This window comes from Panthera leo, chromosome A2 (assembly GCF_018350215.1).
Source record: "Panthera leo isolate Ple1 chromosome A2, P.leo_Ple1_pat1.1, whole genome shotgun sequence".
In the NCBI taxonomy this organism is placed as follows: Eukaryota; Metazoa; Chordata; class Mammalia; order Carnivora; family Felidae; genus Panthera; species Panthera leo.
Genome location: NC_056680.1, coordinates 111,391,414 through 111,535,592, shown reverse-complemented (window position 1 = coordinate 111,535,592; position 144,179 = coordinate 111,391,414). Strand labels below are relative to the sequence as shown.

The 144,179-nt window shown below is 37.1% G+C and overlaps 1 protein-coding gene across 1 annotated transcript; it reads left to right on the top strand.

The window, feature by feature from the left end:
* The first annotated feature begins 50,302 nt into the window (after nt 1-50,302).
* MACC1 (MET transcriptional regulator MACC1) lies at nt 50,303-114,748 on the top strand. Its single transcript, XM_042927596.1, has 5 exons — nt 50,303-50,433; nt 92,893-93,014; nt 94,491-96,532; nt 100,136-100,324; nt 114,126-114,748. Exons 2-5 carry the CDS (start codon nt 92,900-92,902, stop codon nt 114,336-114,338), a joined length of 2,559 nt encoding a protein of 852 aa, XP_042783530.1. The 5' UTR covers nt 50,303-50,433; nt 92,893-92,899; the 3' UTR covers nt 114,339-114,748.
* Nucleotides 114,749-144,179: the final 29,431 nt, after the last annotated feature.

Sequence of the window (144,179 nt, the reverse complement as noted above, 5' to 3'; positions counted from 1 at the left end):
CAAACAGGAATGCACTGACTTTGAATTTAAAAATGGAATTTTATGGGGCACCTGGGTGGCTCGGTCGGTTAAGCGTCTGACTTCGGCTTAGGTCACGATCTCGCGGTCCGTGAGTTCGAGCCCCACGTCGGGCTCTGTGCTGACTGCTCAGAGCCTGGAGCCTGTTTCGGATTCTGTGTCTCCCTCTCTCTCTGCCCCTCCCCTGTTCATGCTCTGTCTCTCTCTGTCTCAAAAATAAATAAACGTTAAAAAAATAAATAAATAAAAATGGAATTTTTTTCTGTAGTCTGAAAGCAAGCACTTTGACCACTGAAAATGCCTGGCTTACTTGAGAAAGGAGTGATTTCTCTCAGAATTCCAAGACAAACATTCAATTTGAAGAGGATCAGGGAATTTATAAGATGGACCTAAAGTATAGGAGGAAAAGGGTGCAATGCAAGGACATTTATTGGCACATGGGACGAGGAAAACCTGTCTGATTATTGAGAGGTGGAGGCCCCGGAAAGAGACAAAATAATAACAACAATAATAATAATAATAATAATATCAGGGACTAGGGTTTTGATTTTCCTTAAGGACAAATCCCAAAGAAGGAATTAATGATATCCAAGCAGATTTGGGGATTCTAAAGACCACTGGGGCTGATGTCATGCTTTCTTGGGCATGGTCTGGGAAAATGGAAAGTTTCATTAAGTCCCATGCATTTGAAATATCAGGAGTATTTATACATCACCAGCTGAAGGAAGTATTAGAGGGGGTGGGCCCGAGTGAAGTCCCACTTTGGTGTGTTGTGGAGGAAGCAAATAAAAAATCTTAGGCCCCCAAAGCCATTCATAAGTGCTACATACACTACTGATCAATATGAGGACTCCTGTAACCATATGGACAGTAGGGTGTGAGATCCTCGTGACTGGAGGCTAGGGTGAAGTCCATGGACATTAGCAATGGCAACCAGATGCACTCTAAAGATCAAGCAGGACAACCTAAACTCAAAAGGATACTCAGGGCCACATGATTACATCACTACAGAAGCAGACACAACAGAGGCCAACTCAGAAACCAAGTAGGGTATGATATATCAACTAGAGACTTGGATGTTCCACCCCCATGTCAGCTTCCTTCTGCACCCAAATACTATATTTGGAAGGAAAAGAAAAAGAATTTAAACCAGGAGAGAATCTTAAACATAAGATAAGCATATATATTCTGACTTTTATGGTAAGGGGGCTTCCAGAGCAGATAGAATAAGATATTAGTTATAAAACTAAACTCTGTTTTTGGTAAATGAATGTGTACTTGCTAAATTCATACCTTTCCTGCAAGCAAGAGAGCTGTGAAGTTGGGTCAGCCTTTTTAGGATAGAATTTGTCTTTGAACAAGAATCCTGAACTATGGAAAATAAGCTAAAAGATATTAGGACATTCTATAACTGATGTCTTTCATTTCCTCCTTGGAATTTTAAAATTATCCACTGTGTGCCAGGGTAGCTGAGGCCTGAGTTTTACAAGGGAAATTAACATCTTCCTACAGGCTACATATGAGCTGGTAGGACAAAGTGAGAAAATGCTGATGCCAACACTATAGTCTATGGAAGCACCTTAGGAACTTCTCCTTTTGTGGAATCTCTTAGAGCTCATATCTGCTCAATCTTGAAGGGGGTTGCATGCTGCTTATTAATGGAAGTCATTCCTTGATTATGTTCACGGCAATGGTGTCCTCTTCTCTAGCCATTAGAGTAGTACTTCTCTAGCACACTAGTCTCTTGAGAGAAGAGAAGCCAAGAGTTATTGTAATACATAGATGGCCACAGGTCTCTATTGACTAGGAGAACCCAGAAACTGAGGTCTAGTTTGACATAGGGGGTCTGGAAAATAAAAGGCCTAGGCAGGCAGGTAAGGTAAAATCTAGAAAACTGTGCTAAGACGGGAGAAGTAGCCAAGTATTAGGGAAGTCTAGCCCTTAATAGATCTAACTCTAGCTGAGAAATTTGGATAGTGGGCATTGATTTAAATTTAATACTAAGCAAAAGGCTATGGGAAGCAGATGAACTCCAACTTGCTCAGCTGTAGGGATAGGTTGAGTGTGAATGGATCTGAGAGAAAAAATACCAGAAATGAGGCATAAACAATGGCATACTGTGTACACATGGTAAACGGCATCTTTTTGTTTTATCCCAAATGGTGTGTTTGGAGGCATGAGTTAATTTGCATCCTGCTTGAAGGCAGACATCCTTCTGGACCATTATGATCTGCTCTCCAGATAAATTTCTGCAACCCATTTATACTCTGGTTGTTGACCAGTGCCTGCCCTATATCTGTTCCCAAGGCTGATTAATAGACTTCCGCCTGTCGTGCCTGAAGCCCTTTATTAGTAACTGCCTACTCCGGCTGTATTCTACTTCCATAATTCTATTTTGTTCTTGTTCTAATTCTCCCCAGTAACTTCAGCCCAGCCCTCAAAAGTTTTTGTACTTGGGGTTGATAGTGGTAGTGGTGACATGTCCTGTTACCTAATGCTTTCAAACTCATAGTGGTTATGACATTCAAATGAGATTTTACATGAGAGGACTGGAAAACCAAATCACTATATAAATTTTTAATTGTTCTGTGATGTTAACAGATAAACAACAATAGCTTTAAAATTCTGTAACAATAACCTCGTAAAAACTGAGGATTCAAGTGGTAAACATATCAGGGTCATCAAATAAATCAATGACTGAATAGTGATTAATTTAAACTTTGTTTTCAGAGTTTTAAGGCACCCATTTGTTTTTTTTCTGAAGGACACTTTTCTTAAAAAAATTAATGTCTGTTTGCTACTCCTAACCCTCTTTCCTAATTGTGAAAGAAAACCCAACAGGAAGTCACAGAACTCACTGCTTCCCTTTGTGCCAACTCTCTTAGACCACACAGAAGCAAAAGCTAGATAATTTGGCAGAGCTCTCAGACTTGAGGAGAGATTTGGCAATGTGACAAGCAGAAGAGAAGCTGACGTGGTATCAGTAGGCCAGGACTGAAGAGTGGTTACAGGCAGTGCTAGTGAACTGCCTATACCCTTAGTGGAAAGCAGCTGGGTAGGGAATTTGTCCCAGTGGGTGGGGAGAGAAAACATGTTGGTTCACTTGATGTCAGGATGAAATGGAAGTTGGCATTTTAGGGAGTTATTGAGACCACAAAGATTGCTTGTGGAAGGAGAAGAGGTAGACATGGTAGGATGCTTATGATATATTATAGGTTGCTTTAAATACCTAATACTGCCACTTTCTAGGATCAAGGCCATGTAAAACAATGTTGTCTACATATTTTTTGGGATCAAATCCCAACTTAAAAACAAAACAAAATTTTAAAAAGAAAGCAAAAAAACCTAGATGCCTTCGAGACTAATATATATTTATATTATGATTAACTTTGAAGAAAATAGATTTATTTATTTATTTATTTTATTATTTTTTAAAAAAAAATTTTTTTTAACGTTTATTTATTTTTGAGACAGAGAGAGACAGAGCATGAACGGGGGAGGGGCAGAGAGAGAGGGAGACACAGAATCGGAAACAGGCTCCAGGCTCTGAGCCATCAGCCCAGAGCCTGACGTGGGGCTCGAACTCACGGACTGCGAGATCGTGACCTGAGCCGAAGTTGGACGCTTAACCGACTGAGCCACCCAGGCGCCCCGAAAATAGATTTATTTAAAAAAATTATTTTTAAAGCAAGGTCATATGTTGGGTAAGGTAGATCCTATAAAGGCATAGCATTGTTGTTACGGTTATTAGAAGCAAACCTTGTAAGTTTAAAAAATTTATATTAGCTAACTTTTATTGAAAACTTACTATGATCCAGGCACGATGTTTAGTGCTTTACATTCATTTTTTCTTCAAATTTTAAAACAAAATCTGACAAATGTACTATTTTTATTGTGACTTAGTAGAAGGGAAAATTGAGGCCTGGAGAAGGTAAGACAACTTGCTGATAGTCACACATATAGGAGGTCCCAGATCTGGGGTTCAAATCCATGTGTTGACCTATTGACAACCCTGCTTAACTAGGATTCTCAGTTGCTAATCTAGTCCTCTGCAAAAATAAACTGTTTCCCAGAAGCAAATTAGAATCACAATGATAAACCACTACATATTCACTGAAATGGCTAAAATTTAAAAAGACTTACAATACCAAATGTATCTAGAAGGTGGTGCAACTGAGACTCTTATACATTGCTGATGTACTATTAAAGGGTACAACCTGTTTGGAGAAGAGTTTGACAGTTTCATGTATAAGTAGCATACACTTACACAACTCTACAATTCCATTCCTAGGTATTCACCAAGAGAAATGAAAATGTGCTGGTATACAACTGTTCATATCAGCTTTATTCATAATATTCAAAAATAGAAGCAATTCAGCTGTTCTTCAAGTGGTGAATGGATAAACCATTTGTAGTGAATACTTACAATGGAATATTACTCAGCATTACAAAGCAATGACTACTAATACTTATAGCAACATGGATAAGACTCAAAGTATTATGATTAGCAAAAGAGGGCAGGCAAAAAAGTGCACATACTGTATGATTTCATTCATGTGAAGTTCTAGAATAGGCAAAATTAATTTTTAGTGTTATAAAGCAAATCAGTGGTTGACTAGTACTGGAAAAGTAGGGTTAACTTTATAAGGGCATGATTGAAATTTTGGATGATATAAATGTTCTATATCTTCATTTCATAGTGGTTACACAGATTTATATATTTGTCAAAACTCACTGAACCATATGCTTAAAGTGGTCTTAAACTGTATGCTTAAATTACCCCCTAACAAAGTTGATTTAAAAGTTTGCTGTTTTGGGGGAGCCTGGGTGGCTCAGTTGGTTGGGTGTCTGACTTCGGCTCAGGTCATGATCTCGCAGTTCATGAGTTTGAGCCCCACGTTGGGCTCTGTGCTGACAGCTCAGAGCCTGGAGCCTGCTTTGGTTTCTGTGTCTGCTCTCCCCTGCCCCTCCCCTGCTCATGCTCTGTCTCTCTCTCTCAAAAATAAACATTAAAATTTTTTTTAAAAAAAATTTGCTGTTTTCTGTAGTTAAGTCCCTACTGCGCAGGGATTCCCAGACTTTACTTCTTTTAATTTGCAGCCTGTTCCATCATATTTATTTAAGCATGTGTATATGTATAGTAGTATGTATTAATTTATTTATGAGATTGTGTACCAAACTGCTTAGAGACTACATTACATTACCAAATTGAAATATATATATTTTTGTTTAGTGTTTTCTTATGTTTGTCTGTTTAGTCTTTTTTTTTTTTTCTGACTGAATCAGTAAGACCCTTTTTATTATTCTGATTGTGTGAAAAACTATGCACGCTGCCAGAATTTTCAAAATATAGTGCATAATGCTAAATGTTCAGATGGAAGTAAAATGAAAATTTGAATCCAGCATTCATATTTTTTAACTCTGTTTTGATAAAAAACCTCTTAAACCAGTACCTCACAATGGTGAGTTTGAAGTGTTAGCTTCTGAATCATCATCTAATCATCCCATGCAGATTGAATTGTAGTTTTTCAAGTTTTAGTTTCAATTGAAAGTCAGTATGCCATCGTGGGAAGAATTTAAATGCTGAAGTCAGGTGGCCTGATTTGAATTTGAATTCTAGTTTTACCACTTACCTGCTGGGTGACCACTGGCAACTGCCTGACTTTTGGATTGTCCATTTGTTTAACTGAAAGATAGGTATAATCACATTGAATTGTGACAAGTAGGAAGAGTGTAAGGCATATGGCAGATGCTATTATCTAATATCCACGGTTCTTGTCATTTATTGTATTAAACGTAGAACAGTAAGAAGAAATCAAGTTTTCAAATTAGAATCAGTGGTTTAAGCCCCTTTACTTTACTCACCAGCTTGGTGCTTGAGGCAAGCTCCTGGACCTCTTTTATATGGACCATTTGTAAAATGGTTATATTAACAACCTTGGTTTGTTTTGCAATTTAAATGAGACTTTATAAATACCTGGTACAGGGTAAGACACTGTAAATATTCATCGATTTGAAATCTAGTTTTTATTGAAACTCTCATATAAAATGTATAATAAATCTATTCAATAGAATATTAATAATAGTATTCCATTCACCAACCATGCCTAAAGATAAGTATTTGCACAAAGTTACCTTAAGAAAAAAGAAACACTGAGATCATAGGATGAGCTTTTCTTATTCTATCCAAATCTTCAACACAGCTAAAGAACTGGCCAGATAATGCAGAAGGCATTTTATGAGCCTGTATTCCAAATGTTTGTTTGTCTCTTTTGTTAGATTTCTATGAAAATATAGAAGGTGGAACCAGAAGGCAATGCAACTAATAATACTACAGCACTGATTATTTCTTTTGACAGCACAACTGTTTCATCATAACTTGGTTATTAAACAGATGAATTAAGCAGATGTCAAAATAGACTTGAAGCTCTAGGGACCTCAGCTCTGCAAAATTATGTTATGAATTATTCCTCCTCCAGGAATACTTTTTTCCAATTGGATATTTATTATCACAGGCAATACAAAGCTATGATAAATAACAGATAAAATACTCACTTGATCTTAGCCAAAAGGCCGAGAAGTGATGTATAACAGATAAAATAAATGAACACATTTAGTGAGTAAACAGATAATAATTATTGTTTGAAAACAAGAAAGTAGACTCTAAGAAAATAAGGCATAATAATAAAGCTATATATTCTTTAAAAAGTGAACATGAAACTATTAACACACTGTAAGAGTGTAGGTAGCAGCATATCTTCCAAACTTTTGAAAGAGGAAACAGTGTATTACCTGGCTTATTTATTCGTCTCTGCATGTCAAGGCACGAGGCCAAGCCGGCTCTACATTTCTGCATGATACTCTATCTGCCTACCTGCAGGTTTAATTACTCTGATTTGAGGATCAATATATGGTTCAATGTCAAGATTGGCATTGGATATGGCACAGCCATGATTTTTAGTCAAATACACATGTGCATGTGACACCTTCTAATTTCCAAGAACTTATTTTTCATATTTAATTAAGGAAATATCTTGTATCTATTTTTTTTAATCTTGTCTGGAAAATTGACTTTATTTCAGATAAAATGATGGAAGGATAACTAGTGGTATTTAAAATAACAGAGGTTTGTTCAATTAAATAATTTAAATTCATTTAAATAAGAATATAAGCCCTACATGTAATTATTTTCTACATAAATTATCAAAATAACAGCTTCCTTCATCAGTTTTCTTACTACCTTCTATTACTTTCTCTGCATTACCGAAAAGGTCAAACTACAGTACAATATATTAGAGAATACAGAGCAGTGTGGTGTGGTCATGAATACATTACATAATAATCATAAAGAGTTAAGGAATCATGAAGAGTAATAAATTCATCAGAACAAAATGACTGAATAATAACAAAGCACCAACTAGATAAGAATTTCCATGTCAGCAGAATTACAAATGCATTAGGAGAAAACCCTTGATTTGTAAATTTGTGTTGTGTTTAATAACTACTTTCCATACAATATCCTTTCAACTATTGTGCAAATTTTGAGGATAATTACTTGCCCCAGAATTGTGTAGTTATAATAAGGTAAATTTTTGTTAAAACCAAAATATTCTGACTTTATGTTTGCTATTCTTTTTACTCTGTTGGGTAAAATTCCAATCACACAGAACTGGGATTGCTTATTTAACCAATGGATTATTCATCTCTCTAAAAATAGAGAATTTATGTTCATCAAATAATTTTGGCAGGTTCAAATTTACTATCTAGCCAGTAGCTTATTGATTATGCTCATAAACATTCACATTTAACAATCTACCTTTTTCTATGTTTATAGTCTTAAATGCGAATGTTTGATATTGAATCACTGGTGATATTTGAATAATGGAGTTTTATCAGTGAATTAAGTTACCACAGTGAACTCTCACAAAAGGTTCATGAAAGGCTTACCTGCTGTTTCTCAGTACATTTTAATGATAAATTTGTATGAATTAAAATCACCCAGCTGTTGTCTAGACCTGAGAAAAATGACTTTTAATAGTATTTAAGATAAAAACTTAATGAATTGCCTATGAACAATCCAAATATAACTCAATAACCCTGACTTCTACCTAGTTCCACAAGATTTTAGAGTATGAGCGTAGCAGATAGCTATTGCGTGTTTACACATCCAGTATCCATGCCCCTTTCTTCTGGTACAGTAGCATCTGGATTTTCCTTGGGGGAGTCACCCTTCCCTACTTGTAGTCTAGGCTCCAGAGGTGGGCACTCCAGGCCTGCTCACTAAAAATTCTTCTGGCGCTCTTAGGAAAGAAGAGCTCTTTCTCACACTGGGCTTGCAAAGATGGAGGAAACAGCCTGAAGCTGCTGAGGCCATCTTGCTACCAGATGTTGAGAGCTTGCTAGTAAATGAAATCAACACAGAGAAAAGGAAAGCTAAGAAACTGAATAATATAGATTCCTAGTATTATTTCTTCACACCAATTATAGCCAGGTTTTACTTTTGGACTTCAGTGAAGTGAGCCAATATTTCATTCATCCATCCATTCATTTAGTTATTTCATAAGCCTGTCTGATTTGTGTTTCTGTTACTTGTAACTGAAAATGTCCTTTGGGCACCTGGTGGCTCAGTCCGTTAGGCGTCCGACTTGGGCTCAGGTCATGATCTCGGGGTTCGTGAGTTCAAGCCCCGCTTCGGGCTCTGTGCTGACAGCTCAGAGCCTGGAGCCTGCTTTGGATTCTGTGTCTCCCTCTCTCTCTCTCTCTGTCTCTCCCCCACTCAAACTCTCTCTCAAAAATATACAAACATTAAAAAACAATGAAAGAAAATGTACTGATTATTACAATGTGTGGATGGATAATTTTAGTCCAAGACATTATGAGTTCAAAGTGAACAACTTTGAAAATTTCGTGAAGGCATGTTGGACCTCAAATATGAATTAGGGCCTTAAATATGTTTTTGTGCAACAACAGGGACTCATTTACTCAACTGTAGCTGCCAGTAATGAGATATATGAATACCTATGCTAGTGTGCCTGTTTAGTGTTACACACACAAAAATAGGAGGATTTCCGTTCAGAATGGCAGGTGAAGTAGAGAATGATCAAATTATATGAATTAAGGATGAATCAAGTCTAGTGAATGTAATTTATAATTAAAATTATATGAGGTTTTTTTCTGAAAGTAAGTCCAGGCTTACTCTTTATATCAAATAATATGAAAGAAATATGTTCCCCTAAAAAGGCCAAAACTTTTTTAGAACATACCTTTAATTTCTTCTTTAAGATAGTGACAAGAGATTTGCTCCTTTAAAAGTGACAGCCTTTTTGGGGTGCCTGGATGGCTCATTTGGTTAAGTGACCAACTTCAGCTCAGGTAGTGATCTCACCATTTTGAGTTCGAGTTCCACATCGGGCTCTGTGCTGACAGCTCAGAGCCTGGAGCCGGCTTCGGATTCTGTGTCTTTGTCCCTCTCTGCCCCTTCTCCACTCATTCTCTCTCTCTTTCTGTCTCTCTCTCTCTCTCTCTCTCTTTCTGTCTCTCTCTCTCTCTTTCTCTCTCAAAAATAAACATTAAGAAAAAAATTTTTAAAAAGTGGCAACCTTCGTGTTCAGTTTCTGAGCCTCTTCTCCTTCCCTTTTCTCCCTCCACAAACATTTATGGTGGTACTGTCTGTTTCAGACACTGCTCAGTGCAAGTGTTGCAGGAGCGACAAGTTTGACATGAGTCCATTTCTTGTAGATAACTTGTAAATTTTATCATAAAGTTGTTACAGAAAAGGTACAAAAGTGTTCTAAGGTTTACCAAAATTAGAGATGCGTCCATTCCCTAGGCAAGACCATACTGTAGGTATTTTATGCCAGGCAATGAGGTAGGAACTGCATGACATCATTTGCATTATAGTCAGGTCAGGAAACAAATCCTTAGGAAGCTTCCTTCTAAAAAATAAGATGGAAGTTTCATTTATGTTCCCTTCCCTAACAAATTTAGTACCAAGTAACGACTCTTATCACTGCCACTGCTTCTGCCTTTTGTCTCAGAAGTCCCTTTTCAAGCATCTGAAAAGTTCTGGACCCTGAAAGGTGGCACGGCTCACTTGACCATGGGGATTGATGGCAAAGGTTGCCCAAGTTACCCTGAAAACACAAACAGGAAGGCTTACCAAGAAATTGACCTTTTTTATTCATCTTTTTAGGAAGAAATTTTGGTTTAGGTGGCAGAGAAGTCACAACTTATTTTTAATAAATTTTGGTACCGAAAAGTTTCACCTATTCTATTAAAGTGACTTAAAAGGCAAACAAGAAAGTAGGACTGCTGGGCAAAGTGAAACTTAAATTTCTTAATTATTTACTTATTCATTTATTTTTGAGAGACAGAGAGCACAAGACAGCAAGGGGCAAAGAGAGAGGGAGAGAGAGTATCGCATGAGGTACAGATAGAGAGGAAGAAAGAGGGAGAGAGAGTGTGAAGCCCAGTGTGGGGCTGAAGCTCACGAACTGTGGGATAATGACCTGACTAAAGGTAGGTGCTTAACTGACTGAGCCAGCTAAGATCCCCAAAATGAAACTTAGGTTTATCAAGGATTTGTAGTGTGCTATGTTATTCTTCAGCATTGGCTATGTAGGCTATTTCTAGGAAGGGTCATACATAGTTCTTGACATACACAATTGAAGGACAACAGACAGAATGGCGGTCTGTTCTGTGGTGGTCAATCTCATTAGTTTCCTTTGATAGAAAAGGTACCCTGTATATGATAGTGTAAGGGAGTTAGGTCCTTTGTAAAAGATATCCTCAAGGATTTCCTTTGAAAATGACAGCTTCAAGGGCACTTAGCTCATGCCTGGTGAATGGTATCTCTAGTCTCTTGACTAAATCTGTGCCAATTGACCTTTATCTAATCGTGGGTTAAAGTGTTTTCTCAATTTCTCTGTTTACATTAGGACTTCTCAGATAATTAACTATGTTGGGGCACCTCAGTGGCTCAGTGGATTAAGCGGCTGACTTTGGCTCATGATCTCACAGTTTTTGAGTTCAAGCCTCACATTGGGCTCTCTGCTGTCAGCACAGAGTTTGCTCTGTCCCCCTCTCTCTCTGCCCCTCCCCTGTGTGTGCATGGGCACTCTTCCTCTTTCTCTCTCTCAAAAATAAACATTAAAAAAAGATTATTAAATATGTTAACACAAATAGTCAGTGACCAATAGAGATAGTATGTAGCATTTCCCCAAATTATTTGACCAATGACATTACATTTTTCTCTTGGAATTTATTAGTACTAGTGTTCTGCACAATGATTTTCATGAAGTTTATTGCTGATCTAGAAATGAGCATTTTCTCTGCTAAAAATCAGTCAACTGGTTTTATTTATTTTTTAATTTTTTAATGTTTATTTATTTTTGATAGAGAAAGAGAGAGAAACAGAGCATGAGTAGGGGAGGGGCAGACAGAGAGGAAGACATAGAATCTGAAACAGGCTCCAGGCTCTGAGCTGTCAGCACACAGCCTGTCGCGGGGCTTGAACTCCTGGAGAGCGAGATCATGACCCAAGCCGAAGTCAGACACTCAACCGACTGAGCCACCCAGGTGCCCCAACTGGTTTTATTTCAAATAGTGTCTGGAGAATTGTCACATTTAATGTGAAAATTAATAGACTGTATGAAAGCAATGGCTATAATTTCTTTGTTTTTTTTTTTTCAGCTTTATTGAGAAAAAATACACATGAAACACTATGTAAATTTAAGGTGTACAGTGTGATTTGATATACACATATATATGAAATGACCACACCAGTAAGGTTAGTTAAAACCTCCATCACCTCACATAACCTTTTGTGTCTGTGTGTGTGTATGGTAAGAACATTTAAGACTTACTCTCTTAGCAACTTTCAAATATATACTACAGTATTGTTAACTATAGTCTCAAAGCTATACATCAGATCCCCCAGAACTTACTCATCTTACAACTGGAAGTTGTATCCTTTGACCAACATCTCTCTATTTTCTTCAAACTGCAGCCTCTGGCAACCACCATACTACTCTCTGTTTCTATAGGCTCGACTTTTTTTAGACTCTACACTTAAGTGAGATTCTTCTTTAAGTCTCTGTCTGACTTATTTCACTCAGCATAATGCCCTCAAGCACATCCATGTTATCCTAAAAGGCAAGATCTCCTTTTTTTTTTTAAGGTTGAATAATATTCCATTGTATACAAACACATTTTCTTTATTCACATGTATACAAATACTTAGGTTGTTTTCATGTGTTGGCTACTATGGATAATGCTGTACAGAACTCAGGGGTACAGATATCTCTTTATGCATGTGATTTCATTTCCTTTGTATATATATAGCCAGAAGTAGGATTGCTGGATTATATGGTAGTCCTTTTTGAGAAACATCCAGATTGGTTTTTAAAGTGGCTGTACTAATTCACATTTCCACCAAGAGTGCACAAGAGTTCCCTTTTCTCAACATCCTCTTCAACACTTGTAATCTCTTGTCTTTTGATAATAACTTCTAATAGGTGTGAGGTAATATCTCATTATGGTGCTGATTTGCATTCCCCTGATGATTACTGTTATTGAAGACCTTTTCATGTACCTGTTGACCACTTATATGTCTTTGGAGAAATATATTTTCAAACCCTTTGCCTATTTTTAAATGAAATTGTTTCCTTTCCTTTCCTTCCTTTCTTTCATTTTTGCTATTGAGTTGTGTAAGTCTATTATTTATTTTAGATGTTAACCCCTTATGAGATACATTATTTATAATTATTTTCTCCCTTTACATAGGTTGCCTTTTCGTTCTGTTGATCGTTTCCTTTGCTGTGCAGAAGGATTTTAGTGTGAAGTAGTTTCATTTATTTTTGCTCATGTTGCTTGTGCTTTTGGTGTTAACCAAAATATTATTGCAAAGTCCAATGTCAAGAAGCTTTTCTCTGTTTTCTTCTAGGAGTTTTAAGTTTCATGTATTAATCCATTTTGAGTTAATTTTTGTGAATGGTTTAAGATGGAGGTCCAATTACATTCTTTTGCATGTGGATATCCAGTTTTCCCACTACCATAACGAGGCTCTTTAATGAAGAGTCTATCTTTCCCCATTGAGCATTTGTGGCTACCTTATAAAATATTATTTGACAATATTTGCATGGGTTTGTTTCCACACTCTCAGTTCTGTTCCATCTGTCTGTGTGTCTGTTTTTATATCAGTACCAATTTCTTTTTATTACTATAGCTTTGTAGTGCAGTTTGAAATCAGAAAGTACAAGTTCCTTAATGGCCATCTAGAAGAGACTTTAACTTTGTTAAGGAACCCTTTCTTTGGGCTGTTTCTAAATATCAAATCTACTTTAAAAAATGTTTATTTATGTTTTTGAGAGAGAGAGTGAGTGAGTGAGCCAGGGGCAGAGAAAGAGAGAGGGAGAGAGAGAATCCCAAGCAGGGGATGACAGCCCAGAGCCCAAAGCAGGGCTCCATTTCAGGAACCGTGAGATCATAACCTGAGCCAAAACCAAGAATTGGATGCTTAACTGACTAAGCTACCCAGGTGCCCCTCAAATCACTTTTAAAAGAAAGATTTGGTTTTCACTTATGACCAATTTGGAAAAAGAGGGACCAGATTATTTTCTCACCTGCCTGGAGCTTATTCCTTCTGATGCTGCTGCATCTGGACTCTCTCCCTTCTGCCTCTGTTCCAGAGTGCTATCTTTTTCCATATTTAAAGTCTATTTTTTTCTTGAAACATAAGAAAAGCAGCCTTAGCAACCTCCACACTAAAGCATTTCACACACAAGCTCTTTCTCATTCTTCTGACTTCCTCGCTAGAATGGAGGTAGGTGAGAAGAGATGGAGGACGGGGCACCCTATAGTTTCTTAAACACGGTAGATTGAAATGACCTTTTGTAAAGAGGAAGAATAAATAAATGAGTAGTAATAAGGTAATACTTTTGACCCTTCTTTTAAACTACTTTTGTATTTGCATTTTTGTCTTGCCCTTCAAACTTGTTTTGGCTATGACAAACATTGAGCCTTGTCCTGCTGATATTCCATTGTGTGTGCCTGTACAGACATACAAAGCATGAGCAGGTCCTCAGAAATTCTAGCCTGTCTTTCAGTTTCTGGTCTTTGTTATTTCCTCCTTGTAAAATATTCTGTGCCTCACTTTTCACTTACCAGCTCCTATCCTTCCTCCAGATATCAGCTCAGATATCACTTCCTCCAGGAAAACTTACAGCTTAAGATTGGGATAGATGTTACTCCTGTGTGCTCCCAAAATACTCCCTGGTTAACATTTCCTATAGCCCTTCAAATTCTGTGTTGAAATTGCCTATTCTTTTCTGATTCTCCTGTTAAATTTTAAACTTCTTTGGGCAAGGATTATATCTTGTTCACTCATGTGTACCCAGTGCTCAGCATGGTGCCTGGAACATGAAAGCTTCTCAAAAATATTCTGGTTATTAGTCCAGGGTTACATAGCGAATGAGTGGCAGATCTGGATTCAAATCTGTGTACCTATGGGACATTTGTTTTGTGCTGTTACCTCTTACTACCATACACACTCATCTAAACACGTAGCTATTAAAAATCTAGTCTTAAAAGTACTGTATGGTACAGACAGTTTTTGTTAGGGAATGATCCACAGCTAAAGAAAAATTTTCTAAATACCTTCACTGAAGTGTGACAAAAGTTGGCACCACTTGTGGTGTTTCTACTACAGTGTGCTTTGTCCAATGAATGGGCCCTGATGCATTTCTCATGTGATGGAACAATAATAATCCTACAATCGAGCCATTTGGAATGAATAGATCATGGGTGAATTGCACAAAGTCTCCTTCTCCAATCAAACAATGTTATTGCATAAAATATATCTAAAAGTTAGCAATGTGTTCGTTTAGGTTAGGAGGAATGAACTGTTTTGTAAGTGTTTCTAATAATGGAAGAAATTACAGTTTAAATCTTTTCACTTAAGTATATTTTAACTGAATTGTCATTATGTGTTGTAATTTATAATGTATTTGTGCTACAAGACAATGTGTCTTTCAGTCCCAGCTGCAATGATGAATTATGCAAAAGTCTCCAAGTGTTTTTTCTTCTTAATCATTTTGGTGTTCAACTTTTAGATTATGGTAGCATTACAGGCTGCTGCAGCTGAAGAGAGAAAAGAGAATTTGATAATCATTCCTACAGCTGTACGCAGTGTATTTTATACCCTTGTTACTGAGAAAGTTTATTTGTAATTCAAGTGGCACAGGCTGAACACATAATCTATTCACTGTATTTATTCACCCTTTTTTAATGGTTTGTTGTTTGAAGGCCTTAATTGCCAATATCTACCTAGAGTAGAAGTAGTCAATCACATGGTGGTTTAAAAGCAAATGAGTTAAAATTTTTAAATTGAGAGATTTAGTCTCAAAATACATATTTCTGAGGTCTGAAAAACCAGGCAATCTGGGACAGATGCCTGCCTGTGCAGCATAATCTCTTGGAGTGATATAGCTGCTGCCTGGTTCCTTTCAGTCACCAGTATCTCTAGTCCCTTACGCCCACACATTTCCCCCTTTTTTATCTCCTTGGCTCTCTCGGCATTGATTTTCTTTCTTTCTTTTTTTTTTCTGGCCATAAACATTCTTTTTTCAAGTTTGTATTTAAATTCCGGTTAGTCAACATGGTGTAATACTAGTTTCAGGTGTAGAATTTAGTGACTCGTCACTTACATACAACACCCAGTGCTCATCAAAAGTGCCCTCGTTAATCCCTATCACCCATTTAACCCATCCCACCCACCTACCTCCCCTCTAGTAACCATCAGTTTGTTCCTATAGTTAAGAATCTGTTTTATGGTTTGCCTCTCAGGGTTCCCCCTTATGTTCATCTGTTTTGTTTCTTAAATTACACATATGAGTGAAATTGTATTGTATTTGTCTTTCCCTGATTGACTTATTTCACTTAGCATAATACATTCTAGTCCATCCAGATCGTTGCAAATTTCATTTTTTTGATGGCTGAATAATATTCCATTGTGTGTGCTGTGTGTGTGTGTGTGTGTGTGTGTGTGTGTGTGTGTATATATACACACACACACATACACATTATATACACATATATACATATGTATATACATACATACACATATATATGTGTATATATACATATATACATACATATATACACATATATATACATATATGCACCATATCTTCTTTATCCATTCATCAGTCAGTGGACATTTGGGCTCTATCCATAATTCAGATATTGTTCATAATGCTGGTATAAACACTGGGGCTCATGTATCCCTTCAAATCAGCATTTTTGAATCCTTTGGATAAATAACTATCAATTAGTGAAATTGTTGGATCATAGTGTAGTTATATTTTTAAATTTTGAAGAGCTTCCATACTGTTTTCCAGAGTGGCTGCACCAGTTTGCAATCCCAGCAACAGTAAAAGAGGGCTCTCCCTTCTCCGCAACCTTGCCAACATTTGTTGTTTCCTGTGTTATTGATTTTAGCCATTATGACAGGTGTGAGGTGGTATCTCATTGTGGTTTTGATTTATATTTTCCTGATGCTAAGGGATGTTGAGTATGTTTATATGTGTCTGTTAGTTTTGGATGTCTTTTTTGGAAAATGTGTATTCATGTCTTCTCCCCATTTCTTAACTGGACTATTTGTTTTTTAGGTGTTAAGTTTGATAAGTTCTTTATATACTTTATATGCTAACCATTTATCAGATGTCATTTGTAAATATCTTTTCCCATTCTGTAGGTTACCTTTTAGTTTTGTTGATTGTTTCCTTCATTGTGCGGAGTTTTTTTATCTTGATGAAATCACAATAATTTGTTTTTGCTTTTGTTTCTCTTGCCTCAGGAAACAGATCTAGGAAGAAGTTTCTATGGCCAACATCAAAGAGGTTGCTGCCTGTGTTCTTTTCTAGGATTTTGATGGTTTTCTGTCTTGCATTTAGGTCTTTCATCCATTTTGAATTTGTTTTTTGTGTATGGTGTAAAAAAGTGGTCCGATTTCGTTATTTTGCATATTGCTATCCATTTTTCGCAACACCATTTGTTGAAGAGACTGTCTTTTTTTCCATTGGATATTCTTTCCTGCTTGGTTGAAGATTAATTTGCAATATAGTTGTGAGTTTATTTCTGTGTTTTCTGTTGTGTTTCAATGATCTATGTGTCTGTTTTTCTGCCTGTACCATACTGTCTTGATGACTATAGCTTTGTAATATAAATTGTGATGCCTCCAGCTTTACTTTTCTTTTACAAGTTTGCTTTGGCTATCTGGGATCTTTTGTTGTACCATGCATTTTTAAGGACTGTTTGTTATAGCTCTGTGAAAAACGCTGGTGTGATATTTTGATAGGGATTGCATTAAATGTGTAGATTGCTTTGGATAGTACATACATTTTAACAATATTTGTTCTTCCAATCCATGACTACGGAATGTTTTTCCACTTCTTTGTGTCCTCTTCAATTTCTTTTATAAGTGTTCTATAGTTTTTAGCATATAGAACCTTTGCCTCTTTTGTTAGGTTTATTCCTAGGTATCTTATGGTTTTTGCTGTAATTTTATTTTTTATTTTTTAAAACTTTTTTTTAATGTTTATTTATTTTTGAGGGAGACAGAGACAGAATGCAAGTGGGTTAGGGGCAGAGAGAGAGGGAGACACAGAATCCGAAGCAGGCTCCAAGCCATCAGCCCAGAGCCCGATGCGGGGCTCGAACTCACAGAGCTGTGAGATCATGACCTGAGCCAAAGTCAGGTGCTCAACCGACTGAGCCACACAGGTGCCCCTTTTGGTGCAATTTTAAATGGGATTGATTCCTTGATTTCTCTTTCTGCTGCTTCATTATTGGTGTATGGAAATGCAACAGATTTCTGTATGGTGATTTTGTATCCTACAACTTCAATGAATTCATGCATTAGTTCCAGCTTGTTTTTGGTGGAGTCTTTCGGGTTTTCTACTTAGAGTATCATGTCACCTGCAAATAGTGAAAGTTTGACCTCTTCCTTGCCAATTTGAATGCCTTTTATTTCTTTTTGTTGTCCAATTACTGAGAATAAGACTTCCTGTATGATGCTAAATAGCAGTGGTAAGAGCAGACATCCCTGTCTTGTTCCTGATCATGGAGGAAAAGCTCTCAGTTTTTCTGCATTGAGGATGATATTAGTTGTGGGTTTTTCATATATGACCTTTATGATGTTGAGGTATGTTCCCTCTGTCCCTACTTTTTGAGGGTTTTTATCATGAAGGGATGTTGTACTTTTCAAATGATTTTTCTGCATCTATTGAGAGAATCATATGGTTCGTATCCTTTCTTTTATTAATGTGGTGTATCATGTTGCTTGATTTACAAATATTGAACCACCTTTGCAAACGAGGAATAAATCCTACTTGATAGTGGTGAATGATTCTCTTAATGTACTGTTGGATTCAATTCGCTACTATTTTGTTGAGAATTTTTGCATGCATATTCATCAAAGATATTGGACTGTAGTTCTCTTTTTTAGTGGAATCTTTATCTGATTTTGGAGTTGGGGTAGATTGAGGTGGGAAGTTTTCCTTCCATTTATATTTTTTGGAATAGTTTGAGAAGAAAAGGTATTAAGTCTTCTTTTAATGTTTGGTAGAATTCCCTTGTGAAGACTTCTGGCCCTGGACTTTTGTTTGTTGGAAGATTTTTGTTGTTGTTGTTGTTGTTGTTGTTGTTGGGGGATTTTTGATTACTGATTCATTTTCTCTACTGGTTATCTGTCTGTTCAACTTTTCTGTTTCTTCCTGTTTCAGTTTTGGTAGTTTATACGTTTCTAGGAATTTATCCATTTCTTCCAGATTGTTTGATTTGTTGGCATATAATTTTCCTAATATTCTTTTAAAATTGTTTGCATATCTGTGGTGTCAGTGGTTATTTATTTTCTCTCATTTGTGATTTTATTTATTTGAGTTCTTTCTCTTTTCTTGTTGATACATCTGGCTACAGGTGAATCAATGTTAGTAATTTTTTCAAAGAACCAGCTCTTGGTTTCATTGATCTGTTCTACTGTTTGTTTTTTTTTTCACTTCTATATCATTATTTCTGCTTTAATATTTATTATTTCTATTCTGCTGGCTTTAGGTTTTGTTTGTTGTTGTTTTTGTAGCTCCTTTAGGTGGAAAGTTAGGTTGTTTATTTGAGATTTTTCTTGCTTCTTGAGGTAGGCCTGTATTGCTATATACTCCCCTCTTATGACCACTTTGGCTGCATCCCAAAGGTTTGGGACCATGCTGTTTTTACTTTCATTTGTTTCTATTTTTTTTTTTTAATTTTCTGGTTGACCCATTCATTCTTTAGTATGATGTTCTTTAACCTACATGTATGTGTTCTTTCCAAAATTTTTGTGGTTGACTTCAAGTTTCAGAGTGTTGTGGTCAGAAAATATGCATGGCATGATCTTGGTCTTTTTGTACCTGTTGAGGGCTGATTTACAACCCCATATGTTATCTATTCTGGAGAATGTCCCATGTACACTTGAAAAGAATGTGTATTCTGCTGCTGCTGCTGCTTTAGGATAAAATATTCTAGATACACCTGTTAAGTCCATCTGGTCTTGTGTGTCATTCAAAGCCATTGTTTCCTTGTTGATTTTCTGTTTAGATGATCTGCCCATTGTTATAAGTGGGATATTAAAGTCCCATAGTATCATTATATTATTATCAATGTGTTCCTTTATATTTTTCTTAATTGTTTGATATATTTGGATTCTTCCAAGTCGGAGCATAAATATTTACAATTGTTAGATCTTCTAGTTGTGTTGTCTTGCTGCTCTTAGGATTTTTTTTCTTTATCACTATATTTTGCAAATTTAACGACAATATATCTTGGAGTTGGTCTGCTTTTGCTGATTTTGTTGGGAACTCTCTGTGCCTCCTAGATTTGGATGTTTATTTCTTTCCCCAAATTAGGGAAGTTTTCAGGTATAATTTCTTCACATAAACCTTTTGCCCCCTTTTCTCTCTCTTCTTCTTCTGGGACTTCTGTGATATGGATATTATTACTTTTGATGGAGTCACTGACCCCTAAATCTACTTTCATGATCCAAAATTTTTCATTCTCTCTTTTTTCAGCTTCATTATTTTCCATAATTCTGTGTTCTATATCACTTATTCATTCCTCTGATTCTTCCATCCTTGTGGTCACTCCATTCAGTCAGTTTGGAATCTTGGTTATTGCATTTTTCATTTCAGCTTGGTTTTTTAGCCCTTTTATCTCGGTGCTAAGGGTCTCCCTGATGTCTTCCATGCTTTTCTCAAGCCCAGTGAGTAGCCTTATGTTTGTTGCTTTAAATTCTGCATTAGGGTTGGACTTAGGCCTGGCCACGGTGACTCTGACTCTGGCTACCATTGTCCTTGGTCTTGCCAGGAGACATCACACTGCTTCCGACCCTGTGATATGCCCTGTGTCTGTTTCCTAATAAAAGAAGAAAGTGAGAAAAAAAATTCTGCATCAGGCATATTACATCTTTTTCAATTAGATCCCTGGTTGTAACCTTTTCTAGTTCTTTTTTGGACGGAATGGATTCTTCATCTTGGCATTTTGTCTAGCTCTTTGTCTTTTTTGTGTTAGAAAAGCCTGTTTTGTTTCCTGCTCTTGAGAATAATGACTTTATTAAGAAGAGGTCATATAATGTTCAGGACCTGGTACTTCAAGCAGTGTCTCTGGTGTGTGCTGAATTCACTGTGCTGCTGTGTTTTGGCTGCTCTATCCTTCAGGTCAATTGTCTGCAGAGATTCTCCTTGCCCAGAGTGGGGAGTGTTTGGACCTTGTCAAGAGTGTGGTGAATTTTAACTAGTTGTGCTCTGATCTGCTTGCTAAAAGAGACCTGATGCTATTTCCCCTAGAACTGAAGCTTTGCAGAACACTATGGTTAGTAGACATGGTATCTGTGGGGGCTTGTGCTGGTTTCCTAGGGAAGGACCCTGCCACACTGGTTCTTAGGCACACCTGCCAGAGAGAATCAGTACCCTGGCAGAGGATAGGGGGGCAGGACTTGCTGTAAACAGGTTAGGCAGCTAGCATAAGCACTGTGCTATTTACTGAAGTTAGCTTATGCTGAAGGGTAGAGGAGGGAAATGATGTCAGCCCACTCCTTTGTCCCCGGAGAAGGGTCTCTGTGTTTGCTGCTCTCAGGGAAGCACTTTCAAAGGAGAGAATACTTTCCCCTCATGCATTACAGGCATTTATCAGATCGCTGTTCTCACACTGTCTGTTTCTGGGTCACTTGCTTGCCTGGAGCCCTGAAGCACACCTTGGGCTCTACCTTAGCTAGCCTGCTGACTTTTAAAATTCCAAACTTTAGGGGCCTGCTGTGGCAAAGACATATGCTGATCCTCTGGGAAGTGGTCTTGCCACTTCTGGTCATGCCAGAGCACAAGGCATGGGCTTTGGAGCAAAGAAGGCTGAACAGACAGTGTCTGGGTTAGCTGCCCTCAACAGGTGTCTCTGTGCCTATGCTGAGGGATGGGGAAGAGAAATGGTGCCTGCCAACCCTATTGTCCCCATAGAAACAATGCCATCTCTCATAGATGGACTCCAAAAAGTACAAACAGTCTCTCCTCATACAACTTAGGTGAACCTCAGGTCACACAGTTTGCCCTGGGGTTGTTTCTTGCCTCCTCCACAGAAACAAGGCACTGTCCTCAGGTCTCTATCCCAGCCATGCCCAAGGCCCTCTAAAACTCTAGTCTTTGAGTCCTACTGGTTGCAAAAACTCACAAAAATCAACCTTTCTCATTTTCCCAGCCAATGCCTTTGGAGAAGTGTTCTCCTTATGCCCCTGTACACTCAACTCTTTCTCACCTCTCTCTGTAACAAGGGCTCCCTCCCTCCACAGCACCCATGATCCTTTTCTCCCCCAAATCATGTCTCTGCACTTCCTTCCTGCCTTCCTCAATGTGACCTCTTCTCTCTCTCTAGTCGTGCAATTTGTTCTATCAGTCTTTAGGTTGATTTCATGGTTATTCAGAATGATTTCATAGTTATCTAGCTCTGTTTGAGGAACAAGGCAATCCTAGGGTCCTCCTACTACACCACCATCTTAGCTCTACCCCCCCCCCCCGCCTTTTTTTTAAGTAAGCTCTATATCCAAGGTTGGGCTTGGTCAAATCATGGGCATTGATTTCTTAATATCTGGGCTAAACTATTCCTGTTTGAGTAAATAATAACTTTGTCAACCAATCAAATGGATCCAAACAAAATCTATTTTCAAGACAAATAGCTATTGAGTTCTTTAATTTGTAAGTGCTGGGGAACATTTTTTTAAAAGAAGAAAGATGATATCATCCCTCAAATAAGTGAAATTTTGGCCACTATTATTTTGTATATGACTTCCCTTAGTCCAGTAAGCATGTATTGAACATTTATCTATGAAGCCCTGAGGATGTAGCCATCTTCTTTCAAGGAATTTATAGATTTTCTCTACCAGTATCAATCTCAACAAAACAGCAAAAAGACTGGGTTTGGGGTGGGATGGACTTCAGCCTGTTCAATAAAACAGGGTTAGAAGAATTCAACTCTAAGAGCTATTTAGAAACATGTTAGTTCATAAATAAAGGTCATGGAATTTTCATTAAAGTGAAAGGAAACATAAATCTTTAAATGATATTCTTTACCCCCACTTCCAACATCCCCAACACTCCAAAAAAACCTAAATGTTTTGTAAGTAATTATTCTTCCTCTTGGGGAAAAAATGGAGAGTCCTTGAAAAGTAAAGTTCACTTGTGCTCTCACGGAGCGTAGTTGTAGAAAGTAGGTCATGCTTTCCCCACCAAATTAACTAAATATGTTAGCCCTTGAACTTCAAAAAAAAAAAAAAAAATCACATTGTTAATGCTAGAACAACCATGGTGTTCTTCAAGGATCTGTTCCCTAGTTAGGAAACAGCTGTTTACATGTTCTTTGTCCTGGTTATTGCCTTCTAAATGCTTCAGTGTTTCTTCCACTTTCAAGACAGAAGGACACAGAGATTTGCCAATTCCTGGCACCAACTCTCTGGTGATAGCCCTAATATGGCATTTTGATTTTGATTTCTCTTATTAGTTTGATCTAATTCTCTATATTCATGGTAGCATAATGAAATGAATCCAGAATGAAAAGACAAAGTTATAAATCAGTTATCAAGCTTCAAGTCTATGAGTTTATTTTTTACTCCAAAATTGCTTCTTAATCTCCTTTAAAAATCCTGTGATTTTGGGGGCGCCTGGGTAGCTCAGTCGGTTAAGCATCTGACTTCGGTTCAGGTCATGATCTCACAGCTTGGGAGTTCGAGCCCTGCATCGTGCTCTGTGCTGACAGCTTGGAGCCTGGAGCCTGCTTTGGATTTTGTGTCTCCCTCTCTCTCCCTGCCCCTCCCCTACTCACACTCTGTCTCTCTCTCTCAAAAAATAAATAAACATTAAAAATTTTTTTTAAAAAAATCCTGTGATTTTTACCACCAATAAATACCACTTTTAAGATGGTACTGGTCTCATAAGTAAGTAGAAATTTCATACTTATTGGTTTTGCCCTATAGCCATGTTGACTTTCTTGAAGTCTCTACCAAACTCTACACACACAAATGAGTATTTTTGCTCCTGAAGTCCCTCTAAATGAAATCTCAGTACCTTCTTTCCATTCGATGACTTCCTAACTTTCTCAAACTGTAGCACCATTTCTGCTTTCACTATTCCATCAACAGATATGCTTTAGCTGAGGTCTCTAAGGAGATGCACATTGCCAAATTCAATAGATTCTCCTCAGTCTTTACATCTTTCTGCAGTGTTTGACTCTTTCCTTGGAACTGCTTTACCTTGTGACATGACACTACATTCTCCTAGTTTCTTCTTCCTTTCCTACTTAGTTTCTTTCACAGATTTCTCTTCCTCTGCCTCTTCCTTAAATAAAACAAAACACACTTTATTTTTGGAACTTTCATGTACTTATCTGTTCCTGGAGTGACCCACTACATACTTATGTATGGAGACACACTCTTATGCCACTAGCTCTCAAAGCTGTATCCTTAGTATAGATCTTTTTTTTCTTTCCCCACACTTTAATGTCCAACACTTGAATACGCATATTCACTTATAAGGACTACAGTATTTCAACTTCAATTTACATTTTTGCATCCAAGCCTAATCCTACTTTTATCCCTTATCATTGGTGCCTTTACGTATGCAAAACCCTAAATTAAAACCTGAGACTAATCCTGATCTGCTTTCTCTTAATATGGAGTTCAATCATTTAATCCAGGGAGGTGGAAGAGAGTTCCAAAGACCATTTGCTTCTGTTCCAGTGACCTGCTCTTCATCCTGCCTGTGGCCTTCTGGGAATAGGCTCCCAGATCTTTACTTGGGTGATCTAATTATTCTTAGGATCTAATCTCAGGCTCCTTCTACCTCTACTAAAATCTAGTCAATGACTTCTTGAAACGTAAATCTGTCCAAATTACTCTCTGAAACAAATTTCCCTTTCACAAGCTCATTTCCTATAATAGAGGTTTAGAAACCTTTTTTTTAAATAAAGGAAATGTTATTTAGAAGCCCAAACAGTTAAAAGCTAAGAAACTTTTACTTCCAGCAAGCCCTAAGGAGACTCTATTCTATACCTTGAAAACCACTGGCATATAGTATAGAATCCAAATTCTTCCATATGGCAAACAAGCCCCTCTCTATCCAATCTTCCCTACCCTCATATTTTTTTTAACCTGCTGTGCACTGAATTGATCTCCCTACCTTTCCCTAAACTAGTCACTTTGGTTTGGGGCCTCTCTGCTGTTTCACATCCACTACTGGATGCCTAAATATTCTGCCTCAACTTGTATGACTGGTAACATCTGGCTTATCTTTGAGACCCAATTAAACTGTCCCCTTAGAGGCATATTTCAATGCTCCCCCCGTCCTGCTTATACCCTATATCCCCAGCAGCATAGATTGCTCCTGCTTCTGAGCACAGTAGTGTGTGTGTGTATGTGTGTGTGTGTGTAATTTTTATGTCTATTTTATGTCCATTTTATGTCTATTTTACATATATTTTAGGTTGTTTGTGAATTAATTTCTCCCTTGATACTATAAATTTCTTTAAAGTGAGCTCTATACTCATCTTTGTATTCCCAGCCTTTAGTGGAATGCTTGGATCAAATTCAACATCTGTTACCTTTTGCAGTGATTTTAGGTAATTTTCCTTTTTCTGGAAAGACATCTAATCTTTGTCTTTAGAAGCACAAATGCACTTACCCCCTTCTGCACAGTTCTACAGTGTCCTACTGTGGTTCCTTTAGTTACGATAACAATAAGTACCAGCCAAGTGATTCACCTTCATACATTTTCATTTAAAATTTTAGAAGTTTTTTAAGATCTCTCATTCATTTGTTAATATATACAACAAGCATCCATTAAGAATCTATAGTATAGTAGGTACAGAGGAGAGAAAAGAAATGAGGAACGAAAGAGAAGCAGGGATATCCATTTTCCTATGTTAAGTCTTGCTGTCCATGGTGATAGCTTTCAAACTTAACACATTCTGGAACCTTTGAACTTGGCTTTTAATACACTAATCCTTAGAGCACATGGTGAAATTTAGGAAAGAAAGAATAAAGCCTTCACAATTCAGCCTTTACTTTTAATGTGTCTACCATACTGAAGTCATTATCACTTCAGAAAGGTATACTTATATGATGTGAAACTATAGCCAGAATTCATTTTCTATCTAAGAATTCTGTGATGTCTTCCTTATATTAAGGTAACTATGAAAGTTTCTTTGATTTTCAGTATTTCGTGTCTATTACTTGTGTAATATATGTGTAAAGTGGTTTTTCTCATTTGAGTATATTTGATACACGATGTTACATTAGTTTCAGGTGTACTGTTTAGTAATTAGGTAAGTTTATATATTATGCTATGTTCACTACAAGGCAGCTACCTGTTACATTGTGTTATAGTGTCCCATTATATTGCTATTACAGAACCAAGGAATTTTTATCCATTTGGGAGGGGTGTGTGGTTTGGTTCATGTGGCTGTAGGTCATTAAACTGAGAATCAAGAAGTGATTATATTATCTTTATAAAAAGTCCTGAGTTTATTATTGGGGAAAAAAAAGACACTATAATTAAAGATAACCCATGACTGCCAAACTCAAGCTATTTATTGCTTGGAATGTTCAAATTTTTATGCAATACACAGAGAAAACACTTGGCTTTTCTTGGATTGCTTTGCATTTTTAGGAAAAGAAAAAGGGAAACTAATATTTATTGAATGTCCTTTATGTACTAGGATAACATCAGATACTTTTCCTTTAATCTTTCCCATGAAACTTGAAACAAGAGGTGTGACCTACATTTTTGCCAAAGTGGGAGATGGATCTCAGGGGAAGTGAGTAATTTCCCAAATTCTTCCCTAGAAATTGACAGAGTCTGATTTAGAATTCAGAGCTCCAAAGTCCATCCACGCTCTTTCTGTATGCAATATTGCCTCGGACACAAATGTTCAAGGCCAGTGATGAATAATATTACCCAAGAAAATGGGAAAAAGTATGCCATTTTAAAGTGGTAACATTTTAGACCTGACCTTTTGCTATTTGTTTCAGTGGCACATTCTATCTATTTGTAATGATGACTCACTTTTCACTATTCATAGCTCATTTCTAGTTCTTTCCTAAGACTGGGAAGCTTATTAGAGTTGTTCTTATAGTGCAGTATACAGGACCTATAAGTCTACTAACTAGAAATAACAATTTAAAAAATTATTTTGGACATCAGCATAACAAGCATTTGTTTTTCTTACTGAATGGAAGGGAATATTGAGTGAACATTCCTTTTTTCTGCCTTATTTGACCCTGATGCAAAAATTTCTTTCTAATTATCTGTTCTTTTAAATTATTATGTGTTTTGTGGTTACTGAGGCTTTCAGAAGTCTCACATTCTTTTGTGATTATATGGTACACTGTAGTCCAGTTTTTGTATATTATGTAAAGAGATTCGCTGTGCAAATATAAGATTGCTGCAAGGGAAGTCTGTTCTAGAACAGCAGGCTTGGAACTAATGTGAAGTTTGATACTTTTTTATTGAATTAGAAATTTCATATTACAATTTTATCTCAAAGCTTTAAAATACATTGCAGTTATTACTTGAACAGTGGAATACTGTGTAAAATTTTTAAAAGATGTTATGTTACCATGATTTCCATTATTTCTCTCCAGATCATATTAAAGGTTTCTACACACTCAGATGACAACTAAATATACTTCATTAACACTTATTCACAAACTTACTACAGTGTCATACACTTATCATAGCAGTAAGATGGCTACAGACTTTTCTTAGGCAAGAAAAAAATTAACAAATTGCAGCTTGTGCTTTTCAAATGAAGGCAGGCCATTATTAAAACAAATTGCAATCTAAAACAATGGAATAATGAATAGGAGGAATTAGATCTATATTTTAATATACTCACTTTTATGTTTCCATAAGCTTTAATAAAAGCTAAATTTAGCAATACTTCAAATTATAAATTAATAACTGAATATTTGAAATAACTGTATGACAGTTTTATTATTTTCTACAATTTCAATTAGATTCTGCTTTGAATTCTTACCAGTTTTATTTTGCAGAACAGAGAATCAAAAGAGGAAACTCGTATTTTTAAAGTAGTAACCGAATAACAAAATTATGTCAATGCTTATCCTGTCCTGTATGCTAATCTAATAACTTCCTGGGTGTAAAGATTTCTTTATAGACACTGGCTATCTCCCTGCCACTTCTCCTGCCCATCCCCCCACAACTCTATCCTATGAAACAATCTGAGTTTCTTAATAGACACTTAGTAAGAAATAATTTTTGGTGAATTGAATCAAACACAGAAAAGAAGATGCTTTTTTTTTCTTAATCATCTATGTCGTTTGACACAGATGAAAGCCATAATCTCTGCCTACATTGTCACATTTGGTGGCAGAACCAAGTCTAAAATCTAAACCTCGACTGATATTTATGCCACACCACACTGTTGCTTATACTGAGTTCAACCAAGGATTTTCCCATGGTTTGTGCTGTGCATATAAGTATATTGCCTTGACATCTCACAGATTTTAAGGGATATTCATTCATCCCACAGGTGTTTATTGAGTATCTACTATATGCTAGAGATACAGTTATGACTTAGATGAACAAATTCCTCGCCTTACATTCTAGTAAGGGAGATGGACAATAAATAAAGTGTCAGATCTATAAGATAGTAATAGGTATTCAGAGCAAGGTAGGGGGTTAGAGTATTTTGGATAGTAACTTTGTGAATGTATTGTTTGGGTATATTACTTTTTTCAGTGTTTATTTTTGAGAGAGGGAGAGTGCACACATGAGTGGGTGAAGGGCAGAAATGGGGGAGAGGGAGAGAGAGAGGGGAAAAGAGAGAGGGGGACAGAGGATGCCAAGCGGGCATCTCTGTGCTGACAACAGAGAGCCAGAGACAAGAGAGCCTGAAGCAGGGTTTGAACTCAGGAACTATGAGTTCATGACCTGAGCTGAAGTCGGACGCTTAACCCAGGTACCCCATATTAGTTTTTCAAGTAAGGATGGAATTGAGACGTTTTGGGGAATGTATTGACAGAAGGTATGCTTTTAACAACTTTAGCCTTTGTAATTAATTCAGTATATTCACATACTCATGGACACACACACACACACACACATACACACAAAGTGGGTTAGTTAGATTGGCATGGCTTTTCTGAAGAATTGTTAAAATGCTATTTTTAATACAGATTCATCTCTTTCATTGTGAGTGCTGCCATTCTCTTTTACTCCAATTTATTTTTTTAAAGAAACTTCCTTGTTTTTAAATTTTTTTAATGTTTATTTTTTGAGAGAGAGACACAGAGAGAGAGAGAGAGAGAGAGAGAGCACAAGCAGAGGAGGGACAGAGAGAGAGGGAGACACAGAATCTGAAGCAGGCTCCAGGCTCTGAGCTGTCTTCACAGAACCTGACTCAGGGCTTGAACTCATGAACCACGAGATCATGACCTGAGCTGAAGTCAGGCGCTCAACCAACTGAGCCACCCAGGTGCCCCTACTCCAGTTTATTTCAATGGAATTTTTATCTAACAATGTTAACACACCTAACTATTGATATAAAACTTGAAAGGCCAAGAAATACAGAAAAAATACAACAGAATGACTTAACAAAACAAAAAACACACTGGGGTCTCTTCATACAACTGTGAAGAAACTTTTCCCATTCCTGGAGGATTCCAGTGTATTGTGGAGAAGAAAGGCCTTATGCTCCCTCTCATCCTGTTTTATCAGGAAAGAGTAATGATGGTATTCATAATTTCTGAATGTCCATAAAGCAAGTAGCAAACGTTTTCTTTTTATCTCCTCTACTTTTATCAAATATCTGAGTTTCCTTCTGCAACTGAAAAACAATCATAAAATTGGTAATGATAATAGCTAACATCCAGCTAATATCAAGCTCTTACCACATTCTTAACATTAGCACTAGGAATTACTAATCACTAATAACTTCCTGGCAGTACATATGCAAGTATTTACCTGAATTATTTTACTGAATGAAAACAAAATCCCCATGAGTTAAATATTATTATGTTCATGTTGTGGGTAGTAGTCCTAAAAAGATTAAACATTTTGCTCAAGGTCACACATATAATTGGGGGAGTGGACACGGACCCTAGCAATTAGACTTACATTGTTAACTCTTAAGCAAAAGCCATCTATGTGAATCTTTTATTCTGATAAATAAACTTGTGGTTCTGGTTCTAAGTGACAAGTGGGGAAAAAAGGAACTGCATGCCATTAAGCACAAAATGTCTGAAGGTGCTGTTTGGTCATGATCAGTGCGTACTCCACTGTGGTGAAAGATTGTGGTTTTTCTAAGTATCTGTCCACTTTTCCTGAGGGTGATCCCCATGAGCACTACAGAGTTTTTAAACACATAGGTTGGTAGAAACAGAAACCTTGGAGAAAATTAGATAATTTTTTCCCTGTTGTATTTTAGACAAGTCCTCTGGGTAAAGCATTTCTAGAGTATGTTTGGAAAGACCAGGGAAAAGCCTCACAAATATCAACCAAAATCAAAAGAGTACTTGTGGTTGGTGGATACATGGCTTTCTGGTTTCTGCTTCTTCTTCTTCTGTCTCTTGTGGCTACTGAGAGTGAAATTATTCACATTTGCATACACTTTCCTGATCATCTATTTATTCAACCAATATTTATTGAGCACCTACTCTATGTGAAGCATGGGGCTACAAAGTTGAGGTTTATAGAGATTAAAGAACAAATTCCTACTTTAAAAGAACTTATGGAATATTCCTTCTCTCCTTCCTATAGTCATTAACACATATTATGAGAGTAAATCATATGCAATATACTGCTTGGTTCTGGCTTACAACCAAAAACAAGGGAAAATATTTACCTGAGCTTGTACAGTAGGCATTCTAAAGACAAGACAAAATAATCAAGTAAACAAATACAGGCAGATTATGATTATTGCTATGAAGGAATTCAGCAGAGTGCTGTGAGAGAAAATAATAAAATGTCTCACTTTATGGAGGGGAGATTAAGAAAACCTCTCTAAAGAGGTGATATATAAGCTGAAATGGAAAGATGAGGTAGAGACAGTAATGGAGAAAGCCAGTCAAAAAGAAGTCTAGACAAAGGAAATGAAAGACTTAACATGGGAAGTAAGAAAAATAGGAGGAGGGGAATTTAGTGACTTAATATAGATTAAGAAAAAAAAAAAATATTTGCAGAATCAAGAAAATCAGGTTTTCAGAGACTTATTCCCATGATTTCTGTTTTACTCTCCTGTTTCCAAGACAGTAAAATGAGTATTAAATGGACTGAGGAGCCATGAGGAGGAAAAAATTCTTTCAAATTTTAGCTGGTCTTCAAGATACTAAGGGACAAATTATATATCCAGAGAATTAATAATGCTTCATAGAGTAATAATCAAGATAAAATCCTTAGGTTACACATTCTTCACTTGCAAAAATATGTTATTTCCCAATAGTTAATTGAGACAGTGGGATGGTAGATGAGTTGTAAAAAATTTTTTGAAACTTCAAATAAAAGGCTTTATTGAAAATATTTGTCATGACAGTACCCCACTTAATGCTTTAGAAAAGTCATTGTTGAGGTCAATATCTGTGGAAAAAACTGACGTTATTTTTGTTTCGGCTCAAAAGTGGCAGAAATAAGTTTTCGCTAATGATTACTTCCTTATTTTAACGAGGTACTTTTTTAGTATTGTCACCCTAAGGTGCTGACACCTCATTACTTGGCAAATTTATATGGCTTTCAGATCTCTGAATTGTCGAAAGAAGACTCTGTGAAGCCCTAATTTACTCAGTTTCATTATTTATATGACTGGCTAAAAATGAAGTCATGAGGGAAGCACTAACAATGTGACTGAAAGCCTGTGGTCAGCTGCTAGACTGTCAAAAGAATCCAACATGCACACACACGTATGCGGGCACACACGCCCAGACACACATCCTTGGACACAGACACGCACACATGAAAGCCATGTTTTCATTGAGCGTGGGCATAGGAAGGACAAGACTTTCACAAGTGCAACATTACTTCTTCATGCTTATGCTAGATGGTCCGAATACTCTTCCATACTTCACAGAGCATTGGAATGTCCCCACTCCCAAAGAGGAATGCTTCAGGGAATCTTGTTTTCATCTCTCCTTTCTTTGCAGCCCCTTCAATTTCATTCTTTCTTTCATACCTAATTCTTCATATCCTGGCTTCTTAAGGTGAGATCTATCAACCAGCAGCATCACCTGAGAGGTTATTTGAAATGCAGAATTTCAAACCCCACCTCAGTCCTGCTGAATCAAAATCTACATTTTAACAACAAACATTATATGTATATTAAAATTTGAAGCTCTCCTCCTCTACATTCAAACATGCACAGATTTTCCCTGACAAAGCTATCATCAGGCCTTGCCCCCTTCTCTTTGCTCTAATTATATTTTTCCTTTCTCTTGGGATCATACTTCCATGTGCTGCTTCATATATTCCAATTCCTTTTTGATTTCCCCTCCATAGGACCCTGGAATCTTCCTTCGTGTCCAACAGTAGTGCACACATAAACATCACAGCCCCTCTGCATCCTTTCACCTTATCTCTCCCGGCCTCCACTACTGCTCCCTTCTCAGACTATGGTGTTCACGCCCCTCCCCCAGGGTACAGCATAGGTCCAGGTTAAGTCAAATAGTCAACCACATTCCTCCCTGCCAAGATGATTGATGCCTACAATGGGACGGGCTTGTGACCACTTAGAGTGATTGAGGAACAACCAGACTTTGTTGGGACTCCTGCAGAGGGAGATTTCTTAGTCTATTTCTGTGAGGTTTCAAGATGACAGGATGTGAGTTCTTGAGCTCCTTCTGCAATCCTTCCTGAGTTTAGACCCAGGTAGAACTGGCATCTGACCTGGACCTTCATGCTCTGGTCTCCCCCCAGCTGTGCTTCTTAACACCAATCAAGGAATCTCTAAGGCCATGGGGAGGGATCAGTTTGCGCCCAAGACACCCCCTTATCTAGGAATCCGGGACTCTGGAATTCACTTTCCATTGACCCCCAAGTTGGCCTGCAAGGCTTGTGCATAAAGAAAAGTGCTTGTACACTTCTTGGACTATTTCCTGAAATGTATCTTGCTGCCGCTAGTGTTTGTACTTATTAGCCTGAGTGGTGTCCAGGGGAAGTTTTCTGTGAGGGGTGTGGATAGAGCTTGCTCTTGTGGGCTGTTTGAATCAAGTCTGTTTGAATCCACTCCCCGCCCCTTCACCCCCTGCACCGTGGTGTAGGGTGGAGCCAGAGATGAAGAGTGGAATAGCTGTTAACAGCCATCATATTCATTTGCTCTTGGTAGCAAGAGATCCCTTCCACCATTTCTGCTCTGGAATGCCACCAATGACTTCTATGTTGCCACAACTTTACCTCTGTTTTCATTTTCTTTGTATGCTTTTCCTCTTTTTATACTATTGACTCTCTTAAATCTTTGAAAACTCAATTTTGAAGTATTTGTATTGTGTACATGTTATAAGCCTGAGTGTTGGGTCCGGTCCTCACCTTTAGGTTCTTCCAATTAAAAATTGTTTTCAATCAGTCACATCTTCAAATTCCTCACTGTGTATGTCATGTATTAGTTACTTCCTTAGATTTCAAACCAGCCCCATTCTTCTCAAATGCATCTTCTGTATAATCATGAGAGTGATCTTCTAAGAGGAAACTATTTATATATTTTCTCCTACTTATTAATCACCAGTAGTTCTTTTCCACCTATTGAATATACACAATCTTTATGATGGCTTACAAATCCCTTCAACCTCTGTCCCTTGCTTACATGTCCAACCTACTTCATTCATTAACCAAATATTTACTGAGTGTCCACTTGATGGTCGGCAGAATTCTAGGCAGTAGGATACTGTGGTCAATAAGATAGGGTGCCTGTTGTCAAGGAACTGTTAGGGTCAAATAGCTTGTAAACAATGAGCTAATAAGGGAAATTAGAAAAAAAAAACATTAGTACACTCTCCTAACATAATGAAAATAGTTATTTGCTCTAGAATGACAAGGGACTAAATTAAGCTATGTGATCTGAGAAAGTTTTATAGAGGTGTGACATTTAAGCTGAGACTTGAATGGCTAGAATGTATGTGCACCTGAAGTGTAGCTGAGCGAACCTCCTACACAGAATTCATAGAGAGTGCAAAGGCCCTAAAGGACCCCAAACCTGCAATTTCTCAAGCATGCCAGGCTATTTCAAGCCTCTGGTGGTTTTGCATATGGTCTATCGCCCAGAATGCCCTATCCTTCATTCTTCCCAGACAATTAATACTCATCTTTCTAGTTCAACCCACCTGTTACCTCCTTTGTTAAGGCTGCTTCGACCACCACCCTTTGCCAAACAGATCGAGGTGTTCTCTCCTCTCTACTCCCGTCTCCTTGCATAAACTCCTGCTATAATAACCCTGTTATGGTATTGTAATTCTCTTAAAGGCAGAGAACATGTTTTATCACCTTGTTTTTCTGGATCTTTGCGTATGTTATTCACTCAATGAGTATTTATTGAAGTTGAGGGAGGAAATTTTCATTTCAAACTGTCTCATTTGTTCAGATCCCCGTGACACTCTGTTTGATTTTTTTTTTAAGAACTCCCAGACTTCCTTATTTTTCTTCTTAGTGGGCTCTTCTTTCTTTTTCTCCTCCCCAGCTAGTCTTTATGATTCTCTAGTACTGAAGACTTACAGCTTTCTGGTTTGGAGATCCATTGAATTTTCAGAACTTGAACAACCACTTCTGTGTTGATTTAAATTTTTTTTTTTTAACTTTTGATGAGATGCTAGTATTTTCTTTTTTTAATTTTTTAAAAATGTTTTTATTTATTTTTGAGACAGAGAGAGAGCATGAGCAGGGGAGGGGCAGAGAGAGGGGGAGACACAGAATCCAAAGCAGGCTCCAGGCTCTGAGCTGTCAGCACACAGCCTGATGCGGGGCTCAAACTCACGGACTGTGAGATCATGACCTGAGCTGAAGTCGGACGCTTAACCGACTGAACCACCCAGGCGCCCCAATGCTAGTGTTTTCTTTAAAAAATATGTGTTCTTATTTATTCAGTTGATTTTCATCTCTTTGTTTTATTCCTTGTCCTTAAGATCATAAACATTATTGAGAGAGAAAAAAACAGCTATTAGGCATAAATCAAACTCAATGTGTATTTTCAAGGAATCCCTGATGTCTATACATGTTATAATTGTCAAACAGCTTTGAGTTAGACACCCTAACTGCTTTATAAGTGTGCATTTAACTTTCTCAAGGGTCTTATCAAGTAGGTACTTTTATTACTTACATTTTCCAGATACGTCAAATGAGGCTTAAAGAGATTGAAAATTTGCTCTCAACTACCAGTAGCCTGTATTCTGACTCAAATCTATCTGATTCAACATTCAGCTAGTAGACCAGAAGAATACATAGGATGTGTTGTAAATATTAACCATTTTATGACAGTTCTTTACCTCCTCAATTTATCATTCTATAGCTATCTTTCAAGTAAAGCTAAGAATGCAATTCATCTTAAATTCCTGCAGCCATGGGGCAGCTGGATGGCTCAGTTGGTTAAGCATCCAACTTTTGATTTCTGCTCTTTCTGTTCAGGTCATGATCTCATGGTTTGTGAGTTCTAGCCCCGCATTTGGCTCTGTGCTGATGGTGCAGAGCCTGCTTGGGATTTTCTGTCTCTCTCTGTCTCTCTCTCTCTCTGTCTCTCTCTCTCTCTCTCTCTCCCCCTCTCTCTCTCTGCCCCTCCCCTGCTCTCTCTCTCAAAATAAATAAATAAACTAAAAAAAAATGGGTTCCTACCACTACCATATCTATCTATCTATCTATCTATCTATCTAATGTCTTTCTGAATCCAGCCACAATACTTGTGTTTCTTGAATACACTGAAACATTTTTACTACTGAAAAGGGCATGAATATGACTCAGATTGTGGCTTGGTAAAATACTTGTTATATAATTTAGAGGTTAGAAATTTGGAATTCACCAAGACTGCTAAGACAGGTACATTTTGTAAATCAAACGATGCTATAATCAGACTTCAGGTACACCAAATGGCTTCTTCCAGACAATATTTTTGAGATAAAATATTTCTCCCCTGAAGAACTGTACTGAGATCTGACAGCAATCAGATTCCATGGCTGGTTAAATACTTAGTGAGCTTCACAACTTCACACTTAGCTCCCGGACAGGCAGGATGGAGGCTTATGTGGGGGCATCCTAGCAGCTCTCCTGAGAGGAGGAAGGCAGTTAGGCCATACCTGGTCACTATAGTAATTCAATTACACACTGTAGTAATTCAATAACAACTAACATTTATTAAGACATCGCCATCACATGCCAGACACTGTTGTAGGAACTTGACGTGTGTTAACTCTGTTAACCCTTGCAAAATCCACATGATATAAGTATTATTGTCATCACTTTTGAGATGAAGGCACAAGAGAGTCATAGATCACATGGATCAGGAATCAGGCAGTGCTGTGCAGGACTCCGACTTTAACCACTCTGCCATTTGCCTCCCCAGCTCTGCAAGAACAACAAAATTCCTTCCATTTGAGTAGCAATTTATAGTTCTTGATGCATTATTTCATATCGGCACAAAAGAGATGTATAAATTAGAAGCAACAAGTATTATTAAGAAATTAAGGCTGAGCTTTGTATTCTGTAAGGTTCCACAGCTGTTCCACAGCTCTTCTATGACATGAGCTGACTTTGAGGGCAAATACTATCCAGCCTAGAAAGTGCTTACTTCTGAGTAGACAAAATGAAAAATCCAAAGGCAAGTGAATCACAGAATGGAGAAGCCAGAATACAATCTAGGAAGTGTGAGTTTTGCTTCCTAGATCTGCCAATAGACCAGCAGCTTCTTTGAGGTCTAGTCCTTGTGAGAGAAAGCCACTACTGATAGACCTCTCCATAGAACACAGTTTACCCTACAGTTTATCAGGAGTATAAATGTATTCAGTGGGATTGAATTGAAGGAGAAAATGCTGCAGAGTTAGTGGGCATACAACTGCTTTGCCTCTCACTGCCCTAGGTGATCTGACCTTGGGCATGCTCAGAAAATGAATCCACTTTCTCTGTTTTGCCCCAAGGAAGTTTTTTGGGTCACTTTGTATGAAGACAGAAGGGAATGACCATCCTTCTTCACAAAATGGGTTTAACAAACATTATATCTTTACTGTTATTATGGTTTAGTGATTAACAAACAAGTGTACAAGAATATGGGGGTTCACCCATTTATTCAACAAATATTAATCTCTGGTAAAGTGTAACATTTAAGAGAACGGGCTCTGGAGCGAGACCATGTTCAAGTCCTGTCTCTGGCTTTTACTGGCTGTGAGATTGATTAGTGTCACTGTTTCCTTACCTGTAAATTGTGGCTAATAATAGTACTTGGATCACAGGGTTGTTATGAAGATAAGATGCCTGACACATGAGTGCCCTGTTCATGTGAGTGTACTATCGAGCGCCTACTCTGTGATGACACTGTTGTAGGAATAAAGTCATAATCAAGAGAGATAAAACCTCTCACTTCCCTTGTCCTGCATTCAATCATTCTAGTCAGAAAGACAGATATTAAGCATCAAGTTCAGTATACATTTTGATCTCAAGCTGTAATCTAAATCGCATAATGGAAGTACATATTCATATGTTTAACAACATAGATAAAATTAGATGGGTCACCTAGGTGGCTCAGTCGGTTAAGCTGCCAATTTTCACTCAGGTCATGATCTTATGGCTCGAAGACTTGTGAGTCTGAGCCCCGCATTGGGCTCTGTGCTGACAGCGCAGAGCCAGGAGCCTGCTTTTGATTCTGTGTCTCCCTCTCTCTCTGCTTCTCCCCTGCTTGGGCTCTCTCTCTCTCTCTCTCTCTCTCTCTCTCTCTCTCTCTCTCAAAAATAAGCATTAAGGGGGGTGGGAGGGAGGGGAGGGTGGGTGATGGGTATTGAGGAGGGCACCTTTTGGGATGAGCACTGGGTGTTGTATGGAAACCAATTTGACAATAAATTTCATATATTAAAAAAATAAGCATTAAATTTTTTTTAATATAGATAAAATTAGATAATACTCTACAGTTTTCAGGCACCTCCCACATCTCTTAAGATCATTGCAGTTATTCATTGGCCAAGAACTTATTAAGTACATATTATTTTGAATCCTCCTAAATTCTAAAAGCAAGAAACTGAGACTCAGAGAAATTCACTGTTATGGTAAGTAGTCGAGATAAAATCCAAACCTGCATTTGTATCACTTTGAAGTCAAGGTCCCACAACTGACCTGTGCTGCCTCACAAGCCTGAGATTTAATGGGATGGAAATTACACCCATTTCCAACAGAGAAAATTGTGGTTCATGTTAAGTATTTTGGATCAAGGTCAAATAGCTTAGTAAGTAGAAGAGCTAGGACATGAATCCAGGTTTTTGGATTTCCTTTTCAGTTGTTTTATCTACTATTGCAAAATTGCAAAATTCCACAAGCATTTGAAGAATAGCTGAAAATGTTATCTAGTTCCTCAAACCACTCTCAAACTTTGTTGTTATTATTCATAGCATTCTAAGGCTTAAACCATGTATACTTTAAAAAATCCCTGTCAAATGTGCCTGGGTCAGTTTTTTGGAATGGGAATGGAGCTCCTCAAAGCAACATTGTTCAAATAGTGGTTGGGTTCACAGATCAGCCCACAAAAGTATTATTAACATTTAGGGGCATGCAAATACAAGGTTAATGAAACCACTAGATACTTATGATTTGGACTTACATAAGGAAAGTTTTCTTTCTGGGGCAATCTTAAAGGCGTGGAGTCAGTGCTCATTTGGGAAAGGAAATATGGAGGCTGATTGTAGAGAGGGATCACTCTGTCAACTGATGAGTCATCTTGTTAGGCAGGGAAGGCCTGAATTTTCATTGTCCCGAAAAAAATCCCATGATAGAGTGAGCATAGATGCTTCTGACTTTTGTGTGAGACAATAGTCATATTCTCTACAGTCCTTAATTGTTAAAAACTAGCATGACTGTATTCATGTCCTTCACCTCAAAGAGATTATATGTGGAAAGAGTCTTTGGAAATAACCTTCAAATTTACTATTTCTCTAGCACTCGCACAGTCTCAATGATGTTGGAAAAGGTGGCCAAAAGAGAGAACAATAGGCAAATCAATATCAGCAGCAGGGATATAAAAGGAAATTGTGTGGTGACACCACAAACTGTCCTCCTAAGGCTGTTAAACTGGCCAGAAACATTCTTTTAAATTATGTGGTTTACCTTTTGGAAATACAAGCAAATGTATCCAGATGAATCCCAGAACTCTTTCATATTTCAGAACTTTTACTTTCATCTACCCACCAGTGAATATGAAAGGGACTTTTCTCTGTTTAATTTCTTCTTTGGAATCCTAAAGCATTTCCCTATAGTGTTTTTGATCCTCAAATACTTTTTTGAAAATCATTTTTCCCTTTTACTAAATGGTTCCTTTTAACCACTTAGATAAAAACATTTATTTGAAAATAGGCAGTATTATGGTTTCCAGAGTGTTGGAACATTGACGATTCCAGGAAGATTATATTAAGTGTCATGGTAAAGTGGAAACAACACTGAATTAAGAGCACAGAAAGCCAGTGTCCAGCTTGGTTCATCCACTACCACTCACTTAAATACTTTGAGTTTATTTGTTTCAGTACCTACCTGATACATTGTTGTGAGTTATACGAATAAATAATGTAGTATGGATTTACAAAATAAACGTAGGTTTTGGTGTTGGATAGAATTGTTTCTCTACATTGTACACCTGAAACTAATGTAACACTGTATGTTAACTAATTAGAATTAAAATAAAAACTTAAAAAAAAGTAAAGGTAGTCTTAATTCTGAAAAATTCTAAGTAACTTTTCAATGTTACTAATCTCTTTTTAGACTCTACCCTAACATCTTTCTAATAATTTTCATAATACCCACAGTGACTTGGGCATCATTTAAATCATGTTTGGCAGGATATTTCCTAGATAACTGGCAAACTATTATTTTTCTGCAAGGATGAATGGAATAGGAACAATCTATTTTATAAATTTAGATAATATCTATTTTATAGGTATAGACAACATAAGCAAATAACATTTTTATAATAGCACTAAAATTCACTGATTAGGTGTCTCCAAGAAGTTAATGCTATAAAGTGCTAAGGGAAGTTCAGAATAATTTAATTACACAGAGTAATTAATGTGAATAATCTCCCTCTGATTTTAGTCTCAAATTTGATATTTTGTCCTTCTTACATATATTGAAATTATTTTAGTCATGTTCATTTTAAAATGCCTTATTGATGACACCTGGGTCTTAAACACAGATTTGAATCTTAAAAATGTAAAATTTCTGTTGCTTAGTCCATTACTGAGGAATTGATTAATCAACTTCAAATGTAAATTATACCCTTTCAGTGAAAAGAAGCATTATTAGTTAAACAGCATTTAAAATTCTACTCAAAGAACTTTAGTAACTTAAAAGAGTTAATATATGTCTAAATTAAGACAAATTATCTCCTTCTTACTGGCAGCATCAGTCCCTAGGATGACACCAAAAATTATCACCTTGGAATTTAGGGTGACACATTGCTTTAATCACTTGTGCGTGGGGCTGTTTAATTTCATTTCCCCGAAATACGATGAAATATGCAGGCCTGTATTTACTTAAAATGGCATCCATGACTTTGAACTCTGCCTTTGGAAATTCATAAATTTCTTTTCAAATGGAAATGGGGGGAAACCACTGTAACAGTGTTCCAGTTAATTATTTTCTTTCAGCAGTGGGCATCTGGAAATGTGTCTACTCTCTACCCTAGGTATCATGTTAGGGGAATGTCCATGACATGTAATTTGGAAAAGATGAGCAACTGTGCCTCTTTTATCACTAATAATCTCATAAACAAGTTCATTTTAGCAAAAACCTCATCTAGTCCAAGAAAAAAAGTATTTCTTTATAAATTTCCCTCCTAATAAAGACCTCACTTCCTCTCTATTTTGGGGGACAATTTTAAAGAAAGATATAAATCTTGTTTCCTCTAAAAGCTAGTATACAAAAGGAATATAAATTCACCATTCAGTCATACATTCAAACTATGGTCAGCAAACACCTGCTGTATCCCACACACCAATGCTACCTGGGAAATTAATGGCGAAGAAACACAAAAATGGACCCTGCCCTCATGAAGTTTCCCTGAACAATAAATCTGAAGCTTACCTGAGCAAGAGAGAAACTTTGGTTATGATGAACCTAAGGTTTTGGGGGTTTTTTTATACGTGTTAAAATCTGCTGAGAGATCAAGAAAGATGAAGACTGAAAAAAGACAATTGATTTTAGGGAAAATGTCCATAAGGAGAGCTTGATGGTAGTAAAATTCAGATTAGAAAGGGTTGAGGACTGAGAAGAAGGTAAGAAAACTGACAGCAAGTATATAGAGTTTCTGTCTACAGCTTATCAATGATGAGATGCAAAGATTATCACAGTTGCTTGGCAACAAAGTTTGCTGTTTTTGTAAAATGGGGGAGACTTAAGAGGTGTGTGAGTGAGAAAGGATTCTAATGAGAGACAAGAGGTAGAATATGAAAGAAAATGCAAGAGAAAATAAGAGATAATTGACACTGAATATTTTTGTAATATAATAAATACATAACCAATGAAAATGAGTGAAAAAGAAACAGTGATGGAAACTTTATTTTATTTAGTTAATTTCATTCTTCTGTTTTGTTCTTGATGCCATCTGCAAGAAAAGGCAAATTCTTAGCTCATCCTCTCCATTGTGAGACTTTGGTATATTTAGAATTAGCCCTGGGCAAAACTCTAAGTAATCAATTTCTTATTTGACTCTTTCATTAACTAGGCTCTTTCATGTTGCAAGAAATACAACACTGAAGGTGTGTTGAAAGGATAGAGAACCATGAAGGAACACAGGAAGTCACTGTGACATTTGTATGATTAAATGTAATTTGGGGCACAACTCAGTATACAACCACTAGAATATAGACACTATGAAGACATCGATTTCTGTCTGTTTTCTTCTCTGCAGTATTCTCAGCTCTTAGAACAGTCCCTGGCACATAGTAGACACTCAGTTAGTATTTGTTGAATGTGGGAATGACGAACGGCTCACCTTGCCTTGCCCTTATAAATGGGTATATCTCATAACTTGCAGTCTGTGATTCTGCCATTCCTGTGACTAACCTCTACTTTACTCTGCTTCTTTCTTTCTGTCACTGTCAATCACCACCCCTCCACCCTGCTGCTTTCTACTCCCACAGTCTCTGCATATTACTCAAGCTTTTGACTGGTTTGTGGTTTCTATTTTCCGTCTTGTCAAGGTGTTTATCTTGGTCTTGCAACACTCCAGAGCCCGAAGCTCTAGTTGAAGTTTTTCATTTGCATTCCATAAGAGAGATGATTTAATTGGTTAGTTAGTTGCAATCATATGTGTGTGTGTGTATGTGTGTGTGTGTGTGTGTGTGTGTGTGTGTAATTGGGCATAGCTCTCATGCCAGAGTACCTCATAAGACCACCATTTAGCTAGGTAGTTTTCAAATTTGCCCACAGGAAGCAAAACAATTTACATTTGATCCAATATTCAAACACTCAAACACATGCACACAGACACACACTCACACACACTGAAATGAACACTTAATGAAGTAACACTCACCATTTTTAGTTCAAGGTACTCACATCTATTCTTTTCTAGTGTCTTCTATTCATTCCATGCCATTTATCTGATCAATTTTATTCTATTTCATTTCCATATACTGTATTTCACTTAAAAATGTTGACAAATTGATTCATAAACCACAGACAGGTCAAACATAGGGTGTGAAAAAATGTGGCTTAGCTTGCATATGGACAACTTTGTTTGGACATCAATTTTCAATCCAGTCATGTATAATCAGTCATCGATGGTCGGTCAGAGCAGTAGAGACATCTGTTAAAAGGCATGAAAAAGTATATCTGTGGATAGATTCTTTCATGAGACAGGAGAGACACTCCCTTTCTACATGGGTGGGAGAGGCACTTTGTATGGTATCTCTGATACAGGCTAACTCCTACTTTTTAATTTAAATCTGCCTTTATTCCTCTTGCACTCTGTCCATTTCATAAACCATCCCTTACAAAATGTTGGCTAATGAATCTTTGTGGTGGCAATCCCTCTAAGGTATATTTCCATTTTAATATGGTCTTATTTAATTAATTGAATTTAATTGTTCTTGAGAGCAAATCACTTTTAGAACTGAATCATAGGTCTCTCAAAATTAGATAATGGGTGACTGCTGAGAAGCAGGTGATGTTTGGGTGAGGGGTGGCTCAAGGCCTTTCTTTATGCCTCTTCAATTATATATCTTCTTCTAAAATTGGTTCTGTGTGCAAATAAAACTATTTTCTTTCAACATCAGTGGGAAGTCTGTACAGGGTCCAGCTCTAATCCGAAAATACCATATAGAGTATTTCCCAAGGTGGTATACTGGCATTATAGCCAGAGTAATGGCCCCTCCAAGATGTCCACACCCTAATTCCTGGGACCTATGAATATGTTACCTGACATGGCAGGAATAACTTAGCAGATGTGATTAAGGCTCATACTTCACGATGGGGGGTTGGATATCCTGGGCTTCTCAGGTGATCTCACTATAATCATGGAATCCTTTGCAGAGTTGCTTTCCCAGCTTCTGAGAGAGAGTGAGACAGAGAAACAGAGATAGAGTCATATAGTGACAGAGAAAGGCAGACAGACAGAGACACCAAGAGTGGCAGAGAGACAGAAACAGAGATAAAGGGGATGCCAAGATTAGAAAGTTGTCACTTGTGAGGACTCAACCTGGTGTTACTGGCTTTAGAGTTGGAGGAAGGGAATCTAAGCTAAGGAGTGTGGATGGCCTCTGGAAGTTGAAACAGGCAAGGAAATGGATTCTCCTCCAGAGTTTCTAGAAAAGAATGTACTCTTACTCCCACCTTGGTTTTAGCCTAGTGAGATTCATGTCAGCCTCCTGACCCCCAGAACTGTAAGATAATTAATTTGTGTTTAAACCACTAAATCCGTGGTGATTTGTTATGGTTGCAATGAAAAACAAACACACTCAAATGCCCTTGTTGGCACCAGCCAAATGTGTGAAAATATAAGCAGCCAACATCATATAGGTTCTGACATCCCAGTTGGGAATCCTTATAGGATAGTGGATAAGTGACTTAAGACATTCCTTGTTTTCTATGTGAGAGAACACTGAATTTTTGTACCTTGTATAAACCTGTGTCTCTATGGATTTCAATCTCTTAACCCCAAGTTAGAGAATAGAGACTGTGGTTCAATACTTATTAGGAACATGCAAGATAAGAGGCAGTATTCCCATTGTATGAAATATACTGCTACTTTATTACAGAGCTTCAAATTGAGAGAAAAAATAAACTATTCCTGAAAAATGCCAATGATGGTGTCCATAGCACATAGTGGTATGTGGATAGATCTTAACATTAAAAAATGTCTTGTGTTGGGGTGCCTGGGTGGCTCAGTCAGTTAAGCCTCCTACTTTGGCTCAAGTCATGATCTCATGGTTCATGGGTTCAAGCCCCGCATTGGGCTCTGTGCTGACAGCTCAGAGCCTAGAGCCTGCTTGGTACTCTGTGTCTCCATCTCTCTCTGCCCCTCTCCCACTCATGCTCTGTCTCTCTCTCCTTCAAAAAAAAATAAACATTAAAAGAAAAATTAAAAAAATGTTTTGTGTCTTTATGTAAAATTTAAAAATATTCAAGAACAGGGGTGCCTGGGTGGCTCAGTCGGTTGCGCATCCGACTTCAGCTCAGGTCATGATCTCACAGTTCATGGGTTCAAGCCCCGCATCAGGCTCTGTGCTGACTGCTCGGAGCCTGGAGCCTGCCTCTGATTCTGTGTCTCCCTCTCTCTTTGCCCCTCCCCTGCTGACGCTCTGTCTCTCTCTGTCTCTCAAAAATAAATAAAGTGTAAAAAAAATTTAAAAAAAAGAAATATTCAAGAACATATATATAGTGAAGCATATTATATAAACCATATTAACAGATGAGATAGGAATATTTGCCATCCCCTTGTCTTGGCTTCTAGATTGTAGGTTTATAGAATAAAATTAAAAGTTGATATTTGACTCTCAAATAACTTACCATCTGGTATACCAGGAAGTCAGAGTAAACTCTTTTTCCCCCAAAGTACGTGCGCGCGGGCGCGCGCGCGCACACACACACACACACACACACACAAAGTTACCTATTAAGTAAATGCAGAAAATCACTCTTTTAATTAAAATTCTACATTATTCTTAGGATTTAGTGACAAATATACACATATATACTTTGGAGAATTTCTGGAAAATCATGTAAGTTTGAGGGAAGTCGATGGAAAAACTGTTGAAGATTTTAACAAAAAGTGATTATGGTATAAAAGTGGCAATTGTGCCAATAAAAATATAGAGGAGTCAGCAAAAACAACTCTTTAGATTATGGTTAGGAGGCAAGTAATCCAAAGACATTCCAGAAAAAAACTGTACAGAGGGTTTTCTGTTGTTGATTAGTAGCAAAAGGGCAGCATGGAAACATCTTATGATCATGCGAACAGTTGGCACATGTTTTTCTTGTGTGTTATCCTGAAAGCAGTGAACAAAAGAAAACAGTGATGAACTTCTCAACTTCTAAACGTCTACAGCTTGGTGGGGGTCAATTTATGGGTGATTCATCTTATGGTTCAATAAGAAGCCAGAAAGATGTAATGAAGGAAAATATGAAATTGTAAGGACCATTTGGCTCACTTAATCTAGGGAAATAAGATCAATCTGACCTAAATTAACTTTGGCTGTAACATTTCACTATGATTGAGCTATTCACTGAAATTAACTGGTAAAGGCACAGTTATTAACTATTTTTGGAAAGTTACAGTGTGATCATGACTCAGGGACAAAGTGACCCAGAAAACGGATGTCACAGGCTGCCCAGGGGTCTGAGAGTTAGTACATACTGAAAGACGACAGAGAAAAAACTCCAGGGGGAACTTTTTTCTAAGCTTTAAATGTGGCCTTTCTCTCCAAGATAACCTCATACTGGGAAAAATCTAAGCATGTGGGGAATATGGCTGTTTCCTATCACTTTTTTCTTGTATATTTGTCCTACTGAGACCAAACATGAGTGACATTTAACATAGGTCATTGAAGGATACCAAGAAAATCCCCTTTTGATTATTAAGTAACACCCTGGGCATATTCAAACCACTGTTTGTGTTTGATTTCCCCCTCTGGATGCAGGAAATCACTAGCTATGCTCTCTTACTAGACACAGAGAGGGGATAAAGTCTAAATTCCAAATCAGCTGAAGAAAAAAAAAATTAGCTCTGCATTAATAAGCTACTGACAGCTTCCATGTAGTCAGAGAATTATAAAGTTAGAAGGAACTTTAAGCAAGGCTTCCTTATTTTACTGGTCAGTTTAATATAGGTCAACAAATGTGTACCATGACCAGGCACTGTGGAATTTTTGGTATTTAGAAATTAAATTAGATCCAGTCCTTGATCTAATGGAGTTTAATAATAGTAGAGTAGGCAGAGGTACTGTCTGTGTCATTAAAGTAAGAGCTGTGTTAGGTGTATGTATCAGAGTTTTTGCCTCCAAGCAATAGCAAATGAGTTTGGCTGATATAAATTGAAAAGTAACACTGGACCCACCCCATAGTTTCTAGGAAGGCTGGAGAATCAGACACACAGCTTGTGAAGACAGAGCAGCAGCCAAAACAATGCCACTGGATACATTCATTGTTTCTGCTAACCCTAGAAATCACAGTTTGTATGATCAACATGAAGAGTTCTGGACCCTGCTTTCCATGGCCATTACAGCCACATTCAGAGTGGGACAGTGTTTACACTGCTGCCCCTGTTCACCAAGAGAGTGGATTCTTCCCTGTTCCTGATTCTTTTTGTCGCCAATTCCTAATCCCAGCTCCCAGATGGCTGTGTCTGATTAGGTATTCTAAGTGCTTTGCTCTTATCTGTCAGGATGGCTGGGTCAATGAATAACTGGCACTTCAGCTTCCATGTCGATTGTCACCATTAGATTGTGGATGGGGTGAAGCATATTTTAAATTCACAGTTTAGGACATCACAATCTTCAGCTTAAATATTCTTTTGGGTGACTCCTTTTAATTTTCAATTGCTCATTTTCTTTAGTCTCGTTTTCTTTCCAAAATGGTACCTGAGTGTATGGTAGGAGGATAGACATAACATTCTGGTATGGTGAAAAGAAGGGGGGGCTGGAGCCCATGTGATGCTACTGGGTCTTGTCTGCTGCTGTGGAGTCTGGTTTGATTCTGGTGCTTGACCAATGGGCCTTTTGAGAACATTGTACAAGCATGGCATCCATCAGTGGATGATTCTTACCATTTTTCTAGAGTTGTAAAGGCATGGTGTAGCCTCTTTGTCTAGCCCCTGGCTTCTGCATGTCCACCTGGCCTCTTGGTACCTTCACATTTCCACATTTAAGGACATAGGTAGGGGCACCTGGGTGGCTCACTTAAGCACCTGACCTCGGCTCAGGTCATGATCTCGCAGTTCATGAGTTCCAGTTCTGCATCAGGCTCTGGGCTGACAGCGTGGAGCCTGGAGTCTGCTTCTGATTCTGTGTCTCCCTCTCTCTCTACCCCTCCCCCGCTCACACTCTGTCTTTCTCTCTCAGAAATAAATGAACATTAAAAAAATTATAAAAACAAAAAAGTATATAGGTATAGTTAGTACCTGCTTAGCTCTCCCAACTTGGGCAAAGCAGTACCTACCAATATGTTTCTATTGAAGCTTCCCTTAGAGTTCCATTCAAGCCTCTGTTTTGCTTTTTCACCACACACTGGGATCAATGGGGTTGGCTTTCCATTTTCTATCAGTCAGGAAATAACATTTGTCCACATTCTACTTATTTTTTAGGTACAATAAATATCATGGTTGCAAGTGATGATGATTTCATGAGTAGATGAAAATGTATTGGATTAGCATGGGCAAAATATTAACCCAGGCAGACATCTGTGTAAATCAGTACAAGAAAGATGTAAGGAGAAAAATAAAGGGTGAAGAGGTCAGAAAAGACTCTCTTTCTTTCTTTCTTTTTTTAAATTTTATTTTTTTTAATTAAAAAATGTTTTATTAATGTTTACTTATTTTTGAGAGAGAGAGAGAGACTGAGCATGAGTGGGAGACGGGTAGAGAGAGAAAGAAGGAGACACAGAATCTAAACAGGCTCTGTGCTCTAAACTGTCAGCACAGAGCCCAAAGTGGGGCTTGAAAGTGGGAACAGCAAGATCATGACCTAGGAAAAAGATGGATGCTCAACCGACTGAGCCACCCAGGTGCCCCGGAAAAGACTTTCATAAGGAAAAACACTGAGGTATATGTTGAGGATGAACTCTGTGCCCAACTTTAGATAGCTTAGATTATGTTCTCATAGGCAGGTTAAGGGACTGACAGTCCTTATGACGTGATAGAGGAGAGTAAAGAAGACTTTTCCAGACAACAGTCACCTTCACCAGCCTGCCTTTGTGTCTGATGGTCCGTAGACATATCATTATGTGTCAGCAGGCTCTAGCAGGTTTACTTCCTCTACAGTGGCTGATAGCTACAAGACACAGTAGCGTGTGGGGACCAGGAGAATCCCGTATAAGCAGAGGTGTAAGGAACTAACTACTGCTGAGACACTTCCCTTCCTTGGGTGAGAGAGATTAGTGATTAAGAGCTATTTAAAGTAGTCCAAAGTTCACAGCTATTTCTTCAGAGTGGGGAGATTAGATTACAGGAGAAATGAGCATGAGATTCTGGAACTAGTGATCAAAAATCATAGATGAAGGCAGGGCCCAGTCTCCAAGATCCAGTCATGGGGCTGAGGGCCAGTCTTTGGGAAGGTATTAGGAAAATCAAGGACATGACAGGGCAGAGCTGGTGAAACAATTAGTGCTGATCCATGAAAGCCTTTACTTCAGGAACTGTCAGTAGTTAAAATGATAGATTTAATACCTTACCTTGTTGCAAATAATGATTGTGGAAGCCACACCAGACTAGACCATGTGGGGCGGGGTTGAGGGGGGGGACTCTGATAACAGTACTCTATAGAGACATTTAGAAAGTTCTTTAAATGTGAATGTTTGTTTTCTGGGACAGATAGAAATGGTATTGGTATTAACATCCAGCTTAGAGTTAATATCTCATTATTTCATTCACTGATTATTTATCTGAGTTAGTGAAGGAGGAATAAAACAAGGTCTTGCCTTCATATTGGAAGGTAAGACTGCCTGTGTACACACACACACAAAACAATGAAACGAGGTATAAAACGTGTTATGACAAGACTAGATAGAATAGTATGTAATTTATTAGGAAGGAGAGAAAGAAAGGAAAGAACTGAACATTTAAAGGTGGGCAAAGCATATTTTAGGGAGAAAAACACAGCACGGTAAACAAAATATATAGGGTTTGGGGAAATAGGAGAGCCATTTGTTCTGGAAGGAACATAAATGACACAAAGGAAAGTTAGGTTCTAGTCAGGAGATTGAAGGACCTGTGACAAAGGAAGGGAGAACATCTCAGTTTGGATTGTGGGACCACCCGAGGGGAAAGTTCAACAGAACTCTGTGTGAGTGAAGTGGCTTGGGCACGTGGAGCCCCAGTGTTCCCTAGGCAGGTAGCACATAGAAAGGGTAGAGAGGAAATGCAGAAAAGGGAAAAGAAATTTCTCTTTTGTCACCATTCAGCCACCTGCTTCCCATTATGTTTGGGGGCCCAGACCACTCCAGGGCTTGTCTATATCCATTTTCTGGATTTTGCCTGGTAGGAAATGAAAGGCTAGAAAAAGATGCTGTATGAGCAATTGGAGGAAACACATTTCTCAGCTTTTGTGTGTTTCTCTTTAACATTCTCTCTTCCCAATGTTGAAAAAAAAAAAAATGAAACCATTATTGCACCTTTCATTTTACCCAAGTTTAAACATTTATTTTTCTTTTTTTCCCTTCAGTTTTCGTGTTCTTGAGCAACCGGAAATAATGTGGAAACACACAGAAGGAAAACACAAAATTAGAAAACGGAAGGAAATATCAAAAAGGGTTTCATTTTGTTCACATTAAAAAAAAATCCAGGGGATTTTTTGTAAGATGCAAAGGTGAAAGATCTCCACTGTGGCTGTAACATTTCTGAGTGGCAATCACAGGGCTGATGTAGGAGAGGCTTGTCAGGCCTCCCCAGGGAAGTTCTCTTCACCTGCTCTACGAGGCAGTGAGGCATCCTTACCTCTGACTCACTCAAAGAGAATCTGGTGGGGCAGGTTCCACCCCTGCACGAGGATTTGTTTGCATGAGCAGCTCTTAGTCCTTGCCTACACCCAGGGAGCTTTCTTCTTACCTGGCAAGCATCAACCACTTTTGTTTCCTTTTATATAAATAAGTCAATATTTATAAATTATTCTTACATATACCCACCTGATCTGAATTTTTAATGCTTTACTTTACTGCTTTGCTTTTCCATTTACATACCCCTTTTTCCTAGGGTGAAACTGTAGCCATCCACTCTCTTCTCCCAGTTTCAGGTGAGAGGTCTGAATTGTGGGTATTGTAGTTCTTTTGCCTTTTGGGGTTTCTGGTTGGACAACCTTGGAGTCACAGTGGGAGGACTTCCAGTCCCAGGTGGCTCCATAAGCAGCAGGTCAGGCACCATACACAGAGGGAGACACGTTTGAAGAGAGTCCTTGGTTTTGGAAGGGTGACTTCCATTCACTAAAATAATGTTCCTGAAATGAAGAAGCTGGGGTTCATTTCCACAACTGTTAAGTGTTGTTTTTTTAAAAAGGGAAGGTACTTGATATTCTGTGATTGTGTAGGACAGGGTTTAGAATAAACTTTGAGACAGAATAGAGCAATGCCTTGAGAAATGATTTTGAGTAAAATAATTTATAAAAAGAGGGGAAGAAGATATGCAACATTCAAAGTCAAATTAGAAACACACACACACACCACTTTGGCTTGCTTCAGATATTTCAGATGGTTGAAATGCTCTAAAATTGTAAGTATTTCGAAAGACAGACAGGTGTATTAAAGACTGTGGGCATTGAAGTCAGATAAAGTTGGATTTGGTGGCCCACTGCTTTTTAGATGTGTAACCTTTGGTAAGATGCTTCACCTTGTCAAGCCTCAGTTTCCTCATTTGTAGAGTCAATATGAAATCCACCTCATTGGGTTAATAGGGTGAAATTAGCATAATGTGCTGTACTAAATAGATAATTTGACAATAACTGAGGGACAATAAGCTTGGCTTTTTTAAATTAAGTTTCAACTAAGCCCCAAAAACAGATTAAAGAAAAAAAATTCTGTATGATTCCACTTGTGTTGGGTTATTGAGAGTAGGCAAATTCATAGAAACAGAAAGTAGAATGGTGGTTGCCAGGGGGTTGGGGAGGGGAAAATAGGAAATATTTAATGCGTACAGAGTTTCAGTTTTGCAATTTGAAAATGTTCTGATGATTGGTTGTATACAATGTAAATATACTTAATACCACTTGACTGTACACTCACAAATGGTCAAGTTGGTAAATTTTATGTTACGTGTTTTTCAGCAGAATTTTAAAAAATAGATCAAAAAGCATATAGTAAAAATTCTGGTGCCTTCAATTTATTAATGTGTCCTTCATTCTTAAAAAAATGTCTAAGTCCATTTTTATAGGGTCTAATTTCACGTTTGATATTGGATCACCTATGTTAGTATCTGGTAATCCTCTCCTTAACTTTATGTGATTATCTCCAATTTGTAATAGTGATGTTAAATATGACTTTATGGGTATTGTGCAGAATTTAGGAATTATGAAGTCAACAATTATTAGTTACAACTCAAATGCATTATTTAATTAGGTTTTCTCATCTTCCATGTAGTTAATTTATTTATTTTTATTTTTAATTTTTTTTAACGTTTATTCATCTTTGAGAGACAGAGAGAGACAGAGCATGAGCAGGGGAGGGGCAGAGAGAGAGGGAGACACAGAATCCGAAGCAGGCTCCAGGCTCTGAGGTGTCAGCACAGAGCCTGACGTGGGGCTCGAACTCATGAACTGTGAGATCATGACCTGAGCCGAAGTCAGACGCTCAACCGACTGTGCCACCCAGGTGCCCCCCATGTAGTTAATTTATAAACAGATTATTTTTATGTGTCTCAAGGCAGGATCTGTTAAACGCCACCTTATCTTAAAACGTATTGGCTAATTTGGAGGACAAAAGATAATTTGGAATTATATTGATTTGAAACTTGAAAGTTTGTCACTTTTGAACTTTTGGAAATCTTTTCTTGAAAGACCATATGTATACACGCTGTCTATTAAGACTGTTCCCTGTGGTATTTGGTGATAACTGAAAGTGAGAGCTACAAGTGTTTGTGACAAGTGTGTGAAGTTTTGCATGTGATATACCACATGAATTTAAATCCTCTCAGGAGCTATGTCAGCAAGCCCAGCATAGTACCAGAATAAACTTATAGGAGAAGAAAAGCTGCAGAAGCACTTGATAAATACCACCTAAAAGAGCCACATTGTTTTTGCCCTTCAGTGCCATCTATGGCCTACTTTCTCTAGGAAGTGTCATTTATTTATTTAACAACTACTTCTATCAAGCCTGCAATGTTCTCCCCCGGGCAAGGCCTGTAGTTAAAGAGTGACTGATGCATAGTCCTGAGGGAATCCTGACCTATTAGAAGAGAAATGTATTAATCCATTAATCATGCATGCCATTCATGCCATCACTGTTCATTAATTCCCCCTCCTTAGAAGGTGTGATGCTTAGTATCGGGAGATTAAAAAGAACTCCGTAAATCTTTGCTTGAACTGTAATCATTAGAGATTAGAAAAAAATAAACTTCAAAACTTTTATGTAAGTCGGTCAATAGCAAAATGGAGTGAACAGATGTGTACAGAGATTAGCCGAGAAAGGGGAGGCCATCCTTTACTGAATATGGAGAGAACACTGTGGGAAGTGCGGAAGGTCTGGCCAGGTCTGGAAGGATGTGCGGAGCTGAAATCTGCAGAAAAACGTGAAGAAACTATCTCATCTAGAGCAGTATTTCCCAACTTTGCACGGATGAAATTATTTGGGACAATAGATAGACTGGACAATTAATAACATTGGTAATGCTATGAGAAAGTTAGTGTATTTTAAAAATTTCTTTCCATTTTTTTTACGGACAAAATTTTATTGTTGTTAATATGACTTTAAAATTCTTTCAACACTTGTTTTCCATTCTCCTTTATAAGAACTATAAACTGGAGCGCCTGGGTGGCTCAGTCCGTTAAGCGTCTGACTTCGGCTCAGGTCATGATCTTGTGGTCCGTGAGTTCAAGCCCCGCGTCAGGTTCTGTGCTGGCTGCTCAGAGCCTGGAGCCTGTTTCAGATTCTGTGTCTCCCTCTCTCTGACCCTCCCCCGTTCATGCTCTGTTTCTCTCTGTCTCAAAAATAAATAAACATTAAAAAAAAAAAAAAGAACTATAAAGTAAGTAGCAAGCTCAATGATTTTAGCAGGCAAAAGGTATTTAGTAGTAATTTAGCTATTAGAATAACATTTATTTTTATACTTATTGCCCAATAATTCCAGTAGATGCTGTTTTTTCCCCATTTAAGATACTGCTAGAAATTTGCTTTTACAATACTTATCTTAGCTAAAATGAGAGTGAATTTACAGAGAATAGTAAGTAAAAAATATTTCAGATGGCAATTGGTAATGGAAAAATAATGACGAGGTGCCAGAATCCCTAAAGTTTGGGAAATATTGAGGTAGTAACTCCACTGCAAAATTCGGAAGTGAAATTGAATTAGTTATTTTTATGTATAGCTGGGAAGGAAGGATATCTGGTATTCTACGATATATCTGGATAATGATTCAGGAATAAAGTCAAATGTAGAAGCTTTAAAGAGATTTGGACTTCAGCTTCTATGTGATGGAGGGTCCAAAAGGGCCCTGACCCAGGCACATGTTGAAAGTTGTGCTTTAGGAAGCTCATCTAACGGGGTGCTTGAGTGGCTCAGTTGTTTAAGCATCCGATCGGCATCACACAGTTCGTGAGTTCAAGCCCCGCATCAGGCTCTGCACTGACAGTGCAAAGGCTGCTTAGGATTCTCTTTATCCCTCCCTCTCTGCCTTTCCCCCACTCACTCTCTCTCTCTTTCTCAGAATAAACATTTTTTTTAAATTTACGCCCAAATTAGTTAGCATATAGTGCAACAATGATTTCAGGAGTAGATTCCTTAGTGCCCTTTACCCATTTAGTCCATCCCCCCTCCCACACCCCCTTCAGTAATCCTCTGTTTGTTCTCCATATTTATGAGTCTCTTATGTTTTGTCCCCCTCCCTGTTTTTATATTATTTTTGTTTCCCTTCCCTTATAATAAACAATTTTTTAAGGAAAATAAATATATAAATAAACTTTAAAAAAAGGGAAGATCATCTAAGAAATGGCATATAAGGGGGTTGGAGCACAGGGAACATGAATGCAAACAGAGTACTTTGAAAATAAGTCTCAATTTTCTGAGCATGGGTAAATAACAGCTGATGGGGAAAAATGGAAAAGAAGAGATGAAGAAGTCAATCAACAAAAAAGAAAATTAAGTCATAATTATAAAAAGACCACCAATAAATTGCTCTTGAGTTGTTAAGTTTTGTGGCCTAAGAGAATTACAGTGACACTGAGGCAAAAGAGAAAGAGCTATTTTTTGTTGGGGAAATGATCCTTTGTGCTACAGCAGTTCGAAAATAAGATGAGTCAACCTCCCAGTGGAAAAGGAAACTGCATTGTTAATCACATGGTCCTGGAATTCTAGAAAGCCATCAGTGTTGGCCAGAGAAGTGGAGAAAGCAAGAACATACCTCCTTAAAATGAAATTTAGCCCTGCTCTCTTTCCTGTCCCACTCAAGGACACAAGAAGAGAATCTTCAGGTATCTAGGGAAGGGAAGGGGAATGGAGAAGAGGTTGACTATTTACTCCCCAAATTTTATTTTCTCTTGAGAATCCTTTCTTAATTACTATAGCCACCACCTTGCTCAGAGATGGGGCTCCTTTATAGGGTATTTCCTGAGAATAAACAAAAATATCTTCATCTTTAGCCAGGAAAATAGTCAGTCAGTGGCTTGAATTTCTAGGAAGGGTGGAGTGGAGGTTTCTGTGGGAAAGGCACTTAATTTAGATGTTTCCCTAATATGTCTAATACATAGTAGATGGATATTGAAAGATAGATATCACATACCCCCAGCTTAAATAATAAAATATTAGAAATTAAAAAACATAAAGCACTCTCCCTGATCCTGTTCCCCATTTTCCTGACTCAGAGGTTACTACTATCCTGTTTTTGTAGATTCTCTCTCCATTGTATGCTTTTATTCTCTCTGCCACTATGTGAATATGTCCAAATATATATATAACATTGTTCTGAGTGTTTAAAATTTGTATACAAACATTAAATATATTATTCATCTGCAACTTGCTCTTTTCTCTCAACATTATACTTTGGAGATTAATTCATGTTGATTTTGTAGCACAACTTATTCATTTTCATAGCTGTATGGTATTTTACTGTGATAAGTAGCACTATAATAAATATTCTTACATATGCACTTACGTACAAATGTAAGAATTACTGTAGTGACGATATTAGGGAATAGATTTTCTGAGCCGTAGGTATATTCATCTTCATTTTATGAGATACTGATAATAAATTGGTATCCAAAATATTTACACCATGTTATATTCCATGCCAGAATGAATGAGAGTTCCTGTTTCTCTCCATTCTCAACACATTTATTTATCTCAAATGTTCCACATAAATAATTTTTCCAGATACAGCTGAAAACCAGACTCTTGTGGTATCTGAGAGAGTAAGATATATTTGGAACATTCCAATCTCTAAAGTATAATGCAAAATTTTATTTCAAATTAACTTTCTTATTTTTTAACCTATGTGAAAAATTAACTGACTTGTCCATTTAACATTTTCTTTAGTATTAATTATATTAATAATAATAGTGATAATAATATTAACAACCGTTAATGTCATTGAATGCTTACCATGTGCTAGGTGCTGTCCTAAGCACTTTAATTACATTGTCTTTTTAAGTTAATTTTGGAGGGCAGATAATGATATTATACCAATTTTAGAGATGAAGAAACTGATTCACAGAAATATTACATCAATAGTCAGTATGTAGGGCTGGTGGCTTTAGTATATACTCAGTGCATTCCAGCTAGGACAGGTGAGAAAGGATAGGTGGGAACAGACTGGGAAGAGAGACATTAAAGTATCATAATCCTTAACTCCACAAAATTTAGAAACCAGTTAATATTTAAATTATATCAAAATAACATAATTAAGTAATAGGGAGTCTCAAATGAGTGCTACATTTGTAGTGGGAGAATTTAATTTTGCCTAGGAAAATTGGAAAATGATTCTTATGGATGATCAAACTTTACTGAGCCTTGGAGATGAGAAAAAAACGTTAAAGAGGCAAAAAAAGGAAGGGAGTAGCTTTAAAATTATTTTCAAATGTATGTTTATTTATTTATTTATTTATTTATTTATTTATTTATTTATTTAGAGAGAAAGCATGCATAGGGAAGGGGGAGAGAGAATCCCAAGCAGGTTCCTCACTGTCAGCCCAGAGCCAGACATAGGGCTTGATCTCACAAACTGAGAGATCATGACCTGACCCAAAATCAAGAGTCGGATGCTTAACCGACTGAGCCATGCAGGTGACCCAGGATTAGCTTTTTATAAAGTATGAGGAAGTAGAAAGTACAAAATATATTTGGTACCATTAATTTATCCAATCATTAATTCAACAAATAACTTCTGAACATCTGCTCTATGTGAGGCACTGAGCCAAGTTTTGGGATGCAGCACTAAACAAGAAAGACACCATCCCTCCCTATAGATAGGTGTGCTTGGAGATTTGGTACTTGGAGAAATGGAAGCAAAAATATGAAGATAATAAGACTGAAAAGACAAGTTGCCTCTATTACAGAGGATTTACAAATATCAACCCTAGACGTATGCACGTTTTTCTGAAGGCAGTGAGGAATCAGTATGAGTCACTGTGAGGTGAGCGGCATTATTCACTAATTTATTCAGTAAACATTTATCCTACCCATGCTTTGATGAGTGCTGGACGTGTAGAGTTGGAGGAGGTCATGTGACAAAAGAAGTGACCAATAAGTATATAAAATTGGTAGTACAGTGTGAGAACTAAAATGGGTTTGCATAGGATAGAGATGCCTAGCCCAGGCTGGGAAAGTGTAGCAAGGAGTGGGAGGGCCAGTGGGGGGAAATACTTCAAGGTGGATTTGGGGATAAAGAAAATTTCCTAAAGAAATTGAATAACTATGTTTAGACCTTTTTTTTTTTTAATTTGAGTAGAGTTGACATACAATGTTACATTACTTTCAGCTCTACAATGCAGGCTTTGGACATCTCTGTATATTAAGCTGTGCTCACAAGTGCAGCTACTATCTGTCACCATGCAACCCTATAATAATACCATTGACTATGCTGTACCTTTTATTCCTGTGACTTACTCATCGCATAACTGGAAGAAAACCTGTGTCTCCTGCTCCCCTTCACTCATTTTGCCCATCCTCCACTCCCCTCCCCTCTGGTGTTCTCTGTATGTATAGGTTAACATATACTTATTTCACTTAGCATAATACCCTCTAGACCCATCATGTTGTCACAAATGGCAAGATTGCATCATTTTTATGGCCAAGTAATATTCCTCTGTGTGTGTGTGTGTGTGTGTGTGTGTGTGTGTACTACACCTTTGTTCATTCATCTATGAGTGTAGTCTTTTATAGAATAGCATTTATTTGTATTTTTTTCCTGATTTCAAAAGTGTTGCATGTTCACTGTAGAAAACTTAAGAACCACAGTCATACCTAACAAGGATGTGCATCTTTAAGAATTGTGTGTATATTCTGTCTTGTTATGACTATAGTCGGTATTAAGAACGAATAATTTATAAAAATGTTATGCAATCATTTTAGTTCACCTAATAATATAGTACACATTTCTGTATCATTGTATATTTTTCTATATAATATAATTTTAAGTTGCTCATTTGTCGGTGATATTATAATTTAACCAGTCCTTTAGTGTTGAAAATATCTGTTTCCCCCCATATTTGCTATTTTGAATAGTGCCACATTGAGCATTGTTGTACAAGAATCTTAGGACATATCTGAGTACTTTTAAAGATAAATTTGTAGAATCTGGATTATAGGTCATAATACCCACTAAAACTCCTGACCATATCATGCAAAAGAAGGAAAGTCCTCATATGATATTTAACTAGAAACTGAATTGATAAAACCTGCATTTTAGAAAGATTATTTTTAAAATATTGGGAATGGAGAACAGGAAAGATTGGAAGCAGCAGACCAGGTAGGATTTATTGCAGAAACCTAGGTGAGGAAAAAAATAGAGCCTACACAAATGAGGTGTAGTGTTGGGAATTAGTGTTGGAATATGGCAGACATTTTTAGAGATATTAATTTTGCAGCAATTAACAGGTTAGGGGGAGTGGCTAGGGGGCAGGAATGGGGTAAAATTGTGGATTACCTCCTTGTTTCTGACATAGGTAACTCACTGAATGGATGGTGGTGTCCTTGTTCCCTTAGATAGGGAAGATAAGAGAAATAGATTTGGGAGCATAGATAGGTGAATTCATTTGAGGCTAGTGGACTTTGACCTGCCTGTGACTATTCACATAGATAAATTTTAAACAGTAGGACAGGTCTAGGAGTCAGGGGTATAGATAAATCAGAGAAAGATGTGGAAGTCAGCAATCCTTAGACATAGCTACAGTCATGGGTCAGGGTGGGATCTCCCAGAGGTATTGAGGACTGCACATGAGAAGAGTAGGGGGTTCATGGTGGTGCATTCTGACATAATAACATAAAGGTTTAATCAAAGGAAGAAACAACCATTATGAAGACTGTGGAGAGGCCAGAGAAATAGGAGGAAATTCATTGGAGAGTAGAGTGAGTGAAGACAAAGGAGGAGAACTTCCAATAAGGGAGAAGTTAGCAGTGAGTGTCACATGTCAGAGTAAAGCCTTAACAATAATGAAAGGTGGCCTTTAAATTTCAGTGGATGTCTTGTCTAGAGCAGTTTCAATAGAGCAGCAGGGACAGACACCAGAATGCTAAGACTAGACCTGTGTTTCAATGACATGACTTTTATGGCAGTGGGCAAAATCGTGTAGGAAGGGGAGAGACAAGAAAGTGGAAGACTAGTGGAGAAGGGATTGAGGTTCCAGAAAGGATGTAATAAGGCTTAACTCAGGGCAGTCATGTAATTGCCATGGCATTAGTTAGAAAGAGAATGTGGCGATAAGGTGTACCAAGTAGATGGATGTGATGTGTGTGAGAGATGATGCAGTTCAAGGGGGCTCCAAGATTTTAATTTGATATAAGTGAGAAGATTGCAAAACCATCAACAAATGCAGAGTTCCTGAAAAAAAGTAGGCATTGTTTTGGTGGAGATAAAGAAGGAGAGACGAGTTCAACCGTGGATATGTTTGATCTGAGGCGTGTATGGGAAGGTATAAGGCTATGGCAGTATTCATACTGAGATACTCTGAAGGTGGCTGATAAGGTTCTGCAGCTCATAGCAGAGCTCTAGTTCAAAGACAAAAATAACTGAGTTTTTCCCATAAAAATGGGACATGGAATCATAAGGAAGGCTGGAATAGCTCAAAGAGGTCACTGAGAGTGAAAAGAACAACACTAACAACAACAAAATAAATGGACAATATTTAAATAAACAGGTAATGCAAGTGGAGCCACTGAAGAAAACATGGAAAGCAAAGCAGGAAAACCATGAGGAGACTAATTCAAGAAATTAGAGAGAGAGTTTTAGGAAGCCAAGGTCATGACCAAATCAGCTGCAGGAGGACAAGCAGAAAGAAGACCAGGGAAGGCCTTCGGGATCTGGGCTACTTCTAACTTTTGCTTTATCTTGAAAAATACATTTTAGAATATTTATATTTTTCTGATACAGGGACTTATGCCGTCTTCTAGGTGTTTTTCCCTTCTTAAAAATTTTTTTAATGTTTATTTGCTTGAGAGAGAGAGAGAGAGAGACAGAGAAAGAGACAGAGAGAGAGAGAGAGAGAGAAAGAGACAGAGAGCATGAGTGGGGCAGAGGCAGAGAGAGAGAGAGAAACACATACCCAAGAAGGCTCCAGGCTCTGAACTGTCAGCACAGAGACGGGCGTGGGGCTTGTACTCACAAACTGCGAGATCATGACCTGAACCAAAGTTGGACGCTTAATCGACTAAGCCACCCAGGCACCCCGTTTTTTTATCCCTTATTAATTTCTGTTTTTCCTTTTGCATGGAGTTAAATACTTAACTTTGTTTAATTCTATAACACACCTTTTGATTGCTCCTCCTGACTGAAGTTACAGGAAGTATTTTATGACCTCACTTACGATACTAGAAACTAAACAGTTTTGATCTCATGAAAATTTATCAAAGGCAAAATTTTATGCGGGTTTCTCTTCTTACTTTTGCCATTTTAGAGAAAATAAGTTGTGTTAATTCACATATCAATCATATACCAAACTTGTTTTTATTTACTGAAGTTTCCTCCTTGATATCTATAGCTAAGTTTAATTCTAGACCCTCAGACTAAACTACTAGGAGGGTCCTCTATCCTTGTTTGATTGAAAAATAGCAAGTCTTCAGCAAAGTGAGCAGTGTCTGCCCACTGGGTGATTCTCTTTTTGGATTATTGCAATAAACTGAAAATTCAGTAAAAAAATTATTTGTCTTTGAATATCAAGAATCAAGCATCATTTTCCAGATGTAAAGTTAACTCCTCCGTATTTACACATAGCTTACAAACTTAAAGTGTGAATGTGGTTTTATGTTATGCCTATAATCCAGTCTATTTTTCTGTATTCTCCTGGAAAAAGAAAGCATGCTTGTTATAGCTCACCCATTTGCTCAAAAATACAGACTCATTTATTCTGTCTTTGGTGTTTCAGTCAGGTTTCCAAAGGTTGATGTTATAAATGAGCTGGTTGGTTTATTTTAGGTAGCACATTTCACTCTGATTAGCATTTAGACAAATCTGTGTTAGGATGCCAGGGCTAAAAAAAAAAAAAAAAAAAAAAAAAAAAAAAAGGTGCTAGAGACTGTGCCAAATGGAAAGACTTGAGAATAGTATTTTTAAAAAATTGGACAATCAAGAGAGGCTTTAATATCTATTCAAAATGTATTTACAAGGATATTTTTTAAAAAAACATAAAGTGATTCTTCCCCACAATGAAAAAATCCAGGTACTATATAAGCTAGAGAATGAAAAGTAAACTGAAACGCCAGATTTTGGGTTCCTAGTCTACAAACCCTCTCCCTGGAAGCACAGCATGGCAGTTTTCAGTTTCTTTTGAATTCTTCTAGGAGTAGATATTCTAAGCATATGGAGTGTTTGGTGCCCTTGATGTTTTTACTTAATATTTTGATGATTGACTCATATCATTGCATATGAAGATACCACACTCTTTTTTTTTTTTTTTACCACAATGATCATAGATACGTCAAAATTTATTTATTGGTCTCCTATTGGCAGTTTGCACGTACTTCCTAGTCTTCAACTGTAAACACAGCTGCAGTGATCATTTTTACACAGTAACAGGATATTAAACTGGAAATTTTGGCTAAGATTCTAAGACAATTGATTTGAGATGCCAAAAAGAGGTATCTGACTAAAATTCCACCTGGGGATATTTTCACAGTTCTTGAGCTCCTCATTCACTTTCAGGTTATAAAGAAAGCTATAGGGAGGAAAAAATACTTGGAGGATTTTGTGAGAATGATTTTTAGAGAGCTACCCCAATGCAGAGGGGTAGAATATGAGGAACAGTACTTTTTATCTCAAGCTTTGAGGAAGTGGCTCTATTGCAAACTCCTGGAAAGCTTGATGTGTTTTTCTGGTAGAAAAACAGAGCTGAGGGAGGAGTAACTGACAGAAGAATTAGATGCATTGCTCATTTCACAAGTGGTTCAGTCATGAGTTTCTCAGGATCCCTTAGAGTTCACTTGCACGCGGATGCACGCACCCACATACCCCCTCACACACCCCCCACAGTATCAGCAATAAACATCAGCAGAGACAAAACTAGCTTCCAGTCATACCAGTAGGGTAAAAATGCTCTGTTTTCTCTCTCCCTTTCTTTCCCCATTCTCTAACTTTGGAGACTTCAGTAACAGGAACTTGTAAGTTGGTGATGGAGGAGGTGAGGCTGGGAAAGAGAAGATGTGCACTGAACTCCCTCCCACAAAGGCTGTTAACCTGCAGGGCTAGGAGATCTGTTTTAAGATGGGAGATTAGTGTACTCATGAAAATATTGGATGGGACATTTTAATTTATGAAACAAAACTGCATTTTGCAACTTTAAGTAACCACAGGATTTTCTTTAGGTCAAGAGTGACCAGAAGATACACGAGGCTAACTGGGGGATTTTTATCAGTGGTATTGGAAAAAACTCCCCCCAGTGAATACATTTTTAAAAGGAAAGTGGTAGACAGAAATGCAGTTGCATTCTGATTCATCTCATGATTGTATTTAAAATGGTTATATATCTATCGTTGCCTATATATTAAGCACCATTCTTAAATAAGTGCAATATACTAGTTTATGGATTTCCAGACCAGAGTAGAGTTAACTAACTTTAAAAAGGAATAATTTAAAGTAAAACCATGTTGTAGGGTGCGCTTTCCAATATGGTGATCACTGGCACATGTGCCTTTTAATTAAAATGAATTAAATTAATTAAAATAAATTAAAATTAAAAATTCATTTCCTCAGTTGCACCACCATATTTCAAGTGTTTAATAGTTACATGTAGCTCTTGACTACTGCTCTGAGAGAGCAGCTTTGGAACATTCCTAAAACCACCAAATTTTTGGACCTTATAACAGACATTAAGCCACAGAATTCTTAAAAAAACACAGCAGCAAAGGCATAATTATTATTTCCACTTAATAGATGTAAAAATCAAAGATCAGAGAGGTTTCAGAACTTGATCAAGTTCTTTTATTCCAGGTCCCATGTTCTTTCCTCTAAAACACATTAGTCAACCCTCAAAACAAATAACATATAAAATCATTTTCACTCTACTTTAAGAATACAATGGGAATATTCTGAAATCTAGAAATCCCTAAGGGAAGGAGTCTTTGCCGTTCTCTCTGTCATTACTGTTGGTGGCAAACACCAATAGTATTTCTTGTTGTTAATACCTGCCATTTTAATATCCATGAAATTTATTCACAGAGATTGATGCAACAAAAAGATAGTTTTAATGAATGCAAAAGGTTTTAGTAGCAATAGCAAATATTAAATATCTGCACTTATCTATATTATCCCTTCACTTCAGTAGGATTCTCTAAAAAGTTTCTCACTGACTTGGATATGTATAGATTGTTTTGAGACTTGCTTTCTGTTGTTTTTACAAATGAAGATAAATGAAATTTATAATGAAACTGCTTCACACAAAACATCTAGTAGTGTGTTGGAGATGACTGTTTGGGAGGGAAATACAGGAGCATGGGGGGAAAAGGATAATTACCAGTAAGTGAGGTATGAACACACACACCCTTCCTTTATAGGAGGCCAGAAAGGTCCAGCTGGTGCTTGGACTAAGGGGGGTTATCCCCAAGTTGCACGTCCTTGGAGGCCGAAGCTCAAAAACGGAATCTAAGGAGGTCAGTTGGGCTCTGTCTACTCTCCACTCTCATGACCATTTTCCTAGTTCAGGTCGCTGCCACTTCTTGTCTCTGGTTCTGCTCCACTTTTTCTCTCCATAGTTCTACAATTCAAATCATAAATAGGATCACATCATTGCCTTGATTTAAACTCCTCTGCGTCTTCTTTCTTTTAGGCTGAAGTTCAAGTTCCTCAGATGTCTTATAAGGTCATTCACGACCAGCCCTGCTGGAGTCCATATCCTTTCCTCTTGCCACTTCTGCAGCCCTCTCACCAAACTCCAGTGTGGCTGGCATTTGAACACAGATATCACAATTTCGTAAACACTACAGGATACTATGGGGCAGACAGGCCCAGGAACCTCTCCTGTCCTTATGATCCCAGCTGCTACTTTCCTCCCTCTCGTTTATTATAACTACAGACCGTGTCAGCCTTCTTCTGGGTTGACCAGCATCCATCAAGATCATCTCTACATTTGATTCATCAATTGTGATGACTCAGTATTACTTCTCTCTCTTTAGAATATCTATTTTCAAATAAAGAAACATAAAAATAGACATCCATTCTACTAAGTAATACCCAGTCATCTTTGAGGACTTCAAAAAGGGAAATGAACAACTAGGTTGGGTAGGCTCAGATTGACACTTACCTGAGTGCAGAATGATATTCCATGTTTCTAGGCTATAATGGCAAGGGATACCTTTAGGAGCCTAACTACACATAAAGGGGAATATTTCTCCTGGCTCAAACAAACAGGAAATTAGATACTAATAGTTGTATGCATTGCTTTGTCTCCCTTCTTATGCAATTACATTGCTTGATCTCTCATGTCTCAAGTTGGGTTTGGCAGTTTCCTAAAGTTCAAATTCCCTGTGATTAACCTATGCACTCTTGCCTGTTGCAGTTTGACAGTTTATTTTCTATTCCAGGATGTGTCTTTGTGATCAGTAAGTTGGTTGAGCATGTTGATAACAGAGGTCTCTCAGTAACTTCTTTTCCTCTTGGATGCCGTCCCGTTTTTTCTTTGGTTTTTATTGTTATTATTATTTTGAAATACAACTTAGTACTGTTTGTTAATGGAGAGGTGTTTTAAAATGTATCTGTAGCTATCCATTTCTAGTACTCTTTTAAATGAGCATATGCGTGTGCATGCATGTGTGTGCGTGCGTGCACGCACACCAAATGGTACAGCCCCTAGTTTTTCTTTATTCTCTAGCTTGCTAACAATAATTGTATAGGATATGGCTTAATCCCAGCCACTTTAAAATTCTGCTCAAAAGACTTTTTTCCTTTATGAAAATTCACAGCTTTCTTATTCATTCATTTTACAGAACGTTTAGTTTTATTTATTTTTGAATTAAAAATTTTTTTAAATTTTATTTATTTTTGAGAGAGAGAGAGAGAGAGAGAGAGAGCCAGAGTGCAAGCTGGGGAGGGGCAGAGAGAGAGAGAGAGGGAGACACAGAATCTGAAGCAGGTTCCAGGCTCTGAGCTGTCAGCACAGAGCCCGATGTGGGGCTCGAACCCATGAGCTGTGTGATTGTGACCTGAGCCGAAGTTGGATGCTCAACCGACTGAGCCACCCAGGCACCCCTTACTTTTGAATTTATTTTAAACGTTATTTTTAAATAAAAATAACTATTTAGTTTTAAATTAAAATGGTCTTTTTTTTCTGAAAGAAGGTGGTAGGATTGAAAGTAGTTTCTCAAGCATTATTTTGGATGACACTTTCTGTATTCTTAACTCACCTCTGCGATTTCCTCTTCATTCATTTTGGTGTTTAATTCTCATGTTAATAAGTGCTCTGTTGTCACTGTGTGCTTCCTATTTAATTTGAGCAATTGTACTTATTCCCTTATTCCAGCCTTGTTCAGAGCATGGTTCTGAAGTGATTACTTCCTGATGGTTATGTGATGATCTCCCTAGGGTTGATGGAGTGTGTGGAGGGGGAGGGTGGTGCTAGAGGAGGGGATTGGCTTCAGGATGCCAGCGTGTCCATCCTGCTGAGCAAGGTAGACAAGCCCTTTACCTGTGCATTTCACTGGTATCGCTTGGGTTGAACTGCTGCCTCTGACACTCTGACACTCCACCACACACTCTCAGGCCCCTTCTCTGTGTAATCCCCTTTTGCTTCCGATAGCTTTGTGTGGGACGGTGCCTACTTTTTGATATGTCTGGACAGGAGAAGGTCAAATCTGCCAACTCTTTATCTGTGGACCACATTCCCCCCTCTGTAGCTAAGGATTTTTCCTTCTACTCCCAGCTTCCTTGTGCAAGCCTTGTATAAGCCACACACTCTGTCTGTGTCTCAATGTCTTATCTGCAAAAAGAGCTCATAACATTGGCTACTTTTCTCCTAAGATAGCCCTGAGGATTAATAAGCTGGCATTCAAAAGCACAAGTGTCTGAGATGATAGGCCTTCCATAAATTCAAATTACCATTATTACCCTCCTCCCTTTTTACTGCCAGCAGAATAATAATTCATACAAGATCTAGTATTTATAGAGAGCTTTGCATTTTTAAAAGTATTTTATAATGTTTAATAATTTAGAAAAGCCTCCTTCCGCATAGTCTCATAATTGTACTTTTATGGACAAAGCATTTACTGAGTCTTCTGTAGATCTCTCTTTTTCATGAACTCTTCATTGTTATGCCAATTGATATTATTCTTTTATTGTCCTATTTTGTCTCTCATTTGAAAGATTTGTTTTATATCAAGGCTGATTGGGGTGCATGGCATTGATTATTCTGATTAACTGGATAATATATATGTAATTTGACTTATAAATTGGTGACCCTCATAAAAATCTTGCTTCATTAGAGGAATACTGAAGAGATTTAAAATGAGGCTGAGATTTGAAAGGAGAACCCCAGAATGGAGGCTAGGACCAGGTGCAGACTTCAGGAGATTATCAAGACGTGATTGAATAATCAAAGGGTGGACCCTGGATAAAATGTTTACTCGTCTGGGTAAGCCTTAAATGTTTACACTGACGAATTGATCCCCTTTCATCCTTTCATGCCCGCTAGGAGACCAACATCCATTAAACTCAAGTCTTTGGCAGTCCTGCTTTCTTCATTGTTTACATCCTGAAATAGCATGATTCTCTTGGCTCTTTATCCCTCTTGATCTCCCATGCTGCATTTGGATTCAGTGGCTAATTCTGGTTCAGAAAAGTCCCTGGGACTTTACTTACGCACTAGTTTAATTACTGCCAGGTTTTCCCCAGTCCTCATGAAAGGAGATCAGACATTGCTTTGATCAATATCTTTTTGTCAGGGGTTTGCTTCTTTTCCCACCATTCTCCTCCATGCCTCAGGTATCCAATGCTCTCAGGAACCTCCAGATGTTGTAGTCTTCTTGAGGTTTCATTGCTAATACCCAAACTTCAGACCTTCCTGTTATTCCCTCGACCTGAATGAGGCAGTGCCTGTCAGACAGGCAGAAGTCTGCCTTCATGACTTTGCTGTTTCAAGGTTTCACCGCTAGAGAGTGTGGTTTTCTTCATATGATCCTTGAAATTGCTTATGTTGAAATGGTTTTTATCAAATAAATATTTCTATAAATGAAATCGCTTATATATTCTAGTTGAAAAAATAAGCCTGTATATTGTAAGGAATAAAAATGAAAACAAAGAGTATACATTCCTCTTAAAAGCCACTATGTTAAGTCTCATATTAGATGACCAAAATTTATTCTGTTTCACCTGAAATTGAGTGTGAAGAATTGTGATTTTGAATTTTGCAGCTCAAATATGGCTTTTAAAACTTTCCATGGCATATCCAGAGTTTGTCTAAAATCTTTGTACATAATGCAATTACATTCTATTTTCTTAGTTTTTGTCTGGAGACATTTGTAAAATAAACCATGCTTCCAAGTTAATTCATTCCTCAGTTAATTCACTCCTTAGTTCATTGATGGTGCCTACATAAGAACATGTGCAGGTTTTTCTAAATGTACAAAAGAATTTGATATGCACGCTGTTAAAAATCAAAGTCTGGCCAACTTTAAAAATGCCCAAGAAAGAAAAACAAGTTGTCACTAAGATTCCACAGAATCTTTATCTTAGCTATGCTTATTTATATACAAAAAAATGCAGGGCCACATGATTCTTTACTCATAGGGTCAAAATATTAGATCTATTGGGTTTGTACAGGGAACAGGCAAGTGACAGAGCCAGTGGAAAGCAAAACTGAAAAGAAGAGATAGCAGCTCCTTGCTGGATAGGCCTGGGAGGATGAAGAAAAGAGAGAGAACAGTGTTTGCTGCCTCACTGAGTTTAAGAAAATCTCAGAGTTTCTTAAATTTTTAACAAAATCCCAAATCACTCAACTCTTTTCAAACACCACAATTTTAATGTTAATCCAAGATTGGGATTTATCTTTCTGTTGTAAAAGAAAATAAACATCTGGAAATCAGAGAACCTGAGATCTGGTATTGACCTTATTACCAACTAGGTAAGTGTTTTTAGATAACTCACAACTTCAATGTCTCAGTTTCCATATTTATAAAAGAAGACAAGTGAAGTTGAACAGTAGTGTTTAAATATGTACCATAGAGAACTAGGAATTATGGGGAATGACTCCAGAGTCCCTGTTACAGTGAACAGGGTGGATAGCAAGGTGAGGGTGGTGAGCTTTTATCCCCTTACCTTTCAACCAGATGAACTTTGCATTTATTTATTTATTTATTTATTTATTTATTTATTTATTTATTTATTTATTTTACAGCTATATCTTTCTAAGTTCTGGACACTATTTCCTTTAAAGAAATAGGTTATCCGTGCATGAGAGAACTAAGTTAGAAACCATTAGATTAAATAATCAATAAGGTCTTTTCAGTTCTAAAGATATGTCTTCTGTGACTATTAATGATAATATATATTGCATATAACACAAACGCATATACATGTGCCAGTACACACTGTTACATATTTATATATTAACTTTACCCCATACAATTTGAAGTATCTAATCATAAACATAGACACAGAATAAAATTGAAAACCATTAACAATAGAAGCTAAGCCTCACATAATAATGACTAAGTATGGTGGATTGGGGTTGGAGGAGGAGATAACATATCAAACAAACAAACCAACAAAACATGTACAAACTGTACAAATTTCATACATGTCACATCTCATCAGTACCATGAATAAAAACCAAAGAGGTAATGCTGAGCCATCACTCTGTATAGGCCATTTTGATAGGAGCCTGGAGTAATATACTTTACTTTTTTTTTTAATGTTTATTATTTTTGAAAGACAGACAGAGTGCAAGTGGGGGAGAGGCAGAGAGAGAGGGAGACACAGAATGTGAAGCAGTCTCCAGGCACTGAGCTGTCAGCATAGAGCCTGATGCGGGGCTCGAACCCACGAACCACAAGATCATGACCTGTGCCAAAATTGGACACTTAACCGACTGAGCCACCCCGGTGCCCCATGCTTTACTTTAAAAAAAAAATTGTTTATTTATTTTGAGAGAGAAAGAGATAGTGAGCAGCAGAAGAGCAGAGAGAGAGGGAGAGAGAATCCCAAGCAGGCTCCACACTATCAATGCAAAGCCCCATGCAGGGCTCTATCTCACAACCCATGAGATCATGACCTGAGCCGAAATCAAGAGTCAGATGCTTAACCGACTGAGCCACCCAACCTTCCTATACTTTGCTTTTAATGCTGCTTTTTGATTGGAACTAATTTAAGGATAAGACTAGAAGAAGACCAGTGTGCTGTAAGTGATTTGCATATCCCCTTCTATTATAAATGTGGCTTTTTAATGGAAGTTATGTGGTAGGCAAGTTTAAATTCATCATGTGAGGACAAATCTGAAAGGAGGCTTTCCTTATTGCTCTTGAATACAGCAAAATGATGTGTTATGTGGAAGTAAAGTGCCTGAAATGGTCTTGCCTGCATAGTTGCCTCCTGTACCTCAGCCAGAAGAGGCCATAGGTTGAGTTGGCTTAGAGCCAGCACCTGCGTGAGGTACAGTGAAAAGAGTGAGGCCTACTTACGAGGCTCTTTGTACTTCTGCCACAGGGTCAGTTTAAAATGTCTTTCCCTGTGTTACTCTAAAGAAAACTAAAAGGAAAGGACATGGGAGGGGACTGTCTAGGATGTACTGTTTTCTAAGTTTGGGGAAGAGATGAAAAGCTGGGTTCCCTGCCTGTGTCACCACTGAACTGTGTCAGAGCCTGGTTTTCTGTGCTGTTCTTTTCTAGCACCTAAAATATTATCATCTGAAATTTGATCATTTAAAACTGTGATATAAAAAAGAGATAAAACCCACTCAATGGTGTGGCTTCACAAGCTCCCTACCTCTTAAATGTACCCCATTTCATTTATGAATAGAGTCTGATGGTGGTGACAGCAGACTGGAACTTGGTGATCACACCTTGACAATTCCTCCGTTTTACAAATGGAGACATGAGGCTCTCAACAAGCAAGGAGCCACTGCAGTCATATAACTGGCCAGCCACAAACCCAGAACTGGCCTCCAGATCCTGATGTTTCCCATACACCATGCCACAATATCCAAAAAATTATTACAAAAGCTAATGGTCTCTTTAAATATGTCTACTTGAAGGTGTATCTGTGTGTGTGTGTGAGTGTGTGCGTGTGCGCAGAACCATTCCTGTTTGTGTAAAGATGGCAGATATGGAGATGGCAAACAGTGTTTGCTTTTTGATTTCTGACTCCTCTAACAGTTTTATTTTGCCATTCATGAGAACAAAGGGGAAGAGAAAGAAGACAAACTTCCCCAAGAGTCTGAGTTTACCTTCCTAATGACAAATTTATTTTCCCACATCACATTTTGCAAAGATAGGAGAAGTGGCCTTCTACAACCCAGTTTGCTTTCCTGAGATTTGGGCGTTACAGCAATTCCATGAGCTTAGCCACAGCTAATATCTCTTATTAAACCTCAGAAGCTGATTTCTCAGAGAGCTTGCATCAGTTACCAATGACCATAATGGGATGTGACTTAGAAGAAAAATGTGAATTAAAAAAAATTAAAGACTAAGTTGCATCTCATGACCATCACCTCAACATAACCCATTTTCACTTCTCCAAATTTCTTTCCAGTTTTTATCTGTAATGTATAATTTCTATACTTGCAATCATAGTTTACATAAACTTTCCAAATTAGATTTTTCATTTAGCCATACTATAAACAATTTCTCATGTTGTTAGAGATTCGTAACTACTTTTTAAAAAGATGACATTGTGCCCTGACTTGGTAATTTATAATTTATTCAATTATTCATCTTTTGTAGAACATTTGGGTTATTTTCAGTTTATTTTTCTATTATATATGATGCTGTGAGAAAGAGTTTTATAAACTTAGCTGTCCCTCTTCCTTTTGAACTATTTTCTTGGGGAAAATATAAATTACTGAGAAGGCTAAAAGAGTTTTAGGATTGTTAATGTGTATTCCCCAGGACAGACTCTATTTTGTGGGGCCTGAAATTTATACAATTTGGGAAGGGGAACCTTTGATAAAAATAATACAAATTAAAAACATAAATTTTTAGGGGATCTCTCAATGCCTTTAAGGGACTCATCACATTGACGGGCCATCAGCTAAACTTGTATCAACTTCATATAGTCAAAAGAGTTTCCCTCAAATATTGTATTAATTTTCAAATTCATCATTAAGATATGACAACACTTCGGGGCGCCTGGGTGGCTCAGTCGGTTGGGCATCTAACTGCGGCTCAGGTCATGATCTCGCAGTTTGTGAGTTTGAGCCCCGTGTCGGGCTCTGTGCTGACAGCTCAGAGCCTGGTGCCTGCTTCAGATTCTGTGTCTCCTGCTCTCTCTGCCCCTCCCCCAGTAGCGCTCGGTCTCTCTGTCTCTCAAAAATGAATAAACGTTAAAAAAATTTTTAAAAAAAAGATATGACAACACTTCATTCCTGAATACTATGTTTCTATGACTTAATTACATTAGCTAGAATAACCTGGTTACCAAAATATGAATAATTTGCTTTGGTGTGCATGTTTTTGCTTATTAGAAAGACCATGTTCCATTATCTCTTGCTATGTCACAAACTATCCCAAAACTTTAGTGGCTCCGAATAAGCATTTTATTATATCTCAAAATTTGATAGCTGAAAGATTTAGGTAAGGATTGGCTGGGTGGTTTTCTGCTCATCGTGGTATGGGCTGTGGTTCTCGGCTTGCAGATGGGCGGTCTGGAGGGTCCAAGGTGGATTCACATTCATGCCTGGAACCTTGCAGGGGCTGACTCGGAGTCGGGGCTCAACTGGAACTGTTGACAAGAGCACCCATACATAGTCTCTCCAGCAAGGTGGCTGCAGGGCAGTCGGACTTTTTACATGGCAGCTGGTTTCACCCAGAGTAAGTTTTTAAGGAAACCTGGGCCCAGGCTGCAAGGTTTGGTGTGATTTAGCCTTGGCAATCCCAGCTATCCAGCAGAGCACAAAGGCTAATGTAGATTCACAGGGTTTCGCAAAGAGGAGACTAGCAAAGAATAGAATTAGAGGTCATCTTTTTTTTACCAAAGTCTAATAAATTTTTTTTTGTTTGCTTACTTCTTGCATAAGTTATCTGTTCATGAACACTATATGTTGGAATTTGAACAGGTTTAAGTAAAACATTAACATGGTTTCATGAAAGTAAGAAAAGATAGATATCATTTTGTAACTTGGAAAAATTGACTAAATGCGCCTTTATTAAAGTTGAAAAATCGGAATTTTTTAAATAGTAGGCTTAAATAGGGGCGCCTGGGTGGCTCAGTTGGTTAAGCATCCAACTTCAGCTCAGGTCATGATCTCACGGTCCATGGATTCAAGCCCTGCATTGGGCTCTGTGCTGACAACTCAGAGCCTGTTGCCTGCTTCGGATTCTGTGTCTCCCTCTCTCTCTCTGCCCTTCCACCACTCACACTATGTCTCTCAAAAATGAATAAACGTTAAAAAAAATAGTAGGCTTAAATAAAGTCACTAGTTTATTATCATATATTACACATTACATATTATATCCTTGTTATGTCTTCTGTTTAGAGCTCTTTTATCTATCTATTTATGTATTTATTTATCTATCATTTTATTCTTTTGGTAAGATGATAAAAGAGAGATGCCAAATTCTCACTGGCATATTTAATATAACTATTTTAAATAAATATTACAGAAAAAATGTCATGGAAGATAGAAGAAGTGACAGCCATTTGCCTGTTTTCCTTTGGTTTCTCTTTTTGCTCTTCTGTGCTCTTCTATGTATTGTAGGTTTCTGATACTCCACAGATTACCTTCCAGGTTTTTATTTCCAGCAAAATTCCATTTAGGCCTTCCCAATGTGAGGTCCTAGCAAAAGACTGAGAAATGAAGGAGGAGAAAAGTAACTTACCTCCTGTTTTCAGCTTTTGGGCTCCATCTACATCAGTAAAGAGCTGTGGATTCCAGCATCCTCTGGCTATTCCAGTTATCCATAATACAGAATTCTTCCTTGGTTTCATGACTAATGCCACCTCAGATATCACAGCACTTGCCAGGTGGTGCTCCCCTCGGCTATCCCAGAACCAGCAAGCAGATCCTGTTTGTAACAAATAAACATTATTTGTTTCAGGTGAGTCTACCTCCAAGTTCGTGGTAATGTGCCAAGAGAGGACATCATTCCCTTATTTCTAGAGGCCACAAACACTGACCACATTGTTGCAGACATTGTCTTAGAACTGGCAAATTCTCACACAACTAGCTGGCCGCTCTAAGTCTCTGGTTATTGAAAGGATTTTTGTCCTTTGTCTCGATGTTTCAGGAAAGCCTACCTGACGAACACGTGAGCAGGTACCATGTGGTCTGTATTCAGCAATGAGTAGCTGTGAACACACGTGTAAAAAATTCAGATTCTTTTCTAAAAGGTAGATTGAAAATGGTGCTTTGCTTTATGGAATAGTCACAAAAAGAATGAGAGTGAGTGGTACCCAGCAGTTCTGGGTATACAGGGCCCAGCCATGTTTTCAGACTGGTGTGTAACACACCTTGCACCAGCTTCCTTACCTCCAGCTGAGGTATGAAGGACCTCATATGGTTTCTCTTCTCCTTACAGGACCCTGTAGGTGTTGTGTTTCTGCCGGTCATTTGTAGACATGGATAAAATGTCTAAGGAAGAATGTTTCAATTAGTGCAGCCGGTGTGACAGAAAGGCGAGCAACTCATTCATGAAACATTGGAGCTTTGTTTTTTGAGTTTTTAATACCCTCCCTTGTTCATAGGCTTTGTGTCACAGTACCTGTTGTGTTTTGAAGGAAAGACTGTATTTTCACAAAACATTATTGGGAGTAATGCTTGTTTTTCTTGTCCATGTCAAATTGAATTTTGTAACTGCAGAAGTCACAGGAATATGTCCACTGATCATTGTGTCATTAACCGTTCACAGGCGGGCTCTCAAAAACGAAAAAGTGGGTTATTCTTAGGAAAAAAGCTTGTGATAAAAACCTTTCCTTTTTTTCTGGTTGACAAAAACTAACAGATTTTGCCTTTGTTGCCATTTGAAGAAATGAACTGCTTTAGAATTTTCATGCTTTGGAATTTAATCTGTGTTGGGGTGCCTGGGTGGCTCAGTAGGTTAAGTGTCTGACTTCAGCTCAGGTCATGATCTCACGTTTTGTGGGTTTTAGCCCCGCATCGGACTCTGTGCTGACAGCTCGGAGCACAGAGCCTGCTTCGGATTCTGTGTCTCCCTCTCTCTCTGCCCCTCCACTGCTTGTGCTCTGTCTCTCTCTCTCTCTCTCAAATATAAATAAAAACATTAAAAAAAATTTAAGGGATTTTATCTGTGCAGTCTGTTGGACTGGAAAAAGACACTTCTAATTTGTTTTTGAACAAAAGGATCAACAGAGTAATGTTTATTTGTTAATAATGTTTATCGTATTGACTCACATCCGTTGTTAGTTCTTCAAAATTTGAATTGAGCAAAATTTTTTATTGTCAAGATAAACTAATATATTAGTGGTTTATTAGTTTATTACTTAATTTGTGGTTTCAAATATTATACGTATGCTAAATAATAGTTAAAATAATGCAATCAAAATTTATTATTAAAGGAAGATAAGAGTAAAACTGCTTAAAATTAAACATTTAATTTGGCATTATTGTAATTATCTTTGGTATTCAGCAGACAAAAATAGTATGGTATGCATAGATTTGAATAAACATATAAAGTTGTCCTGATTTACTTTTTATCATCTTAAGCCTGGTCTTGTGACTACTAATTGGATATTTATCTTTATTATTTTTTTTAACCTTTATTTATTTTTGAGACAGAGAGAGACAGAGCATGAATGGGGGAGGGTCAGAGAGAGAGGGAGACACAGAATCTGAAACAGGCTCCAGGCTCTGAGCCATCAGCACAGAGCCTGATGCGGGGCTCGAACTCACGAACCGCGAGATCATGACCTGGGCCGAAGTCGGCTGCTTAACCGACTGAGCCACCCAGGCGCCCCTGGATATTTATCTTTATAGTACAACTTATTTATAATTATTCCATGTCCTAGATGGTCTTCTTTAATTATTAAGTCACTTTGGAATACAAAGGACTGGCCTCAGTCAAGCTACCAGTTAACTTATTAAAGCCAGTTGTGGCTTACTTAGTACATCACTTCATGAGACTGTTTTGTGAGCTCGGAGAACAATGCTTAAAACTAATAACAAAGGTGGGTCAAGAATGAGCTCTTCCAATCTTTACAGAATGAGGTCTTAGGATGGATGTAGACTAGAGAGAATCTAGACATTTACTAGCTCTCAAGTATATGAATCTGCAGATCATATAAGAAAGTGAAAATATTTGTGATCGTCTAGTCTACTCATAATATGTCACTTTAATCCTCTCATATAGCATAGATTAAAATATAAATGAGAAGGTAGAAGGATAGCAGTCAGAGTTTCATGTACTTTCTGGATCTCTCTCTCTTCGCTCTCCCCCTCCATCTCTCTCTCCCTCTCTGTCTCTCTGCCTGTCTGTCTATTGGACTGTCTGTCTCTGTCTCTCCCTCATCCCCTATTTGCAGGCAGTCTTTCTAGAACTCATAGATGGTGGAAATTAAATATGTCATTTCTTAGTCTTCTCAGAGCTTTCACACTGTGATTGGCATTTCTTTCAAGAAGGCTGTTTAGTTAACTACCAAGAGATTTGCAAATCACCTAGAAAACCTTCACAGACTTCTGTTGATTTGTTGCACATTACTTCTGGTCTGTTAATCTAGCTTGTTTCTTTCTCAGTTTTCAAGGGGGGAATGAAATCTGTTGAACATGCACTCCATAATTATTTATTGAGCACCTACTAGATATACTAGAAACGGTTCTAGGTTCTAGGGATAGAAAAGTGGACAAAAGAGACGAAGATATAAATCTTTACCCTTATGTTGTTTGCATCCTAATGTGGAGAAATGGCATATAACAAAATAAATTAGTCATATGAATTGATTATTAGATGTTATAAGTAGTATGGAGAAAAATAAAGCAGAGAACTGCTACAAGGAATGTGTGTTTGGTTATTAATTTTAAATAGGGAGATCAGAGAAGACCTCATTAATAAGGGGATATTTTAGTTAATATCTAAAGATGCTGAGGAAGTCATCATAGCTATGTGGGAAAAGAGTGTTTTAGGGAGAGAAAACAGCAAGTATGAAGGCCCTGAGGCAGGAACATGCCTAGTGTGTTTGAGGAAAAGCAAGTAAGACCACTGTGAGTGGAGTCATGTGAGGAAGGAGAGGGTATTAGAAGATGACCTCATATTATACTGGCACCAGGTATTATAGAAAAGACCCATATAGGCTGTATGGCTTTCACTTTTATTTGGTTGTGAAAGGGAACCATTGTGGGGTTTTGAACAGGTAAATGATATGAACTGAGTGATATGGTCTAAATGTTTCAATAAGGAGAGAGTGATAAGCTATGTTGCCTGATACTGGTAGGTGAAATAAGATGAGGAATGAGAATTTTCCACTGAATCTGGCAATGAGAGGTCATAGGTGACCTTGAAAATAGCATTTCTCATGGAGTGGGGGGATTGGGTGAAAAAGATTGGAGAGCATGACTGAGAGGAAAAATATTCACAAATATTTGTGTGTGTTTGCTATAAAGGGGAGAGGAAGTGGGATGGCAGCTAGAAGGTGAAGTAAGGCCAGACAGGTTTGTTTGTTTGTTTTTTAAATGTATCAAAAGCATCAGCATGTTTTTATGCTTATGGGAAAGATGCAACACAGAGAAACACATTTCTAATGCAGGAAAGACTGAGGAGAGTTTTTGATGTGTTTCCTCTGCCTCGGTGAGCAGGTACGGGACCTGGGCACACATGGAGGGGAGAAAATTGTCTGGCAGCACCTGCAGCTCATCCACAGTAATAGGGGAGAAATCCCAGTATACGTCTCCAAATACAGGTAGTTCAAAAGATGTATATGTAGAAACAGGTAGAGTTTCTCTCTGATTGCTTCTTTTTTTAAAATCCTCAATAAAATATGAAGGAAGATCATCAGCAAAAAAAATGAGAGCCGAGAAGGGGGTTAGAGATTTGACAAGAAAGGAGAGGAAAGTGAATGTGCCAGGGACATTAAGTAAGATATCCTGGAAACATTAAGAGCTCACCTGGTTAGTTCTTTAGCTACAACCAGATCTCTGGATCATGATGAATAGATGAAATATTGGATTTGACCAAGGTATGGTCCCACTAATTGGTAAAAGAAGGATGTAGAGTTAAGGAGCATGCAGGAAGGCAATTGTAATGACTGTCATTTAAACTGTGAATAGAGTAGGAGAAGGTTTGTGGGGGTGGCAGGTGAGGGCAGTGAAAAGGTGGTAAGATTGATTGGTTGCTGGTCCTTTAAGGTGAAAGGATTATTGGAATAGAGGGATTGCCAAGAAATACTAAACTAGTAAGTTTTTAGTTAGGAAACGTTTTCGGGGTTTTTTTTCAAATGTTTATTCATTTTTGAGAGAGAGAAAGAAAGAGAGAGAGAGGAGGGAAAGGGCAGAGAGAGAGAGAGAGAGAGAGAGGTTCCAAAGCAGGCTCTGTGCTGTCAGCATAGAGCCTGATGTGGGGCTCAAACCCACAAACCACGAGATCGTGACCTGAGCTGAAGTCCGACACTTAACTGACTGACCCACCCAGGCACACCAAGGGATTGAGATGAAATATTAATTTATGCTAGAATTGATCACAATTTTAAGAAATTTATTTTGTTCTCATTGTGATTTCTTCTTCATCCTGTTTACTCTGTGTGTATCCCTCTTTAGAAACAAACTATGATTTAATTACCATGACCCGTTTTATGTAAAACATTTTTCATAAGAGAATATATATCATCAAACATTGGAAAATAGAGAAAAAGACAATGAAAATCAGTATTATGATTCTTACTGCTTACACACATGTACTATGGTACTTTTGACTATGTTGTTCCAGTCTTTTTTCCCTTCCTCTGATTTTGTAGAACATGATAATATAATAATAATTTTATGCATTTGATTTTGTTCAACATTTTTAAGTTTTTCATCTTACTGTCTCATAAGCATACTTCATGCTATTACATAGTTTCATCAAGATTATCTTTAATGACTACATAATATTCCAGTGAGGTGGTGTTTCATAATTTATTCAATTTTCTCTGTATTCAGGATATTTATATTAATTTGCTTTGACATTGAAATTGTATAGTGATGAATATATTTATGCATAATTAAAATATTATTATTAGATTCCTTTAGGAATCTTTATAAATTCATTCTCTTTTTTTTAACTTTTATTTATTTTTGAGAGACAGAGAGTGACAGAGCATGAATGTGGGAAGAGCAGAGAGAGAGGGAGACACAGAATGCAAAGCAGGCTCCAGGCTCTGAGCTGTCAGCACAGAGCCTGATGCAGGGCTCAAACCCATGAACTGTGAGATCATGACCTGAGCTGAAGTAGGACGCCTAACCAAGTGAGCCACCGAGGCGCCCCCCTGCCCCGTTTTTTTTTATTCTTCCTTTTTTCAAACAAAATCATCCAAATTCTTCAAATAGATTCTTAGAAATTTTGGTTTCTTTATATGAATCTTCTCAAAGTTTCCACATCGCATTTTAATAACTTTCCCACTGGATTTAAGTATAGCAGACTGATCTTACATTTTCAGTATTTCTGGCTCCTATTTATTTATTTTATTATTTTACCCACTTTTCTATATGATTCTACATTTTTTTATGCTTTCCATTCAGACCATAGCCATAAATTCTCATGTTGTTAATTAAAACAATAATTTATTTCGATTTTTAGTTACTTAGCACAGTGAATAAATATTTTATTTTTGGACTAATTTTTTTTCTGGTGAGTGTTTCCGAAACTGTTTAGAATGTTGTTGACAAATGCTTCATTTTCCTTATATTGCAAAACTCAAAATTAACATCCAGTTAGCAGATTCCTTTCAGCGTATAAGAATCAAATGTGCTTTGAGATTGCAAGGAGAGGCGATATGAGGAATAAGAAAGAAAAACAACCCAACAAGCCAATGAGTAAGGCTTTACTGAACTAGAACCCCACTGTGGATGTAACAGGATCTCTGGCAACATGGCAGTCATTCTTGTAGTTGTTCCCTCGGAAAAGCTACTCACGGCCTTCTGCATTAGGGTCTTCAGGGACATTTGCCTACAGATTACTCTGCTTGTGGTCACTGGGAGTGTGGACTCTGGAACAAGATTCTTGGGCTTTGACTCCTGTCCCCTTTATTTCCTACAGTATGATGTTGGATAAGCTAATTAATCGCCATGTATTTTAGTTTCCTCAACTGCAAAAAAAGAGACAATAATATTACCTATCCCACAGCCTTGCTGTGCAAGTTAGAAGAGATGACAAAGTACTTAGAACACAGCCTGGCACAGGATGCCCAGTGATTGTTAGCTATTAGTAATTACTATAAATTTAGGTTAATCTACATGAGACAGTCTTTTCCTTATTTCTGTCATATTTCTCATGTCTTCCATGTCTTTATTTTCTATTACTGTATTTTATTCACAGTGATTTAAAAATATTAAAAGTGAATTTTTCTTACTGTCCTCTATTTTCATCCTCTTCTCTTTGTAATTAAGCAGAATTAATTTTCTTTTTAATTTTTATTTATGGTTAAAATCTGTCTACAGGAAACTTTCTGTTCCCTTCCATATATTTTATAAGTGCCATTTCATTTTTAGCTTGGACATCTAAATCAGTTTTAAGAATCTTCCTTATTTCTTGCCTCTCTTCTATGGTTACATATCATTTTCATTTAGTTTATGACTCTCTGACTTTATTTATTTTTTTCTGTTCAAGTTTAATTGGAATGCTCATTTTGTTTATTGAATATGCCAGGAGATATACTTTGGAGAAATAAATGTTTTAATACAGTCTTATAAAAGCTTACAAGAAATAAGTGGCAAGGATGTTGGTAGAATTTTAAAGAGCATTTTGTCTCTTATTAGTTCTTCTAGTAGCAAACTGTAGGCCTCTGTATGAATAACCATTTTTTGGTGACTCAGATTCAGTTTTTCTGCTTCTTAGAGAGGACTGATACTATTTGTCCTCTACGGTCTTACTGGGAAATGAAGAGAAATATATGTTCAGAAATGTGGAATAGGGAACATAAGGGAATATTGAAAATTTTATCAATCTGAAAGGAGGAGAAAAATAAAAGCAAATTTGTAAAACACAACATAAGATGGTAGGTAGGAATAAGTAAAAATCGTGAGGTTTTAAGTAATTGTAAAAGGATAGCATTCAACTACTTAAAGACAGATTAAAAGTAAACGTAATTTTTTTAAAATCCAGCTGTTTTCTGTTTGTAGTGGCATACCTAATAATCAGCCAGAGGTGTTGAAATAAAGAGGTAGGAAAAGATATGCCAGGAAAATGCTATATTTCTTTGAATTTAAGATACCATCCATTTTAAGACCCACCCTTATTTTGTGTAATAACAAATAGGAAAAAAAGCCAATTAAAATCTGACATCAATTGCATATGCATCTTGATTCCTAGAGATTTTAAACTGTGTAAAAAAAGTGTCTTAAAATTGTAAAGTACAACAATGAAAAGAAAGCTGGTATGGCAATATTAATATCATATAAAATAAATTTAGGTCAAAAAGCATTTACAAGAATAAATAGAAACACTAGAGGATATTAAGAGAAAATCCATTAAGAAAACATAACCCTTGGGGCGCCTGGGTGGCTCAGTTGGTTAAGCGGCCGACTTAGGCTCAGGTCATGATCCTACGGTCCCGTCGAGTCCCGCGTCGGGCTCTGTGCTGACAGCTCAGACCCTGGAGCCTGTTTCGGATTCTGTGTCTCCCTCTCTCTGACCCTCCCCCGTTCATGCTCTGTCTCTCTCTGTCTCAAAAATAAATAAACGTTAAAAAAAAAATTAAAAAAAAAAAAAAGAAAACATAACCCTTGCATACTTACTTGGTCTTAACAACAAAGCCCTGAACCTTATAAAGCAAAAACTGAGTGAATTACAAGAAAATTTAGCACCTTCAAAATTATAGTTGGAAATTTTATCACATCTCCTACAGAAACTTGTAAATCACACAATTGTAAAATAATTATAACAATGTAGTTCAAAAACTTCACCTAATAGACACAAAAGGACTCAGGGAGTTTTTAGCTAACATCAATAATTTTTTAACTTCAGATATTTTGTGTTTTTGTATTTCCAACTATTTAAATGAGAAAAGTGATAATACATTATTATATCACCCCAAACCCTCAACTCCTTTCCTAAAAATGTTTTAAAAAATACTAAAATAAACATACACGTTAAATACCACACAGTTAATGTAGTCGTATAAAAACCAAAAACTCAATATTGCTTACTGCCAGTAGCTTCAAAATTCACATGTCCTTTATTTATACTATCTTCATTTTGAAATGGCTACTTATGTTTCCAGTGTTCTACTGGCTGAATCTGAAATGAAACTTTAGGTTTTCTTGATATTGTTTAGTTAAATATGTTCCTTTGAGTTTAAGGGAATTTTTTTTTAATTTTAAATACTTTTATTCCTTAGAAAGACAGTTGGCCAAAATATTGTAATGGGAGATTCACATGTTCTATAAAGTTTATGTATTAAAAACTAGAAACCTTTTTACTGGGAAAATGTTAATCAGAGAGATATTTTTTGGAATGTGCATGTGTGTGGGGGGGTGGGGTATTTCTAGGGAGAAAGAGAGAGCTAGAAAATGCCACCTGGAGCACAAGTAAACTTTCTTCCTAAGCTGCAGGTAAAACAAAGATTTATGCTAAAACAGGCATTTACATTATCTCAATATCAAGAAGTGTCTCCATCTAGATCTTATAATTCTAAGAAAACACAAGGAGATATGAACCGTTGCAAAGCAGTGTGAAGGAGAGAGTATTTGTCCCTAATCTAGAACAGAACTGGTCTTAGATATCATTCCTGGGCTATACTAGGAAAGGCCACACCACCCACAGGGAAGAGAGAATCCTGCAGTTTTCATTTATCACCCTGAAATCCCATGTCTAGTACAATGTCCTAATGCATGTTTTTTCCCCTGGAAGTGTTGCCATGTCGGGGTGAGCATCTTGAGCTGCCATATATTTTATTATGTCCAGTAATAAGTTTGTCTAACAAACCAAATGAAAAAAAATATTTTTATCACCTTATAATTATGTTAGTGGCTCTCAATCTTTGTTGTACATCAGAATGTCTTGAGAGCTTTTTATAAAAATAATGATACCTGGGCTCCACCCCAGGATCTTGGGATAGGTTTTGGGCATCTACGTATTTTTTTAAAGTTCTGAAGTTGATTTTGATGCAGAGGAACCATTGGGAACCACCATTTAATACTAACTTGGTTAGGGTAAATGGTCAGGGGACTAACCTGGACAAAGCTCCAGAACAGCAGTCCAGGAGGACCCTGACCTGGCATCCGATGGTGCTAGGGACAAAACTCTGAGCCTCCTTACAGTTTACCCATCTGCACAGGAGAAGCCCATTGAGCCCACAAAGCAGGATGGGTCTCAGCTGAGGGAAACACAACTCCTAAACCTGAGTATTACTCCTGTATGTTTATTTGTTTATTACTGTTTATTTATTTTTGAGAGAGAGAGAGAGAGAGTCCAAGTAGGGGAGGGCACAGAAAGGGCGACACAGAATCTGAAGCAGGCTCCAGGCTGTAAGTTGTCAGCACAGAGCCTGACACAGGGCTCAAACCCACAAGCCATGAGGATCATGACCTGAGCCAAAGTCGAACTCTTAACCAACTGAGCCACTCAGGCACCCTGAGTATTACTCCTATTTTAAAAGAAAAGGGTCATGGAGAGGAAGAGAGAGAAAGGGCTTCTTCTTGAAAAGGTTTGCAGTCCCTTTAGGCTGCTAAGTGAGGGGGTTCAATTTTTTAGTCTGATTTAAGGAAATCAAAAGGACAATAATGGATAATTCTATTCATTCCATTCTAGATGATTTTCTTTGTTTTTAAGTTGCTGTTTTCATTAGAATTTAATACCTGAAAAGAGAATAAAAAAATAGAATTTGAACATTAAAATTAATCATTCCTGTACAACTCAGTTGTATAGATATTTGCTTCTCTTTTTCACGATAGTTTCAAATGGTTTAAAAATGTGTACAGATAGAAGGAATTTACATTGGATATTTCACAATCTCCATGTGAGGCCATGTATTTATACCCTAGTATTTGTAATTACAGTGACCAACCATCCTGGTTTTCCCTGGACTGAGAGATTCAAAACTGGATAGCCCTGGACAAACCCAGATGGATGATTGGTCTACCTACTTGTAACCCATATTTACTTGGGAAGCTGTGTTTTCCTGTTATTCGTCCTTCTAAGTAGGACTCAACACCTCTTATTATTCAATATAATTATTTTTGCATCAGTAGGTCATACGGACATTTCTGAAGATCATATGGGAGAACTAGATGGTAGGATTGGCAACGGATATGCCTAAGTGTTTCAATGAGAATATTGTCATTAGTTACATCTTCTTATTCCCCATCTCCCTTTTAGGCTGCAATCACCTGCAGTCCCAACTCCCCACCCCATCTTACCCAGGGAAATTTTGGGTTTTTTTAGCTTCCTTCTTCAGACTTCTAGTACAATCCACCGCTACTTGATACTATCTTCAAATAAGTGAAATTTTGAATATTCAATTGTCTCTCAGAAAGGAAAGAATCTAGTTTCCAGTACTCAGTGAATAGTGAAGCATTACTAATAGTAAAAAGATTTCTTGTTTGGCTAAATTATATATTATATATATATTATATATATTATAATTGTAATATATAAATATATTTATATATTCATCCATCTCTGTCCATTCATCCATCCATCTGTCTCTCTGAGTAGGACCACATGTTAGTATTTTTCAAGTTTGTGCTTTGATAAACACTTCATACTTTCCATGGTGTTCTCAGTTTACACAATTGATAAATAAAAACATGGTAATTCCCTAAAACATTACGAATTAGACATGGAGAACTTAGGGGAAACTCCTGCTTTACGCATTGGATGATGTTGCATAATGAGTGTTCCTTTTTTAAATCTTACCAGTTCTACCAAATTTTGTCCATGTGCTCATTAGTTCATGAACACTCTGTTCTCATTTAAAAGCCACTGAACGTTGAAATTTACTTTCTGCCAAGAAGGTAGACTTGTCAGATGATATGTAGATGATTCACAGCAATGTTCTAAGTTCAAACCAAGGAAGACTGTGGGTGTACACAAAATGTTTGTCAAAGGGTGTTTTTCTTTTGGCAAAGAATATTGGGAATCTTATAATTAATTCTGTCCAATAACATTGGGGCAACGGGTAGCTGAAAAACATTAGATTTTTGTTGAAAAGGGATTGATAAACTCTAGTTGGAAAATAATAGAGTATTTTTCCAATTATTCTCTTTAGAGAGGTGAAAAGAGCATTATCAGGTTGAATAATCAATTAAGCTAACATGGCAGTTAAACTTCCACGGTCCCTTTATTGTTCTCTCTTTTCCAATATTCCTTAAGTATCTTTGTCAGTAGCCACTCTTACTTCATAAAACCAAGAGAAATGACACAGATGTGAGAAAATAAAACAAACAAGAACTATCATGTTAAACAGTGATTAGTTTTAATTGGAGATTTGTGGTATTTGATTTGCACAACAGCTTTAAAAAATAAAGCTTTATTGAGATGTAATTCACATGCCATTATGACAACTACTTAAAATCTATATTTTTGCACTCTATCAATGAGAAAAAGTGATGCTCAGACCACTGTATTCATTTGTAAGCTTTGTTTTGAACCCATCTGTCTAATTTAGAAATCTGTATTGTTTCCACCATACCCTAGTGCCTCTGTTGTCAGAAACCTAGCACTCTTTCTGGCAGGAGCAATGAAAATAGGGGTGCCTGGGTGACTCAGTGGTTAAGCGTCTGACTTTGGCTCAGGTCATGATCTCATGGCTTGTAGGTTTGAGCCCCATGTTGGGCTCTTGTGCTGTCAGCTCAGAGCCTGGAGCCTGCTTCAGATTCTGTCTCCCTCCTCCTCTGCCTCTCCCCTGCTCATGCACTGTCTCTCTCCTCCATCTCTCAAATATAAATAAATATTTTAAAAAATTATTAAAAAAGAAAGAAAGAAAGAAAATAGCTGTTAAAATCCTCTATGGAGAGTGAATAAGAGACAATTGAGCCCCAAGATACAACTGGTCAGTAGTCTTTTTTTTTCTTCTAGGGAGTGAGGTCAGTGTCTCAAGCCATCTGAGGGAGAGGAACCCAAGCTTCTCAAGTGGGTCCAGTGGGAGAACTTGTTTCTACATGCTCAGGAATAATAGAAGGGAGAAATCAGAGGAAAAGAAAGAAAAAGGAATCAGCTGGTTGTACCACTTTTTATACGGTATTCCATTTGACTATTAAAGCTGCCCTATGAAGATTGTGGGCTCATTATAGAATAATAGAAGTAATACATAGTAATGTAATTCTTGCTATTCTTCTTTTTTACAGATGATAAATAACCCCACAGAAATGTTCTGTAACTTTCTCAAGTTTATACCCAGGGTCTAAAACAAGAGAATTCTAATTCCAAAGCCTGTATTCTCTGCACTTTACCAAAATGCATTTATATATAAGAAACAGAAAAACAAATACTGTTGATAGGTGAAAAACAGTGAGATCTCACAATGTCAAATATTCTATTAAATGATGGAGTTTTGTAGGATATGAAGCTTACAAAAAAAAAAAAAAAAAAAAAGACAGAATTATGCCCAGGGCCTTGCAAAGGGCTTTGCAAACAAGGGTATTACAGGTTCAGCTTCATTAGCTACCTTTAAAATCTGACTGTGGTTCCACCCCTTTTCAACCAGTAGTTGATCTCTGTATCTTTTGAAAAATACAAGCTAGGAAGCTTTTCTTGCACTGATGGGTGCAAGAAAAAGAGTCTTAGTGTCACTGTTACACAGTTCTTGTATCCAAGAACTTGCTCAACAATTGAACTTGTTCTGTTACTAGGGACAGGATTTACAGCTAGTTTATCTTTGAAGGTTTGCTAGGAGCATACATCATTTAAACTTAAACTTGAGAGGCACATCACTGAGACTATTATATGACAACAGGGGGCATTTGATAACAAATTTATTAAGTGTTTCCACAATGAAAATACTAAAGCCTTGCTCTGTGACTTAAGAAGTCATTACCCATACACTTTTGTGGGGGAGCAATAACACAATTGTGTTCTGGGGAACATTTCAGCCCATGTCACAGCCACCAGATACAGAGGTAGAATGATCTGTTCAGGCCTACATTTGAGATATTTGTCTCAATTTTCAGAAGAATGTAACTCTCATTTTTAACTGAGTTGATTGTTTGGGTCTTCCAGAGAAAGTGCTGCTCTCAGTCCTCATCAAGAGCTAGAACCTCTAACTCCATGTGGATTAAGAACTAGAAACAGAAACTCAGTTGAAAGAACTAAATATGGTGGGTTTTACCAGATCAGATGATCTATCCTGTCTTTTTGTAACCTAACATGTATTTTTGTATCTGGTTAAGGCGGCAGATAGCTGCTTAGCTGGATCTGCTACTTTCCATCTGATTTGACCCCATTGACCTTGGGCAAAATGCCATCAGGACACATTAAGAAAGAGTTCCATGAAAGAGACCCCAGTGCTGAATACAGGGTAAAAGACGGGGTGAGGATACTGTTCCCAGCAGTCCTGGTGAGGCTGGTGCTTCTGCCAAGTGGTTTATTTGTATGGTATGGTCACTGTGAGGCTTGTAACTAACAATGTATTCCCTGCTGTGATCTCTTTGAGAAAGTGAGACCCAAATTTGTGGCTGATGCTAGCAATAAATGGAACTTAAAGCATGATGTTCATAGTTATTTATTTTGGGTTTCCTACCAACTCTCTGCAACTGTCACCCAAATCACTTTTTTTTAACTTTCTCACTGAAGAATAATATACACTTGCTTGTTGTTTAAACACACCATGTTTTTTGAGTATTTGTAAGCATTTTCAAATTGTTTTTAAACCAAAGAAAGGTATATGTGTGTGTGGTTGTGTGTGTGTGCATCCTTAAAATGAATATAATGAAAACGAATATTCAAGTTAAAAATATATCTACTGATCATCAGTTATATGCTTAGGTCATTATTAAAAGATTCCTGATTTACAATGAATATTTATCAGAAGCCTGTAATACTCCCTTAAGCACTTCGATATCCATGGAGTATCCCCTGAACTTTCAAAAGATCCCTTACCTGTGTTTTTGGATGTTGGTTGTGCTCTGTGTGGTGGAAGAAGAGATGCTGCGAGACTGAAGTAAAGTCAGGATATAGAGGGCTGACCCTACCTATGGATTTGGTTCTCTCTTGCCTTGGCCTAAAAGTCATATTCAAAGACTCTTGGTTTCGTAGGAGGTATGATGCAGAAGGAGCATGAGGTTAGGGCCACTTTATTTCACTCTCATTGAGTTAAAATGTTTATCATTTTTTGCTTTGAGGTCTTAAAATCTATACTACTATTACTTTTGACATTACATAGCACCAAAACTTAAAAGGATCTCATTTTTAAGTCATAGCATCCATCAAAATAGGTAGAACTATTTTTATACCCTCCTTTTTTCCCTATAGAGTTCAACTTAGGAGATGACAATTTGAGTCCTGAATTGGCCAGTGATGAACCTGCTACTTTGAGCAGCTCATTTTAATCTCTTGCTGCTCATATTTATCATCTGTAAAATGAACATCCTTTATCTAAAATAGCACTTTTCATTTCTTCATGGTAACTTACAAATACAGTTATTTCTTTGGGTCTGAAGGCTAAGGGTTGCCAACTCTATGAACCAGGACTGGCTACGTAATTGCAGTGCCCAGTCCAGAATAAAAATAGGAAGCCTCTTGCTCAAAACATATTATATATTTTAAGATTTAAAGAGCAGAGCTTCTGTTAAGCATGAAGACCTCCTGAGGGTGGGGCTCTGTGTAGCCACACAGGTCACATACTCATGATGTGGGTCCTGCTGTGAACTTGGTGAAGGTCTCAGCGATTAAAATAAAGGCTTGATGCTACTCTCCAGCAACAAACCCAGGGCATAGTCTCAGGTCTCACTTCCACTGGAAGGGAAGGTCTGACCAATGGGTAGGAATCACAGAGTAGAGTTCCAAAGCTTGTTCTCCAGAGTCTGATATCCCTGTGTTCAACCATTAACCCTGGTGCTTAGTACCTACCTAATATTGGGCAAATAAACTCTGTGAGCCTCTATTTCCCTACCTTTATTTTTTTTTAAATTTTTTATGTTCATTTATTTTTGAGAGAGAGAATGTGTGTGAGCTTGGGGGACAGAGAGAGAGGGGACACAGAATCCAAAGCAGGCTCCAGGTTCTGAGCTGTCAGCACAGAGCCCGACATGGGGCTCAAACTCATGAACTATGAGATCATGACCTGAGCCAAAGTCGGATGCTCAACCAACTAAGCCACCCAGGCGCCGCATGAAAATATTTTTAATACCACATAGTCCAAGAGTTAAATACAGAACAAAACATGGAAACATGTAAAGATCTGAGGTGTTCAAGGAATAGTTAGAAAATACTTTGAACCTACTAAGTGGCTACAAGTAGCAATTTTCACTATATAATAGCTACTATAAGCACTTCACAGGAACATGTTATATTTTACTTTCTTTGGTATGAGCATAACTTCATATTTTTACAGTGTTATATTAGTTTCAGGTGTACAGTAAAGTATTTAAACAATTCTTGCCTGTGCTCATCATGACAAAGGCACTCCTGAATCCCCATCACCTGTTTAACCCAACAAAGAAATACATTTTAAAGAAATTACTCTTTTAGGGGCACTTGGATGGCTCAGTCAGTTAAGCATCCGACTGTTGATTTCAGCTCAGGTCAGGATCTCGCAGTTCGTGGAATTGAGCCCTACATCAAGCTCTACACTGACAGTGCAGAGACAGCCTGGGATTCTCTCTCACCCTCTCTCTCTGCCCCTCCCCTACACGTGCACACACTCTATCTCTCAAAAATAAATAAACATTGAAAAATGAAGGAGTAATTCCTTTAAATGATATTGCTTCCCTGGCTACTCTTTTGCAAATGTTCCTCTCTGCCCCCCAAAATTTTCTGGGATCTTTTGCTAAGTTGTGCAGTTGGCAAATATTCCCAGGTGCTTAAGGCCTAGTTTAAATAGTAAAATAAATGTAAAGCAAAACTTTGTGCATTGGCTTCTTAAGAAAAGAATAATGCATCTGTAAATCAGAATAAGTGTGTTGTAAAAGGCATGTTTGACAAGAATATGTCCCCAATTAAGTGAGTAGTAGACTGCTCTTTTCCCACTTACTCATTCTAGCCAAGATTGACTCATGCTTCTTTAGACAAAATTTTTTTTAAAAAAATCCCCTTTTAAGAAAGCAATTGCCATTGAGTATGACATTTAATTGTAAGAAAACACAGGGGAATGATAAATATGGCAAGTGCTATTTGCACCTGTGTAAACAAGCACTGACCTCAACAGGTCACCGTCATGGTCATTTTAGTCAAAGGCTTTTCCCGTACACCACCTCTCCTCCCTGTATTCATAGAACAAATTCATAGGGTGAAGCCCTGTAAGACGTGGTGTGTGTGTGTGTGTGTGTGTATGTGTGTGTAAACAAAAAGATTGAGAGAAGGAAGATTTGTTGGAGGATAGTGGGAACAGGCAGAGAATAAGGAGAAATCTATTTGGAAAGAATATAGCATGGTGGTTTTTAGAATGTAGTTCTCAAAATGTGCCCCTCTCTCCCCAACCCAGAGCCACAGCATCACATCACTTGGCCACTTTGCTAGAAATGCAAATTCTCAGGTGCCTCCCCAGTCCTTCTGGATCAGAAATACAGGGTAGGTCCAGCAAATTGTGTTTGATCAAACCTTCCAGGTGATTCTGGTACCACTGAGGTTTAGAACCACTAGTTTCAAGGACAGCGAAGATTTGCTTGAGCATTTGGAGAAGAGGGCTACCTCACAAAGAATTCCAGCTAATGACCACCTTGTACCTTTGTTTCTGAAATGTTATGATCCTCCAGGACCATAGGTGCATAAGTCACCATTCTGATTCTTAGGTTGTTGAGGACTTTTAACTGCATTATTCTAGGTTATTAACTATTTTCTACACTAAGGGTTGTTAGCTTTGAAGGAATCCTGGATATAAACTCTTCCTTTCTGCTCTGTCCTCTACAAGAAATTAAGGGGTCCAGGGAGCTTTCTATCTCATTGATTTTCCATTTAAAATGTACTTTATATTTTTAAAAAATACTTTTTCATGTAAGGATTTTTTTTTTCTCATTTTAATTTGATTTGCTCAATGTTGCTCAAGGATGTGTACTTCATTTTCTATTCTAAAGTTTTGGCTACCTATGGTGTGCCAAGGACTTTAGTTTTTGACACTGTATTTGGTAAAATCAACCAGAGGATTTTGAAGATCTGCCAGGAAACTTGAGGCTTCAGTTTAAATTGCATATTGCCCAGTTTGGCTTTTCACCCCAACTTTCCATGCAGTTTTGCCTATCAGGGGAAAAAAATTGTTATTTCACCATTTGAATTTTTTAAGTATGCCACATTATGAGATAATTTTGCATTTGTTTATCCACTATGTTTGGAAAACATGTTTTCCCCCTTCTTTTCTTTCCTTTCCCTGCCCTTTCCTCTTCTTTCTTCATTTAATTTTGTTCATTATTTTCTTGATACCAGAAACGGCTTTTGATTCCTTTCAAAAATAGAACGAATTTCTTTGAAATAAAATGTCAGGAACTTGAAAGAAGAGTATGACAAACATAGTTAAAGGTGAAGGAGATGTGGTTAATGCCTAAAGGAGAACAAGAAGTAAAAGTTTAGCATGACTAGCAGTTTGAATTAGAAGGTGGGATAGTCTGAGAATGTAGTATTGGGAACCTCGAGTCTGAGAAGGGGCGTATGCATCCTGGGTCACGGAATTTATGGAGTAGCAGTAATGTGAATGAAGAATTATGTCAGGGTCAGTTACTCACCAGCTGTTTGACCTCGTAGGCTAGTTATGTTCCGTTGCTGAGATTCATTTTTGTACTCTAAAATCTTACTGAAGATATTTATTTTTCAGTGTTGTCATGGGACAAAGAGATAACATGTATGTGAAGAAGGGTGAGTCACAGCAATGGGATGCTTCCAGTTAGTATATACTGATGCTTTTAATTGCAATTCTCCTGTTTTCATAGTTGCACGGTACTTCATTGAATTAAAACACCATATTTATTTCTCTATTCATATGGCAAAGGATAATTGGGATGATTCCAGTTTTTTGTTAATATAATGAACATTCATGTATATCTGTTCTGATGTACATATTCAAGGTTTTACTACAACAAAGGTACTAGAACAAAACAACTGAGATAGGAATTGCTGGGTACTAGGCTGTAGGCATCTTTCCTAGATAATGCCAGATTGATTTTTAAGTGATTATACCCATTGACACTTCCACTAACAGTGTACATGAGTTCCCATTTTCTCCACCTCGTTGCCGATAATCGGTGTCGCAGATTTTTAAATTTTGGCAAATTTGATAATTGTACCTTAAGTGGTCTCACTTAGAATCCTCTGGCTTCCAATAAATTGAGCATATTTTAATATATTTGGAGGTCATTTGTGTTTACCTTTTAAAGAAATGCTTGTTCAGGTCTTTTCAAAATTGTCTATAATTTTGTTTTTATTTTGCTTATTAATTTGTAGGAGTCTTTTACAATCCAATCCTTTTTTGCTTTTTTCAGTCATATGTAATGGAAAGGTCTTCTCTCACTTTTTGGCTTATATTGTTATGTTTTGTAAATGATGTTTTTTGATCTATAGGACTTTTCATTCTTTTTACATTTTTTTTTTGAGAGAGAGAGAGAGAAAGAACGAGTGTGTGTGTCATGCACAAGCAGGTGGGGGGGGGGAGAGAGAGAGAGAGAGAGAGAGAGAGAGAGAGAGAGAGAGAATCTTACACAGGCTCTACACCTAGCACAGATCCCAAAGCAGAGCTTAATCTCACAACCCTGGGATCATGACCTGAGCGGAAAACCAAGAGTTGGTTGCTTAACTGATTGAGCCACCCAGGTGCCCTTCTCATTCTTTTTTAATATAGTTTGCATTTTGTGTGTTTGTTCTTTGCCTAGAAATTATCTACTTCTCAGAAAATGTAAAGATAATTCCTTAGACTCTATAATCAAGTTTTCAAGTTTTGCTTTTCAGTCTTCAAATGTCTTAGAAATGATTTTTGTATAATCAATGTAATTTTGTTTAAGCATGAAAACAAATTGTATCTTTACCATTTATTGAATAATCCACCATTTCTACACTGCTCTGAGTGGCCACTTCTGTCATATAGCAAGTTTTTGTGTGGGGATGGGTCTGTTCTAGGGTTATTGTATGTCCTTAGTTTATTTCTTTTCCAATTTCACATTGTCTCACTTAGCACATATTGATAATAAGTGCTAATATCCGGTGGCACACTTCATTTCCATTCTGTTATTTTTCTGGATTGTCTTGAATATTAGCCCTTTGCTTTTCTGTAGAAATTTTTAAAAAGCTTAAGAAGTTACAGACACATACACATACATAACATCTTGTGATTTCCCTTGGAACTGCACTGAATGTATAGAACTTAGGGAAGATTTTCCAGTTTTGTGAATGTTTGTCCTCCAATCACCAAACAGGGATTTCCAATTTATTGAAGTTTCAACTTACTATTCCTTTTCTCTTGTCCTTGGGATTTTCATTAATTACTTTTTTTTATGGGATCAGTAATACATTTTAGTTTAGAATCTGAGCATTTTTCAGAGAAGTACTAATATATATTTCAGGATATCTAATCTAGCATCCTACCAGAAATAGAGGACCTATGTAGAGTATTATTATATGAAAGTTTCTATTTAAGGGTATGTGAATACTTTAAATTTAGTTTCTCTGCCACCTTGTACATGTATACTTGTAAAATATTTATTTGTTTGTTTGTTTGTTTATTGTCTAGGTGGGAAATGTTAACCAATGAAAGAGCCCATTTTTGGTCAGGAGGGATTTCACGAAGTAAGTCTGAGGGAAATTTATGTGACATGGAAGGTCAAAAATCCTCAAGAAATTTCCATATTACAGGTACTTAATTATTTTACCCACTGCAAATAACTATTGGAGGGATACCTCTGAGAAGAGCTACAAAAGATTAAAAGAATTATAAAATTATTATAGAAATACACTATCATTAAAAAGATGAGCAAAACGAAATAGCCCAGGCAACAGGTTATGTAAATCTTATGAGAAGGCAAAAATTTATTATTAAGTGAATGATATTTCTGGTACATATAATGAATTTGGAGGCTAAAGAGATCTCTAGAGATTGGAGTGTGCTAGAAAATCTTTATGGAGAATAAAAGAGTTGAATTGATCTTCAGAGGAAGAGTAAGTTTTAAGAGAGATGAAACCAGGTTGAAGCAACAAGGAAATAAGAGAAATGCAATTTTTATTGTTCAAGTGCATCTTCTAATTTTTAATATGTGATACTGAAAACTCATTTCAATCAAGATATAGCTGTATACATATTAAGCAAAAAAGTCTGACTGTTTACTTGAACTCATTTTCCAATTTTGGCTGGCCATTTGGCTTTCATTTTCTTGAAAGCAGTACTAGGTTCACCAAGTCCACAGAATCGTTACCAGTATTTATTGAGAAATGACCAAGTATGAGTTACTCTAATCATTAAAAAATGACTTTAATATTTGTGAGATATATAGAAATTCCTTACGGTTCATGTGTAAATATTTTAATGTGTTGGTGATTCTTAAACTACTTTCCAAAGAAATAACATGTTTTCATTTCATAGTGGTAAGCCTGTTCTTAGTCATTTTAAACTTGGAAAAGTTCAACGAATCCTTTCAAATAGTAAATCTAATGGTGACCAATTTTTCAATATTTATTGTCATGAAATGTTTATTTTTCTGGAAAAAACTTGAAGATTATTAAAACTCATCAGTGCAGTTATCAGGAAATAACCTAAGAAATGCATTACTATTTAATTTGGCATATTGTTTTTAAAATTTTAAATACAAAATTGCTTTAGCCGTTAACAGATGCGTTTGATATTTTTACACATGGAATATTATCAGAAAAGAAAAAAACATCAAATGAATAATCTAGGTATATTGAGACCAAATATTCAGTGTTTAGAAAAATCTGGATAGTTGACTGAATTATTCTGTTTGTTCAGGGGTTTTATTTTGTGAAAATAAAATATAAAACAATAATGCATAAGTGTAGGTAGTCTGGGTAATTTTCAAGGAAATGTGTTCAACTGATTACTGTATAAATTTTTGAGCACTTATTTGTAAATTATAGTGACTTAAGGTAAAATAACATTAAACATGGTAAAAAATAAACTGGCAGGACAGTTTCTCTTTTCCTGTAACATCAAAATTTGAGCAAATTTAACATTAATTTTGTAGTAGCTGTTACACTGGAGATCGAAAAGCAAACTAAAGAGTCTTGAATTGTTAAGCAATAGTGAAAATTACTTTTGGTTGTATCTCAGAACACCACTTCATCTTTGTTTTGCTTTGTTTTTGTCTAAATAACAAGAATGTCCAGACCCAGGATTTCTTCTCAATTGGCCAGATGCTTTCACCTGTCATGGCAATAGTGCTTCCAAAATTACAAATCCATTCTGGAATGAATTGTCTGCTTCTAACCCATTTTTGGATGACATAACTCAGCTAAGAAATAACCAGAAGAGAGACAATATTTCCATCTTGAAGGAAGATCCTTTTCTCTTTTTTAGAGAAATAGAAATCGGAAATTCTTTTGATTCCTCTGGCGATGAACTGGACGTGCATCAGTTGCTTAGGCAGTCTTCCCCACGGAAAGCTGGAAGATCTAAAAGTGTTTCAGAACTTTTGGACATTTTAGATGACACAGCACATGCCCATCAGAATATACATAACTCTGACCAGATACTAGAACAAGACTTAGAATGGCTTCAGAATGACAGAGAGGCTTATAAAATGGCTTGGATAAGTCAGCGCCAGCTGGCCCGTTCCTGCCTGGATTTGAATATAATTAATCAGAGTCCTGGATGGGCCCAAACACAAGTTGCAGAGACTGTGACAGTTTGTAAGTTAAGCCACCAAGGAGGATCAGTACAATTACCTGAATCAGATATCACTGTTCATGTACCCCAAGGCCATGTAGCTGTGGGAGAATTCCAAGAGGTATCTCTAAGGGCTTTTCTTGAACCTCCACAAACGCTTAACCATGATCTTTCATGCACCGTAAGCCCACTGTTGGAAATCATGTTAGGCAACCTTAACACAATGGAAGCCATTTTGCTGGAGATGAAAATAGGGGCTGAAGTGAGAAAGGATCCTTTCAGCCAAGTCATGACAGAAATGGTATGTTTACACAGCTTGGGTAAAGAAGGCCCTTTCAAAGTGTTAAACAACTGCTATATTTATGAAGACATTATTCAAGTCAAGCTAATAGACTTGAGCCAGGTGATGTATCTAGTGGTTGCTGCACAAATTAAAGCTACTCAGTCACCAGCTGCCACCATTTGGGATTGTATCCACAAAACCACGTCAGTTGGAATTTATGGGCCCAGATATATTCATCCCAGTTTCACTGCTATTTTTATAGTTTGTGGACACAGTTATATGCCAGGAAAGCTTACAATCTCTGATATTAAGAAGGGTGGTAAAAACACATCTCCGGTTGTGTTTCAGCTTTGGGGGAAGCATTCATTCTTCCTTGACAAGCCACAAGATTTAAATATTTCTGTTTTTTCATGTGATCCTGATTTTGAAGTGAAGGCACAAGGAGAAAGGAAAGAAATTAAACAAAAGCAGTTGCAAGCGGGTGAAGTAGTTAATCAACAATTTTTATTTTCCTTAGTTGACTCCAGAGAAATGCACTTGTTTGTTTTCCGTGTTCAGGTGGAGCCTCCCAATGGTAGAGCACTTACACAGTTCTTTATCACTACACCTGATCCAGCTCCGAGCCTAAAAAGGCTCTCAAATCTGCCAGGTAATTTGCAGGAAGAGAAGAAAATCAGGTCTGCTCCATTGTTACCAACAGTGTGTATTAAATATCCCACATTTCAGGACAAAAAAATGAACTTCACCAACTATGGGGTAACCTTGAAGACAGTGCTAAGACAAAAAAAGATTGACTACTTACTTGAATATTTCAAAGGGGACACAGTAGCTCTTCTTGGAGAGGGTAAGGTAAAAGCTATTGGGCAGTCCAAAGTGAAAGAATGGTATGTGGGAATCTTGAGAGGTAAGGTTGGACTTATACACTGCAAAAATATCAAGGTGATTGCCAAGGAACAAGTAATATCTATGTCAGATAATGTCTTCACAACCAGAAATCTTCTTGAACAAATTACCCTACCCTTTAAAAAACTGACGTACATCTACTCAGTTGTATTGACCTTGGTGTCAGAAAAAGTTTACGATTGGAAAGCTTTAGCCGATGTCTTGGGTTACTCACATCTGGCACTAGAAGATTTTGATCAAATACAAGCAGACACAGAATCGGAAAAGGTTTGCTATGTCGTAAAGAAGTTAAAGGAAGATTGCCATGCAGCTAGACACACCAGGAAGTTTCTTTATGAACTTATTGTGGTGAGTATTCCTTGATCACAGTAATATGTTTACCATAGAGAACTTTATTAACTTAGCAATATTTACAACCAAACATATGAGAGAACTTAACAAAACTCTCAGCAGTCTCAAATAAACTGAAGTCACGTTATAGCAAATATAGAGATTTTCTTACAAGATAATATAATTGATTTCTAAGTTTTAAAATTCAAGAGTGATTTTCCCAGAAACTAGGCTCCAGAGGATCATCTTTCAAAGGAAGATTAAAGATTCTGTTTGTGTTAGAGTGTAACAGTTAAGAGATCTCTTCTCCTCTCTCAAGTAGTTGAATAGCTCTTAAAATATCAGAGAAGCTTCAATAAGATGAAAGTAAATAAAAACAAACTGAAACAAGATTGATTAACTTGTCCATTGCTATCTGTCCACTATTTAGTGTGTTTTTTTTTAATTTTCAGCATTGCTTTTAAAACATATCATCAGAATTTTAAAAGACCCATATCATCAATATCCTTCATATTATCAATTTGACATTTTTCGTATGCAATGCATCATAAGCCAAAAAATGATATTGCTAATTCTCTTCTTAATCCTCATGTTTTTTTTTGTTTTGTTTTTTTTAAACGTTTATTCATTTTTGGAGAGACAGAGCATGAGAGGGGAAGGGGCAGAGAGAGGGAGACACAGAATCTGAAGCAGGCTCCAGGCTCTGAGCTGTCAGCACAGAGCCCTTCGCGGGGCTTGAACTCACAGACTGAGATATCATGACCTGAGCTGAAGTCGGATGCTCAACCGACTGAGCCACCCAGGCACCCCTTAATCCTCATGTTTTAATAGAACTCTCAGGATCGTTGTTTTGGTTTTTTTTTTCGACATAGTATTTACTCAATGGAGTAATACAGGCTCAATGGAGAGATACAAAGTAGATAAACTGTCTTGCCTTTAAAATAGAGATTCAGTATTTTATAAAAATAAAAAGAGATATCAAGAATATATTCCTAAAATTAGCTAAAATATGAATTTATAAATAATAATAATGATAGCTAACACTCCTGTAGGGTTATCTATGTGTTTGGCCCTATGCTGAACTCCCTATACACACTATCTCAGCCATAAACTCTATGGAGTAAGTATAGCTAGCTGGTATCTTCATTGTACCAACAGAGGAAACTGAGTTTTGGGAGGCTGGCAGACTTGCCCAAGACCCCACAGTTGGTTAGTATCAAGAGGGGACTTGAGACCTTTCTGGCTCCAAAGCCACATTTGAAACCACTATACTTTCCTAAAACAGTTATAAATGTGTGTGTGTGTGTGTGTGTGTGTGTGTGTGTGTGTAAAAGTTTGTGTGAATATGTATATTGGTCTGTGTAGTAAATACCATTATAACTGGTCCTTAGGGGAGATGAGTAAGATTATACAGGCAGGTTCATAGAGAGGACAAAAGCTTTAATCAAGGTGCACATGGAGGAGAGAGATTTTTAGAGAGGAATTTATTCTGTGACATTAACAATAAAGAAATAGTATATATAAAACATTTTCTTTTCTTTATAATTTTTTTGATTCAACAGTGATACTGAGAAGGTTAAATTTTGAAAGCCCCAATATCCAGTCATTAAGTGGATAGTTTTATGATGGTGTGCCACATTCTCAATCTAGCCATTTAGAGTCATTGGCTGATCTACCTGGTTGAAGCTGCATGTGCATTTTGCAGTGATTCATTACCTTTCATTACCTCTGCCTTAGTTCACGTTCAGCGTGGACCCATAAAATCTTGAATTGGAAATTGCTTTTTTTGTTTCTCTTAATGGAAAAAAAAAGTTATTTTGGTCAGGTGGTCTGGAAGTTTAAGCCTCATCATATCTACACTATATTGGTGTATGCTAATGAATTTAGTGGCTTTGGTGACTACCTAAACAGTGCTGATGAAGAACTCATTCAAGGGAGTAGTTCCTAAAAACTCATGCTGTGCCTGAGCAGAGGCTTCAGGATTTCTGTATGGAAGGGGTATAGAGGCCATATCTTGAAACCTTATTTGCATAACAAGTACATGTTTCTCTTGGATTGTATATTAATTTGGAGTAGCTTGAAGGGAAATAATAAAGATTGTGGGTTCTAAAACCCTTAGTCATATCTTAGACATTGAGACTGGTTGTCTTTATGTACTTGACAATTCCTAAAGTACCTGAGTATCTGATTCGATTTTCATAAAGATTATGAGCAGCTACAGAAGGTGATATCACCACTGTATCCATTTTAAAAATCACTAAACAGAGATATTTTGTTATTTATCTAAAGGTCTATACTTTGTGTAATTGGATTTTAAACTCAGATTATGTAACTCCAAGTGTAAATTTCTTTTCCTTAAAGCAAGAACCTGGAATAAGCATTGCTAAAACCATTCCACAACTTACTAAAATCATCTTCAGGGGCCTGCTAGCTCAGTACTGCTTTTCCCTGAGGTCCTAGCTCCTCATCATAAATGTAAGGATGAATACAGTCAATGTCTAAAAACCATGGGTGGTCTTTCTGATGCTTCCATAGGAATGAACACTCCATGGACTTTACTAGTTGCCTTACCTGGCCATTCATTTTTACTTATTGTTTCATAGTGATAGATAACACTTTGAAATGCTGTTAAATGATGAGGCACTACTATGTTTATTTGCTTATTTGAAAAGAGAAGAGATAGATAGATAGATTTAATCCTATTTTAAAAAACATATTCAAGCCAAAGGGAAGCTCATAGATTTGTTTGAAATATGCATGGTCATTGACAAAGCTCAGACACCTAATTAAAATGAAAGAAGGAAGGAAGGAAGGAAGGAAGGAAGGAAGGAAGGAAGGAAGGAAAGAAGGAAGGGAAGAAAGAAAGAAAAAGAGAGAGAGAGGGAGGGAGGGAGGAAGGAAGGAAGGGAGGAAGTGAGGGAGGAAGGGAGGGAGGAAGGAAAGGGAAAACTGATGTTTTCCATTTTGCATTGTTGAAGACTGTTTTTAATACTAAATGGTTTATATTTAGCACAATTACAATGGGGGTGAAGGCAGAGAGTTATTTTTTTTAAAGTCATCAATATAAATAACTTTGTTCAAAGTTGTAGGAGTATCTTATTTTATGCAAGAGGCATCATTCTGGGAAGTTTTAAATCACATTTTGAAGAAAAATAGAATAATATTTACCAGCACTAGTATGCTTATTTTTTAAGAAAAATCCTGTAACCAATTCTCTGGTAAGGAAAGGAATTATTTTTTGTAGAGTGAATAATCATTTCTGGGTTGAAAAATTATAGACTGCTAGAACCTCAGGGTATCTTTGGAAGTGTCCAGTTGAACTTCCTCTTGTTCCAATTAGGATATTAAAGAAACATATTAGTTGAGTGGTTTACCCAAGGCCTTATAATTAGTCATTGAGTTGGGCTTAATTCTCCCCTAATTTTGGTCTAGTCATATCCTCTGTACTTTGCTGGTTGGATTTGCTTAAAAGTAAATCGGCTTTTTGAATTTTAGAAACCTCAAGTATACATGTGGTGAGAAAGAGAATACCAGTTTCTAGAATGTATAATGAAAAAATTAACTTATAGGAGGAAGCCAAGATTAGTTGATTTTAACTATGGTATGTAATTGTTGCTGCAGGCTCTGCTGAAGATGGATTGCCAAGGGTTAGTAGCACAGCTCATCCAAGAGGCTGCTATTCTGACATCAGCTGTCAAACTTGGAAAAGGCTGGAGGGAACTAGCTGAAAAGTTAGTGCGACTCACAAAGCAACAGATGGAGGCATATGAAATTCCTCATCGAGGAAAAGCTGGAGGTATTGCTGTTGAGGTAAGATTTCTATTTGTCTAATTAAATAGTGAAAAATTGCAGACCAAGGAAATCAAACATAAATCCATATACATGGATTCATTGAGGCAGTCTCCTAGAGGACCCACTAATTGAAGTCACTGTAGCTATAATCATCAATATTATCTGAACTAAACCTACATCTCTCCTTAAAGGCCTCAAGAACCTTTAAAATATATTGATGTTTCTCCTATTGGATTGCATTTTAACATGGTCTTTGAGCAAATAAATTGAGCAAATTAGATAGCTAGCCATTGAGTAGGCAGGGCTAATAAGAACTTGAGGCAGAGAACGGATAAACTTTGAAGAGAGGAAATGGGGCCAAATCAGAATAAAGGAGGAGGATATAATAATAAGTATTTATCAGCCTCAGTTATAGACTTAGTCACCTATGATAAATAATGTTTGGTGACAAACATTAAGGAGGTGGGTGTTGTGGGGTTGCTGGTAATGAGAGCCTGGTAATGCAAGCTAGAAGTACCTAAGAGCTTCATTATTTTCTTTGTAATTTTGTATACAGTAAGAACTATAGACATCAAATATAGAATAACAACACTTAGTACAAAGTAAATACTTACCATGCAAATATTGTTTTTATTAATATCAAAACAAATGTACACTGGTAGGCCTAGATTAGGTAAATATTTTCTCTATTTACCATAAAGAAAGAGAATCCATTTTTATTGACTTAAATGAAAATATTCTAGTGATAATCACATATAAAATGTCCTGTGTCTTTCTCTCACATGAGTGAAAGCATTTTCAAGATATTTTTAGTTAAGGAAAGGTTATCTCTCTGATTAGATGATAACTTGGTAGGAGGCAGAAGCTATGTTCCCCACTTCCTATTTGGGCATAGAGCTGGGTTTTAATTTTTTGAGAATTTTTTCTTATTTTGAAGCAACTATGCCAGCTGGGTGAGCACAACAAGACAACTTTTCCATGAAGCTTGAAGAGTCAGATCAAGTCAGGTAAATCCCAGCAGCTGCGCTGGAAGCTTCAGCGTTCCTGGAGCCTGGCTATCCAGCAAGGACTCCAAACAGACTCTTGAGGCAAGAGCATCCAGGACACATCCTCCCCCCTTTTAGATTCCTCCCCCTTGTAAACTACATTTACTTCCATATACTGAGAAGGACATTACAATCTACAAATCAGTTTTTACTGAATGAGCTAAAAGATGACACACCTTTAATAAGGAAAAAAAGAACAACATTCTGAGGGATATGCTATTCTGATATTCAAGTGAACTTGATTAATACATTGTCGATTGAGATACCACCACCTATCAGAATGGCCAAAATCCAGAACACTGATGACACCAAATGCTTTGGAGGATGTGGAACAATGGGAATCCCAAGTCATTGCTGGTGGGAATGCAAAATGATACAGTCACTTTGGAAGGCACTGTGGCTGTTTTGTACAAAGAAAGCATACCCTTAACTTATGATCACTCAATCACATTTGCTGGTATTTACCCAAAAGAGTTAAAACTTTTGTCCACACAAAAACCTGCACATGAATGTTTATAGCAACTTTATTCATAATTGCCAAAACTTCAAAGCAACCAAGATGTCCTCCAATAGGTGTCTGGGTAAATAAACTAGTAGATACAGACAATGGAACATTATTCAGTGCTAAAAAGAAATGACTTACCAAACCATGAAAAGACATGGGAAAACTTTAAATACATATCACTAAGTGAAAGAAGCCAATCTGGAAAAAAAGCTTCACACTGTATGATACCAAATAGATGACATTCTGGAAAAGGTAAAATTATGGAGACAGTAGAGAGATCAGGGGTTGCCAGACTTTCAGGAAGGAGAAGTGAATAGGCAGAGCACAGAGGATTGTTAGGGCAGTGAAAATACTCAGTATAATATCATAATGATATCTATATTTGTCAAAACTCATAGCATATACAACACATGGATATGCAATGAATATACAATGAACCCAAGGTTAACTGTAGACATTGAGTATTTATAATATATCATTGTAGATTCATCAATTCTAACAAATATACCCCTCAGGTGGAGGCTGCTGATAACAGGGTAGGCTATAGGCTATGCATATATGCATATGCACCTATGCATAGGTGGGAGATATATGCAAAATCTCTACCTGCAAAATCTAGATATATGTGAACCTAAAACTGCTCTAAAATAATTCTTTTTAAAAAAAATGTTTATTTTATTTATTTTCAGAGAAAGAGTGCAAATGGGGGGAGGTGGGGGTGGGCGAGAGAGAGAGAATCCCAAGCAAGCCCCATGCTGTCAGCGCAGAGCCAGATACAGGGCTTGATCTTACAAACTGTGAGGTCAGGCTCAGTCTCACAAACCATGAGATCATGACCTGACCTGAAAACAAGAGTCAGATGCTCTATCAGTTGAGCCAACCAGGCAACCCTAAAAATAATTCTTTAAAAAAAGTTGCCTAACTGAAAACCAGCCTTTTTTTTCTTAGTAAGGCCTTGTTTTTAAAAGGGTTTTCTTGAGAATTATTTACCAGAAAGTTTTTATTCTCTCAGGTTTGTTAAGCATCTAACTTCTCTCTAATTGTGATTGTTTATATTTTGTCTTTCCCTAAATCTTGATGGAAGCCAACAAACAGCCTACTTTTCCATTATTTACTTTTGCACAGTCCAAATCACAAATGACTAAGTGCATGTCTAAGGTTGATAAATATTCAGAAACAGAAAGGAAAGTCCCTAGGTGTCTTTCTGGAGGTTATCATTCAATTTACTGTGGCTAATGCTGACAGTCATTGCTGTGATTCATGTTATTAAATGCTTAGAAAATTATGCATGATATGGGCCTGAACCCGTTCCAAATAATCTATGGGAGTCTAGACCACTTAAACTAAAGGGTAAATGTATGCTAAGTTTTATCCGCCTGGAAAAACAAAACAAAAACAAAAACAAGAACAAAAACAAAAACAAGAACTAAAAAAACAGCTGTACAGTTTTTTTTTTTCTCTCAGGAAAGAGACTACTCACAAAAATGATCAATTTACAAGTCAAGAAATGATTTTAAAACACACTGATACTAGTTCTGGGTAGGGCATGCAGAAGGAGGGAACCAGAATTGGGGCACAGAGATAACAAGGCCTGGTGGTTCCCATGCTGCTTTTGTTTCCTTTATCTCACTTCCTCAGAGGGCATACTTTCCAACATTTTCTCTCTATGTGTGCCAATGTCTACAATCGGTCTCTTCACTCACTTTCATTCTTTTTCTATTTCTCTTCTTTGCTTTTGTTCTATTTTTATTTTATCTTAAAGACAGTTATCTGGCTCTTATTCTGTTCCAGGCACTATTCCAAGAGCATTACAAAAATTAACTTTATTTAATCCTTTCAACCAAAACTTCTGGGGCAGATATTACTACTATCTAAGATACAGAGAGGCTGAGTAACTTGCTTAAACATACATACCTAGGAAGTCATGGAACCAAGTTTGGAGCACAGACTTTGACTTTGGGACCTTTGTACTTTAACCATTATGCTCTGCCCACCCACACCAAATCCAACATGGTAGCTGAGTGGCAGTGCCACGAGGTGTGGTCAGGACTGGGGGTTTAAGCAACTCATTTCATTTTTTCTTTTTCTTTTTTCAAGCCACTGTATGATACTACCAAAATTTGCCTTAGTATCTTTATCAAGCTTCAATCCAATTAAAGAAAAGAGATTATTAATAGCATGTCAGATTTTTCTTGAGTACTTTTGGCCCTTTCTTATTATTTTATAAGGTGAAAAAAAAAGCTTCTCCCTGGAGACTTTGAGAAAGTCACTTTTTAAACTAACCACCTATCTAAGTTATAAGAAATGTTAGTCAACTTTTCTGATGATATTGAATTTCTAACGTAAAAACAAAACTATAAAATTTTGAGTCTTATTTTAAGCAAAATATGTTTTTGGAGTATTGCCTTTGAAAAAGAAATACATTTGTACTATACAAAGATGTTTAATCATTGCCAAGGTTTTCCAGTGAATGTTAATGAAAATTCATTGGAGTTTATTTTCCTGAACAAATTTAGAGCTTTAATTTAAAAACCAGAATCAATAAAATATTAGAAAAATAGCCCATTAAAAAAATTGGATTTTATAAGGAGAAAATGCTGGGGATTTCAGGGCTAGGATGTTCTTAGGCCTAACTTGGATACTCTTGACTTAAGCTTCTGGGATTAATGGTATGTGTGACAATTTTCCCAGTAACTGTCTTCCATTGGCCCCTGACACACAATAAAGAAGATACTCTCTCCATCTTATTCAGTCAGGACACTTACTTACCAAGGACACTAAACATTACTTCTTACTAAGTTACCTTCTACCGCACTGGGCTGCACGTCAAACACAGGCACCAATAGGCCTGTCAAGGCTGATTTCTTATCTGACCTGCCAGAATGGGCCGCCCTAATTATGGAAGCCTAAGGAAGTCAACGTTGTTAATTGTGATATAGTTTCATCTCAGAAGCCACTCACCTATAGAGAGTTATGACTGGAATGGTGTGTTTATAAGTCTTTTTGCTCAATCAGTGAAGTCTGATTTTCTGTTTTGTCTTCAGCCATATATTTGTCCCCCCTTATTTCTGACTGGCAGCTATAGTGTTCAGAGCACTTTATTCTGGGTCTAGATTTAAAGTGAGAAAGTAGAGCTAACTTTATTTATGTTTTATACACGAATAAAAGTTCTATATGGAATTCTTCCTACTTATTTAGTATCTTTCCTCTGAATCCTTGCTCTCAGTATTTAATTCATCTGTACTTTTAACATATTTACTAGGACTGTCAGTTCCCAGAATTGGAGCTTTAGGAGCTACAAAAATCACAAACAGAATGAAAAATATGATTTTTTTCTCCCTAAAGCCACATTTTATTTGGCCTGGGAATCGAGATAAATTGTTAATAACTTGAATTATTTTATTTTAAAAACGTATATGATAAGATGCTGAAATAAGTGAAAATAATGAGAATGGTAATAGTTGCAATTTATTGTGTGTTTACTGTGTCAGCTAATCATTATGAGCATTTTATTTACTGTATTTCATTTATTTTAACAAACTTTCTAAGGAAGACATTATAACCATTCACAATTTACAGATATGCAAACTAAGAGTGAATGCATTTGTGTAAATCATCCAGAATTACATGGTTATTAAGTACAGAACTGGGTTCCAGACCCAGCTATGTTTTACACACAGTCCTATCCAATATGCACAACTAATAAGTCCTTTCAGAATTAGCTAAATAAAAGAAGATCAAATTGGGAAGGAGCTGTCAGAAGACACACCCTAGTCCTGAAGGATGGATAGCATTTGGATAATTGGAGAGGATTGGAAGGAGATTTCAGTGCTTCTGGATACCAGTGACTTCTAGAGACCATTGAGGAGACTATGTGGGCTGGAGGGGAGAGGTCATTTTAGTAATTATTGGGAGATATGGTCATATATGTATATATTGGAGACAATAGAGTCTTTAATGACTGCCAGAGCATAGAGGTTAAGATTGCTGGTCTGGATTCCCGATCTAGTCTATTATCTATTAGTCTTCAGCAAATAAACTTTTTTTTCTAGGAATATTTTTTTTTTGGAAAGTGATGTGAATTATACTATCTTGCTCATCGGATATTTGGAGGATTAAATGAAATAATATACATGAAATATTTGGAATAATGCTTTGCACATTGTAATAACTAAATATATATTATCTATTATTTTAACTAAGAGCAAGAAGTGAATTTGACAACTGTGTGACATTGAATGATTTTGGAAAAGGAAATATAGTAATTTTTTAGTAATATGGCTGCAAGTAACTATAGAAAGAATGTAGGCAAGGGAAAATTCACCAATGATTTCAAGGTTTCTCTTCTAAAAACTGGTAGAATGGTAATGCATGGAAAAAATAAGAAGAAAAAAGCCTTGGCTGCTCAGCTTTTTTAACTGGTTTAACAATGTTTATTTTCCTTGGAAAATGTCTCTTGCAAAAGATAAAAGGAAGTTCTTGAACTCTTATGGTTTTCTGGCTCACACAGCAAGTCCTGGATTCTGCAGGGACATTGCATTGTCCACTTCAAGCCTTGGTACTTAACTGTATGGTTTGCTGGGCTTTTACAGTATGAGATACATTTACAATTTCTTAAAGGTGGGAAAGTATTATATGGAAATTCATCTACAAGTGGTAACATGTATAGACTAATTTCTCAGTTCTTCATTGTTTGGACTACAGATTTGACACAGTAACATAATATTTAGATTACCATAGTCTATTTTGTACAATACTATAATGCTTGTTGCTACAATATTTAATTCCAAAAATTACTCCATTTCTTGAAATGATGAAATAAAGAAACAATGACATCGCAGTGAAATTCATGGGGTAGCACATTGTAGTCATATGATCTTCTACATTATATGTCTTATTACCTACCAAAAATCAAATAGAAATAATAATCATATTAATAGATATTATAAAGTTTAAATATTATAAAGATATCTTAAATTGGATTTAGAGACACAAATATTTTATTTAGAGTTTAGGTTTTCTTTATTGAGGTTTATTTTGAGGAATCACAAACAACCAGGAATATTAGAAAAACCAAACCCCAGCTAAGTATAAGACTTAAATCAGCATTGATTAAAACTGCTTACTACTGAAATAAATCCATGGCTATACTTTAATGAAATGACTCTGGATTTATAGCTGGGTGACCTGAATTCTCTTCCTAAATAGGAGTTAGTGAGGATGGCTCGTCCAGCCGGTTTTCCTAAGATGTTAGATTGTTTTGAGTAGATGCAGGAGCAAAGTATGAGTCCTCTATCTTCCTCTGGGTTATGCTTAACCCCTGATGTTCCAAGTGGTTATTCCTAGAGGAAGCAAAGCTGGCTGTACCCAGAGACTTTTCCAAGAGAATCTTCTGTCCAAGTTTCAAACAAGTCCATGTCCCTTCTAAGGAAATAGGGACTCCCTGATAGGTTAGCCTCCCTTCTTTTCTGAAGATAATGGTAACTCTCAACACTATTTATGTACTTACCATTTAAGGTGATAGAAAACCCACCTGGATATTATAAATGATGTACTGAAGACAGAACACATGTAATAATCTTTAATAATGCAAATTTGCCTTAATACTTCTTCAGCTAATTGTACTTAAAATGAAACATTGCTCCTATACTTTTATGAGGAAAGTAAGGGGGTTATGAATCTTTTAATGTGGAAAAATGTAATCATCCAATTGTAGTTAACCAATTGCATCCTTTATGCTATTCATGTTTTATGAGCTAAAAAAAGACATAGAGTGCTAAGCTCAAATCTGAATTGCTTTTATTCATGTTGCATTTCATTATCCAGAGCATTATCTAATGAGTCTTACTGGCTTCTGGGAACAAGCGCTCTAAATTTGGAAAACTATTTTTTAAACTTCTATTCCTGTTTCATTTCTTTTGACATCTCACCACTTCTTTTATTGCTCTTTTACCATTTTCTTTGTCCTCTAATGCCTGGAAGATAAACCAAAGACATTTCACACAAATGCTAGGACTTTGGAAACTGCTAACCTTTAATAGATTAAATACTTCCTGATGCTTACTGATGCTCCCTTATAGAAGGAGATCAAAACACACAGTTGAGAAATTAACAACTCTATGCTTTTGTCAGCCTCGTGCTTCCTATTCAGAGATGAACCCATAACATCGTGAAGTTAACATTTAAAAAAATCTCAGAGTATAGGAGTAAGAGTAATGCCTGTGTGTCAAATAATTGTGTTAGAGGTGAAGAAGACCGAGAGAATTTGTTTTGTGGTTACGAGTAATTCAACAAAAACAAACCCTCAGGAGCATGCTTTCCTTTGATTTATCTACGCATTAGTGCAGAGTTTCTGCATATCATCCCTTAAATCATAACACTGAACAAGAACGGAAGAACTATTTTAAACCACTAAATAGATATATAAGATAACATAAACCTGGAAGAGATCATAGCAGTCCACAATCACTTCCAGCTTTCAGAGGACTTAGGTCATTGTGGAAAGAAAATTGTTTATTCTACTGATTTTATTCAAACATTTCCAGAAAACGTATGACTTTGTTTTCTCTTTAATTATTACAAAGCTGAGAATACTTCGTGCCTTTTTTTAAAGAAATTAATGTTTATTTTTGAGAGTCATAGAGACAGAGTGTGAGCAGGGTGGGGGCAGAGAGAGAGGGAGACACAAAATCTGAAGCAGGCTCCAGGCTCTGAGCTGTCCTCACAGAGCCTGACGCGGGTCTCAGACCCACGAACAGAGAGATCATGATCTGAGCCTAAGTTGGATGCTTAAACGACTGAGCCACCCAGACACCCTTCCTTTGTGGCTTTTAATGTGTATTTTTGGACCTAATTTTGTAAAGTCTATAGTTAATTAATGTATGCCAGTTTCCTCTTGTGTCTTTGCCTTCGATAGCATATGTTCACTTGCTGAATAAGAAAACGTAGAATGACAGACAGAAAGAAGTGCTGAAGAAACAAAAGTAAAATATTTAAGGACTTGAGTCAAATATCATATAGCTCTGTCGCAAAGGACAACAAAACACTGATTAGACTATTTATTGCATTGATGAAGGCTGGGCTTTTGTCATGCTTTGTTAAAGCAAATCTCAATGTAGAGAAAGTTCTATTTACCATACCTGGCAGAGACTGGTTTATTTCTCTTAATAAAACATACTTTTAAAACCTAGCCCCCGAGGGGCGCCTGGGTGGCTCAGTTGGTTAAGTGTCCTACTTTGGTTCGAGTCATGATCTCACAGTTCATGGGTTCGGGCCTGCATTGGGCTCTGTACTCACAGCTCAGAGCCTGGAGCCTGCTTCAGATTCTGTGTCTTCCTGTCTTTGCCCCTTCCCTGCTCACACTCTTTAAGAAATGAATACATGTTAAAAAAATTTTTTAAAACCTAGTTCCTCAAATTTAACATTTTTCATTTGTACCAAGTACACAACTATAGCATATGCTTTAAATCCCATTTATTCTCAATTATTCTTGATATTTTCCCTGTTCATTACCCTAACTCCATAATGATTTTAACATTTGTGTGTGTTTATGTGTTCTGCTTAAAGGAAGTTAACTTATCTTCTTGAGAAATATGCTGCCTCCTTAATCTTCATCAACCCTAAATTATCTGGGTAGGGTAGGATTCAAACCAACCTCTCCTTTCAAATGTAAAATATTAGTCTTTATAGATTTTTTTTCCTTTTAAAAATAATTTATTCTCCACTGCTTCTCCTTCCAGCTTTGTCTCTCTTCTTTTAACTTTCAAATTCCAAATGTGACCCATTTTTTCTGTGGTTTCTAGTTCCTTGTCACCTGGTCCTACCTGCAGTCTGTCCTCTACCACTCTCTTCAAACTGCCTTCTCCATGGTTACTGAAGTCCTAATAGTGCCAAAATCCTGGATTTTTCTCATTTTTGCTTCATGTTTCCATATTACTTGACATTACAGGTAAGAGAGGGGCTAACAGAGAAGAGATGTCCTCAAAGAGTGGCATGCTGGCACACGTTTAATAGCTCTTCAAGGGAGAAAAAGCCCTAAATTATACCTTTGCCATCTTCCGTGGTGTAAAAACTCCTAACATTGATGATTTTCACCTCCTAATGTGATGTCACTGAATGTGGAGTTGGGAGGCTATGTGAACAACAGGCTCTGAGAAGCTGGGGTGAGCTGAATGTCCTTTTTGGAATGCTATCAATCCTTGACTTTTGCAACATGAAGTACCCTGCTTCATTTTCTATGACTCTGACACCAGCTTCTCTCCATACTTATATTGGTTCTACTTTTTTCTTTTTCCTTTTTAAATATTTATTTTATTTTTAGAGAGAGCTTGCACACGCAAGCAGGGGAGAGGGGCAGAGGGAAATGGAGAATTTTTTGTTGTTGTTTATTTATTTTTGAGAGAGAGAGAGAGAGAGTGCACAAGCAGGGAAGGCGCAGACAAATAAGGAGAGAGAATCCCAATACTCAGCACGGAACTGATGCAGGGCTCTATCCCACGACCCTGGGATCGTTACATGAGTCAAAATCAAGAATTGGATGCTCAACCGACTGAACCACCCAGCACCCCTCATTGCTTCTATTTCTTGTTTGTGGTCCCTAATTGTGGACTTAATTGAGGGTTAAATTTTTCACCCTTTCATTTTCTTCCTTGGCATTTTCCTCGACTCTCATTTTTCCTCATCACTTTGGCATGATGCTAATAAACTCTTGGCTGCTTCCTGGAGGTCATCTCTCTATTCCAAAGTCTTACTGGAGATGGAGATACTCATGCCTTCACCTCATATGCATTAGGGTTAAAACTAGGTTGCCTATCTTTCTCTCACCCCAAAAGTACCCACTTTCCTTCATATCCTATTAAAAAGTATTAAATGCAAACTATATGCCAGATACTTTAGAAGGTTCTTTGGACACAGACCTGGGAAATTATTATCCATATTTTAAAGATTAAAAAATTCAAAACTCAGATACTTTGATTTACCCAAATTGACCCATCTGATAGGCATTGTAACTCAGGTGGCAACCCAGAGCTCTGACATCAAAACCCATCTTTCTTTCTGTTACACCACACTGCTTCTCAGTCAATGAACTCTCAGTTTTTATTACACTAAATGAAAACATGAAAGTAATTTTTGAGTTTTCTTAAACTGTTAATTACCAAATGCTGTCTAGTTATACAATGGGTCAGTGTTTGTGCAAGTATCTATCTCCCTTCTATGCTATAAGCTTCTAAAAACAAGCCATGCTATATTCATCATTTTATTCCTTTGTGTAACAAAATTCTTTGTAGTGGTAGCTACTCAAAAACTCTTAATTTAATAAGTGAAATAATTAATGAACAACAATGTGTTTTGAATATATTCATTGTATTTGTGCTACAATAGTGTTTCTCTGTCATCTGTATGGACAGCCACACATGATGTTATATATAGCAGATCAGATTTTGCACTAAAGGAATATTCAGGGTTAGTTTGCTTCAAAGAGAAACAGAACTGGAATGCAACAGATACACATTTTAGTATAAATCATGAACTTTACCATTGCTCTAGTGTTTTCAGCCCCAAGCTATTGTAACCCTTTCTATGTAGCTTATGGATTAGACTCCAGGAAGTCCCCAATGAGTTTAAAGCAGTATCCCTCCTTGCATTTCTGACTAATTCAGAGTACTCCTGGGGAGTCCTTTCACACTATCAGGTGTCTTAATTTGGGTTCAGGACTCAGAAGTCTATCCAAATTTCTCTGAGTTGCAAGAACTGACCGAAATGTTCTGCTATCAGTGAAAACTGCCAAATGTGAGAGTGTTATATAGCTCTCTGCATAAGTGAGTAGATAAATCTATCATTGGACTTCTGAATCTGTAGTTCCCAATTCCTGCATCACCTTGGTGTATTTCCTATTTCAAACAGCACCAAAGGACTGCTGCATGATTGAGTATGCCTCAGGGCTTTTCTATACATAGCAATCCACTGTGCTGCAGCAAGATATGTGGTGCAGAGTTGTGTGTGTGTGTGTGTGTGTGTGTGTGTGTGTGTTTACCAGGAAAGGCAGTGGAGCCATTTTGGCTGCCTCTATGATGTTACTTTGAATCTGCACACATAGTAGTGCATAAACTGAAAATTATCCAGATATGATTCTTTAAAAGACATCTGGTTTTTATGAGACTATGCCATCATCTGGGTACTGAAATGCTCTTAGATGCTATTTATCATAAAATATCTTCAAATACATCTATTTTTTTAAGTTTATTTACTTATTTTGAGAAAGAGAGTGCACGTGAGCAGGGGAGGTGCAGAGATAGAGGGAGAGAGAGAGAATACCAAGCAGGCTCCACACTGTCAGTACACAGCCCAATGCGGGGCTCGAAGTCGTGAACTATGAGATCATGACCTGAGCCAAAATCAAGAGTTGGATGCTTAACCTACTGAGCCACCCAGGCAGCCCTCAAATATATCTTTTTATCATTAAATTACTAAAGGACTTAGCATAAAATATGAGAAGGTTTTAGCTATAAACACCATTATTTTAAACAATATATGGCAAGTTGAAAAATAATGTACCAACTAGTTGAGCATCAGGGAATTTTAAATGAATGCAACATAGAATACAGGTCTCAAAGCTTTTACAGAGGGTTAGTATATACTCACTACAGAACAATTTACTTGTTTAGTGCATCTTTGCATCTGAGAAGTGGCAGGCAAGATTGAATCTGGCAAAAAGCATCTGTTAATATGCCTCAATTCATCTTCCATTGCTGAGATATTAGTGGTGACCAGCAACTGGGAGGTTTGATTTCAAAGTGACTATTCAGAAAAATAAACAAGAGAACATCTCATTCATAGTCTATCAATGATGGAAGATGCAGTTCTTTGTAAATCAGGTTGGAGAGGGTAAAACTTATATACAAAAATCTGGGATCATTTGGGATGATGCATCATAACCTCCTGGATATAGTATAATATTGATAATTATTTTCCATTCAATACCTTGCAGAATCAAGCTTCATCAATAGAGACAAAGATATGGGTGTTCATGGCTTCCCAGGAATGCCAATTTGGACAAATAACATCAAACTGTTTTTTGAGTTCAATGCCTATCCTTTTATGTAGATTAAATTGATTGAAACTCTTTATTATGGTCTTTCATTCTTTTAATTTCAATTGTAGAGTATATGAGGCTATCAGAGGAGGGTGAAAAATTATATCCCAAAGCCCTACTTCATGTGATATTACTGTTAATGGAGGCTCTATTTAAGAGGGCAGCTCTGCATAATATTGAGCTCACAGTCTGTGTTCCTGCATTTGTGATAAAATCACAAATGAATTAGTTTAGTGAACCCAAATAGGTAGAGGTAATAAAGTTTATATTCCAAATAGTCCAATTATAAGTAGTACATGGCTCGTTTTTTTCATTTTCTTAGAAAAATTTATTTTAAGCTCATTGTGTTTCTGTCTGTGTGTGTGTATGTGTGTGTGTGTGTGTGTGTGTGTGTGTGTGTGTGTGTGTGTTTATTCTACAATTTATCTTCTTTGGTCGGCCTTTGTCTTTATTCTCTCTGAGCCCGGTTGCCTTGGTTACCATTACATACATGCTCGAACATGAAGTTCCTCTTTGACGTACATTTATTTCTATGGAAACAATGATGTCATTGGTATTGGTAGGTGCTTGGGGAAAGCATAATAAAACATTGAATATTGATCTTTCTTTTGGTTATAAAATGATTCATTAAATTATTTTTAAATTAGAGAACTGTATTTTTACTTTCCTTTTAAGATTTGATCATGAAAGTACATCTTTTCTTGTTTTCCTTGCTCAAATAAAATGACTTAAAGCATTAAATACACTGTATAGCTCCTTCTTGTGATATGTCGTGTAATAAAGCTCACCATAGATAGTATTAAAATAAAAGAATCATTATTTTTACCTTAAAAATCTTTCAGAGAGTGAAAAGTTTATCTCAGTAACATCAAAAAATTACACAAAGAATTTTATATCATATCAAGGCAATGAACAATGTTTAGATGATGGATCAAGAAAAAAAAAGAGGCACTACTTGTCATTATTTTAAAATTTTTCTAGGCATAGAAACACAAAAATATAAGATGGAAGTGATAGCTATTGAAACGTTTTCTATGACATTAAGTAAGTCCATGTATAATTGGTATTCCAGTTTTTTTATGTCCTGAGAGGCTTTTTAAAACTTTTTTTAAAAGCATCTATTTTCATCTCTGTTTGTCTTCCAACTACTCCAGTCTAATTTTTTTTCCTTTATAGATGATGTGGAAACCTGCTTATGATTTTCTCTATACTTGGGGTGCTCACTATGGAAGTAGCTACAGAGACGTGTTACAAGACCTTCAATCGGCTTTGGACAGAATGAAAAACCCTGTGACCAAGCAGTGGCGAGAGTTAACTGGAGCTTTAATACTGATACATTCCTTAGAGTTTTTGAGAGCAACTGCATTCTCTACTTCTGAGGAAGTATAGGGTATGTTTTGGGGAAGAGGGAGAACGGTAGGAGGGAAATGGAGTGCGTGTGTGTGTATGTGTGTGTGTGCATGTGGTGTGTGCACACACACGCGTACATAAAGAATCTCAGAAAAGTATTACTTTTTTTTCATTTGTCAAAAAATATTTTTTCCTGGTGAAAGCACAGCTTAACACAAAAGCCAAGGATACATTTTATAATTAAACATGTAATTTTATGTTTCAAATGCAAACATTAAGCCATTTTGTTGTTGAGAAAGGACAATAAAACCCTTGCCCCTTTCAAAGTTGCTTTAATTTCTTTAAGTCAAAACAAATGGCTGTTAGCATAATTACCTCACACAGTTACCTAGATAAACTAGAGGCTCCCAGTGTGAACACTGGAGTTTTACTTGTAGCGGGTCTAGAGAGAGGAGAAGCAAACACATGCTCTGTGCACAGGCACAGAGCCACAAGCTTTCTATATTCCATCTTTTTTATTTATTAGTGGAGTTTGCTAACATTATTCCCATTTTTCATCTGAAAAGACTAAGGTGGTGAGGACACTCAGGGCAAATAGCCAATGGGAAATAAGTTTTCCGTCTGCAAAATCTGGTTTTATTATTTTTTTTAAGCATAGCACATAGCAAAATAGTAAAAACTAAAAGTGCACATTAAAACTTATAGGGACATAGTAGCAACTTCATTTTAAGTGAAACTTGCTGCACTTTTCCACCATCTATTGAAAGACTGCCAGAAAAAAAAATATGACTGATCATCAGAAATCTGTTGTTTGCATCCATGGACTAGAGTTTTCACCATCTTCCTTCCCCTAGCATCTTGGGACATAGCTAACCCTGCCTAACTTGGATTTTTTCTTCAGGATCATTGTGCAGAGCAGTTCTTTAACTCTCAGGGATTTTTAATAAGAAGAATTATTTTAAAATTTTTTAACGTTTATTTATTTTTGAGACAGAGACAGAGCATGAACAGGGGAGGGTCAGAGAGAGAGGGAGACACAGAATCCGAAACAGGCTCCAGGCTCTGAGCTGTCAGCACAGAGCCCGACGCGGGGCTCGAACTCACGGACCGTGAGATCATGACCTGAGCCGAAGTCGGACGCTTAACCGACTGAGCCACCCAGGTGCCCCAAGAAGAATTATTTTTTAAAAACCTGACTTATCACTGTTGAATGAAGCAGTCGTAACCTCCCAAAACACTGATATCTGTGGGTGTGAATGCTCATGTGCTCATACAAACACACGTGTGTGTGTGTGTGTGTGTGTGTGTGTATGTGTTTACTAGAGTGTTTCAGAAGCTTTTGCAAGACAGAGATTACATAGGGAATTAGGGCAGTGCAAATGCTAACTGCTGGTAGAGTTCACAAAGAGATGGTTTGTGCTTACTCATATGTTCAATCCTTTGGCCACATGCCAGTGTTTATGTGCTTTGGACAGTCATTCATTTATTGTATTTAATCAACAGATGGAGTATGTGTACCTTCTCTGTGGCAGGCACGTAGATGCTTGAGGTTAATAGTGGTGGAAGAAAGAGCATGATCCCTGACTTCAGTATTGCTAAGTTATAGAGACAGGCAACAATTTAAAACACTATACAATTAAATGTAAAATTAGATCTGTAACAACAGTTACAATGGACAGGCCGGAATGCCAAGGGATATAGATATGAAAGGCCATTTATGAATCCAAAGGGTCAGGGATGTTTTCTCTGGGAAAGAAATGGTGAACCGAAGGAGGATCAAGCACTGCTTTTAGTCCAGGGAAGGTAGAAGAGGTCGTTCCTCAATGCATTGAAGCCCTGAGGCAGGATGGAAACTCCAGAGATGCAGAGAGCCAGAGTGAAGGGTTTGAAAGGGTGAAGAAGTGAAGGAAGGAAAGACACACCCTCAAAGGTAATATAATGAGCTGAATAAGGATTTTGTTTGGGGATCCTGAATAAAACATATCCATTTGGCTAAAAAGTAAAAGCAGAATCTTTTTAGAGCTTTTAATACACCTACCCTGGGGTATTTCTTATGCTGGCAAAGGTAATTTGAATTAGGTTTAAGAACAGTCTTTAAGGCTTTCAATATTTATATTTGATAATAAGAGAACATAGCCTGCCCAGGGAGTTATGTACACACATTCAAGGACAGAATTTATTTTAGTTGAAAATAAATTCAGGGAGAGGGAGGAAAGAAATAGTTTGTAAGTTCAGGACACAATCATTTTTAGTGGTGATTTTGCTTTCCTTAGAACATTCTTGGAATCTTATTAACATGTCAGCAAACCGGAGAATTTCGGGAAGAGATAGTAAGGAATTAATAACTGGGTTTTTCCAGGCTCCAAGATCTGAGAAGACAGAGATCTTGTTAGCTGATTAGGGTAGTAAGATTAAACAAATCACTTCAGGTTTACATCGCATCATGTGTTGTGACTGTGGCTGGGAAGTTTAAAAAGAGTTTAAAAAATGAAAAACATGAAGTGCAACTTAAGGATGAAGCAATGGCTTAAATATTAATATATACAAAGATATCTTATAGTCTTGTAACAAATCCTTCCAGAGGAATTTTAAACCCATGTCCAAACATTGTTCTTATAAATATATTCTAATATTTTTATGAATCACTTTTATTTTTCTGAATTTTATATTTTTCTTCCTATAATGGATTTCATAATCAGAAAAGATTAGCTCAGTAATCATGAATTTCCTTTAATATTTGGCAGCAAATCAAGGGAATTAATAAGGCACTTAAATTCCATCCTTGACATCATTAAAAGCATCAAAAGCCATTAATCTAAAACTTCTTTAAGCACTTCCGAAGTGGAAAAATCATAGTTCTTTCAGTACCTCAGGCTTTTTCTCTAATGATGCATTAGGATGAGATTTTAGTTCAGTGCTCAGCTTGCAATGTAACAGTTTTTCAATGGAAGCCACAGATCCTCCACTTCCTGTGTTAAAGCCGTAACATGGAGGCCAATTAAGGAGGTGTGTGCAACAGCAGATAATTAACTGTTCATACCCGCGGGATGGATACAGCACATTTTCATGTCCTGTAATGTAGAAAATACCATATGAAGTTTTGACCTTGACAATGCCTAGATTTCTGGAAGGGGCAGAATGTAGTACATCAATGGATGGCATTGGTCTAAGAAATGCCACTGCTAATAAACAGGTTTGAATATGTGATATGAAAATACAATAGAAAAAGAAAATACAACAGAGAGAATATATTCAAATCATACTATGCTGTAACTAGAAGGTTCAAAACTTGAATTTTCATACTGTGCTACTGTAAGTTGTATTTTCCGTAATTTTTTAATGTCTAAGGAATATTTGAGGCAATATAAAGAAAAAGGAGAATAATGAAAACACATGTTGCTAGAGGCTTTTCTAGTTAAAATAGATGTTTTTTTTTCTTATTCCCACATAATTTGCCCTTCTTCTATATGAAGTTGTTTCCCATGTTAGTGAAGTTCCAAAGATCATATATTACCATTATGTTAGGTGAGGTTAAGTCAAAGACATTCTTCAGAATAAAGTAATTGTTGAGGGTTGGTTTCTTGCATGTATACATGTTAGTGCACAACACAAAATAAAAAGTGACTATGTGTACACAGGAAACTTGAATTTGTACATATCTAGCACCTGATGTTTGTCTCATATTCAAGCATCAAGATTTCACTAAATGTACAAATCTGTGGCTTTTGCATGTATTTTTTACGTTGATTTTCTATTTATGTATACCTAGGCTTATGTAATCCAGAAGGTTTTTCACCTAAAAGCTTTGCAATTCTGAATAATAGTGTCAGTTCATATATGAGGGGGTGAGGATGGAAATATCAGTACTGGAAAATAATTAGTAATGCCAATGGAGAAAATTCCAGAGCATGTGCTGCTGCTGTTATAGTGAACACAACAAGGATGGCTTCTTCTGCAAAAGAGTTGTCCAGGAGTTGAGAGCCCCTGGCTTCTGATCTTTGCCTATTACTTCCTAAGAGACTTTCCACCTGTAACCCAGCTTCCCTGGGCTTCAGTTTTCTCTCATCCATAAGACAAGGTGCCTGACAAAGTTCCTCTTGGGTTTAAATGTCTGTGAGTATATAATGAGCACGATATTTTATGGGTGTTTTTTTCTGTTTATTTGTCTTGCTATGCAGGAAGTAAAAGTGAGCTAAGACTAATAATTTGAATACTAATTATCTACATGATAATAATGTCTCCTATGTGTGAGGCATAGCACCCATAGCACATACACATAAACATACTGATCATTTTATGGCACTTTATAATATTACTCACATAACCTAGTCAAGTTGCTTTTGCAATATGTACTGTTTTGAATAGTTGAAAATCACCCAACTATTCAAACAGACTAGAAAATGGTGTATGAGTGTTGCTTAGAAGGGTAGCAGAAATTTACAAGCAGCTACCTAGAGCACACTGGCAAACATACTCCAGTCTTACTGCAAGGCCTTAGACCAGGCAACCTCTGCTGCAGGGATTCTCCAATTTCAGAGCAGCAGAACTGCCTGGAAGGCTTGTTGGAACACAGACTGCTGGGTCCCACCCCCAAGTTTCTAATTTAGCAGGTCTGCAGTTGTTCCCAATAACTTGCATTTCTGGGAAGTTCCCATGTGATGCAGATGCTACTCATCCAGGGACCCCACTTTGAGAACCACTGAATTACAGTTTCCTTTCTCTCTGTGAAAATAAAAGAATCTTTGTTAAGCCAGAAAAACTTGCTTCTAGACAAACAAATTTTTACGTGATTCCATCAGAGAAATAGTTTTTAAATTATTTTAAAAAATCATGTTATATAATAGCTCCATTTATTTATATAGAATGAACTTTTCACAGGAAATTAATAAAAGCCTTATTATTTCAAAATAATAATTTTCATTGAAAAACTAACTGAAATAATTAAGAACTCTGCATTTTATTTGAAATGTAAACATACTTGAATAAAAACAGGTTAGTTGTTTGAGATTAATAATAATTTCAGGTGTTAAGATGATTTTGCAAAATATACGTAATGATGCACTTGTTTCTGTATCTTTTGAGAAAACTTTGCTTTACTGGCCAATCACTTGGTACATTTTTCTTGTTGAATTCATTTTCCCTATTGGGGAAAAGTGGTGTTTTTTTTGTTTTTTGTTTTGTTTTGTTTTGTTTTCATTCCAAGGATACCATTATTTACTTTCTATTTAAATTCAAGTTAGTTAACATACAGTGTAGTCTTGGCTTCAGGAGTAGAACCCAGTGATTCACCTCTTACATATGACACCCAGTGCTCATCCCAACAAGTGCCCTCCTTAATGCCCATCACCCATTTAAATGTTTTCAACTAACGTGATCAATACAACTATCCATATGCCTTACTTTCATTGTAGAATTACAAAATGATTATAGGCACTCGTTAATAAGGTAGCCAGATGTTCTCTTTCCAACGAGTGTTTCCACATTTAAAGGGATGGTGGCTCTGAGAAGGGTGATGAGGTGGACAAGCTCATGTAGATATTATGTATCATATTTCATCCTCTGCCATCATTTCCTTTTTAAATTGTTCTTCTTTGGGTAACTTGGAGAGGACCTATGACTTTTTATTTCTATTCATATAGATGTTTGAGTCTGTCCTTTTGTACCTGGAGGCAGATTTTTAAATGATCTTAATATTTAAGTCTACACTTGAACCCTTGGAATTCACTGGACATTTAGCATATCCATATAAGCATGCTTAGTACTTAAAAATCAGAACTTAGTCATGATGAAGTTATGAGTTTTACTTAAACTGGTTCCACCAAGCTCAGTCTTTTAAAAAGAATTTGGGATTGGCAACTTTGGTGTAATGTTGACCTTACATGTATCAGGTTAAATTGTTTAATAGGATTAGCTACCAAACTCCTTCCTAGAAAAATTTATTTTATGGGAGGAAAATATACTCTTTTGCTCCCAGGAAATATGTACTCAATGCTCACCCAGTCCCCTTACATCATGGTTGAAAGGAAGGAAAGTGTGAAGGGGAGATAGAAAAGAGTTTGATTATGGTCTAAAGAAAGGAGACTATTCAGGGACAATGGGAACTTTGTCTTCCTCTGTTTGTGTTGGTCTTTTACTTTCATTTTTCACTTATTTTACAGAGAGAACATGAGCGGGGTAGAAGGGCAGGGAGGGAGAGAGAGACAATCTTGAGCAGGCTCCACACTCAGTGACACTGCAGAGGAGCCTGAAGAAGGACCTGATCCCACAAGCCTGGAATCATGACCTGAGCTGAAATCAAGACTCGGATGCTCAACTGGTTGAGCTACCCAGCTGTGTCCTGTTCATCTTCTTAAAAATGGAGAGTATCTTCATTCTTCTCCTTATCTGATCAATAATAAGTTATCAATTAACTGCTGCTTGGTTTTCTCCAGGATAGATTTAATGCTGCTTAAGATTGCCCTTTAAAACTACTAAGAAAGGTCAGCTAAAGCAAACATCGCAGATCTATGTTAAGATTGCCACTTAGCAGTCTATCAGGAGCTAGTGTCAGAAAACCTACCTCAAACTGGCTAAAGCACAAAGAATTTATTGTCTCTCACACCTGAAAACTCTAGGATAGTTTCAGGCATTACTGGCTTCAGGACTTGAAGGAGGCAATCAAATTGCTTGTTTCCCCCGCTTCTCTGCATTTGATTATATTGGTTTCATCCTTGGGCTCCACAGAAGCAGCCCAGGAGTTCTGGGCTATCCTTTCACGGGCCAAGTAGGCTGCATAAACATACTAAGCACTTTATAGCACTTAACACTATTACATAACCTAGTGAAATTGTTTTTGCAATATGTACTGTTTTGAATAGTTGAACACCACCCAACTATTCAAACAAGCGAGACAATGGTATATGAGTGTTGCTTACAAGGGTAGCAGCATATTGGGAATATTTGAAAGGCCACAGTAAAGCAGCAGCCACTGTGACTCTTGGAAGGTGGGTGTAGTTCAGGCCCTATTGCAGACCCTGACTCCGTTTGTTGGCAGGGTAGGGGTGGAAGGACAGCTGCCTGACCTGCAACCCCAGTTTCCCTAGGTTCTCCTTCTTCCCCTTGTCCAAATCCTGCCCAGGTGTGAATGCCAATCTACAGCGAGAGCGCCACCTAACGTGGGTTATACTCAGCAGTGAGGCTGCAGATTTGAAGTCAGGGAGAAAGCAGAGTGGGTGCCAGGGACAGACAGATTCTAGTTGTACCTGTTCTTCCCCAGTCCATGTCCATCTTTTCTTTCCTTCAGCCTGACCTGTGACTTCAGGTTCAGCGCCAAGACAGTGGAGAGAGCCAGCCAAGACTCTGACCAGCTCTCACAAATGTATAAAGTCAAATCACCATAATAAATCTTTAGCGTACATCATTGTTGCTGGTTCTGTTTTTCTGAGCAAATGCTTATTAATAGGTAGGGCAAGAGAGCATTTCCTAATAACCTCACAGGAACGGTCCCTCTGATTGGACCGATTTAGGTGCGGTGTTCATCCCTCAGCCAATCAGTGAGAGCTGTAACCAGTGGTCATTTGGCCAGAACTGAGTTACAGGCTCCTCCTCTGACAATCATCCAGGACACAAGGTTTGAGCATCATTGACCACCGGGTGAAATCGAAATACTTTTGGAAATGGAAGGAGATGGATGTTGGGGAAGTCAACAGCAATTTTCCACTAAAAATGTGAGGTGAGTTAACCTCAGCACTATTTCCGGTACCAAGACAACTTTCTCCCTCAGGTGTAATTCACAAGGCTAGTCATCGGGGTCCTTCTTATGCGACTGGGTAATGGGCCTGCATCTATAAACTTCTACACTAAATCAAATCCTAAGTGACTGAGTTTTGCCAGCAATATCTATCTTCTGCATACCACTTTATGAACTGCTGATGACATACATGATGGAGCCATCTAAAACCCCACTAAGACTATGGGTTCACCTGGCCCAGGAAGTCCAGGGGCAGATCTTCTATTCTTTCTAATTCCTCACTCTCAAAGCAGGGCCCATACCTAGTAGAAGCACCTTGCCTGCTGCCAGAAAAAAGCTGACCGGGAGAGGGGGATAGAGGAGTTCCCAGAATGACTGATTGACAAAACTGTAACGTTAGCGTCTAATGGCCTCACCTACCAGTGAAAAACAGCATGACAAAATCTTTGAATATTCTCTGAATGCAATTATGAAAGCAAGCCCAAGGTCAGTGGTGTTTCTTTCTCAGCCGTCTGACTTTTCATTGGAGACTTTTATCTCCTCTTTTGAATCAATAATGACTTCTAAATGTTGCCCAAGGGGAAAGTAGAACAGCACTATGAACAAGGTGATTTAGATGGTTCCAAGACTTCCGTGAAAAACAGGCCAAAGGAAAGAGATACACTGACAAAGGTGGTGTGTTTGTTTGTTCTACATACATAGTATCTTTTTAAGATATAATTCACATATCATATAATTCACCCTGTCTGTTTTTAAGAACCTATCAACATTTTCTTTCTTGATATATAGTTCCTATTTAATATATGTTTAGTTATATGCACAATTTCCTGTGTCTGGAGAAATTCTCTTCAGGAGGGAGTATCATATTTTTCTGTTTTTCAGGGTGGAGTGGAATACTGTGGGTTGTGGTAAAATAAGAGATTAGCAGTCAAGGTTATTTGTGAGAAGACTAGGAGAGAGGACTTGATGTAACATCCCTAAAGCCGTTTTTAAGAGGTTTCACTGATAGTTTGGAAGAAAAAAATCTAAAATCCTCCTTTCACACTTTTAGAGAACCTTTATATTTCTTTCCATTTTGATTGCTGAGAAGATTACTGTGTGCTTAGGGATGAATCCAAGTTCCCATGTGAGAGCTTCAAATGCACTGCAAGTAATTAATCTACCCACCTGGGTTCCTGCCTTAAGCAAGTTTCTAAATCTATCTTTAATGAGAGCTCTATTTTGACCACTTGGTATATCCTGTGTTTATCTACTAGAAAACTGTATTAATTTGCTAGGGCTGCCATAACAAAGTACCAGAGATAGGGTGACTTAAACAACAGAATTTTTTTTTCTCACAGTTCTGAAGGCTAGAAGTCTAAGAGGAAGGTATTGGCAGGGTTGCTTTCTTCTTGGACCGGGAGGGGAGAATCTGTCCCAGACCTCTCTGCTGCCTTAGAGATGGTTATCTTCTCCTTGTGCCTTCACAGGGTTTTACCTTGGTCCACGTGTCTGTGTCCTAATGTCTTCCTCTAAGGACATTAGATTAGATTAAGGGCCACCCTAGTGACCTCATTTTAGTTCAATTACCTATGAAAGATTTCATCACCAAATATAATTACACTGGTAGGTACTGAGGGTTAGGAATTCAACATATGAATTTGGGGAACACAATAACAATAAGCTTGTAACAAAAAATTTGTTGGCCGTGATTTGGCCAAATTTGGGTTTTTTTTTAATTTCCTGAAATCAAATACATTGTTCAAATGCATTTTTTCTTTAAATTTGTTTTCTTTATTAAGTTATTTATATTAATTCCAATATAGGTAACATACAGTGTGATATTAGTTTCAGGTGTACAATATAGTGATTCAGTTATTCTATACATTACTCAGTGCTTACCATGAGAAGTTTACTCTTAATCCTCCTCACCTATTTCACCCATCCCCCTATCCACCTCCCCTCTGGTAAACCATCAGTTTGTTCTCTAGAGTTAAGAGTCTGTTTCTCTTTTTTTTCTTTGTTCATTTGTTTGGTTTCTTAAATTCTACATGTGAGTGAAATCATACAGTATTCATTTTTCTCTTACTGACTTATTTTGCTTAGCATTATACTCTCTAGTTCCATCCATGTTGTTGCAAATACCAAGTTTTCATCTTTTATGGCTGAGTAATATTCCATTGTATATATCTTCTTTATCCATTCATCTGTCGATGGACACTTGGTTTGGTTCCATAATTTGGCTATTGCAAATACTGCAGTAAACATAGATGTGCATAGATCTTTTTGAATTAGTGTTTTTGTATTCTTTGAGTAAATATCCAGGAGTGCAATTACTAGATAATAGGGTAGTTCTATTTTTAATTTTTGAGGAACTTCCACACTGTTTTCCACAGTGGCTGCACCAGTTTGCATTCACACCAACAGTGCAAGAGAATTCCTTTTTTCTTCACATCCTTGCCAACATTGTTGCCTTGTGTTTTTGATTTTATCCATTCTGACAGGTATGAAGTAATATCTGATTATAGTTTGGATTTGCATTTCCTTAATAGTGAGTGATGTGGAGAGTTTTTTCATGTGTCTTTTGGCCATCTGGATGTCTTTCGTGGAGAAATGTTTATGTCTTCTCCTTATTCTTTAATTGGACTATTTGTTTTTTGGGTGTAGAGTTGTATAAATTCTTTATATATTTTGGATACAAACTTTTTATTGGATATGTCATTTGCCACTATCTTCTCCCAGTAAGTAGGTTGCCTTTTACTTTTGTTGATTCTTTCTTACACTCTTCAGGAGTTTTTATTTTGATGTATTCCCAAAAGTTGATTTTTGCCTTTATTTCTCTGACCTCAGCAGACGTATCTAGAAAACTTGTGCTTTGGCCAATGTCAGAGAAATTACTACCTGTGTTCTTGTCTAGGATTTTTTATGGTTTCAGGCCTCACATTCAGGTCTTTAATCCATATTGAGTTAATTTTTGTGTATAGGGTAAGAAAGTGGTCCAGTTTCATTCTTTTGCATATAGCTGTCCAGTTTTCCCAACACCATGTGTTAAAGAGACACCATGTGTTTTCTTCCCATTGCATATTCTTACCTCTTTTGTTAAAGATTAATTGACCATATAATCATTGATGTGGGGAACAAAAGCAGAAGAAAAGGTATATAAAATTAAATTGCCTTATAACTGTAGCTCACTGATGAATACTTGAGGCAGGGAGAATATGACATTCTTCCAGGAACTCCCAACTGTCTTAGTGTTAATGCTTTCATAGAGGGAAAAACAACCTTAGCTTGACAATAGCCTCCAAGATCCTGTGAGTCTTCTTTAGCATATGAATATAAAATTCCTTTTGGAAACTTTCCTTTACCTTTACCTCCCCGCATCTCCCATCTCCCATCTCCCAAGTATATAATCAATCACTCCTCACAATCCCAGGGCAGCTCTTTCTGCCCACAGGTCCTGTCCCCATGCTTTAATAAAACCACCTTTTTTTTTTTCACCAAAGACATTTCAAGGATTCTTTCTTGGGCTTGGGCATTGGCTCTGAACCCCAACATTTCTACTTCAATTATGGGTTTGTTTCTGGGCTTTCTATCCTTTCCCATTGATCTAATAGCTTTTTTTTTTTTTTTGCCAGTACCATACTGTTTTGATTGCTACAGCTTTATAATATAATTTGAAGTCTGGAGTTTTGATAGTTCTAGTTTTGTTTTTCTTTTTAAAGATTAGTTTGGCTATTTGGGGTCTTTTGTGGTTCCGTACAAGTTTTAGGATTATTTGTTCTAGTTCTTTAAAAAAAATACTATTGATATTTTGATAGAGTTTCCATTAAATCTGTAGATTACTTTGGAGAGTATAGACATTTTAACAATATTTGTTCTTCTAATTCATGAGCATGAAATATATTTGCATTTGTTGGTGTCATCTTCAATGTCTTTCATCAGTGTTATGTAGTTTCAGAGTACAGGTCTTTCACCTCTTTGGTTAAGTTTATTCCTAGGTATTTTATTATTTTTGTTACAATTGTAAATGGGATTGTTTTCTTAATTTCTCTTTCTGTTGCCTCATTGTTAGTGTATAGAAATGCAACAGATTTCTGTACATTGATTTTATATCCTGTAGCTTTACTGAATTCATTTATCAGTTTTAGTAAGTTTTTTTGATGGAGATTTTACTGTATAGTAAAACTATATAGTATCATGTTAGTTAGTATCATGTCATCTGCAAATAGTGAGTTTTACTTCTTCCTTACAATTTGGATATCTTTTATTCCTTTTTTCCTCTTATTTCTATGGCTAGGACTTCCAGTACTATGTTGAATAAAAGTGGTGAGAGTGGACATCTTTGTGTTTTTCCTGACCTTAGGGGAAAAGTTCTCAGTTTTTTCCCATTGAGTATGATGTTCACTGTGAGTTTTTCATATAAGGTTTTTATGAACTATGTTCCCTTTAAACCTACTTTGTTGAGGGTTTTTATCATGAATGGATGTTATATTTTGTCAAATGCTTTTTTTTAATCTCTTGAAATAATCACATGTTTTTTATTCATTCCCTTATTGATGTGATATATAACATTGATTGGTTTGCAAATATTGAACCACCTTTGCATCCCAGGAATAAATCCCACTTGATCATGGTGAAGGATTTTTAAATGTATTGTTGGAGTTAGTGTGCTAATATTTTATTGAGGATTTTTGCATCTATATTCATCAGAGATATTGGCCTGTGGCTCTCTTTCTTTGTAGTGTCTTTACTTGGTTTTGGTATCAAGGAAATGCTGGTCTCAAAGAATGAATTTGGAAGTTTTCCTTCCTCTTCTATTTGAAATGGTTTGAAAAGAATAGGTATTAATTTTTTTCAATTGATTGATTTGTTGATTGATTAGAATAAATTCTTCTTCAAATGTATGGCAGAGGGGTGCCTGGATGGTTCGGTCAGTTAAGTCCCCAACTCTTGGTTTCAGCTCAGGTATTGATTTCACAGTTCGTGGGTTTGAGACTCGCGTCACGCTCCATGCTCACAATGGAAGGCCTGCTTGGGATTCTCTCTCTCTCCCTCTCTCTGACCCTCCCCTCCTCTCTCTTTCCCACTCTTTCAAAATAAATACATTATTTAAAAAAAATAAATAAATGTTTGGTAGAATTGGCCTGTGAAGCCATCTGGTCCTGGACTTTTGTTTATTGGGAGTTTTTCATTACTGATCATTTTCATTGCTGATAATCAGTCTGTTCAAATTTTCTACTTCTTCCTGGTTCAATTTTGGGAGATTATATATTTCTAGTAATTTATCCATTTCTTCTAGGTTGTCCAATTTGTTGGCATATGATTTTTCATAGTATTCTCATATGATTATTTGTATTTCTGTGGTGTCAGTTGTTATATCTCCTCTTTTATTATTGATTTTATTTGAGTTCTCTCTCTCTCTTTCTCTTTCTGATGAATGTGGCTAAAGGTTTATCCATCTTGTTGATCTTTTCAAAGAACTAGCTCCTGCTTTCATTGATCTGTTCTTTTTTTTTTTTTTTTTTGGTTTATGTTTCATTTATTTCTGGTCTACTATTTATTATTTCCTTCCTACTACTGGTTTTGAATTTTGTTTTTTTCTTTTTATGGTGCCTTTAGGTACAAGGTTAGGTTGCAAAAAAGACCTTTTTCTTGCTTCTTGAGGTAGATTTGTATTATTATAAAATACAATGTATAATGCTTCCCTACTAGAACAGCTTTTGCTAAATCCCAAAGATTTTAGATTGTTGTGTTTTCATTTTTATTTGTCCCCATTTTTCTTATTTCCTAATTTATTGCTTGTTTTTACCATTCATGGTTTAGTAGCATGTTATTTAATATCTATGTATTTTTACTCTTTCCATATTTGTTCTTGTGAATGATTTCTACTTTCATAGCCATGTTGTTAGAAAAGATACACGGAATGACTTCATTCTTTCTGAGTTTGTTGAGACTTGTTTACGCACTAATATGTGATCTATTCCGGAGCATGTTCCATGTGCATGTGAAAAAATATGTATTATGCTGTTTTAGGATGGCAAGTTCTGTATGTATTTATTAAATCCATCTGGTCCAATGTGTCATTCAAAGCCATTTTTTCCTTGTTTGATTTTCTGTTTGGATGATCTGTCCATTGATGTAAGTGGGGTATTAAAGTCCTCTACTATTATTATATTACTATTGATTGCTTCCTTTATATTTGTTATTAACTAATTTAACTATTTGGATACTTTCATGTTGAGTGCATATTTATTTACAATTATTAGATCTTGTTGAATTGTTCCCTTAATGATTATAGTGTCTTTCTTGGTCTCTTTTTACAGTCTTTGTTTTAAAGTCTATTTTGTCCAATTTAAGTATTGAATTTTGCTACTTCAGCTCTCTTTTCACATCCATTTGCATGATAAATGCTTCTCCATCCTTTGACTTTCAATCTGCATATGTTCTTAGGTCTGAAATGAGCCCATTGTAGGCAGTATATACAGATTGGTGTTGTTGTTTTTGTTTTGTTTTTTTTTGTTTTTTATCTGTCATCCTGTCTTTTGATTGAAGCATTTAATTTATTTATATTCAAAGTAATTATTTTTTTTTAATTTTTTTAAATTTTTTTTAACGTTTATTTATTTTTGAGACAGAGAGAGACAGAGCATGAACGGGGGAGGGGCAGAGAGAGAGGGAGACACAGAATCAGAAGCAGGCTCCAGGCTCCAAGCCATCAGCCCAGAGCCCGATGCAGGGCTCGAACTCACGGACCATGAAATCGTGACCTGAGCCGAAGTTGGACGCCCAACCAACTGAGCCACCCAGGCGCCCCTCAAAGTAATTATTGATAGGTATGCATTTATCGCCATTTTGTTACTTGTTTTATTGTTTTTGTAGTTTTCCTCCATTCCTTTCCTCTCTTGCTAACTTCTCTCACATCTAGTTAGCTTTCTTTAGTGATATACTTGGATTCTTTTCTCTTTATTTTTTGCATATCTATTACTGGTTTTTGATTTGTGGTTATCATTCAGTTTGTATATATCTTCCATAGATAGAAGTCTATAATAAGTTGATGGTCACTTTTGTTTGAACCCATTCTTTACTTTTCTCCTCCCCACATTTTAGGTATATGGTGCCATACGTCACATTCATTATTTTGCAAATCCCCTGACTTATTTTTACATGTATACTTATTTTACTGCTTTGTGCTTCCTATTTTCCTTAATCTTGCTTATGGTCTTTTCTTTCCACTAACATATTTCCCTTTAATATTTCTTGTAAAGCTGGTTTAGTGGTCATGAATTCCTTTAAATTTTATTTGTCCGGGAACCTATTTACCTCTCCTTTTATTCTGAATGATGGCTTTGCTGAATGAAGTATTCTTGGCTACAGAATTTTTTCCTTTCAGCTCTTTGAATATATCATGCCACTGCCTTCTGGACTGCAAAGTTTCTTCTGGAAAATCAGCAGATAACCTTATGGGGTTTCCCTTGTTTGTAACTGGCTTTAAAAATGTTCTCTTTATCACTATTTTTTGCCATCTTAATTACTATGTATCTTGGTGTGCATCTCCTTGGGTTGACTTTGTTGGGGGATCTCTGTGCATCCTGAATCTGGATTTCTCTTTGCTTCCCCAGAAGATCTTCCATCTCTTGAAAGTAATGGCCTTATGAAAAAGAGGTTCTTTAGTGCTCTCCCTTGCAGTGTTCCCTGTTCACCAGAACCTGGCACTTCATGGGTGTTTGCTATGCATGTTGCATGCATTTTGCTGTTGTGGCTGAGCTGCTTTTTCCTTCAGTCCAGACATCTCCAGTGGCTTCTTTTGCCCATTGTAGGCAATGTTTGGTCTCTGTGGTATTAGCGGACCAGTCTGGGGATGCCTTGGGCTTCAGTTGATTCAGACCAGGCATTTGCCAGAGATGCAGTAGCACCAAACTGTAAGGTACTCCCCCCGTATTGTCCCCTGAGAAGCTTTTTTGGTGGGCAGGCCCTGCAGTCAGACCAGTTGTCTGCCTCCAGCCCACTGCTGGGGCTTCCATCTGACTGGTGCATGTGGTTATTCTCCCTTCTCTCTGTGGTAGGAGTCACTTTGGAATGGTGATATCCACTGTATGGAGTTGATTGCACACTTCCAGGCCTGTGATGTCTGGCTCCAGTCAAGAGCATATTGCAGAGGGCGGGTGCACTGAAGTACTGCAAGAGATGAGAGTTACAGCCTGGGAGAGGTGCTAGCAAGCTTTGTGTGCCCCAGATTCTCTATCTGAGGGACGCTGCAGTGCCTGGACTGAAGCGGCCTGTCCATCTCTGTGAAAGCACAGCATAGCAGGGTGAGGCAGCAGGGTGGCCGTGCTAACAATCTTTGGGCATGATGGTTCCTCTGCAGGAGGGGCCCTGCAGCACGGAGAGTGAGGCAGGCTGTCTGGAGGGGGGGTTAGCTGAAGCACAGCATGGGAAAGGGTCATGGGGTGGCAGTGTTATCAAGTTGGGTATGGAGTTCAGCAGGTGGTTGTGTGTTTATGCTGGGGGGGCGGGGGGAGGGAAATGGTGCCTATCAGTTCCTTTGTTTCTAGAGGAGTTCTCCAGAGATTTCTGTTCCTCTGGATAAGCTCTGAAATAAATCTCCCTCCCATATGCCCCAGGTGCCTTTCAAACTGTGTTTTTATGCTTTATCTCCACAGGCTGTTTGTTGTGCTTGATTTTTAAGGGTGGGGATTCAGTTTTCTCTCACCATCCCCCTCTCCTAGAGCTGAGCCTGTGTTTTTCTTTTTTAAACTTGTTTTTTAATGTTTATTTATTTTTGAGAGAAAGAGCATGAGTGGGGAGGGGAAGAGAGAGGGGGAGAGGATCCGAAGCAGGCTCCGTGCTGACAGCAGAGAGCCCAATTCAGGGCTCAATCCCACAAGCCGTGAGATCATGACCTGAGCCGAAGTCAGATGCTCAACCGACGAAGCCACCCAGGTGCCCCTTTTTTTAATTCTAAGTTTTAAGTCTTGCTAGTTATAAGAACTCATGAAACTCAGCCCCTTTGGTTCTCAAAGTCAAATGTCATGCGGATTTGTCTTCCCTGTGGGAGCTCCCTGGTATGGGGGATCTATTTCTCTCCCCTCTGTGTACCCTTGGCGTTCCCTCCTCCTGTGGACAGTCCTGTAGTTCACTTCTCAACTGCATCTCTGCCCTTCTTACCTTCTTGCATGTGGCCTCTTTTCTAAATTTAGTTGTAGAGATTTCCTACACAGGTGATTTATACTGGTATGAGTTTTCTCTAGTTGTATCTGTGGGATGAGTTGAGCTAGAGTCCTCCTACTATGCCATCATCCCCAGAAACTCCTCAAATGAATTTTAAGCAATTTTGCAATGATCATTTGAAAGTTATGCTTCCTTGTTTCTTGATCATAGGCAAATCTTAGATGTCTGAGAAATGATGGGTGTTCCAGAGCCACAGAATGAGCAGAACTGTAGAGAGTTGGCAGACCTAGGTCTGCATTATCCTTTTACCTCAGGCAAGATAAAGCACTAATTCTGCATATTAGAACTAATGAAAAATATTGGTATGGATAATACATACTTGTAATGTAAGAGAATTATGTAAGAGAATTTCCCTTGGGTTTTCTGTGTTGTTACTAAAGGATCTGAGTGCTGCAGATAATGTTTTTTTGACAGGTGGGGAATCTGAAGATAGTCTAAGAACAGACCATCATTGATGGGGACTATGACATAAATCTGGACTCCTTTATTTACTTGTTTATCTTTTGTGTGAACATGGAGATTCCTGGGAAGACAAATGTCTCTTATTGCACAAACAAAAATATTAGAAGGCTTAGGTCACCCAGAAAGCACACTGAGCAAATCTGGGAAATGTGTCTTGAAGAACGTGGTGGGTGGGGAAGAAAGACAGGATATGGTGAACTCCTGAGGGGGCTAAATAGATCACTATTCCAAACAGGGATTTGAGAGGAAGCAGAAAAATCTCCAACTGGGAACTGCAATTTGAGAGCGAAGGCTAAAAAACTGTTCCCCAATTATCATTTTTGAGTCCTTTCAGTGCAGTTAGTGTAAACACCCTTTCCCAGTTTGCCCAGGACTGAGGGATTTCCTGAGACTTGGCATTTTTATTGTTGAAACCAGGAAAGTCCCAGACAAACTGAGATAGTTTTTCACCCCAGGTACAAAACACAAAAGTCACTGATAAAAATAAAAGTGGCAACTGGGAAGGATGACACTTGAAATCATTGTCTAGCATTTTGTTCCATAGCTCAAATAATTACAATAGTTAACCCCATGGTAATGAAGGGACATAGGCTGTTTTTATAGGTGAAGAGAGTCATGAAAAGTAGCAAGAAAGATCGATGGCTTGGAGACAGGCTGTTTTGTGAAAAAGGCAAAACTTAAATTGAACACAAGGTGCAAAATTTGATAGGGAGAGATATGAGAACACATCTTGCTAATTAAAATTTTAGCTGGAGTTTTGGAAATTATGGAAAAAGTATTTGTTAAAGCAGTTATTTAGATTTATGAAGACCAGTATTAGGTGCATTCACCTGCACACTAAATTTAAAATATGGAGAAGGTGTGAAAGGGTTTTAAATGTCTAAGTGCGATTTTTGCAGCATCGTTGGAAATCTTTTTTAGGGTTACCTAGAACATGACAGTGACCTAACATGGACACAGTGATCAACCAGCCTATCAGTTAGCATTAAAGATCACTGATATGTGCCAAATCTGGTATCATATGCATGAACAATGATCCAAATAAATTTAAATGGGAATTGATTGCTTTAATTATGGCATTCTGGTGTATGTCACTCTCTTCTGCTTTTTCCCCTTTCTTTCTCTTCCTCTTCACCTTCCTCCTCCTCCTCCTCCTCCTCCTCTTTCCCCTGTTCTTTTTTCTCATTGGCAAAAATAATGGAAGGAGGCCTATAATTCTTAATGAAGTAACTATTTCTGAGAAAACAATATTCATGTTGTTCTACCATATCTAAAGCACTATGCACAGCATGAGACATAAAGAAAATCTTTCCATTATTACATCACCTTCTATCAAGTGGCAGAGCTAAGCATGTAAACAAATAATTATAAACATGCAGAAAAAAAAAGCATTGGTCAGCAGTTGAGTTTACATGTAGAAAGTCACTGAATGAGTGCTTATTATCTTAAAGGACTTACAAAACATATTAGACATGAAAAGTCGTGAGATCTGTTGTCATCAGTCCTGCAGTTCAGTCCTGCCGCTTCCCTTATGGCTTTGTGGCAAACAGCAGACGTGCTTGTGTTAACCATAAGTTGTTACTTATTATATTTACATTTAGTCTGATTCAAAGCTCATTTGACAGTTAATTTCAACTATTGCACATAGTAAAAACAGTGAACTTGAAGACTTTTTTCTGTTTGGACTACCTACTTCTTAAATTCCATTTTTCTATGTCCCGGGAATGCAAAGTACAATTGACCAGCTCTTCTGCCTTCCCAGCCCTATTTGTATATTGATAGTGTCTGTTATTTTGGAGCAAAAAACACCTTTGAATGGAAAGTTTCTAAAATCTTACACAAGGTTCCTTATTAAATATTACAGTGACAACTACATTAATGCACCCCTTGACTCCTAGAGGCAAAGGGCACTTGGAACACTACATTTAAAGCTCTTGGTAAATTCAGGAATCTATCTGTAAGTCCTGACTCAACAGAATTAACTCAAGTTTGTGGGCAGGGCTCTTACATTAATAAAGGAGATTGTATTTCCAAAACATTCCACTGTTTAAAAGAGTTTTAGAAAAGCTACAATCCTGACTATTTAAATAGTGCTCAAGTAGAAATAATTCTGTGACAAAGTACTTTGTACAGGAAATAGACCTTGAGAGAGGCCTAGTTATAATTAACTGTGAAGATGTGACTTTGACAGTTGTTCCTATGTTTAGGAAAAAAAAACTAAACATTTTAATGATTGGGATATAAAATATAAATAGTTTCTGGATATTAGATAAGGTAGTTGGAAAGAATCCCTGGAACAAGGGATTTGATATATCTCTCTAAAACACTCTACCAAATAAAATCATAGACTATCAAAGCATATCTGTGACAGGATTATCTAAAGTTATATATTATATAGGAATAGTTATAATCATATAATATCACGATTTCTAAGATGGTTGGAGAAACTTACCGGTGAAGCAATTTGAGTGAATATCAGTCACATTTATATTGGGTATAATTATCAGAATCAGTTGACCCAGAAAATATATAGTAGCTCAATGGATAGATCAGTGCATAGATCAGAATATCTTAAAATTGAAAGAAACCCACTGTATGATCATCCAGATTCTATTTCATCAGCCTCAACACGGAAAAACTCACCACTAAAAAGGCAGGTCATTCTGCTTTTGATCGTTTTTCCTTTTATGAATAAAGTCTGTCTATGCTTAAGCACAAAGCTACCTTTTGAACACCATTAATGAATTCATTCATTCATATATTCATTCATTCATCATTTAATAAATAGTGAGTGCCTGATTTGTGGCATAAGTACAGGGGATAAAATGATAAATGAGACATCTTTCCTGCTCTCATGGATCTTGCAGTCAATGGGAGAAGCCTTTTTCACCAGGACCATTCTATATTTACTTCTTTCAGACATTTGAGACAACTAACACTTCCTTAAATTTAACACATTTCCTCATTAGGCTACATACCCATAGGCTGCCTCATTTCAGATAAATTCCAGATTTTTCCCTGCATTTGTCACTTACTGTGGTTTGCCCATGCTCTTCTTCAAATTTGCCCAGTACTAAACCCAGTCTTGGGGAGGCCTGTCCAGAGTATGCTAATGTATTCAGTCATTCATTCAGAACAGTTATTTAGCACCTGTCATATGTAAGGCAAATGTGAATATGACCATAATTTCTGTCTTCAAGAAGTTCATGTTCTAAAAGAAATTCCAGAATGCGCAAACAACAGCTTCTCTAATACAGTCCCATTAATTCTGCCTGTGCCCTGCAGATAAGGAAGTGGATGTTCAGAGGCTTATGATTTAACTCTTCTTGTGTTAGATTTAGGGATTGTGGTTCCAGATCCAGGCCCAAATACAGCAAAATTCACTGAGAGTTAAACCAGTAATCTGCAACTGAAGACCTGAGAAATAGTGCAAGCTACAAAGTAATCAGTTTCTTTAGATATAAAATGGAGCATAAACTTCTTCAGGGTTGTAGTAAGTTATAGAAAACCCAGAGATTTCTAATAGTATTAATTTGAAAATAGAAGAGTATAAATAAATATTTTTGATAAGAGTCAAATAGCCTTATATGTTGCCACCACTATGAAATATTATTTTGCTTTTCTTTTCTCTTCTTCCTCTCAACTAATGACAGCTTCTGAGGCTGGAACATAGCCTATCCATGATATCTTGGATATAAATCTCCCTCCTCTGTTCTAGTCTCTGTAAATGGGAGGACATTTCCTGCCCACTGTGTCTTCTGTGTTAAGGCTTTTTATTTTGAGAATATTTCATATTTGTGCTACAAAGAGAATTAGTGAGCAAAGTGGCTTTGCTAATTTGTCCACTCATACACCTAGTCATATTATTTCATTTATTCATTACATTTTAAAAATAAATTTCGTACCTGGTTCATATTTGGAACTCAGTTAACTTGAATGGAATGAGTGAATGAATGGGTAAGGATCTGGTTGACTCACCCACAGTAGATTAAGATTCATCTGCTTAATAAGGCAGGAACAGCACTTGGGTTTTTTTGCAGCCTCACAAAGCTTTAAGTCTGCAATGGGGAAATGATGCCAACAGTATCAGGGATATTGCAGAGTACCAGTCCTGTGGGGGACAGGGTGGCAATAATTATGACTTGATCCTGTGCTTCTCAAGTGACCAGCAAGTGTCATAGTGTTATGCCCTAACAAAGCCAGGGCCAACAGGAGTATATTTGATGAATGTTAATGTACCTTTAGACCTTTCTTATGATAATTTTAAAGATACCTTATTTTTGCTGCATAACATTAGGTATCAGTATTGATTGGTCTGTGCCTATGCCTTACTTGTTATTAAATATTGTAAATATCACCCCTGCCACCATGAGATCAGCTTTCAGTTCAGACATCATTTGGAAATGATTCTTCCCATGAGGGGTTTATAGTGATCCTCCAGTATTCCCAATATGACAGAGAAAAAAGCACAGGTGCTTGGGTTGGTGAGCAGTATTGCTGAGTTGAGAAAAAGTAGGTGTCATTTCCGAGCAATAAATATGTAGGCAGCCAAGGTTTTAAAAGATGAAAATGCTTATAGACATTTATTACTAAATGTTGTTCTTGTGTACATTTTGGAGAGCTATATAAGCAGAGATTCAGAAGTAAGGATCCAGACACTGAGAAGAGATCAATCCCCAAATAGAAAATAATAGCATAGAAAACAGAAACTAGATGAAGAGGAATTCAGGCAGAATGAAAACAGAAACTTACCTTGGCTACTGGTTAGCACTGGTACCTTAATAAGAAGGAACTGGAAACTGCAAAGTCATTTCAGAAACCAGACATAAGCAGTTACAAGGATTTTTTAATGCAAATTTAACTGTATAGTACAGTGAGTGTGGTAGGATAAATTTTCTGAACCTGCTAAAAAACCAATTTAAGAACCTTCTTAGAATGTGTTGTATATCAAAGTTTAAGTAATACAAGTGGGGTTGTTTTATCAGTGGAAATCACAGTGAAGAAGTTGATAGTCACATTCTGTACAATGATACCTAGAAGATCTGACGGCAAGAGGTTACTTTTCATGGGAATTTCTGATTATCTTTTAGACAGTGTGCCTGAGACCAGACTATGTAGAGCTTGTTTCCTAATGCTCAGGATTTAAAGCTGCTGGGCTCCTATCTGTCACAGGAATCCATGATATAAAGGATAACTAACAAGCCATGTGCAAATCCAAAAGAACAGGCGGTTCTTGGTATAGGACAAAACAGAAACTTGGATCTGTAGTTGAGGGTGTTTGAGAACTCAAGACCTCAAGTGATGCTTTCTTTTGACTGCAGAGGAGGTCATTTGGTATACTCAAAGTGTCCAGGACTTATATTCTTTGCTTTATATTAGTTAGCTGGGGATGCCATAACATAATACCACTACAGACTGGATGGCTTAAGCATCAAGAATGTATTTCCTTACAGTTCTGGAAATTGGAAGTCCAAGATTGAGGTGCTAGCAAGTTGGCTTCTCCTGAGACCTCTTTCCTTGGCTGTCACTGGCCTCCCTTTTGCTGCCTCTTCACATGATCATCTCTCTGATACCCATGGTGTCCCTTTCTCTTCTTGTTAGGACATAGTCATATTGAATTTGGGCTGCTTCCTAAGGGCCTCATTTTAACTAAATTATCTCTTTAAAAATCTTTTCTCCAAATACAGCTACATTTTGAGGTATGGGGCAATGGGACTTCAACATATGAATTTTGAGGAGGACACAATTTAACCCATAACATTGTCATATATGGCATTCAAGACACAAATATAAATAGAGTAGAGAAGATATGTCTAAGTCCCAGACACTGTGTAGAGTTTGTATGGAGTGAGAGAACATTCTGTGGGTGCCAGTGTGTGTATGTGGCTAAGAGAATGAACATTTATTATGGCCCACACCATATTCCATGCCTTCTATCAGAGACATGTGGCTGGGGGTTACAGTAGCAAAACAGAATTTCCAGTTTCAACTGTAGATTATTATAGTCTCACCTAGTCTTTTGTTATCGTAATGCAGTTTGGAATCATAAAATTGTCCAGATATTACAGATACCTAGGTTGATTTGCCCTAATTTAAATATTTCATAAAAATGTCCACAGCCAAGTGGACCTTATCAGAGGGTAGGCAGGCCCCTCTAGGGAACACTCTTCTCAGTGTGTTTACCTCCTTGATTTGACATTCCAAAAAGCATGTCTATATGTAGCTTTTTGTCTCAGTAGTCTGTAATTATACATGTGAAGATAATAGAAAATTAGAAGGAAGAGTAGTCTTCGGGCTTAAATATCACTTTTTCTTTAACCTTTTGTTGTGAACATCAAATAAGGGAATGTAAACAAAATTGATTTGTAGAGGTATTAAGTGATATCTTCAAATAATTCTTTTATAGGAAGTTTGTCCCACTGCCACCCCGTGGTGGTGCTTCTGGCATTTATCTAGTATTCGGGTGAGAGACCAGCACTCTTATTGGTCTAACTTTCAGAGTTTCTCATTAATATTTTTGTCTATTATAAAAACAATATCCTACATTTTATATGGTATGACAGTTGAGTCCTAGAGAAATATCACTCAAGAAGCCACTGAGTTATTAAAATTACTTATAATTGCTTATGCTTTAGTCATACAACAACAGGTATGGGAAATTAGAAATTTGTGTCAAAAGGACGATGCCTTGAGGAGTTTTCTCAGACTAAACACATGAATAATGCAGCAAGTAAGAAATGCAAAATAATTTGTCAAAAGGAAGACATTTGCAAGAGAGTTCCTGAGGCATGTGGGGGACTTTTAGGAGATTTTGTTGGGTGGCAAGGTTTCCAGGGAAAGGAAGAGAAAGAGTAGTTCTTGCCAGGGCTATAACTCTTAACTGGGCTGAGAAGTGATACAGAGCCTTTGTAAACCCAGGAAATTAAGGCAGGTGGACAGGAGTATTGGAGAGACAGCCAAAGGGAAAGAAGCCTAAGTAGGGGCTGACTAGGACTGGGATCCCAGAGTATTTGGAATTCTCCACCCTTCTTGGTGGATGCCCCTTATTCTAGAGTCTCTCACGATGTTTTCCAGCTTGGTTCCTTATATATAATACTTGACATTGTTGTACCTCCACTCCAATTTTATTATGTCAATTTCTCATTTTCTTTAAGAAATATACCACTAAATCAAAATTACGAATACATAATTTAAGATACACAATAGCCTTTGCCTTACGGGAATCTGCTATTTAAATATGTGTTTCCTTCATAATCATATCTTTTGCTTACACCTGTCATATGCCTTCACACCTAAGGGTATAATTTATATACCTAAAGACAATACCTTCTAACTAAAAGCTAAAACAAAAACATGATGTTGCATGAAGAAAATACAGTTAAAAGGAATTTAAACAATATGTAGCCCTTCATATACATTTTTAAGTATATAAAATTATTGTATGTTATCTATGATTACATGCATACCTATGTAGTAATTGGGCATAAGACCTGCCTAGGGGAAATGCATGCAGTTTCAGAAAAGCAATCACATTTAGAGAAAGGAAGAAACAGATTAGTAGTGGGGCATGGGCTGTTTCTATTACGTTTTTTTTAATGGAGCTTTGAACCAGGTACAGCAAAAATTAACATGCATTTAATGTAGTTATTTTTGCATATGGATGTTTGTATGAACAATACATCCTGTGCTTTTTCTCATGTTTGATATACCTGGTAAGCCAAACTAAATTTAAAAATTAAAACAAATTAACAACAACAAAAAAAGCCTAACCCCTATTTTTCTGCTAGGAAAAATTTTCAGCAGACTTCCTCACCAAGCAGAATCTTAAATCATTCACCACTCTTATCTTAACTAACCTCTCTACTTAATAGTTGAGAGCTATGCTTTCATCCAACATTAAGTGGCAAGGATGCTACCTTTAAAACAATTAGTTATGTATTCGTTTTATAAAAGATCAGTCATATGCAAAGATAACTGAGTGTGCAAGGGACCAAGAAACTTTGAGATTGCCACAGTTTTCCTCTAACACATTAAAATTGCACACAAGTTACATATATGGATTGCCTCTCATACAGGGAGATGGGTCGTAGTGAAGAACTCTGAGCTTAGGACTAGGAAACTGGTCTCTAGCTCAGTTCTGACATTTAATAGTAGTTTAACCATATGCAAGTTAGTTGCCCCCTCTGGGTCTTCACCTCTTCCTTTATAAATTGAAGACTTGAAATTCTTTCTAGCTCTGGGTCCTCTCCATAGGTGGCAAAGTGGCAGAGATAAGTTAAAGAAGTAGGTTCTGGGATGAGACTGGACCAGACTGTCATCCTTTCCTTATAGGGTACTTATGAGAACTGAATAACAGAATACAAGCATAGATCTTAGAACTGGATTATATTTGCTATTTTACATAACTATTTCATATTTGAAGTACCTGGCAAATATAGAAGGCTCAGCTCTTCATTACTGTGATAAAATGCTGTGACTCTGTATGCTGAGAACCATGCTAGGCTTGTGAAAACTTATGATACCAAATGTTTTGGTTTATCACATGTAAAGTACTTTCACACTATTGCATTGCATCCCAGAGTGAAAAGACATATATGCTCTGGTCCTGGGCATTCAGGATTTAACAATGTAGTTGAGATATAAGAAGTAAAGTACATGGGGTAATTACTAGTTCATATAAGGCTCTATGCAATAAAGAGCTAGATGGTGAGGTTCACAACCAATCTAGAGGAGATTGGGATGAGATACACCAGTGTTGGAGTTGAGCTGGAATAAAAATGATTCCATAACTATCATGGGAACCTAGCTAAATCTCAGAGTCCATTATTATCTTAGGCATCTTCTCAGGCATTGTCAATGCTAATTAACAGACTGGAATAACAAAATCCTGAGTGCTTTCCTCCCTGACAGGGAGGGTTCTGGGAAGACTCTGACTTAATTATTTACAACTTGAGGCATGGATTGATAACTTCTTTCTTAAGCTAAGAAGTTTACATGCCAAAATCTACATTCCCTCATTTAAAAGTATGAATTCCATTTGTTCTAAGGCTCAAATACTCTTTCTCAATAAGCTATTTACTTTTTAATCTTTTCTGCCAGGAATCCTTCTGCATGCTCATTACTGATCTCCTGCTCAACACAGCAAGGCATTTGGTCTTATGCTTGTTAGTTTGAACCAGGAGGATAATTCACTCTTCACAAAAGGAAGAAATAAGCCTTGAGCAGAGACTTATTGCCCACCATTGTTGTCTAGAATGGTTAATTCCTTCCTCCCTCTTAGGAAGGCAGCTGTCCTTAGAGAGCTAGCCATTAAGTCCTTGTAGGAATCAGGATCTAGAAGAGTTTATCCTGAGTCTCTCTGACTGACAGTGCAATGTGGTGAACTACTGTTAAGCAAGGTTCACAGGCAGATGGATCTGGGTTGACCTCTCTCATGCATACGTATCTGCATGATACGTAGAATTAAAAATATCCATATTAGTTTCCATTGCCTTGCTCTTTCCTAAAGTAAAAGTAAACCACAACATTTCAAAATAGTGAACTTGTGTTTTACTTTTATTCTTTAGAAAATGGAAAGAAGAAATTCACATCTCAAATAATTGATATGAAAACCCAAGACTTTAATCAAGAGACAGAAGACTATTATGAGCAGAATAGCGCCACACTGTTCTTTTTATATGGCCCAAGGCATTTAAAGAGGTGTTTGTTTCCCCAGTCCATGCTCTGTTTTCCACATTTCTAAATTTTTTTTAATGTTTTATTTATTTTTAAGACAGAAAGACAGAGCATGAGCAGGGGAGGGGCAGAGAGAGAGGGAGACACAGAATCTGAAGCAGGCTCCAGGCTCTGAGCTGTCAGCACAGAGCCCGACGCGGGGCTCGAACTTACAAACTGTGAGATCATGACCTGAGCCGAAGTTGGATGCTTAACCAACTGAGCCACCCAGGCGCACCTGTTTTCCACACTTATTAACATTTTATATGTGAGGATCACAACTTCCCTTTGCTAATGCCTTTGAACATGTCCTTCCAACATCAAAGTTTTTGTTTCTCTTTGTTTTATAGTTACTCATATTCTCATGTTATTGGGTGTAAAAAGATTTTGAATGAAGAGGCTTTTCATTGAGCTGAGTCAGATAATCTCAGAAATCTGACTTAGAATCCAAACCGAGTTGTTGTGTTCCTTTTGTCCCATACTAATCCTTTTATTCACTTAATTTGGCTCCCTAGTCCTTAAAACTAACCAAATCTTTGAAACTCTTACATCGCCTCTTTTGTGCTGCTTTTCACAAGGAAGTACAAACAAGCGGTACTATTTTTGACAGAAAAGAAGATACACAGAACTGATAGCAACTTCTGTTTTTACCCTGTGGTCCTCTCTGTATTCTTAGTGTGGCTTTGGTCTCAGAAGAGTAGTGGCTAAAAGTGGCTCTTCCAAGAATGGCCCCAAGCGTCTGATATCTTCCATTAGTTATAGCATTTCTGGAACTCAAGTATTTTCTTGTGTTATCCTTCCTTGGCTTACACAAACACAAAATATCCAGACCTCTTCCTGAAATGACTGTGATGAACCGTATGTGGCTAAGGAGAGTAAGGATATACTTGTGTACTCTCTAATGTTATTACCTAAAGGTAATGGAAATGGATTCCACAAGTGATCTTTAATTTTACCAATGCCTCTTTTCTATGTAACTACTTACCTCAATGAGAGAAATAGCTAAAGTTTATCAATCATTGACTGCATGACAGGCGTTGATAGTAAATGAGTTAATATGTGCATATTACCTACCTGTGAGGTAGGTATTGTTATCATATGTGCTTCAACAATGAGAACACTAAAACTCAGAGAAGTAAATAACTCATGATCACACAGCTGGTAAGGTTAAGTGATAGGCCCTGGAGTAAAAAATTAGTCTTCGGATTCCAGCAGACCACATTTTAGAGAGTGTTCTTATAAAAAGCTGCAGCTTGTCCAAGGATGCTGTTGTTCCCAGATTCCATTTGGATTTTGTGGACAAGATAGTTTTGAAAAAGAAACACCCACCCAGATTCAGGATCCATTTTGAACAGCTTTGTCTCAGCTAGTTACTTCAGTGTTTCTCATATGCAATGAGGCTCCCAAGTATCTTTCAACCCCAGATGGCTATGGGGATATTAGGAAAAGCACAGATGATATTAGGCTATTGATTAAAGACCTATTATAAGAATATTATTTCCTGAATTTATTATAAATTTCCCAGGCATGTACTACATATGTTTGCTATTTTAATTCTTTTTTTTTTTTTAAGTTTCAATCTTTTAGGAGGAGAAATAGCAAGTTGTTACAGAGAATATGTATTTTCACTCTTTTTCAATGCATATATTTCATCATGTATATAAAAAGACAGATTAAATGGTATGGGGGGAATGTGAAAAAAAGAACTATAAGAAGAACCTTAAATAACAGAAATGTGTTATGTGTAGGCAGGTCACAATGGAGAAATGAAAAAGGAGAGTGTGAATCAGAAATATTTAGTGGAAACTCACTTTTCACCCCTACTTGGTAATAGGCAATGAAATGAATGGGTTTTTCTAGTTATAGCTCAGAAGGAACTAATTGAGTAGTGATATCATTCATCCCATAAGGAAATACTAGTTAATGCTAAGAGAGAAAGTGACCCTCTCTGTCATTGAAAACATTTTCTCCTTTTTTTGTGACATAATACAAGACCCCTGTGGATTTTTTTATAGAAATATGCATTAATGAAAACAAAAGTTTTACCCCCAAATTTTGTGTGGGAAATAAATGTGCAGGGGCATAAAATGTTCTTCTGAATTACCCTTTCTCTCAATTGAGTTAATTATCATTCATTCTTACAATCGCATGGACTCCAATATCTACCAAGACACATGAAGTCCCTATATCGTGATTTTCTTGCCTCTGTAGTCTTACAGGTATTTATATCTTAAAATGGCAAAGATTTTAGAATAAACCTTAAACTTGAACTGCTATTATATATGGAAACTTGCAGCTAAGATCTCTTTTTATTTATTTTTAACTTTTTTAAAAGTAATCTCTATGCCCAGTAGGAGCTTAAACTCAGGACTCTGGGACCCAGAGTCACATGCTCAGGCTCTGTCAACTGAGCCAGCCATTCCCCCGCCCAAGATCTCTTTTAAATACAAACATCATGTATTGGTATAACTGAGGATAAAAACCTATGACTGACATATAAATATATTTTCCCTTTGAAAAATTATTGTCAAAATTCAGTGCAATTAGGACAGAAATATATGGCCATCGGTAAGTTGGAATCTTTCAATAGAATAGAATAACTTTGTTCTTATATGTTAAAATTTCCAAATAAAGTAATACTGTCCTTACCTAGATTATGCAATATTCCATGTAAATGTAATCCTTTTAGATGAGAGTACTATTCTTTATGTACCATCCTTTCATGATTTTTAAACAATTTATCCCACAGTCTTTCTTAGATGTGTTAC

What these genes read in the sequence shown, in the direction of transcription:
- MACC1 (XM_042927596.1), top strand. Translation starts at nt 92,900, where the DNA reads ATGTTAACCAATGAAAGAGCCCATTTTTGGTCAGGAGGGATTTCACGA. An exon ending in TTCTTTATGAACTTATTGTG is followed by an intron (nt 96,533 to 100,135) that starts GTGAGTATTCCT and finishes TTGTTGCTGCAG; the next exon opens with GCTCTGCTGAAGATGGATTG. An exon ending in CTGGAGGTATTGCTGTTGAG is followed by an intron (nt 100,325 to 114,125) that starts GTAAGATTTCTA and finishes TTTCCTTTATAG; the next exon opens with ATGATGTGGAAACCTGCTTA.